At 41.2% G+C, this 144,179-nt stretch overlaps 1 long non-coding RNA gene across 1 annotated transcript; it reads right to left on the bottom strand.

The window, feature by feature from the left end:
- Nucleotides 1-42,421: 42,421 nt before the first annotated feature.
- On the bottom strand, nt 42,422-134,717 carry LOC309551069. Its single transcript, XR_014225053.1, has 3 exons — nt 134,426-134,717; nt 123,618-123,705; nt 42,422-42,465 (listed from the first exon to the last, which is right to left on the bottom strand). It is a non-coding gene; the product is annotated as an uncharacterized lncRNA (long non-coding RNA).
- Between the last annotated feature and the right edge of the window lie 9,462 nt (nt 134,718-144,179).

The following is a 144,179-nucleotide window of genomic DNA, read 5'->3' as shown; positions in this document are numbered from 1 at the left end:
TGATAGAACAGTGTGGCAGTGAGGGAGGAGAGCAGGAAAGTTATAGGCTGCATCTGCAGCTGAGCAATTAAGCTGCCTGGGGAGCTGGGAAAGAGAAGACTTAGAAAACCCTAAGGGACACAATCTAGGATGAGGTTGGCAGTTAGCCCCCAACATGGGAATATCCATAAATCACCAGAGCGGAGACAGAACAGGCTTCCTAGGTGGCTGCTGAGATGGGATTCCCTGTGCCTATTTACTGTTGATTGTTTGGGATACTTTAAAAATTACAAAAACTTTCAAGTGGAGCTTGAGCACTCCATCATTGAGTTTAAAGGGCCCCACCACCAGAAGACTTTGTGACAGCTGTACTCATTAGCTAGTGTGTCAGGACCTGATTCACCTGCTGTTGGCACTGCAGTTTCCAGAGCAGAAGGGTGTAGTTCATGTGGCCACCAGTAGGTATCTCCCAGTTGCCAGCTGATCCCAGCAATTAGACTCCACCTGATGCTGACTACTGGGAATATATATAACCCTAACTTCCTTCACTGGCTCAGTGTTTTGCTTGTGTGCTGTCTACCTGGTCATTGATGTACTTCTCCTGACCATGATCCTGATTTCCAGAGTGATTCTGTTCCAGTACCTCCATTCTGTGCCTTGCTACTTCATAGCCGCTCCTCTTCTTCCTGATCCCGAGTTCTGATCTCCTTTCTGATTTATCTCCTTGCAGCTCTTTTTAAACATTGTTTATCTGTATTCTCCATTTTGTATATATCATATTATAGTTAGGTTACTAGATATTTTGTCACATGGTTTATGGTTCGTGTCTATCTTCACTTTTGCTGTGTGTTCTGTTTACTGGTGTTGGTTGGGTTTTGTTTCATTATTAACCAGTTCCTTACTGGGCCATAGACAAATGACGCAGGCAGGAACATCTCCTCGATCTGGGCGCGCGCAGCGCGGCGATCGGTGACGAAGCTCGTCCCTCGGACAGAGCCCATCCCCGATCAAGGTAAAGAGTCAATGAAATTGGCTCTTTAACACATGACTGGCTGTGTTCAATCACAGCCGGTCACAAATGTCAACAAAGATGTGGTAATTTACTGTTACCAGGTTCTCCTCCTCACACACCAATCCATTGTGAGTAGGATATCTGGAAACAGTGAGTTACCACTTTACTGTGCATACCACTGTGCCCTGATTTCCCTGTCACCACACTGATACTAGTACCTATCTGTGAGCCCATCAGAGTACCTGTCACCTGCCCATCAGCGTACCCGAGTACCTGTCACCTGCCCATCAGCATACCCGAGTACCTGTCACCTGCCCATCAGAGTACCCCAGTACCTGTCACCTGCCCATCAGAGCACCCCAGTACCTGTCGCCTGCCCATCAGAGCACCCCAGTACCTGTCACCTGCCCATCAGCGTACCCAAGTACCTGTCGCCTGGCTATCAGAGTACCCGAGTACCTGTCGCCTGCCTATCAGAGTACCCGAGTACATGTCGCCTGCCTATCAGAGTACCTGAGTACCTGTCGCCTGCCCATCAGAGTACCCCGGTACCTGTCGCCTGCCCATCAGAGTACCCCGGTACCTGTCGCCTGCCCATCGGAGTACCTGAGTACCTGTCGCCTGCCCATCAGAGTACCCCAGTACCTGTCACCTGCCCATCAGAGTACCCCAGTACCTGTCACCTGCCCATCAGCGTACCCGAGTACCTGTCACTTGCCTATCATAGTACCCCGAGTACCTTCCACCTGCCTATCAGAGTACCCGAGTACCTTCCACCTGCTCATCAGAGTACCTGCCGCCTGCCTATCAAAGTACCCGAGTACCTTCCACCTGCCTATCAGAGTACCCAATTACCTTCCACCTGCTCATCAGAGTACCTGTCGCCTGCCTATCAAAGTACCCGAGTACCTTCCACCTGCCTATCAGTGCACCTGAGTACCTTCCGCCTGCTCATCAGAGTACCTGCTGCCTGCCTATCAAAGTACCCGAGTACTTTCCACCTGCTCATCAGAGTACCTGCCGCCTGCCTATCAAAGTACCCGAGTACTTGCCGCATGCTCATCAGTACCCGAGTACCTGTCATCGGCTTGTCACCTGCCCATCAGAGTTTTGTGTATGATTTATGTCCCTAGAACGCATGATGGTGCTCCTTGGATGTTGGGCCCCTCTACGTGGCTATGCTGTAAAAAAGTCTCACACATGTGGTATCGCTATACTCAGGAGGAGTGGCAGAATGTATTTTGGGGTGTCCTTTTTGCTATATACATGCTATGTGTTAGGAATATCCTATAAATTGACAACTTTGTGTAAAAAAAAAATAGGTTTTCATTTTTTTTCCCACATTTCCCAAAAACTTGTGGAAAAAAAATGACATTTTCAAAATACTCACAATGCCTCAAAGAATATACGTTGGGGTATTCGCTTTCCAAAATGGGGTCATTTTGTGGGTGTTTCTATTGTCTTGGTGCTCTAGGGGCTTCAAAAGTGTGATAGTTAGTCAGAAAATGATGAGTGTAATTTATGCTCCTAGAATGCCTTAAGGTGCTACTTGGATGTGGGGTCTCTTTATGTGATCAGGCTTTGTAAAAGTCTCACACATGTGGTATTGCCATACTCAGGAGGAGTAGTAGAATGTATTTTGGGATGTCATGTTTGCTATGTGTTAGAAATAGTTTTCTTCATTTTCCCAAGAATTGTGGGAAAAAATTACAACTTCAAAAAACTCACCATGCCTCTTACTAAATGCCTTGGACTGATTACTTTCCAAAAAGGGGTCATTTGGGGGATATTTGTACAGTACTGTCCTGACATTTCAGGGCCTCAAGAAAGGAGATAGGCCGTCAGTACATCCGGAGTGATCCATTTTCAGCAATTGGTACCATAGCTGCTAGACTCAATAACTTTCACACAGACTAAATAATATACACTAATTTGGGTTATTTTTACCAGAGATATGTAGCAGTATAAATTTTGGCCCAAATGTATGAAGAAAAATAAATGTTTTGCAAAATTTTATAAAGAAACTAAAAAAAAGTGTTTTTTTTCCAAAATGTTTGCTCTTTTTTTGCTTATATCGCGAAAAAAAAAACAGTTGTGATCATATACCACCAAAAGAAAGCTCTCTTTGAGTGAAAAAAATTATTAAGATTTTGTTTGGTTACAGTGTAGCATGACTGAGCAATTGTCATTCAAAGTGTGAGAGTGCTGAAAGCTGAAAATTGGTTGTGGGCAGGAAGGGGGTCTAACTGCACTGTATGGAAGTGGTTAATAAATCTTACTTTATTCATACACAGTCTTGTTTTAGTTCCCCAAGTACAGCTACACTGATCTTGTCACCTCTGCTGTTGCTGGATTCATGCACTCGGTATCCCTTACACAGTGGTTAGTCAGTGTCTAAATAGTCCCTAATAGTTAGCCTTATTTCTCTGAATCCATATTGGGGAGATTTGTTGTACTAATTGCCTTTATTGCTTGTAGTGTCCATCTATACTCACAGACAGCAAAAGAGAACAAGTTATTATTATGCAAACTTCATCTTGTGGCTGTTCTGTACTGCTATGATTGTACTTTTAGTATTATAATTTCTCCTATTGATTTGCTATTATTCATTTGTAGGATTTTTTCCTACCTTGAACCCCAGATATGAGTTATTTCTGTGTCAGTGGATTGCTGGATACAGCTACAAGGCAAGTCATCACTGGTAGTGGTCAGCAGTGGTGTTACCCCAAGACACGTTTGCTGTTTAAATAGTGTTTTTTGGTTTGTGGTGTTCAGATGCAGTGAAAATCCACTTTAACAGAGAGCTGCTAAAGTTTTTATATGCAGTTAATACAGTGTGCAATGGAATTACAGCCAAAAGAGTTAACTGTTTTTTTTTTTTAATATATTTCAACCACTTCAGCCCCGGAAGATTTTACCCCCTTCCTGACCAGGCCCTATATTACGATTCGGCACTGCGTGACTTTAACGGACAATTGCGCGGTCGTGCGACACTGTACCCAAATGAAATTGACGTCCTTTTTTTCCCACAAACAGAGCTTTATTTTGGTGGTATATGATCACCTGTGTGATTTTTACTTTTTGCGCTATAAACAAAAAAAGAGCGACAATTTTGAAAAAATAACAATATTTTTCAAATTTTTTTTATATGAAATTCCCCCAAAAAAATGTAAAAATCAAAATTCTTTAACATTTTAGGCCAATTTGTTTTCTGCTACATATGTTTGGTAAAAAAAATAAAAAATAAGCGTATTTTGATTGGTTTGCGCAAAAGTTATTGTGTAAACTAACTAAGGGAAAGATTTTTGTCATTTTTTTTTTTAACGAGTAATGGCGGCGATCTGCGTTTTTTTTTTTGCGGGACTGCGACATTGCGGCGGACAGATCGGACCCTTGACTGACATTTTTGACACTTTTGGGGGTACCAGTGATATTACTACAGTAATCAGTGCTATACATATGCACTGTTACTGTAAAAATGACATTGGCAGGGAAGGGGTTAACTTTATTAGTGATCAAGGGGTTAAGTGTGTCCCTAGGGGAGTGATTCTTACTGTAAAGGGGTGTGGTTAGTGATGTAACCAAAGAGACATACGATCCTACATAGCAGGATCGTATGATCTCTGCAGTTAGATCAGGGAGAATGACAGGCGGCTTTGTTTATATCAGCCACCTGCCTTTCTCCCTCTGCACTGGGAGAACGCGAGTGGCCGGCGGACATCGGTTCCGCCGGTCACACGCGCGGACATGTCAGGGAACGAGCGGGGACGGGAGCGCGCCTCCGGCGGAGCGTGCTTGCCTCCTAGAGGCTCACAGGCGAGCGACGTAGTACTACGTCACTTTGCCTGTACGGCGCTGACTGCCGCAATAAATGTACTTGCGGCGGTCGGCAAGTGGTTAAAGTTGCACTTCTGTTTGTCAAAAAGCAATATTTGTGTTTGTTTATGATACTGGAGATTTTAGTCAACTAAAATGTACTGGAAATTTTAGTCAACTAAAGCTTAACTAAAACAATTCAGATGACTAAATATGGCTAAAACTAAAACAATTCAGATGACTAAAATAGGACTAAAACTAAAATGGCATTTTAGTCAAAAGACTAGGACTAAAACTAAATTGAAATTTGACATCATTTTTAACACTAAAATTTAATTTTTTTTATATATATATATATATATATAGTGGCGAAAAGTCTGTCGGGTTTTTATTGCTGCCTGTGTCCATGTTAGGGGGAATTCAGTGATTTTAATTGTTCTATTCACCAGTATCATCATCAATGAAAAGGTATATCCAAAATCTTGCCTCTAGAACAGGAATAGAGGGGAAGGCTTCCAATAGAGACATTTGTTTTCATGTCAACTGTCTAAGAGAGGATTTCCATCACATTGGAAAGATGTTCTTTCACTTCCTGCTGTACTTAAAGAACATGGAGTGAATAGAAAAAATGACAAGAGTTTTATCGTTTTTTCCTTCAACGAATTTTGTTTAAAAGTCCTTTGAATTTCATTGAAGCCTGCTCCTTGAATGGAATAACAAGCCTATTTAACAGGTTTGTTTTGTGGCTTGAATGTTTTTTCCCACATTCACATTAAGAATTTTATTCATTGAAGGAAAATATTCCATCCTGCGCCCATCACTGTGGTAAAAAACAATCAATTTGACACCAATATCCTGGATGTTCCAAAAATATGAATTTTTCTTAAGTAGGACATAGAAGGAACAGGTGCTGTCGTATAAAAAATAGTTTTCTCCCTAAGGGTCCTTACAAGAGAACAAAAAAATAAATGCAGGAACACAAGATACAATAGGCTCCATCTTCAGTAGACTCCAAGCCACTCAACAATTTAACAGTTTGTAAGCCAATTTATTTAAAGGGCCAGCAATGTCAAAAGAAAAGATCCATAAGCGGCATATCATGAAGCAGACCCATGTGCATGAAGTGAGATGAATGGCAGACTCTAGTCAGGCTACACCTCCAATGTGTTTTGCCACACCCCTTGGAGCTTAATCATGGGTATGGGAGTTCTGAGCATAAGGGGGTGTTAAGAGCATAAGAGCATCATTGGCTGTCGTGATAGAAATGGATCACACAAAGGTGCTCAAGCAAGCCATGAAGTGGATAAAAACAGCCAGTGACATCAAAGCTGGTCACAAACATCAAGAATGCTATACCGCAGATTATATATATATATATATATATATATATATATATATAGAAAAATGGAATAAAGAAATTGCAAAACAAAATTTTTGAGTTATTCATTTAAGATGACTGATGTAAATATTGTTAATACTGTACTCATTTAAAGTGACCAGTGTATTTATGCACATAGAAGGAAAAAAAAATTGGTGTACCCATGTGTGTCAGCCGTCAATGTATATAATGCCACTATAGTGAAAAGTATTGCATTTTGGTAACTATATGTGGGTAATACCAGCAATTGTAGTATTCTGTATATTGTATTTCACAGACCTTTATTTTAATTTTTTTCGTTATATCTACATTTAGACCAAGCTGTTCATAAACAGTGAAAGATATTACAAATCGTATTCATTCTTATGCCTAAACAGTTTTTTCTAGCAAAAGAAAAAAAAAACTGTTGCTCTAACTGCCTAAAAAGTATTAGAAGGAATCAGGCTTTATGGAAAACCAAAAAAAAAATGCAAAATATTGCAATTTGACAGCCCTCTAAATGAAGGCACTGCTTTCATTTGGTAAGGCTCTTTGTCTTTTATTTTAAACTGGTAATCCTGCAAATAATACACTTTCTATCCCTGGGTGGCTACATTTACTCCTTACCTGTATCTATTGAGGAAACCATGATTGCCACCAATGCTGGACTACTATTATGTCTGCCTTTGTTCATCTCCATTACATAGTTACATAGTTAGTAGTTAAGGTTATATAAAGACAATAGTCCATCCAGTTCAACCGGTGTAGGTGTGTGTGGATGTATTAATTTCCCATACCCCTGAATGTTGTGATCTTTGAGATATATGTCCAAGAGTCTTTTAAAAGTAGCCATACTCCCCACAGTTACTACCATTTGTGGAAGGGAGTTCCACAATCTTATTGCCCTTACTGTAAAAAAAACCCTTTTCATAGACTAAGGTTAAATCACTTCTCCTCTAATCGCATTGTATGGCCTTGTGTCCTCTTGCACTCCTTGCCACTGAATAGTTTTTTTTCTATGCTGAGATCACCGTTGAGGTATTTGTAAATTGCTGTCATGTCCCTTCTCATAGTAGCTGATAAAATTAGATCCTTTTTTCATACATTTTTTTTTTCATAGATTATTTATTATTTTTTTATTATCAGTGCAGATCACAGGAAGTGACAATGGCACTGCATTTCTTACAAATGTAACATACATTTTCTGTTTTTCATTTGCTATAAAAATGTTCTTAGGCTTAGCCTGAAAAATGAAACCTAATGCAGTCACATCTTCCATGGACTAGTAAAGTGTAGGGATGAGTGACTCAAGCAAGGTCTGGTTTGCTGGACATTTGCCCAACAATTGAAACATTTCAGAAACCCCAAACATCCTAGATAGCAAACAATTGAGCTGCGAGTTGGAAAATTACTTCCTAAGCCATTGCTAGACTTGCCAGGCTTCACAAGTTTGTTGCACAATTGCAGCAAGTTTTCTTTTTTTCAATTTTCTTTGCAAATATTCTGCAAGTCCACTGCAAGTTCTGGTTCAGTTATGTTGTGCAATAGTCATCCCACCACAAGGGTCACTGTTGCTAATTTTTATGCTGTAGACTTGCAGAGCTCTTGCTGTAGACTCACCACTGCAACTTTGCTCTTGCTATAGACTCGCCACGCAAATTTGCTACAAATTGCCAGCCGGCAAATGTGTTTGACCTCCATTGGCTACGGGGTCATATTGTTCTAGTAAGAGATCTGTTATGAATGTTGGCGGAGGCGATCGTCACCTGATGTGCCACATAAAACAATTCGGGCTTTATGAGTTATATTCATTTCAATGGATGTGCACATTGTTGTTGATAACAGTATGGTATACCTATTATGCGGGGTAATGATTTAAAGGGATAGCAGCACTTTTTGTCTTTACATTATATTTTAATATTTTGTTTGTAGGTAAATGTGTAAGCTTCTTCCCATTATCAATGTTCGCATTAACATTATTAACCCTGAGTGCCTAATATAGATTACCTTGAATAATTTAGATGACTGAATTGCGCACTGTGTGTTTCAGCTTTCAAATTCTGTCTGTTCAAAATGTGTAAGAACTAAATAACACAGAATGTATTGGGAGTTATTCATTTTGCCAGGGGATTTTCTCTTTGCAGGGAAATTTACCCTTAGCTTAGTGAATAAGGTGAAGCTATGCTAGCTTCCATCACCTAATCATGTACTAGTAAAAAAATTTTTTTTCATTGTGCTTAAATATTTTTTGCAAACCAAATTTTTACCACATTTGCTAAGCTAAGAGAAAATTCCCTTGCAAAGTGAACAGCCTATTTGCCTTTAGTAAATTAACTCTATTGTGTTTACATCATAAACTATACCTAACTGATGAATAACCCATATGGAAGAAAACAAACTCAGCTTACTAATAGGGACACGTTTTAAAATTGTACATGCAAATGAGTCAAGGTGGGATTATAAGAGCAAGATAAACTCCTGCAGATACAGAAAAATATATAGTTCTATCCATAAAGAGTCACCATTGTCATCTGACATACCGTTGTTACAAACACAACTGCTCCCACTAGATCAAACAGTAACACACAGAAGCAGACCATCTGCTTCACTCTTTACCTCTCCACTGTTTTACTATCCAGAAATCTGAACATTTAAGCACATCTGGGGGAGCTATAACTCAGATGAATCAATAAAGGAAAATGGCTCACCTGAGGGTACACTGCTAGGAAAAGGGCTGTTTGCTACCATAATGTACCACATAAGTACTGAAGTGGTGCTTAAATAGACTGAAATACATTCCTGTAAATATTTTTTTCAAAAAGAATTGATAATGTAACCAACGAACAAGAAGGAAATGAAGTATTTATATCTGAACCTTCAACAGATAGTTTTGCTACATTATTTTAGAAGATGAATTATTTAAAGGGTTCAAATATTTCAGTGGGCGCTGGTGACCCAGACTGTCCAAAATTTTGCCTTTGAATTCCCAGTTCTGCTGCAACCATTATAAGAGGTCTCAAATTCCCTGATAGAATTTCATGTCATCATGAAGATTAATACTTTTCCCTCTGGAAAAGGAGGGGAGCCCCTTCTATCATTCATTTTGATAGAATAATGTATGAAGGCGATGCAATAGAACCACTGGAATATGAGAGTGATAATGCTTTTATTTATTTATTTATTACAGGTACTTATGTAGGGATGTCAATTTATGCAGTGCTTTACATATACATTGTACATTCACATCAGTCCCTGCCTTCAAGGAGCTTACAATTTAAAGTCCCTAACTCACATTCATACATACACATATAAGGGCCAATATAGCCAAGAGCCAATTAACCTACTGGCATGTCTTTGGAGTGTGGGAGAAAACTGGAGTACCTGGAGGAAACCCATGCAGGTACAGGGAGAACATGCAAACTCCAGGTAGGTAGTGCCATGGTTGGGATTCGAAATGATGACCCTAGTGCTGCCAGGTCCACACAAAAGGTAACAATTTTATTATATCACTTTATAAACTTTTAGTCAGTCTGTTGCTTATACAATTGCAGAATAATATTGATTGTGTAAGCATAATTTGGGAATTGCCAAATGTCCCATACTGCCCTTCTAGCCTTGAATCTAAGAATCATTTATTCTGGGGATGTATGTACAAAATTTGAGCAGCAAACCCTTGATGTGGTTTTTAAGTGAAATTGAGTCTTAGGATGGGACAGCCAAAACTTAAAAACACTGAATTTATTTTATAATTTTTGATAATTTCAAGGAAAAAAGGGAGCTTTTTGTAAGCAAGGGTGAGATGGAAGAGAAGGTTTTCTATTTTTTATAGGTAGACATTATACTTGTCCTTTCTCTAATAGGTTCCTTCATGGAAGGGAGCCATTTGTTCTTCAGGGAGAAATTAGAAATTATATTATAAACTAAAAATGAAACTAAATCTCTCCATTCTCACTGGAACTTTTGAATAATACTGTTGAACTGTGAAAAATTGATATAAAGCATCCTAACATTCCTTCACAGGTAGGCCAACTCTTAATAAAAATGAGGGGGTGAATAGGCGCTGATGCATACAGTTTTTTTAAAATCGAAATAGTAAATATTCCAACAGTGTATGAACAATACTTGATCAATATTAGGAAAAACCAATACATAAATTAGTGTGCAGTGCTCAAAAATACTATTTTGTGTAAAGTGCTTAAACCAAGCATAAGTACACCCTGTAACCGGAAAATATGCCCGATTAATAAAGATTTGCGTGCTAAAGTGGTAGAAAAAAACCAAAAACAATTCAGTACAATAAACAATATATATGGTGAGCAAATTTTACTTGTGCGGTGCCAGGTGCAAAATGCCTGGTCTATATTAATTAAGGTGCTGAAGTGATGGACTAAATCCAAACAGATGTAAATTAATTTCCACTGGTGATATTTGTATCTATCAGTGCCGCACTTAGGCTGGCCATACACTATACAATTTTCTTATTCAATTTCCTTTAGATTTACCTTAAACTATGTAGTGCAAGGGCCTGCCTGATTGCATACAAATTGAAAGTGTTTAGGTTTGACCCTATATTACATGGTTTTGGTAAATCTAAAGGAAAGTTGAAGAAGAAAATTGTATAGTGTATGGCCAGCCTTAGTGATATACAATGCATATAAGTGACATATTCAGTGAATAATTCCACAACGGATTAGTGCAATTATCAAGTGCAGGTGTTACAATAGTAACATACTAGTCCATTTGGTGACTTTTAAGGAGAATGTTATATCCAGGTGTTTCACCTCGTGATCCTTGTGAGCTATGTGGTAATAATTGAATGCTCACCAGAGATCGGCGGGTAACACAGACCCTGCAGGCTTTAAGATATTTATCCTACTGGATATACATTGGTATGGTCACTCCTTCTCCTTTCTCCTTTAATAGGGTCTCCTGGATCACTCACTTTATTCCCTCCTGCACCTTGGGTCATCGGGGGGTTAACCCATCACCTTTTTGCTCCAATAGGTGGTCCCTGGGTATGTGTCTCAGTAATAAAAGGTATGGGAGACAGGAAGCCGCATAAAGTGTAAAGCCCGGTACACACGTGCAGATTGTCGGCCGAACGATCGGCCGTCTTTTGTCCCCGGGCTGTCGTGTCCACTGAAAAGTGCAAAAGACTGCCCACGAATTTTGTCGGCCAACAACAGCCGACTGCAGAAGTGATGTCATGTGATGGTTAACTTTCCCTGTGTTTTTTCTTTTCTGAGCATGCCCAGTCTTGCAAATCTGCTGTCTGTCGGCTGAAATCTGTACTGACTGGCGAACAATCGGCCGTTCTGGTGTCGGCATACAAAAATTTTAATGCTTGCACGACAGATTCTGTTCGGCCGAAAGTGCGCTGTCGGCTGTCGGAAGCATCATACTAACAAGCCGAAAATCGGCCGATAGGTCGTCGGCCGAATCTTTTCGGCCGACAATCTGCACGTGTGTACGGGCCTTTACACCGTTTTTTATCTTAAATTAAAAAGACAAAGTAAAATGGGTGCTTACATTTGGAGGTGCCCTCCTGGAACATGTAAAAGTGCTTAAAATTGCTGTGTGCAAGCCGCAATGTCTATGAATAGACGCGCTTGCTCTGCAGTGACTGGTAGCGTGACTGCGGTCGGCGTGTGTTCCACCGTCGGCAGGATATGACATCGTTAGTTCAGAATACTATGTTTAGACCACTAAGGCCAACTCTTAATACTGTATAAAGCTGAGTTGCAAGATCTGTCTTTTTATTAACCCTTGCCGTTCTCATTTCTGCCCACTGAAATGGTTACGTACAGTCTATTGTACAGCTTGTATGTACAAACGTCTACTATCTGACAGCTGCAAGCTAGATTGCCTGAAAAGAGAGGGGAGTAATAAAAAAATGGATTTAAAGACACACACAGATACATGCATTCAAACTTTATGGTAAATCTGTATTAGTGCCACTGTTATCCCAACCCTTTTGAATCTTGGAAATAACTACTTTATTTTGTCACATTTTACTTGTATAACTTTTACTTGTTAATCTATGCAGCATTTTCTCTTTGATGTACCAGAAAAATAGATTAAACAGATGTTTCATTAAAATTAACTAGAGTGATAAACAGAATATTCTAAACATGCGTTTTTATGTATTTATTTCAGTACTGATAAGTATTTAGGCATGAAACCCATTTCTTCACTGTGCATATTCTAAAAGAACATTGATATATTTAAATCTACTTTTATCTTCGAAGCAATGTAAATCACAAGTAATAAAAGAAGAAAAGCTTTTCTGTAAATCCCTGCTTCTCAGATGAAGGTTGTGTAGTGCAGCTATACGGAGTTAGTAAATTATACATTACAGATCAGACTACACTCCAACAGTAATGTGTTTCAGAGGGGCCTATTTATTTAAAAAAAAAAAAAAAAGAAAGAAAAGAAAAAGTTTTCCACACAAGTGCTCATGAATCTCTGTTCAAACTAGTCCAGTAGCTCAATCAGAAACCTTTTTTATCTTCCTTCTAAGGAATAAAAGATGAGACCTGAATGGTTGGAATGGTTGTTATGAGAAGGTTCTCTGCTTTTGTGGCTAACTTTCTCTTCTCTGTTTTTTCTAAATAGACTGGATAAAATACTTCCTCCAGTAGGATAAAAGGTTACAACAAGTGATCATTAAATAAAATAGCTGTTTTTTAATAATTAAAATCTTGTTTCTAGTTTATAATCAGCTATTTTGTTACAATTTAAATAAAACTAATATTGATTGTGTTTTGATTAGCACCTGTGAATGAACAGACCTTGATACAGCTATGACTCAATAACTTGGCCGATACTAATCATCATGTGGGACATTTTTTTGGCTAGTGAAAGTCCCCATATTTGTCCGTTTGTGATTATTCCATCTTTAATGATCAGACCCGCAAACAATTCAGTTTTCTATTTGAAATGTGCATCCAGTGAATAGTAAGCCTTAGATTTAATGCATCTTACTTGACTGCTCACTGTGTTGGCTTTTCACAGCTGAATTGGTGTACAACCGGAACAATTGCTTAACATTTGTCCAACCCAGTCAATGTCTGAATGATTAGCAATTGTTACTTTTTGGCCATACAAGTTTAGATTGTCATACAAATGTGTTTTGAAAAAATTCACACCAATTTAAGTTTTACTTAAATGAAAAATGTAGCCAAGCTATGGACATTCAGAAATGTAAATATTATTAAAAAGCAGTAAATATACTTTAAAACAAATCCTTACTAACTTCTGTAGCTGCAGGCAGTCCGTTGCAATATGTGAACAGATTTGTTTTAATGAGGGTTGCATTTAGCCAGTGATAAATGCAGCTAAGACAAAGAGCATAGGACGTTATAAGTTCCCTGAATTTCTGGCAGGATCAACAAACTATTTTGCTCTTATCAAAAAGATGTAACGAACCATTTTGAATGGTATATCTAAAAAAAGGGGGAGGCAAAAAAGTAAATTGTTAGGGTTTTTCATACACTTTAAGCAAAAAATGAATGCCCATTTCTGCAAATTTAAAAGAAGCCTATGCTAAGACTAATATGTAATCTGCCCCTTCTGATCTCCCTCTATAAAGACTAGCTGTCTTGCTGCAATGCCTTTAGTATTTTCAAGTATATGACAAGGTACAAGAATGAATTTCTTGAAGTTGCTAAATAAGCTCTGTAGCTAGACAACTCCATAGAAGTTAGCAATAGCTGCCTGCCTATTTACCTTCAAACGTTTCCTTTAACCACTTAAGCCCCGGAGGATTTTCCTGCTAAACGACCAGGGGGTATTTTGCGATTTGGCACTGCGTGACTTTAACAGACAATTGCACGGTCGTGCGACGCTGTATCTAAACGAATTTGGCGTCCTTTTTTTTTCCACAAACAGAGCTTTCTTTTGGTGGTATTTGATCACCCGTGCGATTTTTACTTTTTGCACTATAAACAAAAAAAGAGCATACATTTTGCAAAAATAACAATATTTTTCACATTTTTTTATATGAAATTCCCCAAAAAAAATGTAAAAATCAAAATTTTTTTAAATTTTCGGCCAATTTGTTTTATGCTACCTATGTTTGGTAAAAAAAATTGCAAAAAGCGTATTTTGATTGGTTTGCGCAAAAGTTATCGCGTTTACTAACAAAGGGAAAGATTTCTGTCATTTTTGGTGTTTTTTTTTTTAACGTGTAATGGCGGCGATCTGCGATTTTTTTTTGCGGTACTGCGACATTGGGGCGGACAGATCGGACCCTTGACTGACATTTTTGACACTTTTGGGGTTACCAGTGACATTACTACAGTAATCAGTGCTACATATATGCACTGTTACTGTAAAAATACACTGGTAGTGAAGGGGTTAACTTTATTTGGGAGGGAGGGGCTGTGTGTGTCCCTAGGGGCGTGCTTTCTACTGTGATTGGCTGTGGCTTGAGCTGTAAGGACACTGATCAACGGATCTACATAGTAGATCCATGTGATCAGTGTTTTTACAGCGAGGAGAATGAAAGGTGGCTTGTTTACACAAGCTGCCTGACATTCTCCCTCTCCCCCGCTGATCGCCGAGTGACCGGCGGACATCGGGTCCGCTGGTCACACGCGCGGGGGGGTCCGTGACCGCGCGGGAGCGGAAGCGCGCCTCCGCGGGCGTGCACTCTCTCCCCAGAGCCTCACAGGCGAGCGACGTAGACCTACGGCACTCTGCCTGTGAGGGGCTGACTGCCGCAGTAAATATACCGTGAGCAGTCGGCAAGCGGTTAAGTAGCATCAGGGATGATGGGTGTGTATGCTAAACTTTAGAAAGGGGGTCAGCAACCCGTAGATCACTATCTACCAGTAGACAACGGCCAGGTGACTGGTGGATTGTGGTCTAAGCTTGCTTACCTGCCATTCCAGAGCATCAAACAGAGTGCAATGCAGAGGGACTACTTGTAAAGTTGGGGCTGTAGTAGGGAGCAAGAGCCAATGCCTCCTCTTTTTGTTGGCTCCTGTCCCATGCAGTGAGATACCAACTGTACTCCACCTCTTATCCCAGCTAGCAGTCTCCAGAGCGGTACCAGCAGCAGGAAAGAAGAGATCTTCAGGTCAGTGTGAAGCAATACACTGGTCATAATAGTATTGGGCTGCTTTCACACTGATGCAGTGGGTGCACCTGCAGCTTTCCTAAGGGTTTTCTGAGCATACCCATAGACTTCAATTTTATCCTGCAGGTTTGGTGCACTTTCTGAATGCAGGAGTTTTGGTGTGCTTTCAGAAAGTGCACCACACCTGCAGGATATAATAGAAGATTATGGCAAAGTGCAGCTAACCCAGCAAAGTCGCAGATGCACTGCACTGCACCTGAGGTGCAGGTAAATCACAGCACATCAGTGTAAAAGCAGCCTTACAGGGGCTCAGAACAGTTAGGGTTCATTTACATTTGTAATTTAGGGGGTAGTAAAACCCCATAGTTAGGACATGTTTTTATTACCTGTGCCCCAAACGCTCCCCCTTTAGCTTCAGTGGCCAGGGGTGTATACATGGCACAGCTGCAGGAAGAATTATACGCCCTGTCATGGTTGGTGGGTGTAGCAGCTAACAAGCATGATCCATTCAAGTGAATGAGGGCACTCTACAAATGCCCTGCAACCTTGTGCAGTACAGCCAAGAAGGGGTTAAAGCAGGCAGCATTGTGTTGCTTTCTCACCACCTGCTTTAACCCCTTGGCCCCTGCAGAAGATTGCAGTTGTGGATCACTTGCACAGTGGCCCAATTTACTTGAATGGGTCGTGATTGGCAAGCAGAGGTAACCAAAGGTAACAGGTGGTTTAATTCCTGCTGCAGCATGTTTACATCTTTGGCTGCTGCCTCAGCAGCTAAAGGTGGTAGAGATTGGGGGCAGTAAAATCATGACTCAACTACAGGGTTTTAATACCCCCAACTTTATGCGAGAACGAGCTCTAAAGTTTGCCACTGCCAAATGCAACTAAGGGCTCATTAACAAGTGCAACAGGCACTGCTGGTCCTCAGAAAAGTGATATGAGTGTGTTTGACACATGATGAGGAGGAGTTATGTTGCCTCCTCCCCACCTGATTTAAACCCATGATTGCCGTGCAATGCATGTGATTGTAGTACGGCTATTAGAGGTTTAAATCAGGTGTGAGGAGGTGACACTGTGCCCGGTGATCTCTTACTTCTCCTGTATTGTTCAGGTAGATCTCCACCTCTTTAAGGTTGTCTACCCTTGCTTTAGAATAAGCATTATCAACCAAAATCCCCTCTCTTCATAGCCCTTGTGCTGTATTCTGCACTGGTGACCCAATCACACTGCTGAATAACAGTACAAAGCATAATTACCTCACCTACTTTCTAGGAAAAAAAAGATGAATGTCGACTGATGTAGTTATGAATCAATAAATCATTTATTTGCAATTACTTTGTCTTGGTTTTATTTGTTTGGATATCATGGTCCTTTAAATGTCAGCGGTTCTCTCCAGAAAGCCTTGATGTGAAAGTGTAAAAAAAAAAGTTGTGATGGAAGCAATTGCTACTCCATAGTTTGAGTTAAGATATACAACATGAGCAGCAGATCAAGTCATTTTCTCAACGTTTGAACTTGAAAAAAAAAAATGCATGGACTGAAATTTCACAAGAGACATGACAGTTTCCATCTATTCATAATTCCCATTTCAGCCTGTAATAGTCATTCTTCTTTAGAGTCAAAAACATTTTCACATTGCTTCTAAAGGATACAAGGAAATGAGAATGTCAAAAATGATAGAGCAGAAGTGGACAGTATTCAGTGAAGGCTGAAGCACATAATATACAATTGGCCTGAAAGGCTCTGATTTAATGTTATGTGCACCAGCAATGGATTTACAAGTAGGTCATTTTTAAAATGCAAGATACAAAATATTACCGGATGGAAATAGAAGTGTTTTTAACAATAGGCATGCTGTAAAATAACCTGTAATCATATTGGGTTTTTTGAAAATGCCTAACAAAATATTTTTGGCATAATGAAGAAATGATTATTCATGTAGAGGGACACTAAACTCTCTATTACCTCTCCAGAAATAGCTCTTCTTTGTTATCCACAGTTACTGTATTCCGAATTTGCTGCACTGAATTAGGATGCATTGTAGTAACCATTCTCTGTTTTTGGATCTTTTGTTCTGTTCAGTGCTTTGATCTCTTTTTTAATGAACAATTTGCAAAAATATAATTATACTGTTTAACTGTGTGAAAGTTATATGACTGTTAAAAAGAAGCTGCAGCTTCAAAAAGCTTTTTTTTTTTTGTATCTGTGCAGTACACTATGTCACATTATCTAGCAAAACTGTGTGGCTCATTATAAAATAAGCCAAGGAACCAAAAACTGATTGGTTGTTAATTGTTGACAAATGTAAATCACCACTGCTTCTTGTACTGCTTTAATAAGGCTCATATGTTTAGATAATTTGGGCCTATATACATCACAATGCAATGCGCTGCAGCGCTTACATTTTGTACACTATATTACCAAAAGTATTGGGACGCCTGCCTTTACACGCACATAAACTTTAATGGCATCCTAGTCTTAGTCCGTAGGGTTTAGTATTGAGTAGACCCACCCTTTGCAGCTATAAAAGCTTCAACTCTTCTGGGAAGGCTGACCACAAGGTTTAGGAGTGTATCTATGGGAATGTTTGGCCATTCTTCCAGAAGCGCATTTGTGAAGTCAGGAACTGATGTGGACAAGAAGGCCTGGCTTACAGTCTACGATGTAATTAATCCCAAAGGTTTTCTATTGGGTTGACGCCAGGCCTGTGACTGTGCAGGCCAGTCATAAACCTTCACCCAAACTCGCTCATCCATGTCTTTATGGACCTTGCTTTGTGCACTTCAACAGGAAGGGGCCATCCCCAAACTGTTCCCACAAAGTTTGGAGCATAAAATTGTTCAAAATGTCTTAGTCCACTGACACATTAAGAGTTTCCTTCACTGGAACTAAGGGGGCCAAGTCCAACCACTGAAAAACAACCCCGCACCATAACCCCCCCCCCCCCTCCACCAAATGATTTAACAAAGCACTTTTAATGGTATAGTACTGTATATTTAACCACTTGCCGACCGCCGCACGACTATATACTGCAGCGGTCAGCCCCTCACAGGCAAAGCGACGTAGGACTACGTTGCTAGCCTGTGAGGCTCCAGGAAGCGATTATCGCGCCCCGCCAGAAGCACGCTCCCGCTCGGTCACAGACCCCCCGCGCGTGTGCCCGGCAGACCCGATGTCCGCCGGGCACTCGCGATTGTCCGTTACAGAGGGAGAAAGGCAGGCGGCTAATGTAAACAAAGCCGCCTGTCATTCTTCCCTGTGTAAGAATGGAGATCATACGGTTCTGCTATGTAGGACCGTTGATCTCTGTTCTTACACCTCAAGCCACATCCAATCACAGTTAGAAGCACGCCCCTAGGGACACACTTAACCCCTCCCTCTAAAAAAAAAAAAAAAAAGTTAACCCCTTCACTGCCAGTGTCATTTTTACAGTAACAGTGCATATGAATAGCACTGATTACTGTAGTAATGTCACTGGTAACCCCAAAAGTGTCAAAAATGGCAGTCAAGGGTCCGATCTGTCTGCCACAATGTCGCAGTCCCGCAAAAAAAAATCGCAGATGGCCGCCATTACTCGTAAAAAAAAAAACAACAAAAATGACAAAAATCTTTCCCTTAGTTGGTAAACGCAATAACTTTTGCGCAAACCAATCAAAATACGCTTTTTGCTATTTTTTTTAACAAACATATGTAACATAAAACAAATTGGCCTAAAATGTAAAAAAATTTTGATTTTTCCATTTTTTTGGGGGGGAATTTCATATAAAAAGATTTGAAAAATATTGTTATTATTGCAAAATTGACGCTCTTTTTTTGTTTATAGCGCATGATCAAAAAATCGCACAGGTGATCAAATACCACCAAAAGAATGCTCTATTTGTGGGGAAAAAATGACATCAAATTTGTTTAGGTACAGTGTCGCACGACCGCGCAATTGTCCGTTAAAGTCACACAGTGCCGAATCGCAAAATAGGCCCTGGTCAGGAAGGGGGTAAAATCTTCTGGGGCTTAAGTGGTTAACAAACCACAATGGAGCAAATAAGAGACGTTCGTTGTTAGGGTTTATGTATACTCAGGGTACCCATGTTATTAGACATTGCCTCCTGATACTACCTACAATTCTAGGTATATGCTAATGGTTAATAACAGTCTATGTATAACCTAAAAAAACCTACAAAGCATTGCCTTAAAGGAAACATTTTCTGACAGAAACAGAGGCTGCCATAGCTGATGATTAAGATCTGCAAATGTCTGTTGTGAATTGCAATTTTTCAGTAATCCGCAACAGTGTAGAATGGATCAGCCAGACAACTAGTATTTATATAATCATTATTCCTCAATATATATGAAAATCAGCTGACCCAATAAATTGGGCATTATTTACAGAAAACTTTGCTTCACAATCCTCCAATCCTCTCCAGAAATACACCTGCCAAACAGACACCAAGCTATTTGGCATGAGTTTCAGGATTTACACCAATAGTAAATATATCTAAGTTGCAAAGATCAAGAGTTCTCTTAATATGTCCCATAAACTGTGCTTTAAAGTGGTCATGCTTAAGGAGATGTTGCTTCCCAATTCTTAGATGTGGTAGCTGCATTCATTTCCTTTTCTTACATTTTGTCCTGTATGTTCACTGGTGAACCATTCAGATAAGCTGTTCATTTTCAACTTTTTTTTAGCAGACCAGGCTGCCCATCAAAAGAGACAGTTAGAGGGTTGAGATAAACCAGTTATCACTGACAGGGTGCTAACACCGGTTGCTGTTATTCATTTGTTTAAAAGTGTTATCTCAAATGAAAAATTAACTGCTGCTGTGGTAGCTTAAAAAGTGTTAGCTGGAGTTTGGCTTTAATTCATTAGTCAAATCCATCTAAATCTGCTAGTCTAACACTAAGTGCCGGTTCACACTATAGCATGTGCGGCGATCGCATTTAATATCGGAGCGCACTGCTCCTTCATTACATGCGATCGGGTGTGCGGTGCGAATTCAGCCAAACACTTTGTATGGCTAAATTCGCACTGCACCCGCACAAAAGTCGCACATTACCCTTTTTTTCAGCCGCATCAGGATCGGATCGCACAGTGGTTCACACTTGTGCGATCCGATCCTGTGCAAACTGTAAAGATCGCACTGCGATATGCGATAAAACTGGGGGTGTCGTTAACATTTCATTGACACCCCCAGCGTATCGCATATGGCAGTGTGAACTGCCAAGGGTGCGTTTGCGATGCGGGAACAGGCTGTGAATTCGCAGCCTTCCCGCATCGCATAAGTGTGACCCGACACTCACTGACATGGTTGTCCAGCTGTGGCACCTCCATCCAGAGTGGAGCCACCCTAAGGCAGTGTGCCACCTGGATTACCAGGTAAAAACAAAGAAAAGCAAAAAATAAAAAAATTCTACCTTTTTATATTTAAAGATTAGCAGGCTGAAAAACACATCATTTTTGTTTTTAATTAAATACGAGTTTAATTTTAAGTACGTCACTGAACAAAGCCTTCAGAGAGGATTACCAGCTGATATTCTGTTCATTGTAAAGTTACACAGAATTTTTATGAAAACATTTTAATGTCCCAAACCCATATTGCTATTTGGTGTCTCTTTAATTCATCCTTAAAAAGGAATACTTGAAAATAAAGGTAACATGCACCCTGAAACATTCCTTTATGATGGGTTGCATTGCATTTTGAAGGGCACTCCAACAAACTGAAACAAAGCAGCACATGGGTTGCAGTGGACCACAACACACAGTACCACATTACCATTGTGGTGGTGCTCTGCATCAGAAAAAAATGTACAGTACATGTGCACGTTTAGTTAATTCCAGTGCATTGGCAGTCCATTCAAACTGAATAGGCTGCCTTAACACAACACACGTTAATGTATATGTTAACACACCCCGCATCGAATGGAGAAGTGTAAACATGCCCTTAAACTTTTAAAATTAAACTCCAAAAAACTGTACTCCTTTTAGATTTTGTTTTGTCAGTTTCTGTGTCCTGTCTTTCCCAGACCTAATTTACCTAATTTGTAACTTTAATTTTTATTTTTTATTTTTTTAATTTTTATTTTTACAATTTACACTTGTCTCTTTACATTTTTTTATTTTTAACTATATTGCTATCACAAGGGATGAACAACATGAAATGGGCCATCAGAGGTCCTCTTTACTGAGAGATCTGGGGTCTATTAGACCCCAGATCTCTAATCTCCCCTTAAAAGCATCTGGTCATACCTCTATTTAGCCATTTGGAACACTTTTACTTTATTCAGCATTTCAAGGTTTGACTTTATTATAACTCATTTGCTTGAGACTGTGCTCAGGACAAATTATACCATAATATTTCACCATGTTTGCAAACCTTGATCATGCAGATATCACACTGAGCTAAAGGAGTGTAACTTTTGCAGTGTTTGTTGCCTAGAGGTTGCTTGCAAAATATGTTAAATCATAGAAAGAGTCTGTTGAGTAAGCCAATGTCGATTTCTTCATCAGATTATTTGTCAAGTAGTACATTTTTCTTTGACTGCAATCTATGTTAAACTCACTCTGTACTTCTACTTTGTTTGTGCTACCTATAGTAGCCAATTACATTCCTGCTGTCATTTATTGCAAGACATAACAAACAAATCTTTGTGCTTGCTATAGTTTTCACACAAAAGTCACATTGTTATTTTATTCAGTTGCTCTTACTTCTAGCATATACCTGGCTCTCTTTAATTTTAGAGGGCTTTTTTAATGTATTTCCTTTGACTGTCATGTGCCTGTGTAAAATCACAGAGGATGTCTGGGAAAGTGTAAAAGGATGTGTGATGGCTACAGTAGTTATTATTTGAGCTTCATATGAAGGAGGAATGCTGGGCTCCCAGCCATATGATACAGAAGGCTTGCTATTGGCTGGAGATTACAAAGAATTTTTAAATCTTTCTTGGCTGTAAAATAGTCTGGAGATCAGTGCAATAATTTATTTCTCTATATATTATGAATGAAAGAGTGTGATTCTGCAGCAATCTGTATTTTCTTGAATTTAGTCATTGTTTAATGACAGATGGTCTAAATATCCCTGCAAGGAAGTATTGTAAGGATGCAAAACTGGTCGTTAAAATGTTATGGAATGTATTTCCTTTAGTTAGGAAAGTATAAGCAATCTTCAAAAACTTCCCCTGTAGAATTAGGTTTTTCAAATACAAGAATTTGCAATTGTTGCATCTTTTTACTTAAAAGGATTTAATAAATCATATACATGATACCTAAGAATATTTTAAAGCACCAAGGCATGATTTATCAAAACGCTTCCCTTTTCCAGTCTAGGGTAGAAAATTAAAACATAAATCAATTTGCTGGGAATCAGCAAACCACTTGCTTTATTTTTCATAGCACACACAGGAATACAGTATATAACCATGCCTGTAGATTTCAAAAGTATTATAACTGTGAAATAATAAGCCATTTTTTGAGCAGACATTGTTGTGTTCAAATGTATAGAAACTTCTTAAAGTGACCCTTTTAAAAAAAAAAGTAAAAAAAAAAAAAAGATTCCCATGTAAAGAAGAGGTTACACTTACCTATCCATCTATCACTGCAGTGATATGGTTAGCAGAGGGCACCAAAGCTATTAGTGGGGGAATAGGAATCACTCCCAGAAGTGTGTCGGACAGTGCTTTTTTTCAGCTGGAACTTGGTTTCACCACCTCTGGCTCAGGCCCTTTCCTCCCTGCTCACTAGTATCATTTGTAAATACAGAAGGCTGGCTTCTGGGTTTACATGTGACAGCTTGTCTCCCAATGGCTTTCACAGATATGATCTCCTGAGCAGCTCCCACTGAGTGTAGGATGGGGACAAGGGAGATGCAGGTGCCATAAGGATGCCGACACCCCACTGGAGGATCTCCCTGCAAGTGAGAGTTTGAGCAACCTACAGTGTGCAGGGAGGTACTAGAGCAGGCTGGATGCTGGGTGCTTCAGCCTAATACAGCAACAGAAGTAAGACATGTGGAAGATGTTGGATCTTTTAAGGAGGGGAAAGAAGATGGGGGCAGTCAAGGGGGGGGGGGGGTTGCATGCAGAGGTCAGAGCTAAAGAGGGGTTAAAGTGATGTGTGGATGGAGGATGAAGATATAAGCAGCTGTGGAAGAAGGCGGAACTTTGCATTCTGTATGCAGTGTACCCCTGAACTCTGCACTATGTATATAGCACACCCCAAAAATTCTGTACATAGTACACCCCTAAATTCTGCACTCTGCACACTGTGTGGAACCCAGAATTCTGTACATAATGCATTCCTGGCATTTAATGTCCCTTTAAGACCCTCCCACTGTCAGTGAAATTTGACCATACCTATTTTTTGATGTGGTTTGGAGGGTGTTTGTAGGGGGGGGGGTGGGGAGTTGTAGGGGGCCGTGGTTGAGTTCCTGCACCTATTTTCTGAGAAAAAAAGCCTTGGTGTCAGATGAAAAAAAGATTCTCTAGGCAGCATAGCTTCCGTGGAGTGTGTAGATTGGCAGCATAAGACAGATAAGTAAAACATACTTTCTTTCCAGAGGAAACTTTTTTTCCATTTCTTAGTTTGCAACACAGTCACTTTAAAACTCACATGCCCTAATTTTTCTAAAACTAGAGCACTCTGAATCTGGTGCAGCCAATCAGCTGTTAACCTCAGCTTGCTCAATAAAGCTTTGACAAAAAAGAAAAACTGGAAGCGGATTAGTTTCTATGAAGAATTTTGTACTCTCCAGTTTTATCCCATAGTGACTTTTGAAAGGAATATCAGTATTCGCAATTATAGTCCATCCTATAGTTTCCTTTTCTATACTATATATACAGTACTCAGACATCATTATACAAACACTGGGTAATTACTAAAGCAGAAGAGCATGTTCATCTTCAAATTTAATTTTCACTTTGCAAAGTAGATTTCCACTTGGTAAAATACAGTCAAAATGTACTTTGCAAAGAATATTCAATCGTGTGCAAGGAAATAAAATCAAAAACATAATTTTTGCTCGCACATGATTTGATGATTAAAGCCAGCTAAACCTCATTCTCTAAGTGAAAATCCACTTTGCAAAGGGGAAATGTTCTAAATCGGGGTCACTTAACATCTGTCTCTTCACTTTACAACAAATAAGGACAAACTTAATTTATGAGTCTTTAAAGGCTCATATAGTTGAACCTTTTTCATTTGAACATACCACTCCTCAAATGCATGAGTATTGTTTCCATATAAACTTTAGAGAAACAAGGAGCAAGAGTTGATCTGAATTTGATCTCAAATGAGTGTGCAAGTAATGTATGACTCTTGATCTGTATACATGTTGTGGGTCATTTACTCAAAATGCACTATAAGCAGTAGATCAAAAGCAGCATGGCAGCCTAGCAACTAGCATTTTCAAAAGGAAAGTTCTGCAATGTTTCTGTAAGTAAGTTTGGGATCAATCTGGTATTCTGGAATTGGCTTTAGTGGCCCATTTGAACTGGAGCACTGCAGAGAGAAGTTGTTAAGTGGTTTTCAGGTACTGCAGTTCCTGATTACCTGCAACCTGATCTGCTATCTTGCCTTTCTGTGTATGACCAAGCTTTTCTCCTGACCTGCCTCTGGACCTTTGCCTCCTGCTTGTGACCTTGGCTTGTCTTTTGGACTCTGCTTACTACCCCATACTTTGTTTTCCTAGCTGTTTCTGACTTTGTCTTGTTTCATGGACTCTGTTCTTGCTTTCTGCTCTGGTTTCACACTGTTTGGCTGTTTCTGACCTCAGTCTGTGCCCTGACTCTGCCTCTTGTAGAACCCTGCTGCTCAGCTGTGTCCAACCACAGCAAGTGCTCAACCTACTTCCTATCCCGTGCTCTGAGACTTTGGTATTCCTGCACTTGATTCCTGCTCCATTGTCCACAGTCCTTTGCTCCACACAGATATGGTACTTCCGGCAACTCCAACACTCATGCCACTTCATGCTGTCATTCCCTCTGTCACCACCTTCAAGAGTGTTGGCCAGGAGGTACAAGAGGAGCCCCTTCATCTACTTAGTCTCCACTAGGTGCATGATAGTTTCTATTTAAAATGTCCTCTAACTGTAGAACACTATGGACACTTTCACTCTTTCTCTGCAGGTTAAGCTGTTTAACTTAAAGCGGAGTTCCACCCGAAATTTATACTTACCTCCATCTTCTCGCTCCCGGTCACCTGAAAAACAAATGGATAATCGCAATTTTTTATTTTTTTTTCACTTACCTTTTAGAGAAAATATACTCACCTTACTTCCTTCTTCCTCCCCTCGGCGGCCACGGCGATTCGTCACTTCCTGGCTTTTGCAATGATTCCTGGGAGCTGAACGTCATCGCTCCCAGGAATCATTGCGCCTGCATCGGCCCCGACGTCAGTTCCGGGGCGCGCGCGTCATTCCCTTCTAAACAGCTTCTGGGCATGCCCAGAAGCTGTGGAGGGATGACGCGCGCGACCCGGAAGTGACGTCGGGGCCGGTGCAGTGCATCGTGGGACCGAAGAAGGAGGAAGAGGACCGAAGAGGACGCGGAAGAGGATCGCGCTGGCTTCAAGCTGCCCACACCCGAGATGGCAGCGCTGGAGAAGACAATTTCAAGGTAAGTATTTCTCCTGAAAGGTAAGTGCAACCCGGGACAGATCAGAGGCTAGCCATTGTGGAATGTGCTAGCCCTGACTGTCCCGGGGGTATTTTTATAAAAAAATTTATAACTAGGGTGGAACTCCGCTTTAATGCCATTACATTTTTTTATGGTTTTTATTCAATTGGGGCCAAAAAAGTAACACATTGAAAAAACAGTTTGCCCTTTTTTGTTCTTTTAAGTGTTTAAATTTATCATTACTACGGAACATAAATATGTTGCAAAACAGCAGGTTAAACTTAATTACAATCAGCAGGAAACGTTAGTATTAAAAAATAATGTAACTAAATCTTTTCCAACATGTATCCAATGTTTTGCCTGTCACAAGAGATACATACAGTAAATGGACAGAAAATACATGTTTTATTTGTGTGTATTATTTGATGATTTAAAATATCATGCTGTATTATTTGAAATGTATGAATAGAAAAGGTTTCGTTGATCATGTAGACCTACTTAATTTTTATTTCAAGCATTACATATTAGGTGACACCTAATACTAAGAAAGATGTAGAGTCAAATAACTGATCATGTCAATTTGGCTTTACTACTGAGCATAGGACTCAAACATGATAAGGATTGTCATCTAGAATTGTCAATGACAACTTGACTAATCTTGTTTCCAGTGCTGGATTTCTGAGTTCTGGAAAGGTTGGAATCTGGCAACTGCTGATTTATAGGGTTCTTAAAAATGTTGATGTAAAAAATGAATTTTTAGAAAAAAAGCTTGACATCCTCAAGAAAGATGTAAAATCTTTCATTCTTCAAATGACAGCTCCTTAGACTGAGACGATGATCAAACAGTGGTGGTGGATAATACGACATCTGAGCACTTCTGGACAATCAGAAGTGGTCACAATCTTCTAAAGAATTAATTTTCTGTAACACACAGAATGTAAATAGATTACTCTTAAATAAAAGAAAATCTATAACAGCCACAGACATTATCATTGTAGTCAGCCAGTGGTTCTTCTACTGTCCCTCAAGCAGCATGGCTATATGTTTTCAGTTGACACATGCCTGAACACTTATTTTTCAATGTTTTCTTAATGCCCAAAATTAGTATGTGTAATATGACATTCCTAGCTTAGAAAGTAAAAGTTCAAATGTGAGTATTCCATTGGTCATTTCCAGAGGCACAATTGGGAGACAATATAATAAATTAGAAAGTATCAAAACAACAACATATATATGGCAGGAGGTAATATTTTATCTAGGTAAAATTTTAATAAAAATTCTAGTTTTAAAAATACTAAAAAATATTTTTGAAATGAACAAGTTAAAGCCTATTTGAGATTTTAGTGAATGGGTTTACATACACTTTAAGATTTTCTTTTTTTGTTTATAATTACTTTTGGGAGTGCAAGCACAAGCACTATGTCCTCCCTGCACTATGTACAGATACAGACATATGTTCTATTTTTAAGGTTTAAAATGGTTGTATTTTACTGCTCCCTCTCACAATAGAAATGCATTGAACTGTTAATACACAAAAAACAGTGCACTACCTAATGATTTGTATATAATTGCAATATTTCTTAAGCAGGGAAGCGGAGTAGTTTTAGTGAAATGTTGAGCTTCCTCAGATGGTATATCTACCAATAAATGCAAACATGTAAATCTGTGAAACCACATTAAAGCAGTGGGTAACTAGACTATAACATTTTCTTTTTAGGGCCCCCCCAGGTGGCTTATGCCATAATGTGCCAGTATGCACTGCTTATTAGTACATTATGGCAGACCTCTCTGTCAAATGTTGCCCTTCAGTGCTGTGGTGGAATCAATCTGGCGGGCCCCTGGCACTTCCATCCTCGCCTGGTCTTCCCTCCGAGTTCCCTGCCTTTGGCCATTTGATAGGCCAGGCCACAATGATGTCACTCCCACACATGCTCACAGGAGTCACATTGCTGTGGCACGGATCTGGGCCGTAAATGTTTGCGCAGCTGCGTATGCACGGCTCAGTGTACATGATGGCTGACAGGCAGGAGGATACATTAATGGCAGAAAACAATGATGGGTCCCCCTGCTAACACCCCCTGCCATATGTCCCAGGCTTACTTGTCCTTCCTGGGTGCCTGGGACCTCCATGAGGCAGTGTCAGGGAAGCATGTATTTGAGCAGTCAATGTATGTATTACCAAAACAACGCATACATTTATTTATTATTTTTATTTCAGGTACTTATATAGCGCTGTCAATTTACGCAGTGCTTTACATATACATTGCACATTCACATCAGTCCCTGCCAGGGGAGGGCTGGCAGCCTTAGGCCTAGGGGGCAAATTCAATTAAGTGGCCCATTGAACCATCCAATCTGCTCACCATTCGTGCCCACCTGGTTTTATAACGGATATTGATGTTATGAAGCCAGACAAACATGATGCAATGTGGTAACATAATTCAATGTTCATAGCAACAAAGGAGGTTTAACAAAAATACATGACACCACGCCAGGCAGGGCCTAGGAAGCTCCTATCGGGTGCAGGAGCGTACTCTGCACACTCATACCGCTCCGCTGCAGCTCTGTAAATATAACATTGTGTAGCGGCGACCGGCAGCTGTAAACAGTGTCTGGCCTCTACATTTCTCCGGCCCTGAGTTCGGCCTTTGTACCTGGCATCAGAGCGGCCCGGGGGGTAATTGCCACCCTGCCCCCCTTCCCAGTCCTCCCCTGGTCCCTGCCCTCAAGGAGCTTACAATCTAAGGTCTCTAACTCCCATTCATACATACATAGTAGGGCCAATTTTCTACAGGATCCAATTAACCTACCAGCATGTCTTTGGAGTGTGGACGGAAACCGGAGTACCCGGAGGAAACCCACGCAGGGACAGGGAGAACATGCAAGTGCTAACCACTACACCACTGTGCCGCCCATATAATTTGAGTATATTTTTTTTTTACTGAGAATATAGATTTGATAGACAGGTGCTTTAACATTGTGCAGCATAAAAAAGTAGCAATAACCATAATTTTTTATTATAGGCCCTCTACTTTAAGAAAATATATAATATTTTGGGAGTTTTAAGACATTTTTAGGCAAGAAAAATAACAGCTTACAATGGGTCTGGCAGCAAAAGTGTTAGATAATGTGTACAAAAATCTCTACTTTAAGGATTCAATTATGCCAAAAGCTGTGACTTTAATTATTCTGTATGTACCTGGACAGCCATTTGATTTATTACACAGTATAGAAAAATTGTATTATTCTCAAACCAAAGCATTTCATGGCTTTTGTTGACTAAGCCATTTTATTTAGGGTCATTATTTCTTTTCTTAAATTTAATTATACTTTAGTTCGTTTAATGAGTGAACATAGCTAATTAGCACATAAACTGATGCAATGGAAATATTCGATGAATGTATTCTGTAAGAGCTCATGTTATGCAGCAAAAATAAATCTGGTGCTACTAGAAGATTAATTGGGTTTAAATAAACCTACAGAGTTCTGTCAGCAATATATTGTATGATATGGGGAGAATGCTGCTATAAACACATGACCAGTCCAGTCCTAGTGTTCTGGTAAGAGACACTGTACCTCCCCCAACCAACATGCAACATCTAAGCCATAGGCTAAACTTCTCAGTTAGAAAACCTCAGAAAGTTCATGGGGATGAAATATTTCATGTATTAGGCTGCCTGTAACTTGGCATTGATATCCGTGAAGGCTACTAAAGAAGCAAAATAATGTTAATGTTGTAACAAGATGAAAACATTTTGGCAGTATCAGAAAAATTTGGCTCGTGGCCAATTGAGATAAAAACCTAATTTTTATATAAGTGTTTCCATTTTAAAACATGTAATAAAGGGCTCCTTCTAAAGTAAAAATAGATACAAACATTCTTAAAATGCCTGCACATCTGAGAGCCACTTTAACTGATTGCTTTATTTAAAAAAATAGCTAAATTTCCTTTGTTACTTAGCTGAAGCCATGGTCACATCACATGACACCACTTGCCCGAAGTCTTCTCCTCTTCTGTTTACATTTTAGATGGGTCCTTCTTTGAATGGCCATGTCATTGCCTTCCTATTGGATGTCCAGTTGCAGGGTACTGTCAGGATCTTGAAAACTACTGACACCAGCAGAGGTTATTGGAGGGGGATCAGCGGTCTCAGACACCATAGCAGTACTGAATTAGTGTTCCCCTCTTACCTGGTAATAGTGGCACTGAGAAACCTGGAGGGGTCTTAGGTTATCATCTCTGGCTGAAGCAGATAAGGAGAGAAACACTATCAAGATGAGTCAGAGGGGAGTGGAAGAGAAAGGGGGGGTCACATTTACCCAATTTTGCAGACTTTTAGCATCAAGCACAGTAGGTGCTCAAATGCCTGGTCCATTGCATTGTTGTTTCTTCCATTAACCCATGAATTCTATATTAATCACTTAAGGACCCCCCCATGTACATATACTGTGGCAGGGCGGCCCTTATGCACGAAATAACGTACCTGTATGTGATTTATTTCTTTAGCTCAGGAGCGCAAAGCCCCACTCCCGCTGTGATTGTACACATCGGGAAGTAATCAGCGGGTCCGGTGGACAACAGGAAATCTGCCGATCGTCCTGAGAGAGGCAGAACGGCAGTCTGCCTATGTAACAAGGCAGATCGCCATTCTGCTAGTAAGGAAGACAGATATCTTGTGTTCCTACTAAGCAGGAACATGGATCTCTGTCTTTCTTCAGTTAAACCAACCCCCCCCAGTAAGAAAGCACTCCCACGGAACACATATAACCCTTTGATCGCCCCTAATGTAAACCCCTTCCTTTCCACGGTCATTAGTGCAGTGACAGTGCATTTTTTAGCACTGATCACTGTATTGGTGTCACCGGTCCCCAAAAAAGTGTCAAAAGTGTCAGTTAGTGGTCTGATTTGTCCGCTGCAGTGTCGCAGTCCCACTAAAAATCGCTGATCACCGCCATTACTATTAAAAAAAGAGTCCATAAATCTATTCCATAGTTTGTAGGCGCTACAACTTTTGCACAAACCAATCAATATATGCCTATTGAGATATTGTTTTTACCAAAAACAAGTAGCAGAATACATATTGGCCTAAATTGATGAAGAAAAATGGATTTTTGTAAAATCTTACCGTAAAATCCTTTTCTCTTAGCTCATTGACAGACGTAGTCCTCGGTGATACAGCACCTTCGGGTTATGTTGCCTCCACAGGAGCAGGACTAGACAGGAAATTAAAAAGCTCTGGCCACACCCTAGGGGCAGTCCCAGAGGGTATATCCTCTCTCTCTCTGCCTCAGCAAATCAGTTATGTGAAAAAGCAGTCTTTAGAGATTTTAACCCAACCCAACTCAAAAAACAGAGGGGCAGGGACTACGTCTGTCAATGAGCTAAGAGAAAAGGATTTTACGGTAAGATTTTACAAAAATCCATTTTTCTCTAGCGCTCATTGACAGACATAGTCCTCGGTGATACAGCACCTTCGGGACGTCCCAGAGCAGTATCACAAATGAGGGGTGGGAAAATGAAAATCAAATCCCAATCTAGAAGGCCCAACCGGTGCCAACTAGAAGTTTACAATGCTCATCCTTAATGATGAGACTCAACAAAAAAGAGAAAAAAAATTTTTTTTTTCAAACAGAAAAAACCCTTGAGGTAGACCACCGGTCTCCTCAAATTGCGGCCTGCAAAACCTTGCGGCCAAATGAGGCATCCGCCGATGCCGTCACATCAATTTTATAGAATTTTGTAAAGGTATGTACCGACGACCAGGTGGCCGCCTTACATACCTGGACCACTGACGCCTGATGGCGAAAGGCCCAGGAAGTACTGAGCGCTCGAGTGGAGTGCGCCCTAACAGGGAACGGAGGACTCTGACCCTTAATAGAATAAGCCTGTACCACCGTTTGTCTAATCCATTTGGCAATGGTCGCGGCAGATGCAGGCAAACCCTTTCTGGGGCCATCCGTGATCACAAAAAGTGAATCCGTCTTACGGAATGATTCCGTAGCTTTCAGGTATACCCTGATTGCCCGAACCACATCTAAGGAATGCAACGCATGTTCCCGATGATGCTTGGGCTGAGGACACAAGGAAGGTAGTACAATATCTTCATTAAGATGAAAATCTGAAACCACCTTAGGAAGAAAAGATGGCTTAGGATGAAGTACTACCTTATCCCTATGAATCACTAGGTATGGGGACTGGCATGATAATGCAGCCAGTTCTGACACCCTGCGAGCAGAAGTAATAGCCACCAAGAAGGCCACCTTCTGGGATAAAGTAAGCAAGGGAATCTCCCTGATGTTTTCAAAGGGAGGTTTCTGTAGAACCGACAAAACCAAATTAAGATCCCAGGGCGGTAAGGGCGCGCGGACTGGTGGAGCCAGGTGCCGCACCCCCTGGATGAAATTCCGCACCAAGGACTAGGTAGCTAAAGGCTTCTGAAAGAAGATTGCTAATGCTGAAACTTGACCCTTGATGGTGCTCAAGGCTAGCTTCTGCTCAACCCCTTGTTGCAAAAAGGCCAATATTCGAGTCACCGAATAGGTACGTGGAGGAAATCCTAAAGATTCGCACCAGGCAATATAAGTCTTCCATGTGTGATAATAGACCTTGCTGGAAGTCGCTTTCCTTGCTTTAATAAGGGTAGGAATGACTGAAACTGTAATGACCGATCGGCTCCATATTCCGCATGAGTCCTCCCTCTATTAGCATTCTACGGAGCCGGGAGCCGGTGTATAATGATCGATCGGCTCCCCACCCCCGTTTTGACTCCCCCTGTTTGGTGCAGATCTTCTCCACGCCCCCCCTCCCTCTCCTGTATGATGAAAGAATTTGGGGATTGTATGGAGAGGAGTGGGTGAGACTATGGCCCAGACCACAGCAGACCAGCAAAGGTAAAAAAGGAAAATTATGGGGAGTATTACCAATAGTGATCACATTAGCTGCCCTCCATTGTCAGTTCAGGGAGCCCCTACAGTGTCTCTATATGCACTCAGCAAGCAACTCCATCAGTCTGTGATATCTGCTCATGGTAGTTTTTATGTATATGATTTTTTATGTATATGGTTTTTTATGTATATGGTTTCTAATTTTATTATATTACATTTTAATCCTATTTTCATGCACATGATTTTAACTATATGTATACATATACATTTTTAGCATATATGTTTAGCATTGTTTTGTATCAGCATGATTGATTTATGTCACTATATACCACTAATAAGTGAGGTCATGAGAGGAAGAGCTGTAGTACTCTAGCCACTCCCCCGGGGGAAGAGACACTCCCACTTAGGGGTAGGGACTGGATCAGTACATCACTACATAAACCAAGGAGAAAGCCATGACACAGTGGCTCTGAGGAAGAGGCTGGGCCTCGAAACGCGTCAGCCGTCAACTCATCAGTTATGAACGATTGTATGGACTACACCCGGACGTTTGAGCAATTGAGCTTGATATGATTTATTTTATCTACGTCTGTGAGTAGCCATTTTTTAATGTTACTTTAATAAAGCCTTCTATTGAGGATAATGCGCTAGGTCGGTGCGCCCCTTTTTTGTTTCTTTGCTTTCAGTACCGGTGGACTACCCCAGTCCGTTATGGGCAGCAAGACCTAAGCCATCTAAGAAGCCAGTTGTGAGTCCCGGGAGGAGTGTGGTCGAGGGGCCTGGATACCAAGCGCAGGAGGAGGGTGGTCACACCTTATTGTTTTTTGAAGTAGACAAACCTCTGTCCTTCAGTACTTGGGTCTCAATGGCCAGGCCATTAAAACCAGCGACTGTAAAGCATGATGGTAAATTGGTCCTTGAGACCACAGACACTCCCTGAGACGAAGTTCCCACGGAACGTCTGCGACTAGCATGTCCAAGTCGGCCAGGCCGGCTTGAGGAGGCCAGCCTAGAATTTCTAGGACCACTGGCGCTGATAGAATCTGAACCAGGCGTCCCTAGAGGTATCTGGCCCCGACCATCCGAGAAAGTCTGGTCGTTTTCTGTTCCCACACATTTATCAGATACCTGATTGTTATCAGGAAGGGTGATCTTTTCTGGTTGAACCTCAGGGACCAAAGTCACCCGACTAGAGGCTACTTGGCCTATCTGGTCAACCAGATCCGATTCCTGTGAGGTATAGGGACTAATCTTAGGAAAAGGTAAAGGAAAAGATCTATTCAGGGAACGGTAACTACCGCTTCCTGTAGTACTTAAATGTTGGAAGGGAAGAATCGCACCGGTAGTAGTGGTTGATGCTCGATCTAATGTCCTGAATACCGGTGAAAACGTCCCCCCACCCTGAAACCGGATGGGGGCGCACCTTCAGGCTGTGTATTCCTTTGCTTCGGGTTTGGTTGGGTTGGTCCTCTGCTTGTCCGACCAGCCCTTCTTGAACCCTCCTGGAGGAGTCTTGCCTTTCCCGCTTGTACCAGCCGGGCGCCCTTTATGGGCGGTAAAGAAAGGTCCTTGCTTGTTGCGAGGTCCCTTAGCTTTAGCAGCCTGTGGCAAAAAAGTGCTCTTGCCCCCAGTGGCATCCTTAATGATTTCATCTAGGTTGGCCCCAAATAGACGATTCCCCTGAAAAGGGAGATTTGTCAAGGTCTTTTTGGAACCTAGGTCAGCTGACCAGCATTTTAACCACAGCACACGTCTGAGGATGACCGCTGACATAGATGCATGCCCTAATAAGGGAGTAGTGTCAAAGGCTGCGTCACAGATAAACTGTAGCCCTTGTATAATCTGTTCCATCAAATCAGATGTCTCCTGGGGAATATCTTTTCCCCTAAGGTCTTGGCGTACCATTCTCGCCCATTCCGTAAGTGTCTGGGAAACTAGACCAATAACAATTACTGGTCTAAATGCTGACCCTATCAGAGAGAAGATGGTGCGGGACTCTGCTTCCATCTTTCGATCCACCGGATCCTTAAAGGACGAAGTGTCCTCCACTGGGATAACCGTGGCTTTATTCAGCCTGGAAATAGGTGGATCCACCACTGGTGGTACCGTCCATTTCTTAATGATGGATTCCTCAAACGGATAGCGTCTAGCAATACGCTTGGAAATAGTAAAGGTACGTTTAGAATGCTCCCATTCTCCTTTAATCTGATTACCGAAACACTTGGGTACAGGAAAAACCTTCACCGTTTTGATGGGCTTATTAGTACCAAAAGGAATCTCTGTTTCAGTTGCCTCTGCCGGTAAAGCCTCAAGTTTTAAGGTTTCCTGCACTGCCACAACTAGTGCGTCCACCAATGCTTCTTCCTGAATTATAGCGGGAGAAGAAACGTCCTCCTCACTGTCTGAGGGGGCTTTACCTGAGACAACAGCCCTTGCAGAGGAACCTGCAACTGCAGTGACCATCTCTGAATCTGAGTCAGAGGTGTCAGATAGTATAGGGGTAGGCGGGGGTCGCTTCCTTGACCCCCGTCCCTGACAGGCCGCCTCCACCCGAGCCACCATAGACTCCAAAATTGCTGTAAATGACTCTACACTCTGTGCACCGGCGGGTCCCGTGGCCCACTCGAGGGAAACAGGTGGGGGAATATGTGTGGCAGGGTCCATGATAATTCCAGTCACTTCCTGGATAATATAATTCAAAAATAAAAAACTTTTTTTTTTTTTCAGACCCCCAGCGCCACAAAAAGCCCCTTAGTGTTACCTGCTAGGGATCCCTATCGATCGAGAGAGAGAGAGATAGACCCCCAGGCTCACCACTTGATGCTCAGAGTTTAACTGCAACAGGTTACAGCGCTGTCTTGACAAACAGGAAGTCTTTTGGCTGGCTGCCCAGGAAGAAAGGAGGCGGCTCCGCCCCTCTGCATGCCTTCCGGCGCCTCCCCTAGCTCCACGAGGTGTTTGGATCACCTCAAACATGGCCGCCCCCATGCTAGAGACACGAGGCTACGCCAAAATGGCGGCTCGTGCGATTCAGCAAAAAAAATGGCGGCGGCCTGTACTGAATAGCGGTGTGCTGCAGGGCACACAACACTCTCTCTGCATGGGGATTTGGCGTGGTTGGCGGTACCGGCCCTGGCGGACCGCATGGCCATTCGGGAGGCCTGCTAATAGCTGGAGATCTGATTAGGAAGGCAGTCTACATGTCCGTGGCTTCTGACTGGTAGGTAGCTTATTTTTATCACCGTAAGATTCCCAGAATGCCACTGATTACAATCTTTTTAACATGTATACAATTAGATTGTTAGCTCTCAAACCAAGCCTCCTGGCTTTTTGCACATAAAATCACACTCAAAGTAGGAGGATCTGTGTCATTTATAGGATAGAGAGGGACTCTATCTTACCATACAGAGAGGGGCCCGCGTTCACCACAAGACCCGTCAGGGGAAAAGGGGGAACATACTACTCACCATACCGGAACCAGGCGGGCACCAACTCCTGACAGTACCCCTCTCCACCGGGGCGGGAGGGCTGTCGACCGATATGGACGCCGTGACTCATGGTCTTTGGCGTTTCAGCGAGACGTTTAACTCGCGGGGTCAGTCCTTTAATGGGACTTTGTCGCGGCCGACCCAGCGCGGAGCTATGGCCTGCACGCGCTCGTAGGCTGAACTGGGGTGACCACCGGATCTCAACATCCAGCCCGTCGCCCAGTTCAGCTTTCTTGCTTGAAGATCTCACAGGAACACTGGAGAAAAAAAGCTGTCTAAAAAAATCTTTTAAGAAAAAAATCTTGCCAGGACCTAAGATCCCAGCAAGGTATCTAGGTCCTTACTCCTAACTAGACAGAAAATAACTGATTTGCTGAGGCAGAGAGAGAGAGGATATACCCTCTGGGACTGCCCCTAGGGTGTGGCCAGAGCTTTTTAATTTCCTGTCTAGTCCTGCTCCTGTGGAGGCAACATAACCCGAAGGTGCTGTATCACCGAGGACTACGTCTGTCAATGAGCGCTAGAGAAATTGGATTTTTTACATTTTTTTATTGGATATGTTTTATAGCAGAAAGTAAAAAAATATATATTTTTTTAAAAATTGTCTTTTTTTGTTTATAGTGCAAAAAATTAAAACACTGCAGAGGTGATCAAAAGAAAGCTCTATTTGTGGGGAAAAAAGAGGACATCAATTTTTTTGGGGAACAGTGTGGCCTGGACAGGAAGGGGGTGAACCTTCCGGAGCTGAAATGGCTAAAGTAGAGGATGGCCTATAAAAAATACAGAGAGCCGTAGGGGATGCCAGCATTCGACACTCCCAGAGGAGTCAAATGCAAGAAATCTTTTGGCAAGCTTAATATTCTAAACTAGCAAAATTCGGTGGAATGGGCAGCAGGGCAGGTAAGCATTCATTATTTTATTTGCAATGGTATCTTTATTTCCTGTTTTTGAAAATAGCAAAACTTTAGGTTTACATTATGCAAAATGTTTAAGGCCTCATGCACACTGCAGCTCAAAAAAGCTGTTCCTACAGGGATTTGAGCGGTTTTGAGCTTTTACTGTATTTTTCTCTGTCTGTTAATTCCCCTCCGTGTTAGCCTATGCTTCCATGCACATGATAGGCCATTTTAGGAGTTCACCCTCTGTTTTTTTTTCTGCCTGTACACTCCTAACATGGAGGAGAGTTAACAGGCAGAAAAAAGTAAAAGCTCAAAACAGCTCAAATGCCTGTAGGAGCAGCATCTTGAGCTGCAGTGTGCATGAGCTCTAGACTGTCAAATTGCATTAGTAAATCAATGTAACATATTGTTAAAAAAATTGAACACTTGGAAAGGAGATAACAGAACAAGGGACTAGAGCGAAAAAAAGAGAAAAATTTTTTTTTTATTGTGTAAAATAAGCATAAAGCTAATGAAAAAGGACAGCATAAAATATTTACAAGTCAATATGTATTACATAGATGACTCATGCTATGCCTTTCAGTCTCAGAAACCAAGTATGGGTCGCCTCAAAGTGTGACTAACAGGTCTAACCCAAACTTGATTTCAAAGGCCAAAGGGCAACCCGTACCTGACTGGCAGCTATACATCCACAAACTTCCAGCACTTTCCATGGTTTCCTGTATGGCAGTTAAAAATGTTTATTTTATTTATATGAAAAAAAGAGAGAAAACAACTGCGCTAATTCAAGTGATAATAAGCAGCAACTTCAAGTGCGACAGACACCCCAAAACAAAATAATAGAAATAAGCTGCGCTGTGAGATGAACCATCAACTGAAATAGTCCATAAATGTCCAATAACAAAATGTGGATGTGAAGACTTGTGCAGATACCGCTTACCAAATAACTGGTTAAGGGAAGCCAAATGATGAATAATCCACTTGTCCTCATGGTTGTGACACAATTCTTCCAATAGCAAAGGGCATCTCAGCAATCGGACATTAAAGATAAAGAAAAATAGACACCATAGTGTAAATCCAAAAATTAAATGGGAATAACACCAGATAAATTCAGTCAAGCCTTGTTCAGGTACCGCTTACCAGAGTTCCAACTAAAAATAGCCAGACAATAAGGGATAACTCCGAACCCGCCTCAGAAGTTGGGGATCAGGGGACCTCGTGGTAACGATGTGGATCTCCAGCAGCGTGTATGTTGGATTATAGAAAATAGAACAAGGCAAACGCCATAGCGTAAAACCACAAAACAAACAAAATAAACACCCAAGTGATGTGCACACAGCAGGTCTCATACAGAGGCGAGTCAGTGCAGATAAAGGAGTGGAACACCAACCACCAGGCAGACTCCGTAGGTACCCCTTACCAAATGCTGTGTGAAGAAAAGCAGGCAAGAGAGTGTGTAGGGTATCTATCCAGTGAAGATGGCTGCTTACCAGATGGAAAAGGATTAAAGCATAAAAGGGGAGGAGACACCGAACATGCAGACCGGTTGAGCGATGGTATGTATAGGTACTCTTACCGACTCCAATGATATACAAGCAGGGGAGTAACTGACTCTGCTAGAGCTTCCAAATGGGGACTCATCCAGCTCAACAAATAGATAGATAGAGAATCCAACAGCTGAAACCTCCACTCAGGACTTCTCCAAAAGGGCTCAGGTTGTGGATCAAAAATTAACCGGGGAACACAGAGGAAAGAGCCATAGCGTAAAACCCCAAATAAATTTATTGTACAAGAAAGAAGAAAACTTACAAACGTCAGAAGATATGTGCAAAATGGAGAGGGATGTGCAAGCCGCCGGCCGGACGGCTCCGCTCGCCCGTCCTTCGTAGGTGGATCACGTGGGGATGACGTCAGCACGCCGTGTCCTGACGCGTTTCATCAGAGAAGATGTAAATGTAGGTCACGGCATCGGTTGCTAAATCCCACAGCACTGTTCACGTTTCGGATCGCCTAATCTCACCGGAACCAACAATGCTGCCCAACCCAACAGATCCTTCGCTTTCCATTCACTGGCCTGTGGAAGAGGTGCTGCAAATCACAGCAGGACAATACTTGCTGGATCTGTTGGATTGGGCAGCATTGTTGGTTCCGGTGAGATTAGGCGATCCGAAACGTGAACAGTGCTGTGGGATTTACCAACTGATGCCATGACCTACATTTACATCTTCTCTGATGAAACGCGTCAGGACACGGCGTGCTGACGTCATCCCCACGTGATCCACCTACGAAGGACGGGCGAGCGGAGCCGTCCGGCCGGCGGCTTGCACATCCCTCTCCATTTTGCACATATCTTCTGACGTTTGTAAGTTTTTTTCTTTCTTGTACAATAAATTTGTTTGGGGTTTTACGCTATGGCTCTTTCCTCTGTGTTCCCCTGGTAAATTTTTGATCCATAACCTGAGCCCTTTTGGAGAAGTCCTGAGTGGAGGTTTCAGCTGTTGGATTCTCTATCTATCTATTTGTTGAGCTGGATGAGTCCCCATTTGGAAGCTCTAACAGAGTCAGTTACTCCCTCTTGCCTGCTTTTCTTCACACAGCATTTGGTAAGGGGTACCTACGGAGTCTGCCTGGTGGTTGGTGTTCCACTCCTTTATCTGCACTGACTCTCCTCTGTATGAGACCTGCTGTGTGCACATCACTTGGGTGTTTATTTTGTTTGTTTTGTGGTTTTACGCTATGGCGTTTGCCTTGTTCTATTTTCTATAATCCAACATACACGCTGCTGGAGATCCACATCGTTACCACGAGGTCCCCTGATCCCCAACTTCTGAGGCGGGTTCGGAGTTATCCCTTGTTGTCTGGCTATTTTTAGTTGGAACTCTGGTAAGCGGTACCTGAACAAGGCTTGACTGAATTTATCTGGTGTTATTCCCATTTAATTTTTGGATTTACACTATGGTATCTATTTTTCTTTATCTTTAATGTCCGATTGCTGAGATGCCCTTTGCTATTGGGAGAATTATTGTGTCACAACCGTGAGGACAAGTGGATTATTCATCATTTGGCTTCCCTTAACCAGTTATTTGGTAAGCGGTATCTGCACAAGTCTTCACATCCACATTTTGTTATTGGACATTTATGGACTATTTCAGTTGATGGTTCATCTCACAGCGCAGCTTATTTCTATTATTTTATTTATATACATTAGTAAATCCACAAGGTCTTTTTATTTCATTTTTCTGCTCCAATAAACAATACTTGACACACACACACATGCTGTTGCTTTTAAAGTGATTCTGAAGGATTTTTTTTTAAATAAACATTATATTTAATATAATATAATATATATTGTAGTTTACCTGATCTGTGCAGTGGTTTTGCACAGAGCAGCCTTTATCCTCCTCATAGCAACCGCATGCTATGGGGGCACTCATCCAATCTCAATCCAGAGCCACGCTCTATGTGTCAATTGACACACACACAGTGTGGCTTGGCCCCGCCCCTAACCTTGCTCTCTCCTCACTGGCTATAATTGACTGCAGCAAGAGCCAAGTCTCCCACTACTGCCTTCATCTCCAGTGAGGAGAGAAAGACCTGCTGCTCTCAGGCACAGCACTGCATCAAGATCGGGCTCAGGTACGTATAGGGGTGGAGCTGCAAACAGAAGGTTTTTTACCTTAATGCAGAGAATGTATTAGGGTAAAAAAAAATTGCTTTTAGAACCACTTTTAGGCTGTCATACTGGAAATCTAACAATAAATTAAACATTGTAAGCATAAATATTTTTTGTTGGTATTCAAGAATCAGAACTTCTGCCAGATTCTTACTGCTCTCTGCATCCCCTGGTGAGATTCAGGCTCTCTATTTGCCCTAGGGCAGTGGTTGCCGACCTTTTAGACATCACGGACCACTAAACTCACAATTTTGAATCCTGCGGACCACTGACATGAACTTTGCCTGTTTTCTACACACAATGCTCCAGCTCTCTGCCCCTCCCCCTGTGGATCACACTGTGCCTTATACACACAATGGTCCAGCTGTCTTTCTTCTCCCCCCCCACCCTGCATTCTGTGTCACACTGCTGCCTTACCTAGACTCATCATTGGATCTCAAATCCTTATCCAGCCATGTGCTCGAGCTCCGTGCTCCCTCCCACAGTCTGTGAGACTGTGACCAGCACTGCCATTGTAAGTTCCCTCCTTCTTCATTTCCTGCTCTCTGCACTACTCCCGCCACCTCCCTCTGAGTTTACAGGAGCTCACAGTATTGACTGGGGTTGGGTATACATCCCCTGGGGACAACCATCCCCCATACAACCTCCGGGGACCACCAAAATTTTCTCGTGGACCACTGCCCTAGGGGACCATTACCGGGCAAAAAGTAACAGGAAAGCTAAAATGTTACACTTTCCACAGGAACAGGAGTTGCACTAAGGGGAAATAACCCAGTAGAAATACCTGTTTTCATGACAACTTTCTAGGAGGGGATTCTCTCTTACTCCTAAATTACTCCTAAATTATTTCTCTGGGACAGGAAGTTAACAGAAATCTTTCCAATAGGGCATAGATACTCATGAAAACCTGACCCGCTTTTCAATATTCTAGGTGTTTCTTCCAGGTTTACAGGCTCCAGCGCTGTGAGTGGCTGGAGCCGCTGTTTACGGAACGAGCTCTGAAGGTCCATCAAGGTAAGCGGTATGACGTCATCGGCTGCATGCACTCTAAATATCTCCTAAACTGTGCAAGTTTAGGAGATATTCACAGTACCTACAGGTAAGTCTTATAATAGGCTTACCTGTAGTTGCAAGTAAAAAAAACAGAGTTTACATCCTCTTTAATATCAATGTAAAATGCAACATACTTTGTTATATCTACTGTGAGATAATTCAATATTTTATTACAACATCATATACACATTGCATCCATGTTTTAATGTACTTCGTACAGAAACAGTATATCTACAGTTACAGTTTTACAGTTTTGTGTGTCTTCTTTGGGGGATTTCCTTTCAATTTCTTGTTCTGTTGCCAGTAGAGAACTTATGAAAAGCTCTCAAACCTGGCACACTGACAGTAATAAAATCACTTTTATTAGCAAATAGATAAGAGGACACCGTAATGGTGGAGATTTCCTTAATTTCTGTTGTGTCATTTGGACAGGAAGTGTTGGAACATGTCAACAATAGGAACACAGACCGCAATAAAATCCAGACAAAGGTTGTAACCCCCTAAATGCAAAAGTAAAAAAAACTGTTTTGGCGGGATATTTCCAGATATTCTTTCATACTCACAGGCTTCCATATATCAAATGTAAGATTCCTTGTCTTGATGGTCACAAACATTTTCTGTCCTAGAAAACAAATATAAATACCATGAAAGATACACATGTCTAGCCAAGGCATAAACAACAAGCCCAGCATATAAAGCATGCCAGACAGTCACCGTGTATGTTGGCTCATTACCACTTCATGTCCCAGGGTATTGAAAACCTTCGGGATCAAACCAAATTCTGAAGTTGTGAAGTTTACTCAACTATAAATTTTTAACCACTTTGAACAAAATTATTTTCACAACAATATTTTATCGTTTGATTTGATTATTTATTTTTAAAAAAATACCCTAATTATATTTTTATTATGCAGAAATGTTGGCAAAAAATTTGAAAAAAAATTTGTTTGTTTAATGCCTAAGATATTTTTTATAAATAATACTATTCTAAATATTTTTACAATTTTTTTCCCCCTATTTATCCTGAGTACAGAGACACCAAACATGTGTAAGTTTTGATACATTTGTCAATATGTTCCATAAAAAAGTGCAAACATTTTAGGTTTCTAGGCATTTTTTAGTACAATGCGAATAGGTAAAATTAAAAAGATATCCTGGGCCATCTTAAAAAAATAAATATTTCTAGGCTAAAAATTGAAAATATGTGATAATTTAAAAACCATTACAGCCTGTACATTTTTCTAACTTTGCATGAGGATACCTACTACAAAATCAGCAATTACATACTTATGTGTAAGACAAGAAGGGAGCAAAGTATACACTCACGAAACCGGCAATCTGACTTTGCTCACCCGGCGCTAAAATTATCCTAAAAGCACAATAAATAAAGCAGCTGCTATAATAATAAATATGTATATAGGTGCATAAAGATCCACACAGCCCGAGGGCTAAAAGACTCCTTCATACACTAGCAGCGCTGTAGTCCATGAATGAACATGAATGAATAAATAAACCAATAAAGGGAAGCCCATGCATACAGTCCCAAAATGAAAGGAGGTTATTGGAGTAGGTGTATCCTTGCAGAGACCCAAAAGACCTTCACCACACCGCTGTGTGCACCCTTATGTGGGAACACTTACCAGAACAGATCTGTATATATGCAAAACATATCAGCCAGCGGGATCGCCTTAATCTCCTTGAACCTCTATGTTGGAACTCAAATGGGACCACCGTCAGGTATCAGATGTAGACCACCTCACCAGCATATGGACCATCTGCCAGCAAAATCCTGAGTAGAGTACTGCGGTGCCGTGTGAATGAGCCTTTTTCACATGATTGTACTGTATCTGAGTATGTTCTGTGGCTCATCTCCTTGCTGCAGCTCTTCTGTTTTGCCTCCCTTCACATGTGGTGTTTGGGCTTCTCACTCTACTCAGGATTTTGCTGGCAGATGGTCCATATGCTGGTGAGGTGGTCTACATCTGATACCTGACGGTGGTCCCATTTGAGTTCCAACATAGAGGTTCAAGGAGATTAAGGCGATCCCGCTGGCTGATATGTTTTGCATATATACAGATCTGTTCTGGTAAGTGTTCCCACATAAGGGTTCACACAGCGGTGTGGTGAAGGTCTTTTGGGTCTCTGCAAGGATACACCTACTTCAATAACCTCCTTTCATTTTGGGACTGTATGCATGGACTTCCCTTTATTGGTTTATTTATTCATTCATGTTCATTCATGGACTACAGCGCTGCTAGTGTATGAAGGAGTCTTTTAGCCCTCGGGCTGTGTGGATCTTTATGCACCTATATACATACTTATGTGTGTCCTGACTGTGTGTGTGATATTTTAATCTATTATTTTATTACACAATTTTTAATTTTTACTTTTTTATTTTTATATATGTAGTGTTACACCCATGGAAGCTGCTTGGTAATTTGGATTCTCTGCTCTGTGCCTCGATTTTAAGAATACCCTCAACCCCACTGACACACCTGGTTGAATGAAAGTTACTGCAAACACTTATAACAACACAAGTATAGATGCTGTTTAGTGATAAATGAACTCAATGTATTTTGGGGAAGTTACAGAGATGAGAAAAACCATTTACAACTGACAGAAGTGCCTACGATGATCAGCTTTTTTTTTATTTTTGAAAAATCTTTATTTCAAAAGGATAAAACGTGTTTGCTGTAACTGCTTATAAAGTATTAGCTAGGGTTTGGCTTAAATATTTCAGTGTATCATTTCTAACAAAGTTTTGTGGTCCATAGGTTCGAGTTGCTGCGCTGGGACCATTTTTTGTGCTACCTGCTGTTCTTTGTAGTGTTTCATGGACCCTGCCTGTTATCTGCACCTTTCAATATCACAGGCATTGGGCAACTAATTGTCTGAAGTGAGCAGTGGCTAACAACAATGAATTATGTGAAGATAGATCTGAAATTGAATTTGGTATTATATGTTGGAAAGCCACACAATGGAACCATTTGAAGAACAGTAGAGCAAATGAAGCGTACCAAAACATTAAGAGCTAGCTATATGGAAATGAGAGATGACGATGGCAGAACCATTTTCCTGTGGTAGATAGAAGAGATTGGCAGATAACAGCTGAAGAAGTAAGATGATTAAAAAATATGCAAGCTATAGTGAAAATGAGGAAATGCAAAGTAATAAAGAACAGGCGGATACTGCTAATGCTATTTCAGTATCATACTTTTTGAAAGAACAGGATGGTAACTTTCTGAAAATATTTCTTGACCTTTTTTTATGAATATTAACAATGTGTCATTACAGCACTAAAAGGCTGAACTGTAATCCCTCTGAATTAACACAAAAGAAAACTAACAAACCAGAATTAAATGTACTACTACAAGGATAAAATTCACGCTTAACAATCTCAAACTGCTAAAGGTCATTTGTATGATCAAAAGTACTTTTGTACTCAAAAAACTAGAATTTCATTTTCTACACAATGAAAAAAAAACCTAAGCTCAGCCTCTTAAATATCTAGACTTAATGTGGACTCCCTTTTCTTTCTATGTAGTTAAGAAATGCCAAGCAAGCCAAGCAATTGAGGTTGTTGAATATTCTTTTGCCATTCTAATGTCAGGATTGTTTTAAAGGAAACACTTACTGAATGAAATATGCAGGTTACCACTGTTGACTTGCTTCTGAAAATTCTAGTTGCCTGACCAAGAACAGTTTAGGGCTCCATGCACACTAGCGTTTTTTATAACCTCAAAAGTGCTAGAAAAAAAAAACGGTGGATGAAAAATGATGATAATAGCATTTTTGGGCTGGCTTGTAGTGGCATTTTAGTAGCTTTTAGAAGCTTTTAGGAGCATTTAGGAGCATTAGCATCTTATTAGCATTTTTTACAGTACATGAAGCTCAAAAAAAGTTGTTTAGGAGCGTTTAGCATTTTGTTTTCTGCTGGAAAAAACTTTACAAAAACATTTTTTTTTTTGTGCTCCTAGATGCTGAAGCTCAAAAAATGCTAATAGCCTAATGTAGTGTGCATGGAAACATAGGGTAACACTATTTAGCTTCTAGAAGCAGAAAACAATGCTAATAACAACTTCTAGGAGGCTTAAAAAAATGCTAGTGTGCATGGAGCCATAACTTTAGTCTGACTTTCATGATCTGCATGCTTTTTCCAGGTTGGTGAAAGTATTAAAGACAGAGACAGTCAAACAGAAGGCAGCTTCAACCTAGTTCAATGCTTTGTGAGCAGCTGACAGCCATTTGGACAGCAAGCCTGCCAGGGTGCAAGCACTTTTGGTAAGAAAGGTCGGAAATAGCAGCCTTCACATTCCTGCCAGCACAGGTACCTTGGCAATAAATATACTACAGCAGATTGTCAGGTTTGCAGACTGTTTGATTTGGCCCAAATTTTTCATCTTGTATTCATTACTGCCTCTATATTTTTTACTTTATATGTTGGGCTGTGGGAGATATACATCTTCTCAATAGGAAACTTGTGAATTTTGTTGCCTATTAATCTCAATTGGATTATATCTTTAACAAGCACACATGTATTAAATAATACAATGGCAGTAAATGTGATGCTTTAAAGTATCTTGCAGAAGAAGAAAGTTTACCTTGAACTCCTGGAAGAAAAATGTTTTGAAATTTGCTGGTGCCAGCTTAGTTCCTTTTGGTGCTTGGTTTATTAAATCTAGAGGGATGCTCAGTGTGCTGAAAATACCAAGTGTGGCTTTTATGTGCTGGCTTAGCTGCTGTCAGTTTCATAGTTTATATAGTGATGATATAGCTGGTGGTTTGCTCTTCACCTCATCTATTCAGAAAAAGTGTTGTATTGTTTCATAGAATATAAGGTATTCTCTGATTAGAGGACAGCAGATTGTGATGTTCATCCACCTCCTTGTACATTCACAGAACATCTTGTATTCTTTAAGTGAAAGACATTTTGTGAATGGAGGAGGTGAATAGCAAGCGATCTGCCATCAACACTGTATAAACTGCAGAACTCACAGCGGTTGAACCAGAAGATCAAAGCTCGTACTGGTATGCGGCATAATACAACTAAGATTTTTAACATCCCCAGCAGCCCTCCAGGCATAGTATACCAAGAATTAGAAGCAACTAAGCTGGCCCCAGCAAACATCAAAAATACCTTTTGTCCTGGAGTTCCATTTTAAAGTTTGGAAATTCTATACCAATAAAAAAACTACTGTTACTTAGCGGGTTCCTGGATAATAGTCTGAATTTGTCAATAAGAGTTTAGTGTATAAGAAATTAACTACTTAAGCCCCGGAAGATTTTACCCCCTTCCTGACCAGGGCCTATTTTGCGATTCGGCACTGCGTGACTTTAATGGACAATTGCGCAGTCGTGCGACACTGTACCTAAACGAATTTGATGTCCTTTTTTTCCCACAAACAGAGCTTTCTTTTGGTGGTATTTGATCACCTGTGCAAATTTTTTGTTCATGCGCTATAAACAAAAAAAAGAGCGTCAATTTTGCAAAAATAATATTTTTCACATTTTTTTATATGAAATTCCCCAAAATAAATGTAAAAATCAAAATTTTTTAACATTTTCGGTCAATTTGTTTTATGCTACATATGTTTGGTAAAAAAAAAAAAAAATCGCAAAAAGTGTATTTTGATTGGTTTGCGCAAAAGTTATCGTGTTTACTAACAAAGGGAAAGATTTTTGTCATTTTTTTTTGTTTTAACGCATAATGGCGGCAATCTGCGACTTTTTTTGCGGTACTGCGACATTGCGGCGGACAGATTGGACCCTTGACTGACATTTTTGGGGTTACCAGTGACATTTCTACAGTAATCAGTGCTATACATATGCACTGTTACTGTAAAATTACACTGGCAGTGAAGGGGTTAACTTTTTTTGAGAGGGAGGGGTGATGTGTGTCCCTAGGAGCGTGATTCTAACTGTGATTGGCTGTGGCTTGAGGTGTAGGAACAGTGATCAATGGTCCTACATAGTAGAACCGTATGATCACTGTTTCTACACAGGGGAGAATGACAGGCGGCTTGTTTACTTACATCAGCCGCCTGCCTTTCTCCCTCTGCACCGACGATCGCCGAGTGACCAGCGGACATCGGGTCCGCCAGTCACACGCGCGGGGGGGTCCGTGACCACGCGGGAGTGCGCCTTTGGGGCACGCGCTCCCTAGACCCTCACAGGCTAGCGACGTAGATCTACGTCACTCTGCCTGTGAGGGGCTGACTGCCGAAGTATATAGTCGTGCGGCAGTCGGCAAGTGGTTAAAACCATTTTGTGTTTTTATGATGAGTGGCACAGTGGTTTAAGGGTTAGAATGTATGCCTTGTAGTAGTGGAGCCCATCGAGTTTGAGGCAGGACACTATCTGCAATGATTAAGCACATCGTGTGAAACGCGTCTGCTGACTTAGTGTTGTCCTGTATGTCGGGTGTTGGAATAAATATTTTGTTTTTCTATTTGTGGAGGTGCCGCTTTCTTTTTCTCATTTACATGGACTCTTCAGGCTGCGAACCTTAGGCGAGCACCCAGCTTCTAGGATCCCCTTAGCCCTCCCTGGGACTTCTATTTGCAGACAGCTTTTGGAGTGGTGTATCTACTTTCTCTTCTGCCTTGTAGTAGTGGAGCCCATCGAGTCAGAGGCAGGACACTATCTGCATGGAGTTTGCATACACTTCCTTTGTTCAGGTTAGTTTCCTCTGGGTACTTTGTGTTTCTTTTACATTCTCAAGACACGCTGGTAGGTTTATTGGGTCTTTTCTAAACTGGCCCTAGAATGTGTATATAAATTAACCATGCACATGTGTTATCACATACTGCATGAAAGTCTCAAGCTAAAATATTTAGGAAGGGTTGAGGAAAGACCTTGCTTGTTACCTAAAGATTTTCAAGCTTATTAAATATTAAGGTTGATTTACTTAAACTGGAGAGTGCAAAACCTGGTGCAGCTGCGCATGGTAGCCAGTCAGCTTTTAACTTCAGCTTGTTCAATTGAGCTTTGACCAAAAAAAGAAAAAAAAAAAATGGAAGCTGATTGGCTTTTATGCAGAGCTGCACTAGATTTTGCACTCTCTAGTTTTAGTAAATAAACCCCCTTTTGCCCAGTAATTGAGAAGAACAAAAGCACCAAGCGGATTTTTAAGGTACCCCTTACCCCCACATCCCTTTTATAGTGACTCTCAGACAATGTGCCCATAAAATTGCTCCATTGAATTGCCAAGAGTCAGATACAAGTGAACAGATACATACATGTATTGTTACAGAAATAAACAGTGTGGACCTGCCTTTTCCACAGGCTTTAAACTTTCCTTTGAGCCTTCAATGCGTTTGGTTTACCTAAAGTGTTACTAAACCCAGGACCCTGCATTCACTATATCTGGTCTCCCACAGTACACAGAACATGGAAATGCAATTATTTTTGTAAATATAAACTGCTAAATACCTTTTCCCATCCGCAGTATATAGCAGTCTTTTGACTTCTATGAATGTCTGGTTAAAGCTTGTAGGAGGAGTTTTCATTCTACTCTCAGTGTCCTATGAGGCTGAAGGACCCCCGACCCTCTGTCTGGACTGTACTAATTCACCTTGTGTCGATCACATGCACCCTTCCAAGAGGGTTGATTTACTAAAACTAGAGTGCAAAATCTGGTGCAGCTCTGCATAAAAGCCAATCAGCTTCCAGTTATTTTATTTTTTTTGTCAAAGCTCAATTGAACAAGCTGAAGTTAGAAACTGTTTGGCTACCCAGGGTGGAGCCGGCCAGCGAGGGAGATGGACGCCTAGCTTCTTAGCTCCCCGCTTAGCAGTCTATCCGGAGCGATTACCGACACCGAGGGTCACACAGGACGCACACCACCAACTCCCCAGGATGCCTGCCCGCTCAGCAACTATGCCGGTGAAGAGAAGGGGGAAGTCTAAGCCCGGTAAGCTTTTTAACTTCTTCTACCCGACGGGTGGCCCGACCAGCCAAGATGGCGCCTCTTCTCACGTGCCACGCTACATGCTTCTGCTGTGGATCAGCGGAGCGCACACAAAGGGGGACCCCATAATGGCAGCACTAATACCAGCACCTTTGGAAGCTGCCAAGAACCATCTCCACCCAGTTCTAATTGTGCCAGCCCTGCCAAATTCAAAATGAAACTGCATCACACTGAGGTGGACACTGCATCAGCATGCAGTATAGATGACACATTAGAATTTCATGACACTATCTCTTCATTTCCTACCAACAACCAGCCTGTGTTGGACTCTATGCTAAAAGAGATGATGCCGTCCCTAAGGAGTGCCATACATGCAGATATGCTGCAGTTGATGACCCAATGCAATTTAGCGGTTAAAGCAGTAGATGGCAGAATTGCTTGTGTAGAGAACAAAATGGGCGAATTTGCTGAAACCTTCAATGCTATGGTGGATGCCCATAATGAGCATGAAGACGACATAGTCTGGCTTAAATCAAAAGTGGCAGATCTCGAGGATCGCTGGAGACACAACAATATAAAAATTAGAGGGATCCCGGAAACAATTAAACCCCCTGACCTGGTTGAATTTTTAACATCTATCATACAGGAGGCACTTCCAGATGTTCCACTATGTGACCTGGCTATTGACAGGATCCACAGACTCCCCAAAGAGAAACTGTTTGGCTACCATGCACAGCTGCACCAGGTTTTGCACTGTGTTGATCACATCCAACCTTCCAAGAAAAAACAAAAACTCTTTGGCCATACACACCAAACTGGGCATGTGCAAAGTGCCCCCAAGGCTCTGTACTTTCAGGAGATGGATTGGGGAATGTGGAAGAAGAGGAGGATCAGAGAAGACAGGATCAAACAGCCTTTTTTACATAATGTAGATAGTTAACTTCTTAGGTTCCACAGTGAGTATAACAAGCATGCTTTACTGCGTATACAGACTGACTTTACAGTTGCAGGTTTAGTAACACTTTAAAGAGTAAAACATGTTCACTTAATCCACTCACGTACAAAGCAAAATTGTATTTATTATTGTAAATTCCCCTACACATAATTGGGTATTCAAAGTGAAAACCGCTACACTTTGTTAGATGAACATGTATTTTGCTTAATGATTGTTCACTTTACTAAGTGAATATTCTCCACCACACCTTCAGTACATCAGCCCCAAAGTCAGGTTCCATTATGTGTTCCTAATAACACTCCAATAACTAGTGACAGGTACTCTTTTAAAAAAAAAATGGGGTCTATTAGACTCTAGATCTCTCCTCTGCCCTTAAAGCATCTGACCACACCAAGATCGGTGTGAAAAAGATGCTTCCCAATTTCCCAATGGTGCAGTTTATATCTGGCGAAATTGAAGTCATGAATTGCTCGTAGCTTCCGGTATCTTAGGCCATAGAGATGATTGGAGCCATTCTGGTCTGCAATCAGCTATATGATCAGATAACTGAACCACCGGCTGCAGTCTCGGGTTACCCGGTGAAACAGGAGAGCCCGAGAAACGTACGTTGCTGGTCCTTGTTGGTCATATATTGTAAGGTTCTTTCTTGTCATGCAGCCTGTGGGCTGAACAAAAAAAGAGAGCCTACCAGATTCCTCCATTCACATAGATTGATATGGATGAAGAAATCTTTGCCAGAAAGTGTGTGGTATGCCCACCCATTAGACCTCCCAGCATCCACCCTCTTCTATGATGGGCATACATGCAATGTTCTTTTATTTTAGTTCAGCCCATGGACTTCCTCCATTTGCACCGATTGATGTGGATGAAGAAATCTCTGCCAAGAAAAGTGTTAAAAAATATGGAGAAGCATAGGCATTTCTGCCATTTGTGTCCACCCCATCCCCTATGCTTTGCCATATATGCTCTTTTTTTAAATGTGGTGGTGAAATCATCTCCTACAGCGCTGCAATCTTTGATTTATATATATATATATATATATATATATATATATATATATATATATGCTGAGAGCAAACGCTGTTGCTGTCAGAATAAACAGATCAGTGCTGCAGCTGATGGGCATAGCAAAGCAAACAATGGTTAACAATAAAACACAGTAACAATAAAACAATAAAACATTACAATATACAGTATAGTATACAGTGCAATCAAACAATAGAATGGTGGTATCTGCAAAGAAAACTATGGTTAACAAGGAAAAATAGTAACAACTAAATATTACAGTATAACAGTATATTATACAATACAGTAAAAGAGTAAGAACAGAAAATGAACTCAGTAAAATAACAATTATTTTTGGCGTTTCATTTTTTAAACATTTAAGTTTTTTTTGTAACTTTTTCGTAACTGTAAAACAACTTTAAACGTTCCAGGCTAGGGTCTCTCAAAATGTGATAGCCATCTAACATCTTTCAAGACCCTGTGTGAAAGTGTGCTCTAGACTGCGCCGTGCTGTACCCTATACTAATACTCTACTAGTGTGTGGTAGCGACGGAAACAGTCCCTGATACAGAGACCAGGTTGGCCAGGACAGGAGGGACAACAATAGCGGGTGTCATGCCTATATCCGCATTTTCTACAGACACAACATCTTCTTTGGGGTGCTCTTTGGTTAGGGGTACCAGTGAGGACATCTGGAAAATGCCTCTCATGCAGCCAGCTCACTACATCTTCCCAGTTATCACAAACTTGTCATAATTCCTGAATTTTAGGTAACTATATATTTTTACAGCAGATCTCCATGTTTATTATAACTTTGAATAGTTAATTTGAACCAAGCTGGTCCAAACTAACTAACTATTTCCTTCACTAAGTACTGCACTGGCTCTAAGCACTGTATGAACTGTATGTAGCTCCAGCTGTGAGACAGAGACTTCCCATCATACACCCAGAAGAATGCAGAGTTGGTCTTGGCCATTCATAGGCAGCTTTGAATGCTGGGAATAAATAGAAAGCTTCCTCTGATTGGCTGAGGCAGAGAGGTGGGCTGATGACACTACACTCTTTGACTCAGTCAATCAGAGATGGCTTTTTATTCATGGTGCCTATTAATGCCTGAGTGGCGCTCAGACCAACTCTGCATTGTTTACTCCCCTAAAAGCCCACATCACTGTGCCACAGCCACGTGCAATGCCAGGTGGTTGCGGCATGGTCCCATGCTCTTGAATGGGTCATGTTAGACAGGTGGTATTGCCTAAAAAATATGAAAATCGGAGATAGTTTTTGCCATGCCGCAATGAAAGCATCATGGTTACAGCATATGTATACCACAAGACATCGTAGGAGGAGAGGTTAGGGAACAGTAAAACCAAACTTTTTTTTACCACTCCCTTCCACTAAGCCTTATTGTGTCACAGGAGTTTTCCCCAAATGCTGGATGGCTGGTTATTACAGCCAGTCCAAGCAAATTCAGCTCATATTTGCGCAGCGTTAGACTTTTTCAGGAACATGTTGTGCTGTGAAACAGAAAATATTCTCTGTTCAAGCAGAATCTCCATTGTATTTGAGTAATGTTGTTCAGTTTAAGAAGGAGGGAAACCTGGAGCATGAGCATATTAGCATGTAATTTGAGTTTGTCAATATTGTTTCTCCAACATGCATATTTGGTCTCTAATAAAAGCAACTTACATCTGAGAAACAACATTGAATACAGCAAGGGAGGACAGTCCTATGCATGTCAAACAAAGTGATCAGGAATTGGCAAAAGGGCATCATTTTCTACACACGAACATTGCTTTCTAAGTATCTGTTTCTGTAATACCAGGAATAATTACAAGTGATAGGCTCTCTTTAACAAAACCAAAGTGCAAAAAGTCAACATTGATACTGTACGTATTTAGTTATGGTCAATCCGTATTGCTGAATGAAATTCAGGTCTTCTTTAATGCTCGACCATATGGGTGCAATACGTCTTAGATATTTTCATTGCTGATTAATGCGTACAATTAACATTAGGAAGCTGCATGCAAATAACATGAAATAATCATTACTGCACGAAAAAGTCTTTGGCATATAGCTTTTGTTAATAAGCATGCTTAAAATAGACCAGACTGTGCCACCGGCGTTAAGCTGTGGAGGCTTCATCCTACATCAAGTTGTCTCTTTTATTTTCATTTCATCCCGGCATGACATGTCTTTGAAGTGTGATCAAAATGTATTTAAATTAGCATTAACATTTTATCTTATGAAAAGCAGTAGGGCCATCTAAATTAGCAATGGTAAGCAATGAAGCAGATCCTTTCACAAGAAAGCAGACAAGATAAAACTCCCCCAGTATAACTGCTTCAGATTCTTAATAAAGACTTTATAGTGAGAGGGAGATGGAGGAAGTTTTCTGGAAATGTCAGTAGAAATATATGCACTTTGTTTTTCGTTTAGAATTAAGTACATGTTCTGTGCAGCTTGGTGGCAGGTTTCCAAATGTTTTTAGCGGTGAAGATGTGCTGCAAATAGAATAGGTTTTTATGTACTGAATGATGATGCATCTTGAAAGTTTAGTTTTAGTAACTGGAAAAAGGATAGAATATCTGTGTTTGCAGATTAACATATTTCTTTTTTTAAAGAACAACTACCATCAGTAAAACAGTACATGTGCATTAGGTCCTCTAGCATGGACCAGGAGGATTCAACTTCCCACCTTTAGCTGGTCAAATCAAAGAAATATCATTGTAAATATCCTACACATCCCCATATAAATCCAAAACCATTTTAGAGGCACTCATGGGTCTTGCAGAGGAGGAAGATCAAAAACAGCGGTGTTTTTATTGTCAACATTTCAGTGAAGCTCCATCCATCTTTCTCAAGATACATCCCCTAAACATCCCCATTTATATTGCTCACACTGCTTCAATTTGGAGAAAGCCAATTGCTAGGTCTGGGTGAGATGGGAAAATTGCATAATAATACAAGAGCACAGCTTTTTTTCTAACCTAATACCCACAAACCATCATGTCAATGAGCAAATCTTTATGCTACCTTCCAAGGCCGGATGCAATAACATTACTACATTAGCTCTGAGGCTTTAGCTTGGTTGATAGTTTAAAGGTATTTTTTTATTTGACTTTTATTAAACTACAGTGTAGCTATGCTTTAATGGAGAACACTATCCAACCAGTTTAAAGTGTAACTTAAGGAAAAACTTTTTTTTTACTTAACCCCTTAGCGCCGACGGAAGGCAATTATGTGGCCTCAGCTTCAGGGGGTTGTACCGGGGTGATGCCTGCATCACCCTAGTACCGTTGATTAGAACCAATAGTCGGCTTTCTTGTAACGACAACTGATGCCGCTGAGCAGCCACTCGGCTGTCATTACAAGGAGCGGGAGGAGATGTCCTCCCCTCCCGCCGCCTTCCGCAGCTCGCCCGGCTCTCCCGTCCAACCCAGAGACCCGAGCGACCAGCCGACATGTCCATCAGCTGGCCGAAGACCTGAACAAAGCCAAATTCGGCTCTGATTGGGTCTCCGATGTAAAAACGCAGAAGCAATGGCATGACATCACTTCTGGGTAATGGAGCCTTAAAGGTGACTATTTAAAAAAAAAAATGACAGCATTCAAACAGCCAAACTTGGTGTTTTGAATGCTTTTAAGTGGTCTTTTAGACCCCAGATCCCTCCATAAAAAGCACCTGTCTCTGCCTACTACTGTCTCAAGGGATGGTTTACATTCCTTGTGACAGCAATAAAAGTGATCTTTTTTTTTTTTTAAATGAATAGTGTAAAAATAAAAAAAAATAAAATAAAATATTTAAGGAAAAAAAAAGTTTTTAAACACCCCATCCCTCTGTGCTCGCACACAGAAGCGAATGCATACGCAAGTCACGCCCGCATATGTAAATGGTGTTCAAACCATACATGTGAGGTATCGCATCTAACTTATTTTCTAGCAAAAAAAATAAATAAAAATGATTTTCACATGTAAACAAGAAGTGGCAGAAAATGCCTGGTCTTCAAGTGGTTAGGGTTGGTGGTTGTGTAGCAGTGCACAAGAGGCAGAAGATGCTTAGTGAAGATATTATTATTATTATTATTGTAGTTACAGTATTCCAACAAAAAGCCGACCACTCTGTCCTTCTTCTTAAACAAACTTTTATTGGTGCACAACAGCAATCAAATTGTAGTGCAGTGGCCAGGAGACCACGGGGAAAGGATGGTTGGAGGATGTGAGAATATAACTAGAAAGGTATATGAAAGGTAGCAGGGTAGTAGACACACATTGCATAAGGTTAGAGTAGTTGTGTTGCAAAAAGGAACGTTTATTGTACGTAGAAACATATAAGTGTGCCCAAGAGATGGTAAACTCATACTGGAGTTACAGACACAGGTTGTTGAAGGATTATAGTGCATCAGACAGAATGACAGATTGAAGATAGTCATCTTGAATTTGTGGGGGGATGAGTACTGGAGAGCAGTGTACATTACTAGAGCTGAAGCATAGTTGAAAGGAATATATAGTTTTATATGAAACAGTTGCGATCTTAGGCTGCAGGAAAACCACCACTATTAACAGTGATGAAGGCAAACATGCAAGACAATCACATTATATTTAAACCTGAATCATCCTTGTTAAATTAGCTTTTAAAATATATCATAGTATGCTTGTACTGTTATTCAGATATCATTTCAAAGTGTGAATGTGTATTTTTGCTTTTGAAACGTGTGTCCGTCTTATTGTTCAGTGAAAAGCATAATTGCATAGATGAAAGGTTTTGATATGGTCTTATTACATTACAATAAAGGTATGGCAAGTCCAGCCATTCACTGGAAAAGGATTTTACCAATGGAAATTTCTTCAAAGGCTTAACACAAATATGCTGTTTTGCAATTTTCATAGGGAAGAGCTCCAGCTGTGAACATGGACTTAAAAGAAACGTGTACTAAGACAAACGATGAAGGCTGCTATTTTTGCCTTCTAAAAATGCTATTTACCTTACTGTCTGACTTCAAAATTTTCAAAGGCACTGACCTAGAACAAGTAAGCAGATCTGTAAACTCAGAACTTTTAATGGTTATATTAGTAGCAGGTCATTACATAAGACATAAGATAGTCATGGCATTATCAGAAAGAGAGCAAGGCAATGGCTGCCTGCATGTTTCAGTGCAAGTATCATTTAAAGGCATTTAAATGCAGCAAGACATTGTTGCACAATGTGAGCACATTAGTATTACAATATGTAATACCAGTATGACAATATACAATGGTGTGGACAGTGGGTAAGGATGCAGACAGAATCTTCTGTAGGTCTGATAATTGGTTGCATTTACAGGCCAGCTTACCTTATATTGTTTCTACACATTTAAGATATACTGTATGTAGGAGAGGTTTACAAAAGGGTTAATGTGATTTTTTCTGTGTCCCTGTTTATCCTGTCTGTGCTCATGCCCTCGTGTTAATTGAGCCAGCCGGGTGCAAAATGTTATAATGTCTTCATGTTCCATTGTGTCCTTAGGTTGAACTGTAAGCTGGAGGTAACTAAGCTGCAAGGGCTAACATTTTTACCACCCCTTTTAACAAGGTTACTGTCCTCTACAGGTCAACCCACATACAAGGGGCTGACTCCAAGCACTTTGGTCAAGTTCCTGGGGAAATACTGCAAAATGTAGACTGTTACTCTGCTGGAGGGATCACCCCCTTTGTGGGGTGATGGGAGCCCAGTAGGGGTTCCCAACGGGGTCTGGAGCCTAGAGACCCACATGTACTTACACTGCCAGTGATGGACTTACTGCCTTTACTGATTATTGCCTATTAATGGACTCTAAAGGACTTTCACTGCCTCTTGTGGATTTATTGCCTAAATAGACATTTTCCTTTAAAAGAGATTATTTTTATGGACTTCATCTGGATGCCATCTGTATAAGGCACAGTTAATTTTTTGGGGGCACTAGAGAGCTTTGTATAGGAACTGTGTGAAGATGTCTTTTGGAACTGTACTGTTTTCTGCAAACTACCTGAGTAAATTATCTTAATTTGTTCACTGGCTTTGCCTGCTCTGAAGTCTCTTAAAGGGTGCATGCACTGTTTATCAAAAGAACATGGCTCACAAAACACAAGGGGACTGAGTTGGAGAAAGATACAGTACCTGGGCCTAACGAACAGAGTGCTATCCAGAGGAAACAAATGTGTTGTTGCTAAGGACTACAGTGTTTGTGTCACATGCAAGGCAGTCGATCAGCCAGGAGGAGACAGATAACACGGCAAAGCTGGCGATCACTCTGGTATTGGAGGGGTTGGCACCTCCACTAGCTGTTGGTTCCCCACTCTTAGGGACTGGACCTACAGCATCAAGGGCCTAGGGACCCAGTCTGGAGTCACGGGAGAGAGAGATATAGAGGGGCCCTGAGAGAATAAAAGCAAGCATCGAGAATAAAGAAAAAGTGTTTTCTGTATCTCATAGTACCTGTAGGATTAGTCACTGGGAGAGAGGTGACATCTTATGCTGGATTGGTGGAGACCAGTACAGGCTCCGTGGTACCAGGCCCTAAATGCTACACACCTGGGAAGTGGTATCCTCTAACAGAAAGAGTGTCTGGAGTGTTCAACTATCAACAGACATGGATAAAGAGAGTTAAAAGTGCAAGTGCCACTCGCATCTAAGTTGGAGTTGTGCCTTAATGCTGATCCCACATGACCACGCACACCTGCCTAGCATATAGGCATTGGCGAGTGCAGTTCAGAATGTCCCCGCCCAAGCCCCGCCCACATGTAGTCCTCTGTGCCTGAACTTAAACAATATAAAAGAAAACAACTATGGGTATAACAATTATTCTTTGCACTCTTGTATACAAAGGTAGTGGGACATGATTTACATTACATGCAATACAGCAGCATGAAACAAGCTAACCTTTAGCCTTTACCTTACTTAGACTTAGCAGCAATCAGCACAATAATTAACTGTGGCGGCAGATAAATACATCTTGAAGTTTAAACTAGGTAATTATCACTTGGGCTGTCATTGAGAAAGCCATCACTGCAGCCCTAATGGTTCTATTTCAGCATTTCCTCCCAGCACCATCTCCTCTCCGGGGACCAGTATTAGGATTCACGAGTAGTTTGTTTCTAGCATTGCAATAAATTGACAGATGCCATTTCCTGCTTTGCTATACACACATGAGTACTTATGTTTTACACCATCCTAAACAAAAAGCTGTCGGAACAGAGCAATTGACCTTCAAATGTGGACATTCCTAAACGACAGGGAGCAGAATTGCTGTAACAATCGTGGTTCATTTCTGGGGAGATTTAATGGTGTGTGCTTCCAGCCATAACAAAGATATAAATTATTGCAGCATACTGTACAATACAGACACCAAGTATCATGACAGCTAGAACACTTTTTAGCATTACAAACAAATTAAAGAACAATTAAATAAGTAAGGAAAGTGCTTTTTTTGTGAAGTTCAGTTCCTAGTTACAGGGCCAAACATCAATAAAAATCTGCTATTTACCGTATTTCATTTTTTATTATGTATCTTACAAAAATAGGATTGTTATTTTTGATTGTGCCTTATAAATATAATATATTATACAGGTATTAATAAACACTTTGCTTTAAGAAAAGAACCAGTATCTATACCTTGCCAGCTATGGATAGAAGAGAGATAAAATAAAGTGACACATGTTGTTCACTTTAAAGTAAACCAATCATAAATAAATCAGACTTTACATGAACCAGCAGCACCCAACCACATTATATATTTTTTTAAAAAGTACCTTTTTCTTTTAATTCTGTTCTAGCCTCCATCTTGTAACTTACCGGCAACACATAGGTGACAGTCGCTTTTTGCATGGTTGATGCGTGACATCATTAGAGACTGCAGATTACTTTTAATAATATAGATATTAGCATTAAAGCAGAGCTCCTCTCAAAAAGGGAAGCTTTGCTTGTTTGCCTCCTTCCCTCCTCAGCTGCCAAATTTGGCACCTTTTTGGGGGGGGATACCTGGTTTTTACCCCCCCCCCTTCCCCTATAGCCAGCCCATTCACAAAAGCTTCACTGCTGCTTTCCCCTAGTCAAGATGGTGACGGCAGCACCTGAAAGCCGATAGAAAATTGGCTCGGGTGAGGACACTGCTGGATTCCTGGACAGGTAAGTGCCCTATTAATAAAAGTCAGCAGCTACAGTATTTGAAACTGCTGACTTTTAATTTTTTTTCTGCAGGAGCGTGGAACTCCTCTTTAACCACTTAAGCCCCGGAAGATTTTACCCCCTTCCTGACCAGGGGGTATTTTGCTATTCGGCACTGCGTGATTTTAACGGACAATTGCGCGGTCGTGCGATGCTGTACCCAAAACGAATTTGACGTCCTTTTTTTCCATTAAACAGAGCTTTCTTTTTGTGGTATTTGATCACCTGTGCGATTTTTTGATCATGCGCTATAAACAAAAAAAGAGCGTCAATTTTGCAAAAATAACAATATTTTTTACATTTTTTTTATATGAAATTCCCCCCCAAAAATGTAAAAATCAAATTTTTTTTTAATTTTTGGCCAATTTGTTTTCTGTTACCTATGGTTGGTAAAAAAAAAATGACAATAAGCATATTTTGATTGGTTTGTGCAAAAGTTATTGCGTTTACTAACTAAGGGAAAGATTTTTGTCATTTTTGTTGTTTTTTTTTTTTTAACGCGTAATGGCAACGATCTGCGATTTTTTTTTGCGGTACTGCGACATTGCAGCGGACAGATCGGACCCTTGACTGACATTTTTGACACTTTTGGGGGTACCAGTGACATTACTACAGTAATCAGTGCTATACATATGCACCGTTACTGTAAAAATGACACTGGGAGGGAGGGGGTTAACTTTATTGGAGAGGGAGGGGTTAAGTGTGTCCCTAGGAGCGTGTTTCTGTCATTGGATGTGGCTAGTGGTGTAACAGCACAGATCAACGGTCCTACATAGCAGGACCGAATGATCTGTGCTTTTACACAGGGGAGAATGACAGGCGGCTTTGTTTACATTAGCCACCTGCCTTTCTCCCTCTCTACCCGACGATCGCGAGTGACTGGCGGACATCGGGCCTGCCGGTCACACGCGCCAGCTTCGTCGGGTACGAGCGGGGGCGGGAGCGCGCCTCCAGCGGCGCGCGCTCGCCCCCTATTCGCTCCCAGGCTAGTGACGTACCGGTACGTCACTTTGCCTGGGAGGGACTGACCGCCGCCGTATATAGTCGGGCGACGGTCGGCAAGTGGTTAAGATAAGAGAATCAGTAAGAAGCAAAGTTGCTTGTGTAATGGGTCCATTTTATTTCACCTATTTAAAGGCAAACATTTTTTAACTAATGTTTTTACATACTTGTTTTGCATACCCAATCTTTAAAAAATATATATAATACAGGATACACTCTTGCCTGGTGTCAGCATTATGGGTTTTCTAGAGAAAGCACAGCAGAAACTGATAACTCTCAGCTTACTCACGCCTTTAACCAGCCCTCCATTACTAGGCCGTTTTTCAGTTTTCCGCAAAATAATTACTCGTCATGCAACTCTTTACCCCAATGAATTTTATGCCATTTTTTTTTTTTTAGGACAGATAGAGCTTATTTTCGTGGTATTTATTAACCACTGGGTTTTTACATTTTTTTTAATATTAAAAAGGAAAAATGATCAACATTTTTGAGTAAAAAAAAGTTTACTTTACTTTATGTTAAAATAAAAATGTCGAAATAATACGAAAAAAATCCACAAAATGACCCCTTTTTTTGGAAAGCAGACACCCAAAGTTGTTCTCAGTTATTGCCATCATTTTGCAGAAATGAAGACACATGCTGGTACTGAGGGGGTTGAACACAGAGCTTGGTAAAGGTTCACCAGATGCATACAATGTACTGGTCATATACAGGGAAAGAAGGCAGTGAAGGGGTTCATGTACTGGACAAATACAGTGGAGGGATATAGATGAACGAGTTAATGTTCAGATGGGCAGGATAAGGGCGGCGAGGGGTTGATTTTACAGGTCTTTATTTATTATAAGGAACTTATTAACTGTATTATGGCTAGTTTGTGTAGGAAAGGAGGAGACAGAAAAGAGTTACAAAAAAAAAGACTTCTGTGTTACTGTAGCAGAATGAATCAGCAGCTACATTCATCCATTCATTCTGTGCCTATTCACAAGCACTGATCTCTTTTTACCAGTGGCGGCTGGTGAAGTTTTAAGATGGGGGGGCGCAAGACCCCGCCCTTCTATTTTGGCCCCTCCCATTTCTCAGAAGCCACACCCCTTATAGACCCCACCCATTTTGTCCCCTGTATTTTGCTTGCGTGAACCAATTCTCCCAATATATCACATATTAAGGGCTCCATCAGTACTAGTATATCCCATAAAAGGGAGCAGGGGCCCTATTATGGGATACACTGACTGAGAGTGGCACAAACCCCACAGTACAGGCCCCTTGTACAAACCCCACAGTACAGACTCCCTAGCACAAACCCCACAGTACAGACCCCCTAGCACAAACCCCACAGTACAGACCCCCTAGCACAAACCCCACAGTACAGACTCCCTAGCACAAACCCCACAGTACAGACCCCCTAGCACAAACCCCACAGTACAGACTCCCTAGCACAAACCCCACAGTACAGACCCCCTAGCACAAACCTCACAGTACAGACCCCCTAGCACAAACCCCACAGTACAGACTCCCTAGCACAAACCCCACAGTACAGACTCCCTAGCACAAACCCCACAGTACAGACCCCCTAGCACAGACCACACAGTACATGCCCCCGTTCAATGTAGTGACCAGCGTACATGCCCCCTTTCAATGTAGTGACCAGCGTACATGCCCCCTTTCAATGTAGTGACCAGTATACAGGCCCCCTTTCAATGTAGTGACCAGCGTACATGCCCCCTTTCAATGTAGTGACCAGTATACAGGCCCCCTTTCAATGTAGTGACCAGTATACAGGCCCCCTTTCAATGTAATGACCAGCGTACATGCCCCCTTTCAATGTAGTGACCAGTATACAGGCCCCCTTTCAATGTAGTGACCAGTATACAGGCCCCCTTTCAATGTAGTGACCAGCGTACATGCCCCCTTTCAATGTAGTGACCAGTATACAGGCCCCCTTTCAATGTAGTGACCAGCGTACATGCCCCCTTTCAATGTAGTGACCAGCGTACATGCCCCCTTTCAATGTAGTGACCAGCATACATGCCCCCTTTCAATGTAGTGACCAGCGTACATGCCCCCTTTCAATGTAGTGACCAGCGTACATGCCCCCTTTCAATGTAGTGACCAGTGTACATGCCCCCTTTCAATGTAGTGACCAGCATACAGGCCCCCTTCCAATGCAGTGACAAGCGTACATGCCCCCTGCAGAGGTATGGCAGTGGGAGAGATGGGAGCAGGCAGAGGGATGGTGGTGGGAGAGATGGGATCAGGCAGAGGGATGGAGGTGGGAGAGATGGGATCAGGCAGAGGGATGGAGGTGGGAGAGATGGGATCAGGCAGAGGGATGGAGGTGGGAGAGATTGGATCAGGCGGTGGGATGGTGGTGGGAGAGATGGGATCAGGCAAAGGGATGGCGGTGGGAGGGATGAGGGCATGAGGCAGAGAGGGATGGCAGTGGGAGGGATGGTCATGGGATGAGGCAGAGCAGAGGGGGATGGCAGTGGAAAGGCTGGATGGTTGGATGATCATGGGATGAGGCAGAGCAGAGGGGGATGGCGGTGGAAAGGCTGGATGGATGGATGGTCATGGGATGAGGCAGAGCAGAGGGGGATGGCGGTGGAAAGGCTGGATGGATGGATGGTCATGGGATGAGGCAGAGCAGAGGGGGACGGCGGTGGAAAGGCTGGATGGATGGATGGTCATGGGATGAGGCAGAGCAGAGAGGGATGGCGGTGGAAAGGCTGGATGGATGGATGGTCATGGGATGAGGCAGAGCAGAGAGGGATGGCGGTGGAAAGGCTGGATGGATGGATGGTCATGGGATGAGGCAGAGCAGAGGGGGATGGCGGTGGAAAGGCTGGATGGATGGATGGTCATGGGATGAGGCAGAGCAGAGAGGAACGGCGGTGGAAAGGCTGGATGGATGGATGGATGGTCATGGGATGAGGCAGAGCAGAGGGGGATGGCGGTGGAAAGGCTGGATGGTTGGATGATCATGGGATGAGGCAGAGCAGAGGGGGATGGCGGTGGAAAGGCTGGATGGATGGATGGTCATGGGATGAGGCAGAGCAGAGGGGGATGGCGGTGGAAAGGCTGGATGGATGGATGGTCATGGGATGAGGCAGAGCAGAGGGGGATGGCGGTGGAAAGGCTGGATGGATGGATGGTCATGGGATGAGGCAGAGCAGAGGGGGACGGCGGTGGAAAGGCTGGATGGATGGATGGTCATGGGATGAGGCAGAGCAGAGGGGGACAGCGGTGAAAAGGCTGGATGGATGGATGGTCATGGGATGAGGCAGAGCAGAGAGGGATGGCGGTGGAAAGGCTGGATGGATGGATGGTCATGGGATGAGGCAGAGCAGAGGGGGATGGCGGTGGAAAGGCTGGATGGATGGTCATGGGATGAGGCAGAGCAGAGGGGGACGGCGGTGGAAAGGCTGGATGGATGGATGGTCATGGGATGAGGCAGAGCAGAGGGGGATGGCGGTGGAAAGGCTGGATGGATGGTCATGGGATGAGGCAGAGCAGAGGGGGACGGCGGTGGAAAGGCTGGATGGATGGATGGTCATGGGATGAGGCAGAGCAGAGGGGGATGGCGGTGGAAAGGCTGGATGGATGGATGGTCATGGGATGAGGCAGAGCAGAGGGGGATGGCGGTGCAAAGGCTGGATGGATGGATGGTCATGGGATGAGGCAGAGCAGAGGGGGATGGCGGTGGAAAGGCTGGATGGATGGATGGTCATGGGATGAGGCAGAGCAGAGGGGGATGGCGGTGGAAAGGCTGGATGGATGGATGGTCATGGGATGAGGCAGAGCAGAGGAGGACGGCGGTGGAAAGGCTGGATGGATGGATGGTCATGGGATGAGGCAGAGCAGAGGGGGATGGCGGTGGAAAGGCTGGATGGATGGATGGTCATGGGATGAGGCAGAGCAGAGGGGGATGGCGGTGGAAAGGCTGGATGGATGGATGGTCATGGGATGAGGCAGAGCAGAGGGGGATGGCGGTGGAAAGGCTGGATGGATGGTTATGGGATGAGGCAGAGCAGAGGGGGATGGCGGTGGAAAGGCTGGATGGATGGATGGTCATGGGATGAGGCAGAGCAGAGGGGGATGGCGGTGGAAAGGCTGGATGGATGGATGGATGGTCATGGGATGAGGCAGAGCAGAGGGGGATGGTAGTGGAAAGGCTGGATGGATGGTCATGGGATGAGGCAGAGCAGAGGGGGATGGCGGTGGAAAGGCTGGATGGATGGATGGTCATGGGATGAGGCAGAGCAGAGGGGGATGGCGGTGGAAAGGCTGGATGGATGGATGGTCATGGGATGAGGCAGAGCAGAGGGGGATGGCAGTGGAAAGGCTGGATGGATGGATGGATGGTCATGGGATGAGGCAGAGCAGAGGGGCATGGCGGTGGAAAGGCTGGATGGATGGTCATGGGATGAGGCAGAGCAGAGGGGGATGGCGGTGGAAAGGCTGGATGGATGGATGGTCATGGAGGACTGACAGGACAGGAGGACCACGAGGACTCACTTACCGGTGGTGATGTCTTCTCTTCTTCCAGCAGATGACCTCCGCTCCTCGAGCTGCGGCCTGGTGAGGTGACCGGTCCGGTCGTCTGGATCAGATGCTGGTGGTCTGGTCTCCTCTCCGGTGCCGCCGTCACTCCCGTCCGGTGTCCACCCGACTCCATCGTCCGTCCGGGTCCGGTCCACTGCTGCGAGTGACGTCAGCCAATCACAGCCAGGAATCCACGAAGTGGGGGTTTCCAAGCAATCTGCCTTGCGCCCAGGTTACGCCCCCATGCCCCCCAGAAGGCAGCCAATCGGCGCCTCTTCTGGGTGGTAACCCCACCCCCCCACCCCCTCCACATCGGCCGGCGGTGGCGGCGAACGCAATTTTTTTTTTTCAAACTTTATTGCTCGTTTTGTAATCTTTTTTTTTTCTCTCTTTTTTTAGGGGGGGCGGCGCCCTGGCGCCCCCTATGCACCGGCCGCCACTGCTTTTTACCTATTGTAAGGTGAATGGGAGGGACCAGAACACAATACCATGCAATCACTGTGATGACCCAACACAGTGATCACATGGTTTCCAGTCACTAGAATCAGCTGGGTACAGAGTCTCTGCGTACCTGGCCATCTAATGACAGCTGGGTACACAGCAATCACCTGGCAAACTGGCTGCCTGAGGTCTATTTATCCAGTCCCATTCATATATGGCCCTGGGTAAATAAAGGGCCACGGACCAGCTGTCCATAAATGTACAGCAGTAGATAAGTTGTTAAAAGTAAAGGAAAAACATTGTTTTCTATTTTGCACAGAGTGGAGAGGGATTAGAACATATGTCAGTTTTCATTGCTATCTGTATCCTTGCCGGGGAGATTCATCCTCTCCATTTGTCCTGTTTACCATTAAAAGTGAAAGTAAAAGAAAATCCCAAATGTGGGTTTGTCCCCAGGGAAGTAATTGGAGGGGAAATCTTCTTATAAGGACACTAGTTCTGGTGACCTGGGGGGCCCCATGGGATTCCCTTAAATTGCAGGGATTTCTACTCACTTCCGGTTTCTGCTATGGGACAGGAAGTGAAGGTAAATCTCCTCAATGGGACACAGCTGGCAAAAATAAACCTTACAGGGGTTATAACCCTCCCTTATGTTATCCAAAAAAAATAAAAATGTTTTGCCTATAGTTCTACTTTAAGCAAAGAATATCCCTCTGCCAGTAACGTGGACCATGAAGAATAATTATATATTTTTCACCACAACTTTTCCTTTACTCACTCTGGCTTTTAGAAAAAATAAATGCAATAACTTTGAGGTCGGATGAAAAGTTTACTATATGTATTTGTTATTATTGGTACTTATATAGCACCGGCAATTTATGAAGCACTTTACATATACAGTATATATTGTACATTCACATCAGTCCCTGCCCTCAAGGAGCTTACAACCTAAGGTTCCTAACTCATATTCACACATACACATACTAGGGCCAAATTTGACAGGTGCCAGCATGTCTTTGGAGCGTGGGAGGAAACCTAGGCACAGGGAGAACATGCAAACTCTGTGGTTGGGATTTGAATCAATGGCCCTAGCCTGACAGGCAGAAGTGCTAACCACTTAGCCACTGCACTTTTTTTTTAAAGTTAACCTATTTTTTGTCTTAGATAAAGGATAGGATAGTTAAAATCCATGTCAAGTGTTTTTGTGCCTTATGTGTGCCATTAGAGAGAGATCTCTCTTCACTTTCTGTCACATGAGCTCAACAGGAAGTTCAAGAAAGTGAGGGGAATCCTCTCTGAGACAGTGGTCACCGGAATGATAGGCCAGCATTGGACGTTTTCCCCTTTCTTCCTATTTCAGTGACAGCTCAATTTTGTTTTTTTCACTTTAATATTCTTAGTAACAATGCCTACCAGGACACAGATAACATTAAAATCTTGACAAGGGTTCTAACCCTCACACACTCTATATCAAACCCCTCAAAAATGTGGCTTTAGATGCTTTTTTTTTTTAAAGAGCTTTAAATCTGATTAAGAAGCAGGGCAACTGAAAAGGGAAGAGCTAAAGCGGTATTTGATTCCAAAAGAGACTCCAAATGTGGAACATTTGGAAGCTATGGAAGATATTTCTTTATAAATCTCTCAAACTCTATAGGACTATCTGGGCAGAACAGGAAGGAGGGGTGCTAGAGCAGTGGAGGGGTTACTCTTTGGATGCATTTACTTGTGCGGCTGTAAATTTAAGCTTACGGTGTTTGTAACCTTATAAACCCCTTTCACTGGCAGCCCCTCTCCTTTATCCAGCGATAACTCAGTGTAAGTGTTTATTGAAATGGATGCCTCTAAATACCTTTTTTTCAGATATGTTCAGGCTGGTCACGTGACTCCCAGCCGTTCTCCTACTCCAAACCAGGGCTACAGCGGGAGGGGCCGAGATCTCCCTCTGACATCAGCCTGAATTCAAGTGACCACCATGCTGGCCGCTCAGCCCCTCCCACTGTAGCCCTTGATCAGAGTAGTAGAGCAGCTGGGAGTCACGTGACCGGCCTAAACATATCTGAAAAAAGGTATTTAGAGGCATCAGGTTCAATAAACACTTATACTGTGAGTTATCGCTAGGTAAATGAGAGGGGTAGGCAGTGACATTTTTTGAAAGTTGTATTTACTACTAATAGCTGCAGGAAGGGGGGGGGAGAGACAGCTCACACAGAGCTGACAGGCATGTGGGGGGGGGGGGGGGGAAGAGGAGAGCTGCGGATGATGGAGGTACATAAACTTACCGTGGTAATCAGGGCTTAGCAGCCCTTAGCAGTTATCGTGGTCAGTACACAGAGGGGACACAGGAACTGGCAGGACCAGCCAGGTTTTTTACATGTTTGAGAAGGGCAGATTAGACAGCACAATCACATTGCTGTTATCATGCTATAAGGGAACAGGAGCTCTTTTTTTTTTTTTTTTTTAGGGATACAAACCTTTTAAACCACTGAGACCATAAAGCAGCACAGCCTGTTTTCAATCAAAGAGAGCCTGGAGAACATTGATATGTAAATTGGAAATATATGCAATACCTGACTAAATGCAGAACTATATTAAACTCTATTTTTAGTTCTGACCATAATTAAAAGAATATATGAAAACACTATGGGGTTGATTTACTAAAACTGGAGAGTGCAAATTCTGGTGCATCTCTGCATAGAAATTGATTGGCTTTCAGGTTTTTTATGAAAGCTTAATGCAGGGGTGGGGAACCTATGTCCCGGGGGCCGTGTGCGGCCCTCAAAGTCATTTGGTCCGCCCCCCGTGCAGCGGAGTCTGTGTCTCTCAGCTGATCTGTCAGAATGGAGCCAATGCTTCCTGTATAGTTCCGGCTCCGTTGTGACAGTCTGAGTGAGTCACAGGCGGAGTGATATCAAATGCACTCCGCCTGTGACCAATACAGGAAACATCGCCTCTTACTCCAGTGCGGCACCGCTGCTAGCCAGCATTTCCCGCCAGCAGCACACACAGCAGTACCAGCCAGAGCCAGCAGTACCAGCCAGAGTCAGCAGTACTCACAGCAGTACCAGCCAGAACCAGCAGTACCAGCCAGAGCCAGCAGTACTCACAGCAGTACCAGCCAGAACCAGCAGTACCAGCCAGAGACAGCAGTACCAGCCAGAACCAGCAGTACCAGCAGTACTCACAGCAGTATAAGCCAGAGCCAGCAGTACCAGCCAGAACCAGCAGTACCAGCCAGAGTCAGCAGTACCCACAGCAGAACCAGCAGTACCCAAAGCAGTACCAGCCAGAGCCAGTAGTACTCACAGTAGTACCAGCCAGAGTCAGCAGTACCCACAACAGTACCAGCCAGCAGTACCTACAGCACAGTACCAGCCAGCCAGCAGTACCCACAGCAATACCAGCCAGCAGTACCCACAGCAGTACCAGCCAGCAGTACCAGCCTGAGCCAGCAGTACCAGCCAGCAGTACTAGCCAGCAGTTCCAGCCAGTAGTACCACCCAGCAGTACCCACATCACAGTACCAGCCAGCAGTAAAAGCCTGAGCCAACAGTACCCAAGGCAGTACCAGCCAGCAGTACCTACAGCACAGTACCAGCCTGAATCAGTAATACCCACAGCAGTACCAGCCTGAGCCAGCAGTACCCACAGCAGTACCAGCCAGCTGTACCCACCAGCAGTACCAGCCAGCTATGCCCACCAGCATTACCTGCCAGCAGTTCTTTTCAAAACTTACCACCACAAAGTCGACTGCACTCCAGACTGACCGACGCAAACCTGGAAAACCAGTTGCGAGTAGCAACATCATCAATACCAGCTAACATCACACACCTCACCAAAGAGAAGCAGTTGCAGCCATCACATTAGGGGTGAGTTAATTAAATGTTTGACCAAATATAACAGGCAGATTTTTAAGTTGATAATTTTGTACGGCCCCCGAATGATTTTATAAATACCCAAATGACCCTTGACAGAAAAAAGGTTCCCCACCCGTGGCTTAATGGAACAAGTTAAAGTGAGAAGCTGATTGACTACCATGCACAACTGCACCTGTTTTTGCACTTTCCAGTTTTATTATATCAACCCCTATATACTTTTTTAAAAACATGAACATATTTGGTAAAATTATTCACATTCATCTGATTTGTTCAACAGATGAACACTATAATGTCAAAAATATTGGCATGCCTGCCTTTACAGGCACATGAACTTTAATGGCATCCCAGTCTTAGTCCATAGGGTTCAATATTGATACGGCCCACCCTATAACAGCTTTAACTTTTCTGGGAAGGCTGTCCACAAGGTTTAGGAGTGTGTCTATAGGAATGTTTGACCATTATTCCAGAAGCGGATTTGTGAGTTCAGGCATTAATGTTGGACGAGAAGGCCTGGCTCACAGTCTGCACTCTAATTCATTCCAAAAGTGTTCTATTGGGTTGAGGTCAGGACTCTGTGCAGGCTAGTCAAGTTCCTCCACCCCAAACTTGCTCATCCATGTCTTAACAGACCTTGTTTTGTGCTCTGATGCACAGTCATGTTGGAGCAGGAAGGGGCCATCCCCAAACTTTTCTCACAAAGTTGGGAGCATGATATTGTCCAAGATGTCTTGGTATGCTGATGCCTTCACTGGAACTAAGGGCCAAATTCAACCCCTGAAAAACAACCCTACACCATAATCTCCCCTCCACCAAATGATTTGGACCAGTGCGCAAAGTAAGGAGCATTTTTGGCCAGAATACTGTGCAAAGGACTTGTTAGACCTCTGGGGACCTCTGTGGCTTTAGAGCATGCTGCCTGCACAAGGCAGCTTCTTACAGTTTTAAGCACTAATACATACATTTTAAAATCAATATTGATTGCTTGTTATTTAGTCTTATTTAGCAAGACTTTTATTTGGGTTTTAAATAGCTGAAGGTCCTTTTTAATGTACCCCTTAGATTATAGTAAAAAAATTACACAGTCATTTTAACATTACAAGTTTAAAATGTTGATAGAAACCAATTAGAAACATTCAAACTTCTGCAATGGATTTTTCTGCTTCATTTGCTTATTGATCTTTTCGTAAGCAAAATATATTCAAAGGAAATGATTTGTAATCACGACCACCCTTTTTTTTACACTTGCCAAATGTAATATAATAGAGAAAGTATAAAGTGCCCAAGCTTCCTTCCATTGTTCTATTCCTAGGGCCCAAGGCTTTTATGGAGATTTAAATGCTTCAAATGAAAACATTCAAAAATAAATTATATTATTCTAACAACTATGTTAATAGGGTGTGGTTAAAATAAATTTCACATATTTATCATGCTCATTTTTTCATGTTGATGACGCCAATACAAAGCAGAATATATTGTTTTAAGCTAAATTGACAGATTTAAGCGGAATTAAAGATCTGCTGGGAAATCACAGTTTCGCTTGATTTGCTACAAAAGTAAGAACTGCTTGGGAATGGCAAGCAAAATGCAATTTTCTGTGATATTGTCTCTACACCCCATAATAAATTTACACGACACCTCAAGAGTGGGAAAGCGGTAACTTAGCAAATGCCAGGTTGATTGAAGCTAAAGTGTAGAATTTCATTAACACAAAGAATGCAAATTTATTCCCTGTGGGTTCCTGATTGTTTCAATAAAGTATGCTTGCAACATTGTGTGCGTACATGATTAAATTCAAATTCATTTGGAGACATTTTCACAGACCCAAAAATAAGCATGCCACAAATCCTGTAAATATATGCACAATCAGCTATACCAATAAAGCGAAAATCAGATATTTGAGCTATGCCTGTGAAATAAAGAAGTCAACTAGTTATATTAGTGTCAAATGCTGCAGCAGTGCAATCAATTGAAAATTATCAAAAACAGAGCCAGACCCCACATTTAAAAGGAAGTAAAGCTTTTTTTTTGTAATATTCTTACAGTTTACATTACAGAGTAACAATATACACTAAACATTTAGGCAACTCAAAAAGGGACGTTTGGGGCGAAATTGAAAATTCTCTGCAAACCCACTCTAGAGACGGGATTGTAACAATGTTGATGGCTGAGGGTTTAAACAATTATTTACAATGGGTCTCCCAGAGCACCATTTTTTTTTCATGGTTAGGCTGTGATACCCGATTTCACTAGAAGATGTAAAATCTAAAAGTCTAACTTTGCAATAAATTTTGTCTAATGTCCATTTCATTGTAATACTCACCTCTCACACTGTACTTCTGTGCTGTCACAAGATGTCCTCAGGTTTCCTGGTTAATTACACCATGCAGCGTTCAACACAGAAGACTCAGGATATACTGTAAATGAAAGAGGACATGGACCCACTCCCTGAGGTGGCTTTATCAGGCACCTTCTGCATTATTGAGGACTATCCAACACCAGAAAAGAAGCAAAAAGGATCCCATGCATCATAACATACTTCTGGGGGGCTCTTAATGAAGTAAATGGGGGGGGTAAGGGTGCAACTTTAGAGGACTGAGCACAGAGTTTGGCTAGCTCTAAAATAAGATATTAGGATGCAAGATAATAGAAAGTGAATCCTCCCGCCCCATTCTCATAACTAGATTCACCTCAAGAACAGATAACAAGGGAGGGAAATATGCTGCCATGGATAGGCACTGGTGTGAAAAATTACAGAAAGTTAAGTATTCAATTTTCCTTTTTCCTGGTGCCCCTATGGCAGCATACAAAATAAATAACTCATTACCAGGTAAGGAACTGCTGAGAAAAAATGTAATTAGACATTATAACACAGAAAGCTGCAAGGTATTTCCCCCAAAATCATGAAAGGTAAGACTTGGTGGGTCCAAGCAATAGTGGGATCTTTGAAGACGCCTGATTGGCTGGCAAAACGTGTTGGGTGGGATTATGCCGTGACGTCATATCCAGCCAGTGGAATGCACGCCGTGGCAGCACTTTCAGGTCTTTAAAGTGATTTTTAACTTATGCAAAATTTGTTGTTTTTAATGGTATTTTTACAATAAACTGTATTACATTATATGGATCCCCCTTATGTTCCATTTGCACAAGTTATGAGGAGTAGATTCATGTGATATAAGCTGGAGGAGAGGAGGAGTTGCCTGAGCTTTGTAAAGACCCAGGAGGGTAATATCCACAGGCCCATGGAGACTTTGTAGCTGAAAGGTACAAAGCCAAAAAAATATGGTGAGTGTTATAATAGACAGAGTGGTGGAGGAGGCACAGAAAGTTCCCAGCACTGAAGCACTTCCCTTATATATGCACCTATGATCTGCACTGGAGCACCTTGAATAAGAAGCACTACACAAGAAGGATGAATTGTTGCAGCACTTCATTATACAATGCTGAATGAAAAGATTTGATGTACAAAAACCACTTCATTTGATTTTGGGACATTTTGTTGGTCTGTTAAAACAAGATCATTTGGTATTACATGTTATGCACTGTAGGTCATATTGCACAACCTTACACATTGTACACTTTTGAGATTGTTTGGTACTACATGTCATGTATTGCAGGCCATATCGAGTAACTTTATACACTGCACATTTCTGACAATCGTTTGACAGGCTTTTGTGACAGCGCTGTGATTGAAATAGACATTGTAACATATTAGTAATCATTTATAGTGACGGCGCTGTGGTAAATAACATATAGTGGGAGCTAAACATGGTAAAGGAGGACCAACTTGCTGCCCCGACAGATTATCTCTGGAGAAACTCTCTATAAAGACACCCATGACTATGAATTTCACCTCGTCCAATGTGCATTCACTTACTGAGAGACAGGAAGACCACCACCCTGATAAGCTTTGTGTGTAATATGGGTAATCCACCTGGTAATTGTTCTTGTTGATGCTGCTTATCCCCTTCTTCTGCTAGGTACTATGAATAATATCTCATCCTTCCGAAGTGGTAGAGTAGCAAAGCTGTAGGACTTTAAGGCCCTTGCCACATCCAATTCATTTAGTTTTGATTAATCCTGCTGGGCAAGACCCATTCTTGATTGTTGTGTTATAATGATGGAACCTTAGGCATGAATTGGTGAATAGGCTTAAGAACTGCCTTCAACTGCCTTGAGAGCTGAAACCTGTACCTACAAGATGTTAAGGCCTAGGCCTATTATATCCTGAGTGGAGGAAATAGAGAATATTGTGATTTCCTGGACTTTATGGATCAAAAGTTTTGCTCTCTGCAAACATAAGGAACTTCTGCCAGATCTTGTAATAGGTGTTTGTTGATTTCTTTTTTGCTTTAAGTAGAGTTTGAATAACTTGGCTGGATCATCCTACATCTTCCAGTCTCCTCTGCTTAATCTCCAGGCACTCAAATTCAGTGCCTCTGGATGAGGATGGATGAAATCTTCAGAAGGTCTTAAAGTGTTACTAAACCCACAACAGTAAAATCAGTCTGTATGTGCAGTAAAGCATGCTTGCTCTACTCACTGTGGAACCTAAGGGGTTAATCCTCTGCATTGTGTATAAAGGCTGTCTGATATTGTCTCTGTCATCTTCCACTGTCTCCAAAAAATAATCTGATATTTGCAGAGCCAGGGGACGGGGCGGAACATGCTCAATTTGGTGTTTAGTGCTAGAGAGGTTTTTTTTTTCTTCTTGGGAGAGTGCATGTGATCAGCACAGGGCCAATCAGCACTGTCCAGACATGACCAGACAGAGGATCAGGGGAGAATGAAAACTCCTCCTACAAGCTTTACAAGGAACTGAATCAAGTCACAAGGCTGCTATATACTGCTGATGAGAAAAGGTATTTATCAGTTTATATTTACTAAAATAATTGCATTTCCATGTTCTGCGTACTGTGAGAGACCTGATATAGTGAATGCAGGTTCTGGGTTTAGTAACACTTTAAAGATCCAGGAGAGGGATAGACTCACAGAGACAGATGCATCAATAGAGAGTGAATCATGGCCTCCTTGGAGTAAGGAATCACTGCCAACATGATCACCTTCATTCCGATAGTTGTTGGGAGAAACTGTAAAATCAATGGAACTGGGAGGAAGACATAAGCAGAAGACATAGGCCATCCAGAGGTTCCACGGCTGGGCTAGCACGTCCACTGCTGCTGATCCCTGGCAGACATACCTTGTGAAATTAAGAGGAATCTTGGTGTTCAGAGGTGAAGTGAAAAGATCTATTTGAGGGTGACCTTATTGCTGACAGATCAAATTGAACACTCCCTGGTTCAAAGACCACACGTAGTTAATAAAGCTCTTGGACAAAAAAATCCGCTTGGTGATTTTGAAAAGCTGGAATGTAAGCTCCTCTGAGATCAAGTAGGTTATCCTCTGTCCAGGATAAAATCCTGGCTACCTCTGCCATTAGGGATCTGTGGTTCCTGCTGCCCTGATTCTGAATATAGGCCACAGCTGCCCTATTGTCCATGTGTATCAAAAGTGACTTTCCTCGGAGAGAGGGGGCTATAAGTGATATGGCCATCCAGGCTGCTCTCAGTTATAGAATGTTGGAGACTATGTTCACGGTGTTAAACTGCCATCTCCCTGAACCATTTTGACTCTGCAACGGGTGCCCCAGCCTAACTGACTCATGTTGGATGTAAGAATGGCCCATGAGATAGGGTGAAGTTGGCAATGATTTAGAGAGTTTTGGGTCCTTGTTCACCACCAAAGACTGAACTTCATCTTCAAAGTAATGACTATTTGCTGTGATAGAAACTTTCTTCTCCACTGGAACAGAAATCTCTGCTGAAAAATCCGAAGGTGCCAATGAGGCAAACGTCCCCAAAAGACTGAGACACTCCAGGAGTAGAGTTGGGCGACCGGTTCGGCTAAGCAAAAGTTCAGCCCGAACATCGCCTGTTCACCCGCTCGGTGAACTCCCCGCTGAGTGCTCCACAATGCACTGCACGCTGCACAGTGCATTCTAGGGCCCTACATGGATGAAGCCTTGCACCTGACCGCTGGTTCCAGTGTGTTGTTGGAGTGGAGCTAGATAGAGCAGGGGTCTGTTTGCTACTGGTAAGTTAGTGTGATCACTTATTGTGAGTGTAGAGTGATAGTGTAGTGCTAGTATAGTGTGAGTATAGCGCGTCAGTATAGTGTAGTGTGTCAGTATAGTGTGAGTATAGTGTGAGTATAGTGTAGCGTTAGTGTTGTGCGTTAGTGTAGTGCAGTGCTTAATACAGCATTACATAACATTTAGTGCTGTATACAGTGCTGTATAACCCCTTTTTTTTTTTGCTGTGCGTTTTTTGGGGGGCTTTTTGTCTTTTTTTTTTTCTTTTTTAGTCCCCTGCCTGTCCCCTTTTTCTTGTCAGTGGCAGTTTTTTCTGCGACGCTGGTGTTCCTCCTTTTTATTTTTTACATTTCTGTCAGCATCAATCCTCAAATTAAAGTGCACCAAGCACCACTTTTCATTCAATAAAGTGCATCTAATCACACATTTCCCGGTTTCTATTGAATTTGGGTAATAACCCCCCCCCCCTTATAATGTCTGGGAGCCAACAAGGAGAGGCAGACATTCCCATGCCACTATGAGGGGCCAGCAGTGTCTGTGTCCACAGGCAGGGCACATTTCTCTCTGTTTAGTGATGTTGGCCATGCTATCCAGCCACAGCATACAGAGGAGGTGGTGGACTGGCTTACTAAATCTTCCTCCTCATCCTCTTTGACCCAAGCTGACACTAGTGCACAGTTCAGCAACTGCCAGAGAAGCTTATTTTGCCTCCTTGTCCACAGCTACTCATGCCACAGCCCCAGCATCAGGCATGGAGGAAAATTATTTGAACACAGCGTCAGCTACTTGCTTCTTGAAAAAGCACAGATATTACTTGACTCTGATAATGGTTTTTAGGTAAAAGAAGGGAGAAACATGAGCCTACAGAGAGGGGAGAACACTGATAAACAACAAATTTGGCAGTCATGTTTCCCCAGCCGCAGCATATTGGCAAGTTGCCTTCAGTGATGATGAGGATGGAGGGGGTGATGATGATGAGGTGCCACGATGCAACTTGGGTGCTGGAAAGAGCAGAGGAGAAAAGTGAGGGAGAGACACAACCCCAAGGAGGCAGGATGTCTTCCAGAGGCAGCCATCATGGAAGAGTAGAGAGCAGTCACCCTATTCCATCAGATTGTGGCGCTGTTGTCTCCTGGCCCACTTCCCACAGCTCAGCTGTCTGGGCCTTTTTTTAGCACGTGCAGCTGATCGCACTGTTGCAATTTGCAAACTCTGCTGCAAGCAGATCAAGCGCGTCAAACACACCGGCCATTTGGGTACCTCATGCTTAACAGAGCATTTAACTTCCCACCATTCAGCCCCTTGGCATGAGCACCTGAAAGCCACACACAAAGGACACAATTCTTCTTCTCCTCACTCCTCACCTTTCATGTCTACCCCCGCTATATCTCATGGCCTCTCAGCAGCCTCCACTGACAGGGATGATGGTATAGCGAGGGGGGGCATATGTCATTGCAACATGTCTGCCGTATCACACTACCAGCTTTAGAGTATAGCAGGCAAATGTATCTGCCCCAGCTGCAGCATCGAAAAAAAAAATACACTGCCTGCCACCCACATGCCCAGCTTTTAATTTCAGCTTGTCCAAATAAAGTAAGCTTGCAGGGAAAACCAATTTAAATGTTTTTTTTTTTTTTTTAAATGTCTGCAGCAGGTTCTATGCACCACTTTACAGGCAGACTAAAGAGACCCCCAGGTACTACATTTAAAAGATTTTTTTTTATTGTTTCACTTTAAGCATCATTAAAATCCCTGCTCCTTTAAATATGATTTCTTTTATGCTTGAGGTAATTGTAGCCGTATTAGTGCACTTGCGACAGAGACAATTGAGTACTGTCCGTGATACTTTTTTTATTTGCACTAAAGCATTTCTTTTATAAAAAGTTATTTTTGCATTGGTTTATGTCCCCCAGGGCAGTACCCTGCCCCACATACCCTTTTTATGGTCAATAACTTGCAAATAAGCCTTAAAAATTGAAACTTTTGATTTTTCAAGTTAGGGTTTGTGGTTCGGGTCCGAAGTTTTGCGATGTTCAAGAGTTCTTGCGCGAACCGAACTGGGGGGTGTTTGTCCCAGCTCTATCCAAAACTGACATGGGTTTGCTCATTAAAGCATGCCTTATTTAGACATGTGCAGAATAGAAAATTGTTTTGTTTTAGATATATTCGTTATGTTACTAATTTTGTTTCATTGATTCATTTCAGAATTTGTTTATTTTCGTTATGTTTAATTTCGTTTCGAACAAACAAATTTTCTAACTAATTCAACATTTTCAGAACAATTTTAATTCGGATTGGACGAAAAATGATTGACCGATTCAAATTCTATGTGACGAATAGCTGGTTGTTAAGGAGTGAGCAGGGAAGCCGGCCGCCACGTCTTTAACACCCGATGACTCATCAACTGTCAGCGGGCTTCCCTAATTTCCTTTTGTAAAATTATATCACGTGTCTTTTTGGTGTCCGCCCTGCCTTGTCTTCTGTTGAACCACTGCCCCTCCATTGTTTTCATCTTCACAGCATAGGAATTGTTCTGTAGTACAACATAAGAACTGGGAGGACTACTTGAGATAACATGATATCTTGGAGGACTACTTGAGATATGAGGACGACACCACACATGATAGCTCTGAATTTCAATCAACGGGGGTTTTTGCACTTATTGAACCGCTATTACAAAATGCTTCCAATTATATATTTAACATAGCAAAAGGGAGCAAACGAGACATTCATTGCTAGAGTTTACATACACTTTAACCTTCCATGGTTTGGGGTCTACTGGTAAAGTCCCAGGAATATGGAAATTTGACCATTCATTGATGGTTGGGTGGCAAGATTGCTTAACATATGTAGTATGATTCTGTTCTAGAACTGTCCCATCTATCTATGATCTCTCTGCCACAGTTAGAAAATACACATTTTTGACTTACTGAACTGCTGGGAGGTTGCTACTTTACTCTTCATCTTAGAACAAAATATGGTTGCAGGTCATAAATACCCATGGGGAACTCAGACTGGAAATCAAACTCTCCCAGGTACATTGATACAGTGATTGATAACACCACTTGGCGCTATCATTCTTTTATTTATCTAACCCATCATTATAGCTATAAAGTGTGTTGCCAACACAGGACCACCAGTCAAAAGAATGCATTTACAGTAAGGGCCTGTGTCAATGGCTTTGAGATTTTGACAATGAGATCAATTTGTATCCATTTTAGACACTTCTGAAATCATTCAAAATGTATTAACATATGGATCTGACCTGCAGTTGACCTCTTTTTGACATGCATTTGACCTGTTTAACCGCTTCCAGCTCACCCTTGTGGTCACATGATCGGAAGCAAATCCTACTGACTACCAATCTTTACCCTTTGACAGCTCAGTCTTTGTGTTGAGAGCACTCCTAAGTGGGTGTTAAAAGCCCACCATTTTCCCATCGCACATACTGTACGTGTTGGCTGGTTGTAATGGGGTTAAGCAGGGTTTGTATTCAGGTAGACTAGTAAGGCAATGCAAATTCTGTCTGACACAAACAAAAGCCCATCAACAAAGGTTCCAAATATGGTGGCACCATTCTCCTTTCACTTCTTTCTATCCTGTACCCATTGGGTGCACACCCATATGCATGGAAGTGCACATGCCTGCTGGAACATGTCTTGAACCATGCATGTTCACCTGTTTGCTTTGCCCAGACAGGTACTAGCAGTCATAGTATATATGCCGGGAGCCAAACAACTGAAACCCAGCAGGAGATCACTTTCATTTGACAGTAATCACCGGACAAAGATATGTTGTAAAAAATACTTTTGTCGTGGAAATTCATCTTGCTGCGCCCGGTATTGCCAAGTGTCAGAGAGAGAGAGAGAGAAGGACACAACACAGTGTGAAAGCACTTGGCAGCTGTCCAAGTTTAAAAAAAAAAAAAAAATGACTTTGGACTGGAGTCCTACAGCTTACAAAGGAGGAAAATATCCCTTATTATGAAGGAGTTAAGTGCCGAAACTCCCTTCGAAATACAGTCACACACTCCAATTTGATTTGTTTTCTGACAAGTGCACATTTCACTTTTTTGCCAACCTCAATTGAACCAGCAAACATTCTCCTTACAATAAAGAATACGTCATTTGTTTTTTTTTTCATTACAGACACTTACAAGCATATTTTACGTCATTTTTGGACATGTTTTTAATCTTTTTCTTTTTTTTTTATTGTAAAAGCAGCTAGAACACTGTAGCACAAGGCAGGTCTTTCTTTATGTGCCCATTTGTCATAAACATTTATAGCCAAATCTGATCAAGATTTGGCTGCCTGACAGTTAAGACACCTGATAACCTGCTACATGGACAGATTTAAGGCCATAAACTGTAGCTGTTGTTTGATAGGCCATGGACATAATATTTTATAGAAGCAGTGGCTTTAAATAACACATGATGCGCCAGTCCTAAATGGCAAGATGTCATTTGTCTTTCATAAATTCACCAGAAACCACAATCAACAAAAACATTTCACTCTGTTGGATGCACCAGGCCAATATATTGTTCATGTTATTGTTTGCAACGAGGAAATGCTTGCGCTATTACCAACTGCGGACTGTGCTGTCAGAACTAACGGATGATTATGTGGAATAGCATTACCTAGGAAATAATTAACCATGACGTCCCTGAGCTTATAGCAGTACACCTGTTCTACTGAAAGAATAAGGCTGATGGACTACAGGGAGCATGATGTGTGCATCTTGCTAGTCTATATAGTTAGTGGCTTCCTGTTACAGAATTCCATTTGTCAGCGAGTCATTTAGGAGCAGTTTTATAGTTTTATCCTCTCTCACCGTGTGTGGATTACCAGCATAACAACAGCATGCCAGCTGAGCCTTCGTACGCCATGCCATAAAACAGTATGCAAAAATAAAAGGCTCACTATGTCAAACTACCAATCTGTTCTGTCGACGAGACCAAATCCTCCAAAATGTGATTATTTTGTGTTCTTTGCTGAGAAGTGGTTTCAGAGGTTGTTAAAACATTTCTTTTCACAGCCCATTATTTCCATTGAACAGCTGCTGCCTTATTACAACGCTAAACATAATGTAGTTCAAAGGAAAGATGCTTGCTGTAAACAGTAAGGCCTGAGTAGACTATTGCAGTGTCTTTAAACTTGCCATTTTTTTAAGTGGATACAACCAAATGCACGTAACTAATGCAAATGACATCTTTACCCTGATTAAGTTTGGATATTGTTTTCCATATTTTATGTAAATTTGACAAACAAAAGAACAATTAAATATATTGTATTTAACCACTTGCCGACTGCTCACAGTATTTTTACTGCGGCAGTCAGCCCCTCACAGGCAAAGCGACGTAGGTCCACGTTGCTAGCCTGTGAGGCTCTGGGGAGCGAGCGCGCGCCGGCGAATGCGCGCTCCCACTCGGTCATGGACCCCCCCCCCCCGCGCGTGTGCCTGGCGGACCCGATGTTCGCCGGGCACTCGCGATCGTCCGTGACACCGGGAGAAAGGCAGGCGGCTAATGTAAACAAGCCGCCTGTTATTCTCCCCTGTGTAAGAATGGTGATCATACGGTTTTACTATGTAGGACCGTTGATCACTGTTCTTACAGCTCAAGCCACAGCCAATCACAGTTACACGCCCCTAGGGACACACACCACCCCTCCCTCTCAAAAAAAGTTAACCCCTTCACTACCAGTGTCATTTTACAGTAACAGTGCATATGTATAGCACTGATTACTGTAGCAATGTCACTGGTAACATCAAAAGTGTCAAAAATGTCAGTCAAGGGTCCGATCTGTCCGCCCCAATGTCGCAGTCCCGCAAAAAAAAAAAAAAATCGCAGATCGCCGCCATTACGCGTTAAAAAAAAAAACAACAAAAATGACAAAAATCTTTCCCTTAGTTAGTAAACACAATAACTTTTGCGCAAACCAATCAAAATACGCTTTTTGCGATTTTTTTTACCAAAAATATGTAGCAGAAAACAAATTGGCCTAAAAAATTTTTTGGGGAATTTCATATAAAAAAATGTGAAAAATATTGTTATTTTCGCAAAATTGACGCTCTTTTTTTGTTTATAGCGCATGATCAAAAAATCGCACAGGTGATCAAATACCACCAAAAGAAAGCTCTGTTTGGGGGAAAAAAAGGACGTCAAACTCGTTTAGGTACAGCGTCACATGACCGCGCAATTGTCCGTTAAAGTCACGCAGTGCCGAATCGCAAAATAGGCCCTGGTCAGGAAGAGGGTAAAATCTTCCGGGGCTTAAGTGGGTAAACTCCTAATTATGATCTCCATCGAGTGGTTTGGGTGAGGAATTATTGTACTAATATGAAAAAACTTTACTAATAGTCATTGCTTCAGTAACACAAACCATAAAATGAGGGCTGTGTTTTGCCTACATGGGATGCACAGGTGTTGCATGTATCTGCATGCAGGCAGTCCCATTTAGGGTCATTTGGGGTGCAGTGGCTGCACGGAGACAGCCACTTCTTCCAATCTGTCAGACATGTGGGATAGGGTGCATGTGCCTAAATGCACACTGACTGGTGTCCATGCCACCACAGCACCCCAACTGACATGAATCGGACTGCCAGCATGCAGATGTACTGAACAAGACAAGGCATGGCCCTTACATGGGTTTACGTTTAGGTGCGCCCTTGTAAACAAGGCCTTAGGGCCCTTTCACACCAGATGTGCCGAGACTGCGCTGGGACACCTTTGTTCAGAGCATTGCAAGACAGGCAAAAAACCTTGTTTCCTATGGGTCCTATGGGTCAGGAGTTAGGTGCAGCATAATCCACTGAACCATACTGTGCTGTGGCTAATAGAACCTAAAGAAATGTCATTTGTTATAAAAAATAAATACATAATAAAAAGCGTCAAAAAAGTTGTAACAAAAGTAAAAAAAAAGGAAAAAAGTGAAGTCCTGTGTTCAGTGTGTCAGCACTGTATCCTCCTAGCCCCAACCAGCTTCTGTGTGTTCATTGCAGCAGCTGGTGTGAAAGAGCATTTACAGATAGTCCAGAGTCCCTGGTGTCTATTTCATCATTAAAGTGATATTAAAGTCTTGGCTTTTTGTTTGAAAAAAATTATAAACAAGTTATAGTTACCTGCTCTGTACAGTTGGTTTTGCCCAGATCCTCCTTTTCTCGGGTCCCTCGTTGGCCACTCCCTTCTGCCGAGTGCCCCCACATCAAACAGCTTGCTATGGGGGCACCCGAGCCGTTGCTCTGTGTGTCCATTCAGACACAGAGCCACGGCTCGGCCCCGCCCCCTCTCTCACCTCCATGGCCAATGGCTCCCACTGCTGTGTTTCAGCAGAACCCCAAGGCTTTCGTGCAAAATCGCTGGATCGAGATGGGGCTTAGTTAAGATGGGGGGGGGGCTGAGGGAGGGTGCTGCACACAGAAGGTTTTTTTTAATCTGAATGCATACCATGCATTCAGATAAAAAATAAACCTTCTGCCTTTAGAACCACTTTAAGTGACTAGTGGAACCTTTGTATTTTCACTGTGCGGGATTTTTACGTATACTGCAGAAACTCAGCTCAAGTAAGTAAGTAATATTTTTACATGGAGAAGGATCTAAAAAAAAAACCTTTAACAAAATGTAATGTTTTAGCCACTTTAATCCTGGGCACTTTTACCCTCTTCCTTTCCAGGGCAATTTTCAGCTTTTAGCGCTGTCACACTTTAAATGACAATTGCAAAACTGCACCCATATACAATTTTATCATTTTTTTCCCACACAAATACACACAAATAGAGCTGTCTTTTGCTTGTAATAAATCCCCACTAAGTTTTTACATTTTTTTGCTAGTTGAAGAACTTTTAAAGTTTTTCTTCATTTCTGTTGTAAAAATTTGCAAATAAATAGTCTTACTTGATAAAAATTTAGGCCAAAATGTATTCTGCTATATTTCTTTGGTGAAAATAATCCAAATCAGTAGGAAAGTTATAGAGTCCACAAACTATGGAATATATATCTGAAAACTGATCAAACAGGGACCTTCATAATAAACTAAACACTAATCATTATTTTAATGAAAGCTGCAGATTTAAAAGATTGAAAATGACTTTTGAATGGCATTAACATGTTAAAGTTTTTATAACATTTTAGAGATTGAGGTTAAAATACACTTTATGCTTTTCAGTTGCTAATTTGTTTAGTACTTTAAACTTTTGCCACAGATTCTGAAGCTGAAATTGTTGCTAATGTGCAAATTAGCTGATCTACCAGGCCAGACACTTGGAATAATATGTTGTCAGTGCCCTCTTTGCTTTAAGATTGTTTAAGACCATTAAAAACAATTTGCAGATGTGACATGCTAAAGATGCAGAGTGCCTTATTTTCTTATTATTTCATCTTATCAAATGTGTATGACAGTTAGAGGCATGGGTACACAATAAATATGAAGTACGTGTTTTTTTTTTCGGAAATTGCCTGCAAATATTCTGTGCAGGACTGATCAGAAGTGCTTATTAAATTCCTATAATCTAATTCCTTCCAGCAAACCCCTTGACAGGAGAACTATTTTGAGTTTGCTGTAGTCAGTATTCTTAGATGTGGTGGCTGCATTAATGTTTTTTTAGGTTTTTATTTCACCTGGTGATCCTGCCAGTAACACACTTCCTCTGTTAGTGCCGGTTCACACTGGTGCGATGCCAGACATTGCATGTGAATCGGACCACATTTCTCTGCAGATCACATGTGATATCTGTGCGATGCAAATTCAGCCATAAAAACTGTATGACTTAATTTGTATCGCATTCGGACCAAACTCGTGCAGGACGCTTTTTTTTTTGTCCGCACCAGAATCGGATCCAATTCCTGTCCGAATTCACAGTTTGCACTGCAATCTGCAAACCAATCTGGGGGTGTCATTAACCGCTTAACGACCGCCTGCCACAGTTATACTGTGGCAGGCAGCCGCTCCTGGGCGAACCAACGTAGCTATACATCGGTCGCACGCAGGCAGCTAAGGAGTGAGCGCTCACGCCCCTGCTCGTCAGCGGGGAAGCCGATGCAGCGGGCAGGCGGCTCCGATTGTCACCTGACTCCCGTGATCGCTCCCCGCTGAGAGAGAAGAACGGTCAGCTGTTGTAAACACAGCTGACCGTTTTTCTCCCTGGAATGATCATAGAGCCCCTGTGATCCTTCTATATAGGAACACAGGTCTCGGTCACAGGTCTCATTTCAAAAGCCACGCCTCCCACAGTTAGACACACGCCCCTAGGTACACATTTAACCCCTTGATCACCCACAGTGTTAACCCCTTCCCTGCCAGTGTCATTATTACAGTAACAGTGCATATTTTTAGCACTGATTGCTGTCGTAATATCACTGGTCCCCCCAAAAGTGTCAAAAATGTCAGTCAGGGGTCCGATCTGTCCGCCGCAATGTCGCAGTCCTGCCAAAAAGTCGCAGATCGCCGCCATTACTAGCAAAAACAATAAAAATGACATAAATCTTTCCCGTAGTTAGTAGACGCCATAACATTTGTGCAAACCAATCAAAATACGCTTATTGCAATTTTTTTACCAAAAATATGTAGCATAAAACAAATTGGCCTAGAATGTTAAAAAAAATGTATTTTTTTATTTTTTGGGGGGAATGTTATATAGCAAAATGTGAAAGATATTGTTGTTTTTTTTTTCAGAATTGTCACTCTTTTTTTGTTTATAGCGCAAAAAATAAAAATCGCACAGGTGGTCAAATACCACTAAAAGAAAGCTCTATTTGTGGGGAAAAAAGGATGTCAATTATCTGGGTACAGCATCGCACGTATGCGCAATTGTCCGTTAAAGTAACGCAGTGCCGAATCGCAAAATATGGCCTGGTCAGGAAGGGGGCAAATCCTTCCAGTCTTAAAGTGGTTAACTTTGTATTGACACCCACAGCAGTTTGCAGAGGGCACAGGGCAGTGTGAACCATTGGTGATTCAGGTGCAATGTGGGAACCCACACTGGATTCGAAGGGTTTCCCGCATCGCACCAGTTGTAGAGCAGACACTTTAAGACAGCAACATTGTCAGTCTGGGAGGAAGGTAGTTTTAGATGGACTAGCAGATTTAGATGAACTTCACTAACAAGTTAAAGCTCAACTCCAGCTAACACTTTGTAAGCAGTTACAGCAAACCATTTTTTTCCTTCTGGGGTAAAGGTTTTACATAAATGAATAACACTACCCTCCTCCCACACTGAAATTGCAGCTGACAATGCTATGTTATCCAGAATGCAGACACTCTAAGAGAGGAAGTGGGGTACTGGCAGGAAATAAATGGAAGTTATGAAGTAAAAGTAAAAAAGTCCCCCCAAAAAAAGACTAATGCAGCGACCATATTTAGGAATTGGTTATCTGCAATATATTACATTTTCAGATTTAGGATTAATACTGCTTTAAGCACTGGTATATGTAAATACGTAAATGTTTGTGCACAAAGTATATATATTGATAACAGGCGAGATAGTCGGTATTAGGGGTGTCTACAGCTTGCCTTTGTCTCTGTTACATCTGCTAAACATTGATGGTCACACAATACACCCAATTCCCCAAATGAATTCTAAGGAAAATGAATGCATTAAGAGGGGGTTAAAGTAGAATGTATTTTTTTCATTTTGGATAGAGTAAGGAAGGGTTATAACTAGTGATCGACCAATATCGTTTTTTTACCGCTGATACCAATTTTTTGGTCATCGGATATTGGTATCGGCCGATATTTTTGGACATTACATTTTTTTCTTTTTTTGATGTTTACAGGTACTGTGGTGGAGGGATCTGGGGGTCTAAAAGACCCAAAACCCCTCCTCTGCACTTAAAAGCATTCAAAATGCCAAGTTTGGCTGTTTTGAATGCTGTAAGTTCTTGAATTCGGCGCTCGGCGGCGCCAAATTCAAAGAAATGGAGACCCGGTCAGACGGCGGCGTTGAAGGTAGGATGCCCGGGTCTCCCGGTGGGACAGGAGACCAGGGCGAGCCGCAGAAGGCGGCGGGAGGGGGGGGACGTCCTCTCCCGCTCCTTGGAATGACAGCCGAGTGGCTTATCAGCCGCATCGGTTGTCATTACAAGACAGCCGACCGTCGGCTATGGACACCGGTACCGGGGTGATGCCTCTAGCTGCAGGCATCACTCCGGTACCTGCACTTTCCCGAAATATCGGCAATATCGGTAAATCAAATGGCCGTTTCCGATATATCGGGGAAAGTGTATATCAGCCCTCGATAATCGGTCGATCACTAGTTATAACCCCTGTCGGATTTTTCTTCACCATCTGTGGCCAATTGCCGAGATTTCCCTTCACTTGCTGTCCATAGCCAAACAGAAAGTGAGAGGAAATCCCTGAAAATTAAAGGAATTCCTTGGGGACCCCCAGGTCACCAGAACTAGTGTCCTTTTGGAAGATTTCCCCTTTATTACTTTTCTGGGAACCACCCAAAATTTGTGATTTTCTTTTACTTTTACTTTCAATGATAAAGGTAAACAGGTCAAATAAAGTTCAATGTATTTATTTGCACAGGCATCACAGTACTCTGACTGCTTCTGATGATGTCCATATAGGTGAAACGTGTTGGAGAAGGCTTGAGTACCGTGATGTCAGAATGTTGAAATGAGGCCCCTCACAGAGCAGCTCGATTCATGTCTTAGCTGTGTGATGTTAGGTTTGGGAGTACCACTGGATTGTTTTAATGTGACCTTTTTTTAAAGGTGCTTTGAGCTTTTTCTCCTTTTGTACTTTAATGAATGGACCTTCTTTTCATGAGTGTTATGTAGACCTTGGAAACCAAAGGAATTTCTGTGCTTTTGAGAAATATTACCCTGTGCAGTTTGACCATTTTGTAACAAGTGGTTAATTAAATCTGGTAGGTGAGTTATACCACTGGTGTGCATCCTAAAGGATGTGAAGCACAGGCACTTCATAGGCTCTTTCTGCTGACTGAGGAGTGGTAAAAACAAGTGGCTGCCCACCCTAAATGTAACAATACAGCTGGACAGGGCTACTCCATGCCTCCCAACTTTTGAACTCCAATATGGGGGTTGCCTGAGGGAGGAAGTGACCTGCAACAAAAAGTGTGTGTGGTCAAACCTCTAACAGTGAGAGGGGCTTAATGTGGTTGTAAAGCCACCGTATCATAAACATACAATTCCCTCTGTTAGCTAACATTATGCGTCCCTAAATCTGTGCTTTATAAAAAAAAAAATGCTGATTTCTACCTTATATCAGAGTGTCTCCCAGCACTCACGTGACTGCTCAATTCTCTTCTCTCCCGGGCCCACAACTATAGCTGGAGGGGCAGAGAACTCCCGCTGATGTCAGCCAGGAGGAGGGGTGGAGAGGGGGAGACAGATGAACAGTCACATGAGCACCAGGAGACGCTCTGATATAAGGTAGAAATCAGCATAGTTTTTATACAGCACAGACACTGGGACACGTGATGTTAGCTAACAGAGGGGATTCTACATTTATGATACAGGTATTATAGCAGCAAGAAGGGAGGAGCAGAGCAGCATACACTAGCTTACAGTCAGGGAGGGGGGGAGAGGACAGGAGAGAGCTGGGGATGATGGAGGCACATAAACTGACAACGGTGTCAGGGCTCAGAAGCCGTGATAAACTGTGGTCAGTTTACAGGGGGGAGGGCAGAACCAGGCAGAATCAGCCAGGTGTTTTATTTGACGCAAGGGGCAAAATTACACAGCACAAGTACTGTGCTGGTATGCATGCGTTAAGGGAACAGGATCCATTTTTTTTTTTTTTTTTTAGAGGGGGTTACAAACACATTTGGGAGCATGGTCAAACAAAACTTTGGCTTCCTTGTACCTGTAAAATATGCTTTGATTGCTTTGCCAAAAGTAATAGTCTCACGGACACATATAAACCCCAACACAATCATTAAAAAGAAATAAATAAAAAAAATTAAATAAAAAAGCTTCCATTACATATGGTTTTGCACACACTGAAAATATTCAGAGAGCTAACATTTTGTCTGAGCCTACCTTAAAGAATAACTTAATTAAAATAGCCTTCTTCCCCCTTCCTCAGCACAAGTCCTCCTCCACCCTCCCCAAATCCCCAGTCCCGGCACAATCTTCCCGTCTTCCCTATACCAACACTTACCCCACCCATCCAAATCCCACTCCCAGCACAAATCTTCTTCTACTACCAGCACAAATCATCATTCCCCCAATACCCCTCTCGGAATAAATCTTCCTTCATCCCCAAACAAATCCTCCCTCCTAGCACATTCCCCCATTTCAATAGAAATGCTTTCCCACCAGACTCCCCTCTCCAAATCCCCCCTATCACAAATCCCACCCCCAAATCCCTTTCTCCAAGCAATAATAACCCCCCCTCTTTCAAGCACAAATCCCTTCAATCCCCCTTCTAATACAGACCTTTATTCTCCCAGTGTAAACCCTTTCCCCTCCCCAGCACAAATCTCCATCCACCCCAAAATCCTCCTCCTAGCACAAATACCCCACCCAAAAACAAATCCTCTCCGCACTTCAAGCAGAAGTCCCCCCCCCCCCTTTCAATCCCCCTCCCATCCCAAATCATGGTTTGTAGACCTATAATGAGTTTATTATATACAGTTAGACTGATTCTGCAGCTTTCCTCTTTCCCTGCATCATTTGTTGGAATGATTATTGCTGTATTGATTGATTCACCTTTATTGGTTTGCACAGCAAACCATTAATTTTAATTTAACAAAAATGATATATTTATTGATGCATTGATGTGTTGATTTGATGCACTTTTTATATGTAGAGATGATTTGTTATAGTATGATGTATTCGTTCTTTATATACTTCTTTGTAGGGTAGCACTGTATGTTATATGTACAGTGAAAAACAAAAATTAATCATACATTTTAAGAAATCTATGGCTACACAAAACCAATGCACATAGACATTCCTTGTCTCCCCCTCTACAGAAAATGTTCCCTATATCCTCTCTCTATCCTATGTTCACTTACCTTTTCCTGAATGTCACTTAAAGCACTGTTCTCTTCCTGACATATTTATACAACCAGAGATTTTTTTGTCCAAAAAACAATGTTATATTTAAATCAGGGAGTCCCTGGAAGCAGTGATGGAAGCCATAGATTTAAACCTTTGCGCCAGCCTTAACAGAACCAATGTTCTTACTTTAATGACAGACCTATTTGGTATTTAAAATTAAACAAATATTAGAAATCTAGACTGAAAGTTGTGATTGTTAAGAATTGTATACATTATCTGTCAATGACTCATAAGGACCGCAATCTCCTTCTCACTTTAATGTCCTATTAATAAATAGGATGTGTTTTTCCATGAATAATCTTAATGCAATAAAATCATATAAAATAGCTGCACAGTGCACTTTCAGGACTGCTTCGGACATACCAATTTTTACTTTTCTTTCTTCCTTTCTTTTTTCTCTTATTTGTTCCTTTTGGCTTTTTCTTACTATTTTTTCTCATTTATTTCTAACGTATTAGGCTCAGGTTTAAAAAATAAAAGGCATATGTTTGTTCCACATCTCTCGAGTCTAAATCTACACGCCATTCTCCCGTTTGCGGGACTCTTTTGATCGCATAACTCAAGTTGAACTTTAAAGTGGTTGTTAAGTCAGCTTCCTCAATTACTATCAGCCCCTCTGTTAAAACAATATATACAACGCAGTGTATGTGTTTTTGCAAAATTCTAATCCTAAATACCTAAATGCACATCGCTGATATGCTGCCGCCCAGGGCCAGAATAACATAGGTGCTATTGGAGCTGCAGCTCCAGGCCCCTACCTTAATATAGGCCCCGGGTTGGCCATATTCACTGTTACCGCTCTTCTGTCACTTGTAAACACAGAAGTCTGGCTTCTATGCTCGCTTCCCCAGGCAGCTCCCTCAGAACCTCCCCACACAGCACGAAGGCCGGACAAGGAGGGACAGTTGCCGATGCATGGATGTGTTTATGGGCTTCAGAGACAGCATCCCATGTTGAATTAGGCATGCATGGCTGCACCCTTCCTCCTCTGGGTGCATGCCAAGGCACGGCCCTTAAGGCCCTTCAAAATTCTCAGCACCAAGCCCACGATGCTCTTAATCCGGTCCTGCTGCCACCCTTCTCCTTCCCCGGCCTAAGGACTACAATAGGAGGGGCTGAGATTTCTCTCTGAAGTTGGCTGGGCGGTCACGTGACCGCATATATCGGCGATGTGGATTAGAATTTTGCAAAAAACACGTACACTGAGTTGTATATATTGTTTTAACAGAGGGGCTGCTAGTAATTGAGAACAATAACTATACTGCCACATCAAATAGCGGTGGGGAGGGGGGCGCAGACGGCTCACACACAAGACCTGACACAGAGGAGGGGGAGAGAGGGGAAGAGAGGAGAGCAGCGGGATGACGGAGGCTTGTAAACTGACCACGTAATCAGGGTTAAGCAGTCATGATTATTGTGGTCAGGACACAGAGGGGGACACAGGAACTGGCAGGATCAGCAAGGTTTTTTTACAGCATACAAAGGGACAAATGACACCCCAGAAGCACTATGCAGTTTAACTAGTTTTAAAAGGAACAGGATCTTTTTTTTATGGTTACAATCACTTTGAGTTGGGGATTTTACTGTATGTGTCTTACATTCTACAGATTTTTCTCATGTTGCAATATCCTTCCTTTTTTCCCCCCTATTTTTCATGCATTATTCTGACCTGAGGCATGTCCCCCTTTTTCTGTTTGTGAGGGTTTGTTGGCTATCTGTGCATTTTGTCATTTTGTAATATTCGATCCATTCTTGCAATAAAAATAATATTCAGTCATAAAATAGCTGCACAGTTGTTTTAAATGTGAAAAAGGCCGCTTTAGGACACACAATATTTCCATAAAGCTAGAATGGAAAGAGGGACAAAAGTTTGTTTGCCTCTGGGACTAGTGTGAAAATGCATCACTGACAACAAATAACACTTCAAAACTAATTTAAGCACTGATGACATTACACAACACCATACAACAGCAAATAAACTCTAATTAGATACAAAAGGATGTGTAAATTATAAAGTTACTGTGAAAGAAATGAAGGCACAATGCCACATCAAGGTGCTGGAAAGTAATGTATAGGGAAATGCAAATTAATTTGCATGTGCAGTAAAGTAAAAAAATTGCAAACTTTTTTTTGATTTTCTTCATTAAATATTTTCATGAAAACTTGTCCAATTTGGAAAGAAACATACAATTAACAAGTCAACCCTGATTTATATGGTTCTCTACACATCATACCAATCAACACATTCAGGCAAAGTAAAAATTTGTGATTGACCAATTCTCTGGATTCCTTTCTAGGAGATATTGTAAGATCGGTAGTCAGCCTGAGCTCTCCATAGTACCGAAGTGGTTTGCAACACAGTTTAATATTTGAAAAGTTAAAGTGGACCTTACATCAAAATGGTACTGCTATTTAAAACGCTAGGAAAAAAAATGTATCTACCCACATCTCGGTGCCCTCGTCTAGGCAATGGTGACATCAGCCTTCCAGTGGGAAACTGGGAAACCCTTGGATCCTTTTGTGAAAATGCACTTCTGCTTTCCGAGGATCCTTCCTGATGCTGAGTAGCAGCACTGTTGCCTAAGCTATATGCTTAGGTTTTAAATGTTGACATCTAGAGTTATAAGCAGGGTGAATGTTACAGTATCATTATCATCAACCTCTCCTTTTCCCTCTCACTTCCGTGTGTCTGGAACATGCAGTGCTCTTTAGTTACAGTCATGTTCACAGCACTATGCACACTACAAATCCCAAATGATATCTCCAGAGCAAGTAAGAGAAGATGGCTATGTTTCTACAAAGTGTAGGGCATGGGTGTATAAACTTTTGGCTTCTCTGGGCCACATTGAGTGGAGAGAAATTTTCTCGGGCCGCATATTAAATATATTCTATTAGTTAAGGTATATAAGTAATAAAATGCCACCACGCCCCCGGCACTAATTTAACACAACTAGAGGATGATCAAATAAAATGGAATCAGTATACAGAGGTTTACTTCTTCTGAGCGATAATAAAGGAACACTCTAACCACCATGACCACTTCAGTGATTTGAAGTGGTCATGGTGGTAGGAGTCAGAAACACTGTACATGCTCCCCTCCCCCTCTGAGGCAGCTTCTGCCTACCGTTAGTTGGAAGCTGCTGTGGCTGTGCCCCCCGACCTGACTTCCTTCCTCCCCAGCAAAAAAAAATTGTCAGGGGCCAGTGGGCCGCATTGCCTGAGGTTCCGGGTCGCATGTGGCCCTCGGGCTGCAGGTTGGACATGCCTGGTGTAGGGCATGGAGAACTAAGGAAGCCACCCTTCAACAGGCAGTCAGATCACAGCAGCAAAATAAAGGAATTTGGAGATTTGGAGGAGGCTGAAAGCAATAGAAGGTTATTATTTTTTAGCTTAATTTAATAGAATAATTTTTGTAATGTTTTAAGTGTCACTTTAGGAATTAGCCTTAAAATTGCAAAAGTAAGAGATAGAATAGCCCTAGTATGGTGAACAGAAACCTGGGAAGACTTTTATAGATAAAAGAAAAAAAGGAAAGCAAGAAAGAAGTTGCTTCTACAGAGCTTTTTTATTTTTCACATCAGTTGCAAACTTTTCACTCATTATCACTGTCCAGATATGGAATTCTGGCACATGTTTACTTCACCAAAAAGCATACATGGTTAGGATCTATTCACACCAGACATGGTAAGACTGCATTAGGCAGCTATTTTAAGCAAAGTCCCACTGCAAGTCGAGGCAAAATGATGGTAAAGCCTATTTTCTTTTTAAAAAAACAAATGTTATATTTACCTCCACTGCAGTGGTATTGCACAGAGCGGCCCAAACCTCCTTTTCCGGGGTCCCCTGCCAGTGCTATAGGCTTCTCCTTGTCTCAGTGCCCCAACATAGGAAGCTCCGCCCCTTCATCATATATTTTTATTGACAGCAGCAGGAGCCTGTGAAGAGAGGAAGAGAGGGCGGAAATGCTGAGAGAGGGTGACACAGCTACTGGGAGATTTTTTACCTTAATGCAAGGAAAGCATTAAGGTAAAAAAAATGTCCCATCTTTAGAACCACTATATTGAAATATTTCTGTGTGACATTTTAATAAATGGCGTTTAAAAAAAAAAAAAGAACAGTACAGGCATCCCACTGACTACACCTCACTACATGCCAGCTACTGTGTTGGCTGATGTGGAAAGGCCACTAGGGTCAGAATAGTGACTGACTTTTTAACCACTTTAGCCCCGGAAGGATTTGCCCCCTTAATGACCAGGCCCAATTTTGCGATTCTGCACTGCGTTACTTTAAGGGACAATTGCACGGTCACGCAACACTGTACCCAAATAAAATTTACGTCCTTTTTTCCCCCACAAATAGAGCTTTCTTTTGGTGGTATTTGATCACCTGTGCGATTTTTATTTTTTGCACTATAAACAAAAAAATTGTGACAGTTTTGAAAAAAAATATATATTTTTCACATTCTTTTATATGACATTCTCAAAAAAAAAAATTAAAAATCAAAATTTTTTAACATTTTAGGCCAATTTGTTTTCTGCTACATATTTTTGGTAAATAAAAAAAATTGTAATAAGCGTATTTTGATTGGTTTGCGCAAAAGTTATTGCGTCTACTAACTACAGGAAAGATTTATGTCATTTATTTATTTATTTATTTATTTTTACTAGTAATGGCGACGATCTGCAATTTTTTACAAGACTGCGACATTGCAGCGGACAGATCGAACCCCTAACTGACATTTTTGACACTTTTGGGGGTACCAGTGTGATTACTACAGTAATCAGTGTGAAAAATATGCACTGTTACTGTAATAATGCCATTGGCAGGGAAGGTGTTAATACTGTTGGTGATCAAGGGGTTAAATGTAAGCCTAGGGGAGTGATTCTAACTGTGGGGGGTTGGACTTGTGAGATGATCAGAGAGACATGCGATCCTTTATAGCATGATCACATAGTCTCTGTGATCATCCCAGGGAGAAGGACTGATGGCTGTGTTTACATCAGCCGACCGTCCTTCTCTGTCAGTGGGGAGAGATCGCCGGTGTCAGGCAGCAACCGGAGCCACCTGACACACGCACTGGCTTGCCGGCTGACGAGCGGGGCGCGCTCGCCCCCTAGCCTCCCCAGAGCGAGCGTCGTACATGTACGGCGATTTGCCTGTGGGAGCCAGCCTGTCGCAGTATATCTGTGGCGGCTGGTCAGAAAGAGGTTAAACTGAAACTTAGCCAAAACTTTTCCTAAAATGATTTTTCTTTTTACATATGCACTGTATCCTTGCTCTGCTCTACTCTGAACAACTGATCAATACTAATGTATCCCACATCAAAGTGTCATCAAAGTCTCACATGCTCTTTAACAAAATACACTGTGCTTGCTTGGTGAATCCATAAATATTTTTTATGCCTGCACTGTGATAAAATTGTTTGGTAGATTAAAGCCCTGCTTTAAAGATCCATCCGTTTACACTATAATTCAGCTCCAAATTCTTTTTGGTGTTTGGGAATCATTAGAGCCAGCAGCAGTACGGTGCTGTGATATGATAATTATTAGTCACCGGTGCTGGCATGCCTGACTTGATACTGTCTGGTGATTCCCATCCTGGTGATAAAGGATGTCCTGCAGTAATATATCCCTGCTAGTCACCATATTAATGTCTTTGCAGTAAATACAGAGATAGGACACTTCCAAAAACATGTGTAAATGAATAAAGTAACTCTAAAAACTTTTTTGTTGTTTTTGTTTTAGATCAGTGATCTCCAAATTGTTACCTGGGGTCAGATATGGCCATTTGCTTGCCTTTATCTGGCTTTCGGGACACTATTCCTCTCAATGACACCATCGACAGGACACTAGTTCTCCCACTGACACCAAAAATAGGGAATAGTTAACTCCCACTGACACTGGGGCATTTTCTACTCCTACAGGCCACAATCTGGTCCCTCTAAAGCCTGAAGGGCAGTAAACTGGTCCTTTGTTTAGAACATTTGGTGGCCTCTGGTTTAGATGTTGATACACTATATTCCCAAAAGCATCGGGACGCCTGCCTGTGCAGGCACATAAACTTTAATGCCACCCCAGGCTTAGTCCGTAGGATTCAGTATTGAGTTAGCCCACCCTTTGCTGCTATAACAGCTTCAACTCTTCTGGGAAGGCTGTCCACAAAGTAAAGCAAGGTCCATAAAGACATGGATGAGCGAGTTTGGGCTGGAGGAACTTAATAGGCCTGCACAGAATCCTGACCTCAACCTGATAAAACACCTTTGGGATGAATTAGAGTGGCGACTGTGAGCCAGGCCTTCCCTTCCACATCAGTACTTAACATCACAAATGCACTTCTGGAAGAATGGTCAAACATTCCCATAGACACATTCCCATAGACACACTCTTAAACCTTGTGGACAGTCTTCCCAGAAGATTTAAAGCTGGTATAGCTGCAAAGAGTGGGCCAACTCTATATTAAACCCTACGGACTAAGACTGGGATGTCATTACCGTTAATTTGCGTGTAAAGGCAGACACCCCAATACTTTTGGTAATATAGTGTATGTTGAAACCCCTGTCAGACTTGTGTTGCTGTCTGTGTCCCTGCTGAGTGGGGGCTCACCCTATATTGTACATGGTGATCACCCAAACTGAAAAACTATAGTCATCACCTGGACAGGTTAAGAGGGGGAAATCTTCCAGTGACAGCTGTGTGAAAGATTTTCTATCACTCCCTGCAGTGTTTCTATTAAAGGAAGTAAAGGCAAATTTTCTCTATGTGACACAGACATAAAAAAAAATGCGCCCCGACACTCCCCACTTTAGTGATGTCCTGGCTGTGATTGGTCCAGACTCCAGCCTGGACCAATCACACAGGAGGACATCCCGGGTGACGTGACGCGTGGGGGCGGTGCGTGCGTCAGTCACTCACCGTCCCTGCGTCACGTCATCACCTTCCCGCCCGCCGGCGCCGTCAGACCAGAGGAGAGCCGGCGCGTGAGGAAGAAGACAGAAGAGGAGGGACTCGTTCGTTCATCTCGTGTTCTTCTCGGCATCGGCAGCGTCTTCTGTGAGTAGTCCAACTCAGCAGCAGCACGGTTTCTCGGGAACCCTGGCTGGAGCTCCTGGCCCCTCTCTCCTTTTGAGTGCCCCCACAGCAAGCAGCTTGCTATGGGGGCACCCAAGTCGAGCCACAGCTCCGTGTATCCATTCAGACACGAAGCAGTGGTTCGTGCCCCAACCCCTCTCTCTCTCTCCTCATTGGTTAACAGAGTTTGATTGACAGCAACAAAAAATAGGATAGAAAAAGATGGGGCTTTGCAGGCCAGTGGGAGTAGAAGGATCAGATGCAAAACCAATTTATATAAAACCAAAATACATTTTATTGATGGTTATAGGATAAAACTACGCATGGACAACCATGCATACTCAAAAACAACAGACTGACATACAATACTAAAATCAAACATTTGAGAGTCACTAGCAATATAGAAACAAATCCCTTAAGGTGATATGACCAGAAAAAAAGCCTGTGTAGGGTTCAACGATTACAAATTAACTCCTTTAATTTGAAATTCACCATGTGTTGGAGCAAGCAACAGATTGATTTCCTTGATACCACTCTCTATTTTGAGGAAGATGGAAGTGTTGGATCAACAACAGCAGGAAATATAATACTACACTCTGAAAGTTCCCACCCTAAAGCCCTAATCAGGAGTATTCCATACTCCCAATATCTAAGATTGAGACGAAATTGCTCCAATGACATAAATTTTAAAAGGGAAGCAGATCAATTAAGAGCACGTCTGCTACAGAGAGGGTATAGTAGGACAATGCTGAGAAAAGCATACAATAAAGCGAAAGCAAATACGAGACATGACCTGCTTTTCAAAGAAAAAACCAAAAAAACAGACGATAAGGTTAGATTCATCTCCACTTACTCCATGCAGCATAATGAAGTGCGTAACATCTTACAAAAAAACTGGGAAATTTTGATAAGTGACCCAATACTTAAAAAGTACCTAGATGATCACCCAAACATTACATACAAAAGAGCTAAATCTAGGGATGGGCTAGTTACAAGCCACTATCGAAGACCCAATGAAACATTACACGCCAAAGGCCTCTACAAATGTGGGAGTTGTGATTTTTGCCCTTATATTCTCGAGGGCGAGTCCTTTGTAATGCCTAACGGTCATAGAAGGTATATTAACCAGTTCATTACATGCCAAACAAAGGCGGTAGTATACATAATGCTGTGCCCATGTGGGGCTTTCTATGTGGGTAAAACCATAAGACCCCTTTGGAAGAGAATTTCAGATCATATCTCGTACATTAATAATGGCCAAATTAATACTCCTATAGGTGGCCATGTTGGGCTAAAACATAAATTTGACCGACGCATTGTTAAGTTTACTGTGTTAGATGTTATCCCGGAGGACACAAGAGGTGGAGACATTGATAAGAAAGTTCTAGCACGAGAGGCTAGGTGGATATACGATTTGAGGGCTACCGTATATCCAGGCTTGAATGATGTAATTAGTTAGAAACCATTCTTATAGTAGCCCTGTCGACCATTCTTCCTTAAAATTCTATAGGTCTTCCTTCCCCTTCTCTCTCCCTCTTCCCCATGAGGACTCCTCTTTTCACACTAGGATGAAGGACAGATGAAGATGTCTTGTATTATAGGGACTACTAGTCAAAAATACAATATAGGAGTACAATGAGATGTGCAAATTTATGTGAAATGAATGTGTATGTATTATGACTCTGCCTATGTGCAGTAGATTAACATATATATGTATTCTCTTTTCTGTATTTAACAGATGACCAGTGAGACGACAGGGTTTTGATAGATGCTGCTGGAAAAGAATTCTTGATATCATAATATCCCCTATATATGCTCTATAACTTTAATTGTGTATGTATAGTTTGATCACTGCACGTTTGGATTGGACTGGTGGTCCCCTGTGAGATCCCAATAGGTCGGGCTGTGTCTCAAAGTAATCCTGTATAGGTGCCTTTAGAGGGAGCATAACAAAAGAACGCCCAGCCTACAGTGTGGATCGCACCCAATTGGATGCTATATTCCGTGAGCTGGAGGGTGGGTCGAGATGCGGCTAAGGAGGCTCTCTATAATGGTGTCCTCACTTCCGGCGCGACCGGAAGTGACGCGGAAAGGCGGAGACGCCGCAGATCGATGCCTGAGCGGTGAGAGGACTGTCCTCACTTCCGGAGCGACCGGAAGTGATGCGGTCAGGCGGCGCCACCGCCGACCGCAATTATGTACACACAAAGCCCCAGCTGAATGCAATAATTTGGGGCGCCAAACTGGAACTATGAGGGCGGTCTTCATCCCACACATCCCCTATATATAATTCATCCTGGACAGGAGCAGGTAGGCAGGTTGTTGCTGTATACTGATCACGGAGGTAAGTGAAGCCATTTCTATACTAGGTGAAAGGACAAGGCCATCAGGGCTGCACTTTTTGCAGCATAGACTGGGGTGCTGTATATAACATAATTAACCCCTTGAATTATTCTCTTCTAGGGCTTAGGTAGCCCAGGACCGATTGTTCCCTATAATTGAATATATATATGCATATATGCCCCCCTTCCCTGCCTGAAGCACTTCACATACTAAGGAGAGGTAGGTTTACTCTTTGCTAAGCCTTCTTATCTCCCCAACACAACAGGCCCCCTCCCCCTCTGTCTTTTCTTTTCTCCCCCCTTTTTTCCTCCCCTTCATTCCCTTCCCCCCTCTCCCCTCTTCTTCCCCTCTCTCCCCCCTTTCCTCCCCCCCCCCTCCCTCTCTCTTAACGAGAATAGTTCTGAGTTATAGCTATATAGCACTTCTCATGCGTTTTTTTTTTTTTTTTTTTTAAATACTGGTCCTTTCTCCAGGTTATTCCCTGCTACCAACCAGAGTACAGAGGTTGGAAATTTAGTATTCCCTGGAACGCACAGAAAAGGCTGCTTTTCGTCCTACTCAAAGCCACTTTTATATAACATTAGGTGGGTGCCAATATTCAGCTCCTTTGTTAGATATGCCTGAAGGCACCACTGTTTTTCTAGCAGTTGTCTCTAGCAGGTCTGTCCCTGCTCCACTGAATTAATGTTAACCCTTATCAGCCCTACTTTTCTCTTCTATATATGGTATCTCACTATCTTTCCCTCTGATAGTTGTACTTTACCATCTATATTAGCCGGCAGAATATCTATCTGCATGTGCTTCTATTACTCAAGGTTTACTACCTATACATATACATATATTTTTTATGAGAGGTGAGTAACCTATGTGCTCATATTTATAGATCCATCATAGTTATGGTGTAATATACACATATAATTTGAAAAGATACCAAGGAGAGGACCCCTACCCTTTCTGGCTGCGATCCCTATTCAGGAGGCTACATTAAGGGTAAACCTAGAAGGTGGGTCATTATGCTATAAATGTGCTCAAAATCTCTATGGGCTATAGAATGGACATGGAGATATATATACCTGTTGGTGCTTTGATTCACAGCCCTGCGTTTGGTGACACATTTGGGACTTAAAGTATTGGATCCAGTGCAATAAATCTGTTTATGACGTCTGTATAGAATTTATATTTTCGGAAGAAACATCTTCCAAGCAGCATCTAGTATCGCTACAACCTTGTTGTCTAGCATGAGTCACTACCAAGAAGGGTCAGTACAAAACCAGAACCAAATGTAACTGAAACATAATAAGACCATGTATGATGTATTATGAAATGTATGACTGACTAATACTCACTTGGTTATGTCTTTATATTATTATAGAAATACCGGTCTGTTATGGTCTCTCAGGCCCTGAGGAAGCCTTGAGCGAAACGTGTCGGCTTGCTGGGGACCTACCTTGACTAAATCCAGCTTGAGACCCACTTTCCACCCTACACAGGCTTTTTTTCTGGTCATATCCCCTTAAGGGATTTGTTTCTATATTGCTAGTGACTCTCAAATGTTTGATTTTAGTATTGTATGTCAGTCTGTTGTTTTTGAGTATGCATGGTTGTCCATGCGTAGTTTTATCCTGTAACCATCAATAAAATGTATTTTGGTTTTATATAAATTGGTTTTGCGTCTGATCCTTCTACTCCCACTGGCCTGCAAAGCCCCATCTTTTTTATCCTATTTTTTGTTGGTCTCTCATAGGGGTAAGGGCCTTAATTACACGGAAAAAAATTGTATAGTTTGATTGACAGCAGTGGGAGACAATGGTGCCACTGCTGTGTTTTAGCCAATCAGGAGTCCTGGATGGCTGAGGCACTTGAAGACATTGCTGGATCGAGAGAGGGCTTAGGTAAGTATTAGGGGGGCTGAGGGGGGCTGCTGCACACAGAAGACTTTTTATCTCATAGCATAGAATGCATTAGGATAAAAAAAACCTTCTGCCTTTACAACCCCTTTAAAAAACATTTTTTATTTTAGAACCACTTAAAGGTTTGGTAAACTGCAATATATGAAATGGTTGCTTTTAGGTTTAATACATTCCCTACTGTATTTAAAACTATAAATTAAATTTAGTTATACTTTGGCACTCATAAAACATTGAACCATATATTGAAAGTAATTTGGTAACAAACAGAAATGTTGCTAGACATGAGGCAGAGGGACGGTTCCTTTATCTACACAGGTACTGGAAGTGATGGCCCTATATGACTTCAGCAAACTAAAAATGTAAGATGACCAAATCACCCCAGAGGAAGGAAGCTTATAAAGGCTAAACTTTTTTGTTAATTAAAAATACAATGCTTTTCAGCACAACATAAGCCCACACGAGCTACAAAAATGAAGATGTTTTGAATTTTGCTGCCCATGTTGGGAAAATTCAGTAAGCTGTGTCCTGCCAATTCCTGAGCCAATGTCACAGGTTGTGCTTGGCTTTAATGAGCAGATGTAACAGCCTTTTTCTTGGAAATGCATACTAAAGTAGTTATGAACAGGGCTTAATTTGTGGGGGAACTCAGTGGAACAAGGTTCCATTTATTTTTCTTCTCTCAAGCATAGTTGCCAATTGTGAGTAATTTGCAGAGAGTCATTAAAAACATACACGTGTCCTTGAAAGGGATTGCCCCCCCCTTTTCATTTTATGTATATTACTATACAATCTCCTTTATCCTTTGGGTTCGATGCATTTTTCATTTATCTATGTGTGAAGAGACAATTTGAAAGAAAGTTTTTATAACATTATAAAATATTGTTGATTAAAGAGAAATTCCAAGAAACAAATAAAGTCAACAGGAGAGCTACTGATCCTATTTAGGAAACAATGCAACTGTGCTGAATTCGGAAATTCAATTGCATTTACCTTGGTAAAATACTATGTAATTCACGGCAGCCCTATAAAATCTCTTTGAATTTGAGGTCTGCTTCCTTAAAACTGAACTCCAGACAATCAGTTTAGTTTCATACATAGATTAAAGACATATTTGGGAATGGTTTTATTTGCTAAATATAAGTCTGTCCATCCAGTCCTGAGATTTTCACAGAAAAGTAGTAGTAGATACCAAGTCATATTCATGTTATAACACTGCTTTGTAATTTTGATAAATCACTATTCAGATTTAAACTTCCAAGTTGGCTGTGAAAAACGTTTTTTTACTAACATGTTCATTATTCAGGCTTCCTATAAGTGAGAGACCACAAACAGTATACAGTGGGTGTGTTAGGGCTAGTTTACACTAGCGCCAGCCCTTTCTACTTTTACAGGTGGTGAGAAGGCATTTTGTCATCTCCTCACCACCTGTTTTAACCCCAAAATACCCACACCACCACTCTGCAACTACATGCATTGCACACGGTTGTGGGCAGTTGCAAAGTGGCTCAATCAATTTGAATGGGTGGTGTTCGGCCAGCGGTGCTGCCCACCAAATGCAACAGGGGGTTTAAATCTTGCCATGACTCTGAAGCAAAGTATCATGGCCACAGCATGTGATCACCCTTCAGGCACTGCCTTTTCAGCTTAACCACTTCAATACAGGGCAATTTTACCCCCTTTCTGCCCAGGCCTATTTTCAGCTTTCAGCGCTGTCGCACTTTAAATGACAATTGCACAGTTGTGCAACACTATACCCAAACTAAATTTTTATCATTTTGTTCACACAAATAGAGCTTTCTTTTGGTGGTATTTATAATCACTGTTTTTAAGTTTTACTAAATAAATGAAAAAAGGCCAACATTTGGGGAAGAAAACTGTTTTTATTTGTTTCTGTTATACAATTTTGCAAATAAATAATATTTCTTCAATATTTAATTAATTTAGCTGAAATCATTCCACTCATCCCTATTTCTTAAGGATAATCGCTCAGTTCAATGTCAATTGTATGGAACATCATATTATAAAACTTTCCTTTACCATGCCAACTGACTGATTTGTTAAAGGAGTTAAAAATCTTCATACAATAAAATTATGTGAATATTCACTTCAATTACCTAGCAGTTGTCCAGCACAATTGCTTGCAATCTGTAAAGCTCTATGGGGTTTATGGGATTAGCCATACATAACTTGGTGCCCAGCTACATCACTAATCTGGTCTCAAAATCAACCAACTCGTTCTCTTCGTTCCTCCCAGAACCTCCTGCTCTCTAGCTCCCTTGTAGCCTCTTCCTATGCTCACCTCCAGGACTTCTCCCAAGCTTCTCCCATCCTCTTGAATGCTCTACTCCAATCTGTCCGACTATCTCCTACTTTGTCTACTTTAAGACAATCCCTGAAAACACTTCTCTTCAGAGAAACCTATCTGGCATCCACCTAACAACTGTAATTTATTTTCTCCATCAGCCCATCCCCCACAGTCATTACCTCTTGTATCTCTTGACCCTCCCTCTTAGATTGTAAGCTCTAACGAGCAGGGCCCTCTGATTCCTACTGTATTAATGTGTATTGTAGTTGTACTGTCTACCCTCAAGTTGTAAAGCGCTGCGTAAACTGTCGATGCTATATAAATCCTATATAATAATAATAATAATAATAATAATAATAATAATAATAATAATGGGGTTGATTTACTTAAGGGGAATAGCCTGTTATATTTTCAAAGGAAATTGAACCTTGCAAGGGAAGTTGCACTTTGCAAGGGAATGTTCCCCAGAACTTGGTGAACATGACAAAACTTCACTTTGAAAAGTATACCCAATCCTGTGCAAGGAAAATAAAAAAAAAAAATGTAAATAATTTTTGCTTGCACGTGATTGGATGATGGAAGTCAGTCACCTTATGCACTAAGCAATTCAGAAAATTCCATTGCAAATGTAAAAAATGAACAGTCTGCTTGCCTTTAGTAAATCAACCCAAAGCAAACCAGCTGGTCTTCCAGGACTATAAAGAATATAAAATATTTATATACAATAGTTAATTTTTTAACCTAAGTAAAAAGAAATGTATGTTCTAAAACTGTAGTGTTTAGTTCCAACTGTAATAAAACATAAACATATATTAAAAGCCAATATACTTTCTCTTTAAACTACTGTATAAAAAAGTCAACCAGAGGAAATTTAATTTACTGAAGAAACAAAAAACAATTGTTCACTTTTTAAGGCCAACCTCTTGCAGTCTGTAAAGCTCTATGGAGCTGCTTTACTAAAGGCAAATAGTCTATTCACTTTTTAAAAGGAAGCTGCATTTTGTAAGGGAATTTTCCCCAGAACTTGGTAAATGTGGTGAAATTTCACCTTGAACTAATACCCAAGCATGTTCCTGGAAAAAACACATGCACATGATTGGATTATGGAAGTCAGCAGAGCCTAACCTCATTTAGGAAGCTCTAGGGAAAGTTTCCATGCAAAGTGCAACTTCTCTTTCAAATTGCACAGTCTATTTGCCTTCAGTAAATCAATCCATTTTAGAAACTTAAAGCTGCTGTGGCTAGATGCGGCTGGACAGTGCACAGAGTGGTACTAATGTTTAGGGCAGTATGCGCCCAGGGTAGAAAACCTGAAATGTAGACTTCTTGTGTTCCATTCATTCATCCATGGGCGCATACTGCTCTAAACATTAGTACCACTCCGGGCACTGTCCAGTCCCATCCAGCCACAGCAGCTTTCATCTTCTCATAGAGTTTTACTGGCTGCCATCAGCATGACTGGAGTGGACGGTGTCTCTCTCTGCCTTCCATCCGCACAAAAACGAGTCCCATGCACAGGGGCTAAACACCCAATATGAATGAGGCCTTATCTGTTTCTATTGTTGATCTAAAGGTGCCCATAGACATGAGCTAGATTGGGTGGCAATCATTCTATGTTTAGGGGTAGCGATATCTCACAAGTCTAAAATACAATACTTATCAGCCCACATAAAATGAATGTCTATAAAGAAACATTAGATTAATAATATGTTTGTACGTTTCAGCAGCAAGACATGGAAATGACAGCTGGAGTATAAAGAGAAAAGCCAGAGAAGTGAAAATCTGATGAGATGTATGGGAAGCGCTCAGAAACATTGGAAGCTTTAATGAGATGTCAGGAATATATTCTGAGATGGATTGGTATGCACTGAGTGAGTGACCGCTGTAGTTTGCAACATTACAGACAATTTAATAGCTGCAGTGCTCACTTGGCTATGCCATAATAGATCCATTTTTCCATACGTTTCCTTCTTTTAGATTTTTATGGTTTTGCATTATATGAGTATTAGCTACAAAACAAAAGACAAAAAAAAAAACACAGCAGAGCACTTAAAAGTAGTTCTAAATGGATGGTAAAGTTTGTAATATTTTCACTTTTAGCAACAGATAGTCTATCAGGATTTTTTTGTGTGTGATGGATATAATCATGTATATAGATTTGTAGGCTGTATGTTTTTTCAAAATGTTTCTCTGTTGCAGGTGCTGTGTATTATCTAATGTATTATGTATAAGCCCTGAGTGTAAAATACTATAGCGCAGTTGTAACAACTTCCTAGTTGAATAAAGATGTCTTTTATAAAATATTTTGTTTTCAAAACGAATTGAAGATTAAAACCTGGCTTCATTCAGCCCACCTGTCATTAAACAAGACTGAAGGGCAAACTACAGAGAAGCCATTGACCGCATAGCAGAACAGTGAACTGACACATTATTTCGAGAGAAGGGTCTGCAACACACAGGCTGGCTGCCCCCCTTTCACTTCACCATTCATCTGAGAACATGGGTTGGCTTGGGCTGCCTTTACTGCCATTAACTGTAAAACAAAAACATTTCTTTTTTATTTATGTAAATTTCAAGAAATGGGCTGAATTATATCTAAAGCTACATTATTTGTTTGGGGTTTTTTGTGTTGAATAGAGTATAAAACCGTAGAATGACATTCCTGACATTTATTATTTGTAACACTGGAAGTAAAGGGAAATAGTTTTTCTAATTTACTAATAGAAAAAAGACGAGGTCAGAACATATTGGCCCCCATAAAAGATGATAAGGGGAAGTTGGTCACAAGTGACAAGGAGAAGACAACAGTGTTAAATTCTTCTCCTCAGTTCACATTGAAAAATAAGGGTAAAATAAACAAGACAATAATGTTAGTAACATTATAATAAAATGTAGCCTTGTGGCTGACAGAAACAAGAGAGTTCTCAAAGAAGTTAGCCATGTCCAGACCATTGTTCCTAATTTTTAAGAAAAGCTTTCTTTCCTTTGGAATGGTACCAGAAGGTTGGCAAAAAACAAATGTGATACCAATATTCAAAAAAGGGGAAAGATATATACCTGTAAATTACAGACCAGTCAGCCTAACATCAATAGTGTATACGCCCTTGGAAGGAATGATATGAGACCATGTCTAAGAACTTTCTAATGAAAATAGTATCATGGATAGCTCTGAGGGCAACTGCACTTTGCCGAGTGCACATTCTATTTGCCTTTAGTAAATCAACCCAAGTTTATATAAGGCATTTGATACAGTACCCCATAAACAAATCTTTTACAAATTAAGGCCTTTTGGCAATAATGACATTGTATGTACCTGGATAGAAAACTAGTTTCAGAAGAGTATCATGAAAGTGATATTAAATGGCAAATTTTTGATGGTCTAGAGCTGTGAGCGCTGTTCCCCCAGGGCTCTGTCCAGGGGCCAATTCTGTTTAAACTGTTTATAAGTAATATAGTGTTTGGAATGAATAAATAAATCTCAGTGTTTTCTAATGATACAAAGCTAAGCCAGGCAAACACTTCACAACAGTATATAGCAACTTCACAAGACCTAGTTGAAATATAATTGCAGGAAGCTAAATGGCAGATAAGGTTTATTGTTAAAAAAAAATGTAAATTAATGCACTTAGAAGCTAAAAAAAAAAAAAAAAAAAAAAAAAAAAGAATACAAGTTACTTGGTAGGGGGATACCTCTGGGGGAATTAAAGATGGAAAGGGATCTGGGAGTCCTAATAGATGACAGACTCAACAATAGCATGCAACGCCCAGTTGCAACAAGCAAGGCAAGATATACAAATTTTTAAATGATGACTGTATCATTTGGAGAAAACTTTTTAATCTAAGGTCCCTAAAGAAGAAGCACGGCTATACGATGAGGTTGGATGTGAAGCGGTTCAATCTTCAAACTGCACAAGGGGTTTTTTACTGTTGGAATGGTAAGGACGGGGAACTGATACGTGGCACTGGTGGACACTGATTCGTGGCACTGATTCGTGGCACTGCTGGACACTGATTCGTGGCACTGTTACGTGGCACTTATATGTGGCACTGGTGGACACTGATTCATGACACTGATACGTGGCACTGGTGGACACTGATTTGTGGCACTGATATGTGGCACTGGTGGGCAGTGGCACTGGTGGACACTGATACATGGCACTGGTGGGCAGTGGCACTGGTGGACACTGATACGTGGCACTAGTGGGCAGTGGCACTGGTGGACACTGATACGTGGCACTGGTGGGCAGTGGCACTGGTGGACACATATATGTGGCACTGGTGAGCAGTGGCACTGGTGGACACTGATGAGTGGCACTGGTGGGCAGTTGCACTGGTGGACACATACGTGGCACTGGTGGGCAGTGGCACTGGTGGACACTGATAAGTGGCACTGGTGGGCAGTGGCACTGGTGGACACTGATAAGTGGCACTGGTGGGCAGTGGCACTGGTGGACACATACGTGGCACTGGTGGATACTGATACGTGGCACTGGTGGGCAATGAGGAAATGAGTAGAAAAAACAGAAAAGGGGAATTAGGTCACAACACATCATATTCTGATTGGCCAAATACAAAGTCGTACAAAGTCGTCTATCATATAAGTCGCTTAAAATAATTCACAAGTTGCGCTGAAGTCGCGCTAACAAGTCGCCCCTTATGAGGCCACTTTCTGGTCGCGGTAGTGTGAACCGGCTCTAAATGTCCTGTGTGCATGAGACCTGAAATGTGTTTCTTAGTAAACACAATGTACAGGAATATTGAAAAATAGTGGAGGCATAAACACACACACTGGATGGACCAGTGTCCTTATTCAACCTTGCCAACTGAGTAACCATCTCTCCAAAGTAAGGGAAATCCTCTCCTAGACTGTTGTTACTAAACTAACTGTAGATTTTTTTCTCACTTGACAATGGTCACCAGGCTAAATAGAGAGGACAAATCTCCACTCTGATTGGCCTGGTGACTGGTGGGGACACAGACAGTTAAAACAATACAGAGATTCTAACCCTTCCCTACTCTATTCAAAATGAAAACACAGTTGGTTTTAGATTCACTTTAAAGGTACAGAGTTTAGTTTTCTCTTGCAGTTGGAGGGGGGATGCAGTAAAAACAGACAAGTTTTAGCCACCCCCAAACCCTCCCCAAAGCTGCAAATGTATCCACAAAAAATATACTCATGCTATGACCACAATGCTTTGCATTGCAGAAAAAGATTATCTTTTGTGTTGTGTTCAATGGACAGAACATTCAAGTGAATGGTGTCGCAGAGCAACCACGTGCTATGCACATATTTGCATCATGATGCTGTGGGTCCTTTAGGGACTAAAAGGGGGGAAAGGAGGTGACATAACTACTCTTTACCACCTGTAAAACACCCTTACCACAGAATGTTTTTACAAGGGCTACCCTAAATGTATGCAAGCTCTTAAGTTGCTTCCAATTGACTGGATGTTTATGCTGAGTAGACATGTGCGATTTGTATCCTTCCGAATAAATATTGGGGATGAATTTCTCGTTATTCGGAAATTCATATATATGAGTTTACTGAATTCTCTGAATAACAAAATAAAATTCAAATTTAATTTTACATTAAATTCCATTCAAATTCAAACTATAAACATATTGCTGAAATCAAAGACTGTGTGTGTGTTATTAGTGTACCACTTCGTAATAATGCTGTTTTTGTTAAGCCAAAGGTGATTTAAAGAGTCATTGTAATGATTTGATGAAGATTTTTCTTTTGTTCATTAGCTTTGCAAGAATAAAAATGATAAAAAGAAACAAATAAAATAAAAGCATTTGTACTTGACATTTTTTCTCAGCTGGCTAAAACGTCTGCACAATATTGTACATAGTAAAATGTTGAAAGTAAGATATTACTTTTATTAATTAGAACACTTCACATACCAATATTTTGAATAAACTTAATTATAATACAAACAAGATCAATGTGTATAAATAACAACCAGCTGTTTGATCCAGAGATCCTTTGTGTAGATGGGACAATATTCGAGAACGACAAAGACAACCATCACTGCAGGCCTCCACTGATGTGGCCTTTATTATGGCAGTGTGGCTAGATGAAGATTGAGGCATTTCCTCATTGCAAAACATATAAAAGTCTTCTTTGATTTTTTCAAAAAAGCACCTAAAGGGCTTTTGGAATTGTTTCTCTGGTTTGAAGAAAGAGAAATATAGAATTGTTTTGCCTCAAGTGTAAATGTTATTTTTGTAGGAGTGTAAATGTTATTTATGTAGGAAACCCAGTCTCCGCTTATCATCACCTGCCCAATACCATCCCAGCAGTGAAGCATGGTGGTGGTAGGCAGCGTCCTACTGTGGGGTTGTGTGTGTTTTCCTTCAGCATTATAGACTGTTCTAGGAAAGGTAGACTTTTCAGGGTCCATAGTTTGAGGCTCAATGAAAATCTCTTCCGCATCCACACACAGCACTCCGGCACTCCAGACCTCAAGCTGGGCTGAATATTCTCCTTCCTTACAACATGCCAATAATCTTACGCATACAACCTAGACCAACCTGAAGTCCCTAAAGTTTGCCATAGATTCAATAGGTTCAATCTAATCTTGGTCAGACATAGTTTAGTAGGTACTTTTCAGAAAACAATAATAAGTAATACAAAAAAAAAAAACTCAGTAACTCAGTGTAAACAGTTTTAGTGTTCCTGCATGTACCCTGGTAAGATGGACCCCAGAGACAATTTTCTGCAGAAAAACTGTGTGAAAAACTATAAGCACCATGCAGAGGTGAATGGGGTTGGTGGCAGGGTTGCTACAAATGGACGTAATTAAAATCAAGGTTTCACTTTGCAAGGGAATTTTCCCCAGAGCTTAGTGAATAAGGTGAATCTCTCGGTATTCTTTGCAAAATAAAACTTCCACATATTTAGTAAGCTCTGGGAAAAACTTCCTTGCAATGTGAAAAGCCTCTTTGACTTTAGTAAACCAACCTTAATGAAATTACCAGACAATAATTGGGTGAATTCCATGTAATCCACCTAAAGAGATTGTAAATGATTACCTTATAAAAAACAAAACAAATTCAGTTTAACCACTTCAGCTCCGGAAGGTTTTACCCCCTTCCGGACCAGGCCATTTTTAGGAAAAACGGCACTGCGTTGCTTTAACTGACAATCGTGCAGTTGTACGACACTGTACCCAAAAAAAAATTGAATATTTTTACCCACAAATAGAGCTTTCTTTTGGTAGTATTTAATCATCTCTGTGGTTTTTATATTTTGCGCTATAAAACAAAAAAAAGATGGACAGTTTTGAAAAAAAAAAAAATCATTTTTTTACTTTCTGCTATAAAAATTATCCAATAAAAAAAAATAAAAAAAAAAATCGAATCTCTTTAAAAATTTAGGCCAATATGTATTCTGCTACATATTTTTGGTAAAAAAAAAAATTACAATAAGCGTATATTGATTGGTTTGCGCAAAACAATGGAATAGATTTAGTGATTTTTTATTTTTTTAAATATTTTTTACTAGTAATGGGAACGAGCAGTGATTTTTAGTGGGACTTCGACATTGCGGCTTACAAATCTGAAACAAAGTGACACTTTTTGGGGACCAGTGACACCAATACAGTGATCAGTGCTAAAATAAATGCACTGTCACTGTATAAATTACACTGGCAGGGAAGGAGTTAACACTAGGGGCAATCTAAGGGTTAAATGTGTTTCCTATGAGTGCTACCTAACTGTAAGAGGAGTGCTTTGACTGAAGGAAAACAGAGATCCGGTTTCTGCTTAGCAGAAACACGAGATCTCCGTTTTCCTCTCTGGCAGAACGGCGGTCTGCCTTGTTTACAAAAGCAGACCGCTGTTCTGCCTTTCAGCGAATGATCACTGGGTTCCCGGAGGACATTGCATCCTCTGGACCTGCTGATTGACTCCCATTGTGTCCAATCACAGTGGGAGGGGGGCTCTGGTGGTGAAGAAGATTACATACAGGTACGTGATTTTGCACTTACAGGCCACCCTGCCACAGTATATGTACGTGGGGCGATTCAAATATAAATTAAAGGCAAAACATTTGTGTATAGATATAAAAAAGAAAAAAATGATAAATACATTTTTTTCTCTTTTTAAAAGTGATCACCTTTACTCTGTTCTCAGCTGGGGAAGAAGCAACACCACACTGAGCTTCCCAGTGAATGGCTGTGCAGGGGGTGTGTTAGGACAAGTTGGACCATTGGAGGAGAGCAGGCTGAGCTCCCAGCATAAATAGAGAACTGACCCTGTACCCTCCTGCATAGTGTGGTCAGTTTTTAACAGGGAACGCAGAGGGACTGGCAGGAACACCAGGGATTTCACACAAAGGAAGCAATACAAAGAGAACAGGGTACGTTTTCATACAAGTACATGGTACAGCAGATACATATCAGGAATATGAAATGTTGGGGTAACAAACACTTTAAACATCAGATCTTGGTCTATAGACTAGCTTTTGCTGTAAATAGAGGCTCTGATTGGTGTCTGGACGTCTCTATACAGGTATAGATACAGATCAAGGTGAACAGAGGACAATACATCAGGGTTTTTGAGCTTACTCTATTCTTACCCAAACTGCCACTGTCTTGGTATTAAAGGAGAGTGAAATTGGGTTTGGAATCAGAATGGTTCATAGTTTTGCTGCAAACTCAGAAGCATTAGAATTAACTTCCTTACCAATGTGGGATGAGCATTAACCCTATGCTCCTGTTGTTCTTGCACTGAGTGGGGAAGCTGCGCAGTGATGAAGACATTGCCTTATCATTCAGTTACCACATAGTATTTGAGAGAAGGCGGCAGACAATCGACCAGGACAAAAAGAAAAAAAAATTATTCAACCTAAGCAGAGGTGAACCTACACTCACACTTGTACTCACTTCGGTATCCAATCATGTGCAAGAAAAATTCATGATTGGATGTTTGCAGGTTCACTTGAGCTGATGTCACACTTTAGTAAATGAGCTCCAGTTTTACATCAATTCGGTATGCTTCACCTCAGTTGACACTTTAGTTAATCAGGCCCATTGTCTTCTAACACTGCTATTTGTATTTACATACGAAGCCAAGGAAGCAATTTTCAGCAGCACACCATGAATTTAGAATGGCCTGGCTTTTAATTAAAAAAAAAAAATGTGGTGCTCTAGGCAGCTCTTTGACCATGTGCCCAGTGCCTCCAGTATAATAACACTGCAGCTTTGTGCGCGGAGAGGAGGTGGGTGTCAGTCTTTATGTTAAAGTGGTACATAGGACAAATAGAAGAATATACCTTGTCCTGTATTCATTAATGATCATTTAGTGCATTTCAAAACGCTGCTAGCATAAGCTCCTAGAACTTGATTTTATTTTTAAAATAAGCAGATCAGACAGAGTACAAATAGATGTACTCTAAGCTAGCCAGGCTTTATTTCATGACATAGTGCCGTAAGTCCAATGTGTTTTTAGGTATATACATCTAGAAAAGTAAGGAGGAGTGAGGAGCGGAGAACAGGAAAAATTTAGGAAGTGTGCTGATACATTTCTATAATCCATTAAACATACAAGTGACACAGGAAGCTAAATAAAAACTAGTGTCACCTTGGAGGTTCTGCATTTATAGCAGGATAGTGTGAAGCAGAGAGCCTGAATACTTTTTCAGGTATATTAGATCGCATTTATTTATTTTAACAGTTTCTAATTAGGTCTTTGGCTGGAATTTAGCTTTAATAGTATCTCTGTGCCTGTGTTGCTCCAACCCAGCTGCAGGCAGAAGTGAAAGCAGTACTGCTAGATGTGGGGTGTTTTGGTGAGCAAATCACAAAGATCTGGAGGCACAAAATTTCAAGACACCAAACTTTCCTTACTTTAATCCTCATTTTTTGTTGAGTAGAATTAGAAGTCATAAATGTTTACAGATGCTATAGAAAAATCAGTTATTAACCACGTTTGCAGTTTTAATAGAATAGGTATTTGGCTGAATGAAAAGACAGGGGAGAAAACAAATTTGCAGTTGACTAAACAGGTACAAAGAAGCAATAATGCAGAACAGGTTCACAATGGTAAAAACATGTATACACTGGAGAGTCTTATTATGTAAGCTGCACAAATATGGACTTTTCACAGCAATGGGGTTAATTTCCTAAAACTGGAGAGTGCACAATCTGGTGCCACTCTGCACTGAAACCAATCAGTTTTTTTGTGTCAAAGCTTAATTGCAAAAACAACTGAAGTTAGAATCTGATTAGTTACTGTGCCCAGCTGCATCAGATTCTGAGTACTCCAGTTTTAGTAAACAACCCCAATGTCTCATCAAGGGGGTCAATCAGGGTAACATGGCTGAATAGCATAGTCTCTATGGCTAGGTTCTCACTATTGCGATGCGCACACCAGCGCAATTCCAATGCGGGTTCCCACATCAAATGTCTCTGGCAGGCAGTACACACTGCCCTATGCGAACCGCTGTGGATGTCAATACAAAGTTAATGACACCCCCATATCAGTTTTCAATGCGAACTGCCAAATGGTGCAGGAATCAGATCACATGGTTTGCAATCCGATTCCAGTGTGGACCAAAAAAAGGGCCCTGCACCATTCTTGTCCAAATGATATGCAAATTCAGCACTACATCACATGTGATCTGCACAGCAGTCTGGTGTGAGTCACATGCGATGTCTAATATTGCAAAAGTCTGAATCCAGCCTATAAAACTCAATAACAACAGAGAATCTAGCTGAGAATCACTACTTCATTCAGTAAAACAGTTTAGAACACAAACAACTACTTGCAGTTATCTGATAAACAGAATTCCTCTTAGTGAAGTCTGGGGTAGTTCTTTTAACACAAGTGAACAGATGGAGAGACCCAAGGCCCAAGGACAAAGGGCCATCCCACTGGAATTGAAGTACTCTGGTAGCAATCAGCGAGAGACTTCCCACAGAAGCGGAGTCTTCTGGAGAAGCTGCATGCTATTCGACTCTGGCCAAGCTGCCTGCACATCAGTTCTGACAGTGGAGGGCCTCTCACCTGGCTGCAGATCACTTAACAAGCTACCTCTCTGTCTTTCTCATTAAATGTGGCTTCTCTGAGGGAGTGCTTTCTTGGCATGCCCAGGATCCAAGGGAGTTGTGGGAAATGGAGTTAAAGGGATATCACTACTGTAGTAGGCTTTGTTAATTTGTTTTATAACGCTATAAGCCAAATGATCAATGAAACTGTGATGTGCAACTTGAGGTTGGCTGAATCAATGCAGGAGAAATGGACAGTGAAGATAGAATAGTAAAATGTTATACAATTAGTACTGAACAGAGTAAAACATTCTATAAAAAGTAGATTACAGTAAAAAGTAGATCCCACACTTGACCACCAAGTGCCAATAAAGATTCCTATAGATCAGGGAAATTTGCTTGCAATACAATTAATACCAATGCAGTTACTTGTGGTTCCCTGTAACATCTCTCTCAGTAGCCTGGCTGTAGCTGGTAGTTCAGGTAGTGGGAGGAAGGGGTATGTTATAAGGAAGGCTTTTTCCCAAACACGTTAGCATTACTCTGGATTGTTCATTGCTATTGTGCTAAATAAAATTATTTGAAAGAAGAAGCTATTGGGTTGCTGGCTTATCTTTTCTATTATGGATTTTCAGTGAACAACATGGCCACTGCACCAAATACGCTCATACAACCTCTATTAAAGTGGTAGAGCTTGGGCGAGACTTTATGTGTCTCCACGTTTTAGTTCCAACACCCGCTCCTGCTAAAGAAGATATTTCTATATGAGCATGAGTTTTGCTTCAGGTTTATTGTACTAAATATGAGCACACAGCTTGACACAGAGATCCAGGGAGCAGACCACTCTGAGGTCATTCAGATGATCAGTGCATCAGGTTAACACAAGTCTTCACTATGGAGGATGGTATATCAACATCAGAAGTTGCGTGTAAGTCTTTCATAAAATTAAGCGTATTTTTTGGGATTGATATTTGAGACTGAAGCCTCCATTGGATTTTAGAGAAGAGTCTTCTCTGGATCCTTTAAATGTCCATGTTTAACAAAATTGATTCAACAAATAGATTTTTTTTGTAGGAGGGAATATTAACACCTCCCCTTTTTTTTTTTTTTATGGTGATATTTACATATTATATCAATTCATACACTTATATATATTTTTTATTTTTTATACTAAATGATTTTCCAATATAAATATTTTACAGCAGATCTATATATCAAACATGTTTTATGATGGAATTATGTAGTAACATTTGTGCATTCTATGTATTGAGGCTGGGAAAACGGAGATGGGTATTCCTTACCAGAAAGCCCATTATAATTATAAATAATTTTAAAATATTTTTGAGTATCCCTATTCATAATTTTTAAATATATTAATATTTTAACATATTTAGTAAAATATGGAATTTTTATTTTTTATTTAACATACAGTATTCCTATTTTTCCTCCCTGTAGCTTTGGGAGGATTGTGTCCCCGTTTGGGATATATTTATAATGATAGCCTCGGAGCCATATGATGGCCGATATCTGATAGTATTATATGTGCATTCTGGTGGGATACTTTTGCCCAAATATAAGCTCAAGTATCAAGGGGATTTATTGTATTGTCATTGTTTTCATTTATTAATTATATTAGTCCGTATGAAAAAATATCAAAGATGACTTCCTGGTTGGGTGTACATGAGGCCAGGTACACCCAACAGGAAAAGGAAGTGCATAAGTAGGAATAGTACGGAGGGGTATAAATAGATGGCCGTCCTGTGGCCGGAAATACGTCTGTGAGAACGCCTAGTGGGAGGCGAAACGCGTAGACGCAATTTCCGGCTACAAGCCCTTCGCAACGTCACTTCCGGTAGCGGTAGCGGTGGAACGCACGCCGGAGCCAAGCTAGCCCCGCTGCGCACCGTCATCCCAGGGATCTACCGACCCATTTCATACAGTGCCTGTTTTTATCGCATCAAATGTGAGTTTTTTACTTTGAGATTAATAAATTTATTGTAGCAATATTACGCTATTGGGATTCCTTCTTTCCTTTCCATATGGCTACCATCTGCTGAGAATTCATAGGGGATCCTGTATTGGCCACTATCCAAGTCCAAAGTATCATTGCCCGGATTACATGCCGGACTCTGCCTGTGAGACCCTTATGCTATATGGTCTGAGGGTCCACGTTGTCCGGTAAGTGGAATTACCTAGGGGAGAGGAGTGAATCACCATATCATCGCACCATTTCAGCATGCATTTGATTTCCAGCACTTGAGCACCTTTCTGGGTTGTTTCTTCATCAAACAACTTTCACTGGCTACTTGCTGAATATTGCATTTTGGGACTATCACTTTGGACTATTTATTATATGATTTTCTACTTATTTATGAATTTTACTTATCTATTCACATTATTGGGTGTTGAATTGCACTATTAGAGTATGTATATGTTTTGAGAATTCATATTTATACTTAATTAATTTTATATATATATATATATATATATATATATATATATATATATATATATATATATATACACACGCACATTTTTTTACCAAATAATCTACAACATTTTTTGCATCATCGGCACGTTGAGCACTTTAAAAGTTTTATCACACCAAATCTGCGCTGTTTTTCTTTCGCACTACCATTTATCAAAATCATTTTGATTTTATGCACAGCAGCACTTTTGGATACACTTCACGTATCACCATAGCGCAGCATTAATTTTTTCTTTAGTATATTTTTTCATAAAATTAAGACTTTGATGCCTAAAGAGATGAGACTTTGGTGGAATTACACTGGTTTACAGAGATACATTGATGAAAGTATGATACCCAGAGGACTGAGAATTAAAAAAAAGACCATCAACCGTCTATTCTGAAGCTTCTCAAGCAGAATGGAACAATATACTCACCAAGTGCTCCACAAATCTAATGAGACTTATTATGTCATATGAAGAGAAATTACTTACACAAGTGAATCATGACAATGCACCCTTGAAGGAAAAAATTGCCCAATTTTCTTCTTTATCTTTATATGAGAGTTTAAACCAGGATCTCCAGACAAATGTAAAGAATCTTGAAATAGAAATTATGGAAACAAAGAGATCCACGTTTCTACGAGATTTCAAGGATTACAGGGATGTGTATGTGCGACGGGGGTCAGAAGATTCCATGGAGACCTGGATCGATGACAGATAAAAGAGTGAAATTCAGCTGACCAGAAGCTTCGGATACTCACTTGGAATTCTTGGACATAGCCAATTCAAGATTTTTAGTTCAGTCGGTTCAGTTTTCTCACTGATAGTGAAATATCCCTGTTTTTTGAAAGGATTATCCTTTGCTCCTACTCATTTGATGTTTTTTCCACCATCTTGGACATTAATCGTTTTGTCAGAAATTTGATGTTAAAAAATTTTTTGTACAGGATTCATTGGGTATAGTACATCACATATAGTACAATCAGAGGTTACCACTCCATCATCTTTTTCATTTAATCATCTATCTATATTGTCCCCCCAATACTCTTTAGTCTGACAAGGGCTTGTATGACATTGATAGTAGCTCCATCCCTATGGGTGATAAATACTTCTACTCCCTGCAAACTTGGAATGAAGTTGTTGATACTTTTCAAACTATTGTTGAATCAGAATTAAACAAGTTAAAAGGAAACATCTAGGATACGTCAATCTCCAGCTAAATGTAACTAAAACAGAATTTTTGGCCTTAAAGGGTTTAAACGATAGAAAATACATTATCATCTGTCAGGCTGACAAGGGTAGTGCAGTGGTAGATTTTAGACACTGACAGCTACATGGCAGAAGCACTTGGACAATTAGCTGACACGAACACTCACCATGCACTAAATGCTGATCCAGCTACTGAAATAAAACTGAAATTATCTCATCTTCTTGATGAGGGTTAAGAGTTGGGAGCAATAGATCAAAAAACCTTGGACTTTTTATTAGTAACTAAACCTATTACTCCAATTTTACATCATCTTCTGAAAGTCCACAAGGAACATTTCCCTGTTCAGGGCTGTCCTATAGTAGCAGATATAGAGTCTTTGTTGGGGAGATTAGGTGAGTAGGTGGACAAACATCTACACCCACTCGTACATTTGCCAGGATATCTTCGGGACACTGGACACCTTTTAGGTCATACGCATGAAATTAAGTGGTCTCTGGGATATACATGGATTACTGTAGATGTTAAAGCTCTATATTCCTGTATACCCCATGCATTAGCCCTGGAAGCTGTTAAAGATCATCTTACACATTATAGTTCATATTCCAAAGAGCTATGTGAGTTTTTGTACTTGGCACTTGATGCCAAGGGGCTTCCATTAGAGCTAAATTTCTCCCTCTTTTGCCAATTTATACATGGGTTGGTGGGAGGAGACTTTTCTTTTTAACCATAACAACCCCTTTTGAGAGTAGATCGACTGGTATTGTCATTTTATAAACTATTTAATCTTTGTGTGGAAGGCTCTGATCCATGAAATCGATTTTATTGTTTATTTAAATAATAATTATTTGAACTTAGAGTTCAGTCATAATTTCCATTTTGAACAAATTGATTACCTGGATATAACCCTTATTGAGCACACATGTAACAGAACAGTCAGTACTAAAATTTTTAGGAAGGAATGCGCTGACAATTCCTTTTTGCTTGCTACAAACTGTCATCCGACACACACAATTAAAGCCCGCCCAATTAGAGAATTTGTAAGAGCAAGAACAAATTATTCCTCAGAGCAGGATTTTGATAGTGAATGTGACATTGTCACAGACAGATTAAAACAACAAGGTTACAATGATTCTTTGATCGAGAGAGGTCAGAGGTTGGCAGAGAGGAGAGATTGAGATGATCTTATTAGCACATCTTATTAGCACAAAAGCAGGTGGCAAAACAACCAAACACTCCTATTATAATAGTAGAGCGGCTCATTTTGTTGCCACCAATTCAATGCAATATCAAGGCATTGTGAAAATTGTTATACAGTGTTCTCCTATTCTATATGCTGCCAAAATGCTGTATGACATTCTCCAACTGGGATGCAGCTTCTCAAGTAGGAGGCCTCCTACTTTAAGATCCATCCTCATTCCCAGCCTTTATTGCTCTCACACTCCACAATCTTCTAATAGATGGTTGGTTGAGTGTCACAGGATCGTATCGGTGGGGTTCCAATATGTGTAAACAGTGTTGTAGACACAAAAAGAGCAAAACAGTGGCTGGAGGGGTCTTTGTTCTGGAGTCCTAGGTAGCTAAAGTCAACACAACCCCACTGGAAGAGTTGTACTCTGAAATGTGCCATCATAGTGACTGGAGATTAGGCAGAAGCTGCTTTCTCTGGTGCTCTCTACAGCCGGTCCACATGCCCGACATAGCAATGAAAGGCCTAATTTCTGTTGCAGCTCATGTGTCCAGTCACTGCTGTCCCTTCAAGCAGGGCCTTTCAGAGCACCAGAGGGTGGGAGTAGCTGGAACTTATATCCCCTCAGTGTGTCCATGAGTCCAGGGGACATTAGGAGTTCAGGGAATAGTGGAGAAAGAGGTTAAGGCAGCCCCCATCTGCCACTGAAGAAGGCAAATAAAGAGCCACTCCAGTAAAAATTTAATAGTGGACAATATTCTGTTTTTGCAGGGTGTTTTTGTGTGTCACTTTGGCTCCTCTCAAGGCTCATTGCTGGTCTCTGTGCACTGACTATCGTCAACGATAGCTACAGCATGGATGTGAATAGTGAATGTGGCTTGTGAAAAGACAGGAAAAGCCATTTAAGAGAAATTGTAAAATACAGTCTTAGCTACTAATTGATTAAATGGCCGCTTAATAATAGATTGGGCTCCTGCAGGACTGACGCCTCCTCTATGAAGGCTAATTCAAGCCATACATAGCCTTTTATATACAAGTTATTCAACAGATTCAAATAATGTCTGCAGACCTTGGAGGGTTTAACTCTTCAGTGATAGAAAGCATTTTCGAAAGGTCAGAATTGCTCATTATAAAATGCAGAGATTCTCCAACATACTACAAAATCTCTGCAGTTACTAACTGATTGTCTCTAATGTCTAAAGAGTACGAAACAGTACTTGAACCATGTGTGCTGTATCCATAAGTTAGGTTCCGTTTACTATGCATGTCTTATAATAACATAATTACATTTAGCCATGTGACCACTAACTTCTGCTCTCACTTGCTCAAAAATGATGGTTGCTTTGTAAAATAACTATCATTATAGCTAGTGATTTAAGTTGAGGTGCAGAGTTACACACATAGAAAATGGATGGTCAGTTCTCCCGCTTCCATATATCCTGGTAAAAAAAAAAAAAATTCTCCATGTATGGAAACACTAAACTACATGGGTGACATTGACCCCATAATCAGAGTCAGAAATATTTGACTGTGTAAAATTCAAAGAATGGGAAAGATTGTGGCAAAAATATGTTCCTGATCCTTATTTAATCATTAACCACTTGCCAAACAGTTGCTGTAGTTTTACTGCTGCAGGTCTGCTCCATTATGCGAAACGACGTACTTGTACGTCGCTTCGTGTAAAGACAGTGGGCGGGCGCACACATGCCGATTGGCCAGAGGGGGAGCCAGCAGCAGGTCCGGTGGACATCACAATCGCTCCCCATGGAGACAGAACGGCGGTCTGCCTATGTAAACAAGGCAGACCACCGTTCTGTCACAGATGAACACAGGGATCCTGTGATCGTACTATTCAGGAACATGGCTCTCTATGTTCATCTAGTGAGTAGATCCCCCACACAGTTAGAAAGCACCTCCTAGAGACATACTTAAACCTTTGATCGCTCCTGGTGTTATCCCCTTCCCTGCCAGTGTCATTAGTACAGTAACAGTGCATATTTTTAGCACTGATTACTGTAGTAATGTCACTGGTGCCCTCAAAAATGTCAGTTAAGTGTCCGATCTGTCTGCTGCAATGTCGCAGTCCCCCTAAAAATCACTGATCACCACCATTACTAGTAAAAAAAAAATGTAATAAATAAAAATGGCATAAATCTTTCCCTTAGTTTGTAGACGCAATAACTTTTGCGCAAACCAATCAATATACACTTATTGGGATTTTGTTTTACCAAAAATATGTGGCAGAATACATATTGGCCTAAATTGATTAAAAAAATTAGATTTTATTTATTTATTTTTATTGGATATGTTTTATAGCAGAAAGTAAAAAATATAGCTTTTTTCTTTTCAGAATTGTCATTCTTTTTTAGCCCTTGCTACATACAGGGCTGGATTTACAACACTAGGTGCTTTTATATAGAACATTTCCCCATTTTACCTAACTTGACTTAGAATATTGTGACAATGTGCAAGTAAAGAGAACAATCCAGGTAAAGCCATCGCTTTCGCCAGGTTAACTATATCCCTAGGCCTGTTGTGTACAATTGTAAATTCAGCTTTGATTATATAGGATATATGAAAATTTTAAAAGTGATAATTTTATTTTTTAATTGATTAACTATTGGCAATATAAACTCCATCAAATGGGATGGAAAATTGCAATCTACTGCTTTTACATTTGAAATTTCCCAAAGCTAGTTTACTTAATTTAGTTCACAAGTTATAAAACTACAATTTACCAACACAATTTCACCTTCTATACACTTGTAATAACCAATTTTAATGCTTTTCAAGTATTTTTTTTTTTTATCTGATTTAAGCATTTTTTAGCAACATTTTATTTTTTAATTGATTCCTACATGCTTACCAAGGCCCCCCAAAATTGTACTTTTGCGCTGTCATTAAACATATTTGAAATAATTTCCTGGATCTAAAGATGGTAGAAGGATAGAAGCACCTAAAAAAATGTTTTGGGGGTTTTGGGCTCAAACAAAGTCAAACATAATGGTGATACGGACAGAAAAATACACTCAACAGACCAAGGGGATATGAACATAAAAGACTAGCCAGTAAACCACTGAAACCTTCAGAAAAATCAGGGCATTTTGTTGGACACAGTTATGTGTTCTGAGCTTGCTCAACATGCTTCCTGACGTTGTAAACTAAGTACCGTAGTTTGTTTTCTTTTTTTTCCAACATTGCTGTTAGCAATTTACTATTTTGCTTGATATTGCAAGTGTAAACTTTTCATCAAAGTGGAAATTCACTCTCTCAATCAGCATTAATTATTTTGAATCCTTATGCTGCTGGCCTTAGTAAATACATTTGAAGGCATATTATATTTACTTGTTTTATTTTATTTTTTTTTACATTTTGTCAGGTACTTCCCGGCCAAAGGAAATGATGTTATACATCTCAGGAGTATTCAGAAGGGGAGTAGGGTTTTTCTCAGCTTAGCACAGCCTCGTGACTGCATACCTGGGATGAGGGCAGATGGATTCCAGGAAGTAAATGTTACAAGAATCATCTGCCCTTACTCAAGATGGCTCCAGTCATAAATGCTAGGAAGTGTTTTTTTTTTAAATAAAGCATGGAGACATGGATGGGTGAGTTTAGTTTGAATATTGAAAATGAATTAAATTGCGTTTTTAGCTTGTGATACTCAGATGCAGTGTAGTTCCGCTTTAGAATTGCATATGGTGATTGTTTATTTGGTAATGAAGCCCAGTTTTTCTTTAGTAGGATAGTATGTAGCTCTGTTCTGATTTAGGTTTCATGCTATATATGTCTCACCAAGCATAGTGTTGTTGTTTTTCGAGGAGGCAACAAGTATTGGCTGTTTTGCTGTACCAGTTGCTGAATTAGCTTGCTGCACATTGTAAATACTTATCCTACATTTTGAAAATTCAGGAGCACACGTATTTACATACTATTTAGGAAAATACCTTTTTTTTGTGGCATTTATTACCTAATTTTATTATAAGTGGTCTGGAATTTCATGCAACACTTGTATTTTTTGTAAGTAATGCAAACCTTTATAGGGATATGGAAGAAACAGCTTGTTTTTTTTTTTTTTTTTGACAGGTAATCATAATAGGGTTTGCTAAATGCAGCAGAAAAGACTAAAATTACCCCTGGAAGAGATTCTTAACAAACACAAAAAGATATTGTATTGCTGGGATTTGAGGTGGATTCTGCACGATTATGCAGTGGCGCAATTTATTTGCATACTGAGAAGCATCTGCAACGATTTGTCTCCACATACCTGAATGGCACCAATAAATGAACCGTGAAATGAATTGACAGTTGGATATATTTTATCATTTTCTTCTTTACTGATGTCCAAAGAAAACCTGTGAAGACAAAAAAATATGGGATCTCCCATTACTGACTGTTTTTTTATAATGTAAGTTCCAGATCTCATACATGCCTCCTCGGTCATAGTGCACAAGACTAGTTGAACTACGCAAGGCACTTGTTCTGACTTTAGTGGCTGCATATGGTGGGCTAGTGACTCATAAGGTAGCAAAGCAAAAGAATAACAGCTTGCACATAGGCCCCTTCTATACTGACATGTTCCTTTTGAATACATGGCATTCTTGTAAAAAGTAATCAATAGCTGCAGAGTTTGATTGTGCAATCATATTACCAACTGAGATTAACATTTCTTGTGTAGCCACAACACTACTATACTTGAGTGCACATCACAGTTATTACATCTCAGGTTCGTCTGGGATGAAGCTGGGATGTATTGTAAGAACATCACAATTAAGAATTGGTACAAGGCTTATTAGCCAAGTTTGAAAATGTAAAAATGTAAAATAGGGAACAATTACACATTTGTGCATTCAAACTAAAAACTTCTTTTGCTTTCTCAAAGTTTCGTAAAATATTAAATTCATGGTAGTTCTCTTCTCATAGGGCAGAAAGGTATAATGTGAGTTCAATGATACCCAATGAAAATGTCAATAGGGCACCAGAGACATCACTCTGCAACAAGTAAAGCTAATTACAAGGTTTAAATTTGTAATTATGCTCAGTACCTCATTATCTTGAATGCCACATTTATATAAAGGGCATAGCGTTCAAACTAGCTTGACTTTAAACAGCAGCATACTCACTAATGGAACAGCTCCTATTTAAGTTATATATAAAAAAAAAAAAGGAAAATAAAACTGTCACAGCTCAAATCTGATTGGCTACTAAAAGCAATGCTAGCACTTTTGTTCTCAAAGCTTTTCATAAAACATCAAATCTGTTTATTTTAGGAACGTAAGCAAGCCAGTTGTGTGTTAAGGGCTCAGTCTACCCAACTGAAAAATAACCTTTGGCTTGATGTTAGTAAAATAAAGTATAACCTTGGGCATGCGATAAAAAAAAATAATTATATTAATAATAATCATACAGCCCCTCCCCATTCTCCAGCTTTTTAGTAATCTTCAAACGTTTTTATTTACATTTTTAATTCAACAGTATTTATTTGTTATCCTTTTCATTTTTTTTTTTTTAGAGAAAGGTTCAAACACAGGGACAATGGCGTTAATGGGACAACAAGTTAAGCTAAGTATTACTTTGTAACTAAAACTTCCTTTCAAAATAACGCTGAAGATTACTGAATAGCGGGCCTTGGGGGATACTGTTTTTAAGTGCATGTCCTCTTTAAAGGGGCTTGTGACTAAACTTATTTTGTATTATTACAGTGTTTCCCTTAAAACAATTGTTTTATTACTTTTGTTACAATCTGACTATTCAATATAGTTGTATTAAACAATTAGATTGTTTTAGAATTAATTACAAATAATTGCATTCGAATAGCTGTTAGTGGGAGCTCGCAGCTGTTTAGTGCAATTACTCTGTCTCTTTTAAAAATTATTAAGATATTAGCCATGCGGGAAATGTATTGTTTTCAATGAGCCGACTGACTAATAGGGGTTTGATTTACTAATGCAGTTGAGAATATCCTCAAGTAAAACTAAGATGTGCTTACTTTATATACCAAACTATGTGCAGGGTATTATAAAGAACATGATTTTTGCCTTGCACATAATCGGATGATTGAAGTGACCAAAGATTTATTTTATTTACTTTACAAAGTGAACATTCTCTACTTAACTTCACTAATCCCATCAACTTGCTTGTTTGAGAAACAAAGCCTGCATAAATAGCTTGCCATCATGAACATATATATTACTAATTATATACAAAAACAATGAATATATGTTGAAACAATATCACATATTGACAAAATTGCTTACAATAAGGTTTAGGTATAGTCAAAAGATTTTTCTCCAACTTTAGATAGAATAGAGAATGGCTAGAACCCTTGTTAACCTACCTGGCAGTATAATTATTTCAGATTTTAGGTGCTGAAAGCGGTACCATTATTTTGCATGTAATTCTTAGGACGAGCAGCCCAAACTATTTACATATGATTTTTTTTTTACTGTGTGTTCTTCTTTATAACATCTCAGGTATGATGAATTTTGAAACACAAAACCATAAATTATAATATAATAACTATAAATAAGTATATATATATATATATATATATATATATAGTAAAAATGCAGGCAAGGCAAACTAAGGTCAATTTATTTTATTTAGTATTTTATCAGTGTGTTTGTGTGTTTTACTTTTTGAATTTGCCACCGGTTCCACCCCCCCGCGACGCGACGCTCCCAGGGAACGGAAGCCAGGGACACAGCATCAGGCGGAAGATTCGGCCACCGTATGCTGCAGGGACACATCGCGGGATCCTGGGGACAAGGTAAGTAACCCCTTTTAGGATCCAGCGATTTCTCCCCGGCGGTACCCCAAGTGTGGCTCGGGGTTACCGCTAATGGTACTGAAATTCTCGGGAATACCGCAAGGGAGGTTAAAATCACGCTTTAATTTTTAGCCACACTAACAAACCTTCGTCCTCAATTTTACCATGCCCTCAACCAATTGGTCACAGACTTTTTTCACCTGGTCAGTAAAAATTTGAATTTTTTAAAGTATATATAAAAAAAAAATAAACAGATTTCAAATAAAAGGCATAGCTATTAATGACATCTTGTAGGTATCAAGAAAAAAATGGTGGACTCCTGGAATGTTGCCAATAAAGTGGGCATTGCTTCACGATGTATGGTTTGTGGTAGGGAATATAATAAACTCTGGCATTGGTGTCATTGGCAGTAATAGTAACCCCCAGCATTAGTCTCATTGGCAGCAATAATAACCCCCAGCACTTGTGTTGTGTAAGTGGCCACAATGACAGCCTCCATGTTTTATTGAAGAAACTATTGCTTTAATCAGCAGACACTTGGGTATATTATCTGTGTCAGTGCACTGGTGTTGTTTATAAAGAACAGTGTAGAACTGATATAACTGAACAGGTCTGTGCAGGCTAGCCTGTCTGTGCTTCCTTCATTTTGTCCTATGCAGTGGAATATAACTTTTTCCACCCTGCTGAAAAAAAAAACAGTTTATGCAATGCAATAAAGAGAAAAGTGTTGTAATGCACAGCATCCATCCAAAATGCAATCGATTGCCTTAGATTACTGTACTTTGCAAATCATCACTGCTCATTGTACACTATTTTATAGCAGAAAGAAGACATGGCCATATTCTAATCTACAAGCTCTGAAATTTGTAGATCAAAAAAGGAAAATGATTCTGTTCTCATATAATTCACTTTAAAATAAAATACCAAGCTTGTCAAATGAAGCAAACGGCAATTAGCAAAGTACAATAGCTCACAACAATAATAATAATAATAATAACCTCCCAGCATAGGTGTTCAATGTTTACTTACATGAAAACTCTTTCTCCAAGCCATCTTTCTCAGTCAACTAGTACTATAGTGCAACTGTTAGGCTGACAATCATGGCTTCCTTTGGCTGCTGAGTGCTGGACCACCAGGCACATGGCTGTCACTCTGCGCATTGCCAGTGCCTGCATCATGGCACCCAGTGCAGACATCCTCAGGGCTGCCCCCCCCCCCCTTCTGTCCACAATGTTTCTGTGGAAAGTGCCACTTTAATGAAGCAAGCAAAAGTCTAACCATAAAACTGTGGTCACTATTTGAGGGCTTGGTTTTAGGGTCCTGGCAAGGATTTTCACCTTACATACATTTGATTTTTTGCCAATGTATTTATTGGGAAAAAAGAATCAGAAAAGTTGGGAACCCTAGGTTTGGCGCATTGAAAGCATAATCAAGCAGGCATCTAGACTTGCCAGCTTAGGAGATGGTAACTCCCCCATAGGTTCCCCTGTTATGTGCTATAGCTTTACTTTTCTTTTATTACAATGTCTTAAAAAAGAAGAAATACAATAATTCTCAGACAGGGTGTACTTCATTATAATAGACTGAATCAAAATTATCATTCTCTAAACAGCACATTAACCTTTATTTGTCTTTACACCCCCAACGAAGAGAAAATTGTGGAGGGACCTAAGAGACACTCAGTAATGAGCACTACCATATATCCCAACTTTTTACTGTAGTACATTCAGCATACACTGAATGTAAAACTTAGGACATCAAACCTTCAAGAAATCAAACCCAATCTATGGCCAGTGTAGGAGAAAAGGTGGGCACACAGAGTATGGTACCTGACAATGTCATGATTTGTGCAGGAACTCTGCATATTGACCCATCGAGAAGAAGCCATATTAGAGATTAGTGGTAGAATTATAGGCAAAACTTTTTTTTCAGTTTGGCTAGAACAAGAGAGGGTTATAACCCCTGTCAATTTTTTTTTTTTTTTTCACCATCTGTGTCCCTTTTCTGAGATTCACCTTCACTCCCTGTCTCATAGCCAAACAGGAAACATAGAAACATAGAAACATAGAATGTGTCGGCAGATAAGAACCATTTGGCCCATCTAGTCTGCCCAATATATCTGAATCCTATCAATAGTCCCTGGCCCTATCTTATATGAAGGATAGCCTTATGCCTATCCCATGCATGCTTAAACTCCTTCACTGTATTTGCAGCTACCACTACTGCAGGAAGGTTATTCCATGCATCCACTACTCTCTCAGTAAAGTAATACTTCCTCATATTACTTTTAAACCTTTGCCCCTCTAATTTAAAACTGTGTCCTCTTGTGGTAGTTTTTCTTCTTTTAAATATGCTCTCCTCCTTTACCGAATTGATACCTTTATGTATTTAAAAGTTTCTATCATATCCCCTCTGTCTCTTCTTTCTTCCAAGCTATACATGTTAAGGTCCTTTAACCTTTCCTGGTAAGTTTTTTCCTGCAATCCATGTACTAGTTTAGTAGCTCTTCTCTGAACTCTCTCTAGAGTATCTATATCCTTCTGGAGATATGGCCTCCAGTACTGCGCACAATACTCCAAGTGAGGTCTCACCAGTGTTCTGTACAGCGGAATAAGCACTTCTCTCTTTCTACTGCTTATACCTCTCCCTATACATCCAAGCATTCTGCTGGCATTTCGTGCTGCTCTATTACATTGTCTTCCCACCTTTAAGTCTTCTGAAATAATTACTCCTAAATCCCTTTCCTCAGATACTGAGGTCAGGACTGTGTCAAATATTCTATATTCTGCCCTTGGGTTTTTACGCCCCAGGTGCATTATCTTGCACTTATCCGCATTAAATTTCAGTTGCCAGAGTTCTGACCATTCTTCTAGTTTTCCTAAATCATTTTCCATTTGGCGTTTCCCTCCAGGAACATCAACCCTGTTACATATCTTTGTGTCATCAGCAAAAAGACAAACCTTACCATCGAGGCCTTTTGCAATATCACTTATGAAGATATTAAACAAAATTGGTTCCAGTACAGATCCCTGAGGTACCCCACTGGTAACATGACCTTGTTCTGAATGTTCTCCATTGACTACAACCCTCTGTTGTCTGTCACTCAGCCACTGCCTAATCCACTCAACAATATGGGAGTCCATGCTCGATGACTGCAGTTTATTGATAAGTCTTCTATGTGGGACAGTGTCAAAAGCCTTACTAAAATCTAGATATGCAATGTCTACTGCACCTCCACCGTCTATTATTTTAGTCACCCAGTCAAAACAATCTATAAGATTTGTTTGACATGATCTCCCTGAAGTAAACCCATGTTGTTTTTCATCTTGCAATCCATGGGATTTAAGATGTTCCACAATCCTATCCTTTAATAGGGTTTCCATTAATTTGCCTACTATTGATGTCAGACTCACTGGTCTATAGTTGCTCGATTCCTCCCTACTACCTTTCTTGTGAATGGGCACGACATTTGCCAATTTCCAATCTTCCGGGACGACTCCTGTTACTAATGATTGGTTAGATAAATCTGTTAATGGTTTTGCCAGTTCACCACTAAGCTCTTTTAATAATTTTGGGTGTATCTCATCAGGACCCTGTGACTTATTTGTCTTCACTTTAGACAGCAATCTTAGAACGTCTTCCTCTGTGAAGACACGTGCATCAAATGATTCATTAGTCATCCTTTCAAGTGGAGGTCCTTCTCCTTTTTCTTCTGTAAAACCTGAACAGAAGTATTCATTAAGGCAGTCGGCTAGCCCTTTATTCTCTTCTACATACCTTCCATCCTTTGTTTTTAATTTAGTTATTCCTTGTTTTAATTTCCTTTTTTCATTTATATATCTGAAGAATGTCTTATCCCCCTTTTTCATAGACTGAGCTAGTTTTTCTTCTGCCTGCGCTTTAGAAGTTCTTATAACTTGCTTGGCCTCTTTCTGCCTAATCTTGTAGATTTCCTTATCTTCATTGCTCTGGGTTTTTTTATAATTACAAAATGCTAGCTTTTTATTTTTAATGATTTGGGCCACTTCTGCTGAGTACCACAGTGGTCTCTTCCTTTTTTTGCTTTTACTGACAAGTCTAATGCAATTTTCTGTTGCCTTCAATAATGCACCTTTTAAGTAGTCCCATTTCTCCTGGACTCCATGTAATCCGTACCAGTCTGATAAGGACTCATTTATGACTAATTTCATTTTTGAAAAGTCTGTTTTTCTAAAATCTAAAACTTTTGTTTTTGTGTGGTGTGACTCTTTCACAGTTCTTATATTAAACCACACTGACTGGTGATCACTAGATCCCAAGGTTTCGCCTACAATGACATCATATACCGAATCCCCATTTGTGAATACCAAATCCAAAATGGCCTCCCTCCGGGTTGGCTCCTCAACCACTTGTTGCAGAGACAACCCCAGTAGGGAATTTAGAATATCTGTACTCCTGGTAGAACTTTCTATTTTGGTTTTCCAGTTTATATCTGGAAGATTGAAATCTCCCATAATGATAACTTCTCCTTTCATTGTCATTTTAGCTATGAAGAGAGAGGAAATCCCTACAAATTAGAGCCAAGTACACACCACTAGTCGGTTTTTGTTCAACTCAGTGGGTTGACAGCTCTGGTCAGAACCGCTGTACTAAACAATCTGATATTAGTACAGCGATCTCCCCTGCTGTTCTTCTGGCTGAGAGCGCTGATCGGGAGCTGGTGAGCCGCTGGTTTTCCAGCATGCTTGTCTGACATAAACCAGTCGAACTGCCAGCTTCTGCCAGACCAGCTGCCATATACATGGACTGAATTTCAGCCAGTATTTATTGAAGCGGCCAATGTCGCCCAACATTTAGCCTGTGTGTACTAGGCTTAAGGAAATCCTCTGGGGACCCCCAGGTCATCAGAAGTAGTGTCCCTATTGGAAGATTTCTCCTCTATTACTTTTCTATGGACAACCCAAAATTTTGGATTTTCTTTACTTTCAATTATAATGGTAAACAAGAAAATAGAGAAGGTGAATCTCCCTAATGGGGCACAGACAGAAATAAAAACCTAACAGATGTTATAATCCAAGTCCACTCTATCCAAAACTAAAAAAAAAAAAGTTTTGTCTTTAATTATACATTAAGCAGCCTGATGATAACCCAGCCAGATAAGTGTGTTCAGTACTACAGAGCTCACATTGATTATGGATAATACAGGGCAAAGGGGGGAGTCGGGGATAGGGGATAAGGTAGTCCCTGCTGTGATAACAGGAACCTTTAGCAGACACATCCTGCCACTTCCTCCTGACCTATGCACTTGCTAAACCATGCTGAGTACTTCCCTCCCGATCGCCATCTATGGGCACAACTGGGCAGCCAATGAGTGCCGTGCATGCAGATATGCAAATTAAGCAGGGAAGAGCTCATGCTGGTCATAAGGGGTTGAAGGGGCCACTTTATAAGCACTGGGAAATCTGGCTTGATAGAGCTGAAGGACACATGGGTGGCACCTGAAATCCCCTGCACCCCTCAAGTATACCACTGCTGCCGGGGACATCAGTGCAGATGCTTGTTTTCCAGGGACTGCCAGCAAACAGTGATGGATGGCAGCCCTATCTTAGACAGTGTTCATCGGAAAAGGCATCCTCATTGGAAGATTTGCCCTCAAATTTTGTTCAGTGGAAAATGTTGGATTTCCTATTACTTTCTGCCTCTGTTACAGTGGCCACCAGGACAAATAGTGACAACTGAAAGATTTTGCATTTCCTATCAATTTTTGTCACCATGACAAAAAGAGAGGGTAAATGTCCGAGGTAGCAACACAAACATCAATGAAAATCATCAATCAAAAATTTTATGAAAAAAGGAAATTTAGCTATACAAACATTTTCACGTGAAGACCAAATGTGACAAACAGGAATCTTCACTACCGTGCAATGACATCCTTACATCACACACATCGTAGCTTGCATTTAAGTTAGAAGCTCATTTGACATTACTTTCAAGATAAAGTCCTTGAGACATAAGATGTTAACAGGTGATACAGCTCATCAAAGTCATGTCAGTTTTAGGTAGTAACTCTGCACATTAACCAAGACAGTTTTCACTGAAAAATGCATCCCCATAGAAGATCCATCCTCAAATTATGTTCAGTGGAAAATGTTACATTTCCCATCACTTTCTGTCTATGTTACAGTGGCCACCAGGACAAACAAACAGTCTTGACAACTGAAACATTTTGGATTTCCTATCACTTTCTGTCACCATGACAAACAAACAGAGGGTAAATGTCCGAGGTAGAACCACAAGCATCAATGAAAATTATCGATCAAAAATTCTATCTAAGAAAAAACACTATAAAAGACAATACACTGGGGGAGATTTACTAAAACTGTTGCACTCAGATTCTGGTACAGCTGCGCATGGTACCCAATCAGCTTCAAACTTCAGTTTGTACAATTAAGCTTTGACAATGAAACCTGGAAGCTAATTGGTTTCTACTCAGAGCTGCACAAGATTTTTCACTCTCCAATTTTAGTAAATAACCCCCACTGTGTTTAACCACTTGCCGACCAGCCGCTGCACATTTACTGCGGCAGATCGGCTCTATTGCGCAAAGCGACGTACCTGTATGTCATCCCATGCAATAGCCAGTGGGGGCATGCATGCTGATTGGCCAGAGGGACACGCGATGTCTGCCGGCCACCCGCAATCGCTCCCCATAGACACAGAACGGCGGCCGTTCTGTCACAGATAAACACAGGGATCCACCGTAATGTCGCAGTCCCGCTAAAAGTAATGGCTGATTGCCGCCATTACTAGTAAAAATGCCATAAATCTATCCCCTAGTTTGTAGACGCGATAACGTTTGTGCAAACCAATCAATATACACTTATTGAGATTTTTCTTTTACGAAAAATATGTGACAGAATACATATTGGCTTAAAATGATGAAAAAATAAAAAATTTTTGTTGTTTTATTGGCTGTGTATTATAACAGAAATTAAAAAATATTGTGTTTTATTTTTTCAGAATTGATGCTCTTTTTTTATTTATAGCGCAAAAAATAAAAACAGCAGAGGTGATCAAATACCACCAAAAGAAAGCTCTATTTGTGGGAAAAAAGGACATCAATTTTATTTGGGTACAGCGTTGCACGACCGTGCAATTGTCAGTTAAAGTAACGCAGTGCCGTATCGCAAAAAACGGCCTGGTCATTAAGGGGGTAAAACCTTCCGGTCCAGAAGTGGTTAAATTACCCATTGGCTATGTATGCTTTTCAGGGTGACCATGATCCCAGCTGACACAGTAATGAATGACAGTAACAAAGGGATGACATTCTGTAAATCTGACACCCATGCCCTCTGATGACTTTGATGGTCTTTAGCATCTCTCTGCAGACCTCCCTTCATCTCTATGACAAACTATTATCTGCTGGTCCCTGCAGGACATTGCGGGTGATCATTCGGTTTCACACATTATCAGGTCATAACCATTTACAGTTAAACTACATTGTCAACTAGTGTCCTGCAGAAACACCCAGAGATGGCCAGAGGTCTGCAGGCAGTAACTGGTAGTCAAAACCATTGAAGAAGTGCAGATGTGACAACCAGGGATGAAGAAGTGCAGATCTGACAACCAGGGATCTTCACTACCATGCAATGAGTTCCTTACATCACACACATCGTAGCAAGAGGAGTGGGACTCCCTTGCTTGGCTTATTGATTGCATTTAAGTTAGAAGCTCATTTGACATTCATTTCAAGATAAAGTCCTTGAGACATAAGATGTTAACAGGTGATAAAGCTCATCAAAGTCATGTCAGTTTTGGTAGTAACACTGCACATTAACCAGTCAAATAATAAAGATGGTATATATCATAAAATGGCATATATTAGCCTCATTAGGCTAGGTAAATGGTCACGTTCATTAGTGAAGTGAATCACACCCAGCATATGTCAGAAAGCACCTCTCTGCAGAAGCAAATGGATTAGACTCACGGTAATAGCTTCCCACTACTAACTGCTGCATTATTTCTCTGAAGATATTCAGGACAGTGAATTCCACCCACAGGGGACCTATTTTAATTCCCTTCTATCCATTCAGTGCTTGCAAATCCTTGTAAAAAGTAATTAAAGCATTCAAGAGATCATCTATAAAAAGAGATTGCCATAAAACTATTAATAAAATTCGGTAGTCCACTTCAAACATCTTACAATTGGTTTTTACAACTACATTACTGGCTGGTGGCTATTAAACTACAGGTCTGGCAAAAAAAAAGCTCATTAAAATCTGTAAGATCTAAATGCAGTTCCTTAAAGTGAAATGAAACAAACTTACATGCAGCACTGAGAGGCTGTGGAAGAATCCTTTATCCAGGTGCTGTATAGTAGAGGATCAGCAAGTAGAGGACAGGTGAGCCAAGCCCAGCTGTCACTCAGTGGTCTATGTTCACACAGGTCAGACAAAGTCAGAGGAGAGGAGAATGATCTGAAGAACAGTCAGGCTTGTTCAGGATCTCTCCCTCTTGTGCTGATGATCAGCTTGCTGCAGCTGGAGGAGTAGGAGCATCTGAATCCCCCTGTCAGTTATGTATGGTGCTTTTAATGAATGAGGTGAGGAGGCAGGGGGCGCTTCCTCTCACCACTGAATGAGACGTCAGCAGGCTTTCAATAGAGTGCAATGTCGCTCCCTGCTTGATTCTTCCCACATTCTCTAGCTTGCATTGTCAATATTCCGTTGTTCTGCTATCCTTCCTATTGCCGCTTGGTTTAACACTGTCAACTGAGTGTCTTATCACTCTCTTTCCACATTATTAGCACTTTATATCTTATTACATCATTCTTAGCTTTGGCAGAAAAACACATACTAAGAATTTTCAGGGAAACTTTCTTTACTGCTGGGCTGTTGTTCATAAAGGTACACTTAAAGGAATAGTTTATTTTTTGCTATGCATTGTGTACCTTAAAGGTGAACTGGAGTCTAAAAACATTACTAGCACAGTGTTTTTGGGAGAAGTCTGTTTATGTCTTTTCTGCCAAAAATCGCCTTTTTTTCTGCTAGCTTTTTTTCCTAACTAAAAATTTCTTTTAGCTTTCTGCACCTTTTTTTCCCCACGAAAAAAATCAAATTTCCCTTTCTGCTAGCATTCTTTAAGGCTAAAGAAATCCTTTCCCTTTCTGTTAGTCTTTTTTTAAGATTAAAAATCTCCTTTCCCTTTCTGCTAGTCCCTTTATGACTAAAATTCTCCTTTCCTTTTCTCGTAGTCTTTTTTTTATGACTAGAAATCTTTTTTCTCTTTCTGCTAGTCTCTTTTATGATTAAAAATCTCCTTTCCTTTCCTGAGGGGTTGGAGGCTCAACTTTTTGCTAAATCCAATAAAATCTACCCTACCTATGGACTTCTTCAGAAGATCTGGGATAAGGCCAAACAGCTACAACTGGTTACCGGATATACTTCTTATAGTCCCATTTGGCATAATCGTTCTTACCCTGAGCTGGACAAGCTGGATCAGGCTGGTAGGTGGCTGACGTATGGAGTGTCCCATCTTAAACACATCCTGCTCAATGGGGAGTTACTGCCCTTTGAGCAATTGCAACTTCGGTTTTCCTTGCCACATAATATGAAGTACTATTACCTGCAGCTTCGGCATGCGTGCCGGGCTCAACCTTCCTTGTCCCACTCCAGCTTGTCCTCCACACCGGTATTTTTCCTTATGGAGCAATATACCTCTACTAAGGGCTTTATATCAGCTTGTTATGCAGCCCTACTGGGTTCATACTTAGACAGATATCCGTGCAAGGCGTGTGACCAGTGGAGCGGAGATGTGGGGGAGGTACCCGCTGAGCAATGGGAGGAGGCCTTGGAGTCAGTCAGAATATGTTCACTCAATGTTTCCCATCAGGTATCCCAATTATATATCTTACTACGAGTACATCATACCCCGGCAAAATTACATGCTATGGGTCTCCGCCCGGACAATGTGTGCAATAGATGTGAGAGGGATGTGGGGGACCTTATACACTTATTATGGAGATGCCCGAAATTGCATCGGTATTGGACCTCAGTGACCTCCACTATAAACAGGGTTCTGGGCTTGGCGATTCCTTTGGATCCCAAGCACTGCCTCTTGGGTATACTGGATCACATTATAGATGACTGCTACTTACGGGAGGCAGCGGCACGAGCTCTGTTTCAAGCCCGACTACTTATTCTGAGACGCTGGATTGATAAGGAACCTCCTACATATAGACTCTGGCTGGAGCAACTGGGCAACACTCTTCGCATGGAGAAATACATTTACTTGCATAGGGGTGCCCCGGCCAAATTCCAGAAAGTCTGGGGAGTCTGGTTGAGCTGTCCGGGGATGGCTCCCACGGATCTGATCCTAGATCGCCTGTTACTTTAATTGCTGGGGGTGGGGTAGACCACTGGAGGTTAGATTGGGGGGAATTATTTTGATCTGGGTTATGGGACTGTTGCCTTGCGTTATGTTTTTGGTTCAGGCTGTTCTTTGATTCATGCTGTATACTGGCTATGTTGCTGAGATCTGTCTACGATTCTGTGCCTTTATTTGTAGATGTGCTTTTGATCCAATCTGCTTGTTGCAATCTTTGTTTCTATGTGCGATTTCTCAATAAACTTTTTATCTTGATTTAAAGAAAAAAAAATCTCCTTTCCTTTTCTCGTAGTCTTTTTTTATGATTAAAAATCTCCATTCCCTTTCTGGTAGTCTTTTCTTATAACTAAAAATTTCCTTTCTCATTCTGCTAGTCTCTTTTATGACTAAAAATCTTCTTTCCTTTTCTCGTAGTCTTTTTTTATGACTAACAAATCTTCTTTTTCTGCAAGTCTTTTCTTATGACTAAAAATCTCCTTTCCCTTTCTGCTAGTCTCTTTTATGACTAAAAATCCTCTTTGCCCTTCTGGTAGTCTTTTCTTATGACTAAAAATCTCCTTTCCCTTTCTGCTAGTCTCTTTTATGATTAAAAATCTCCTTTGCCTTTCTGCTAGACTTTTCTTATGACTAAAAATCTCCTTTCTCTTTCTGCTAGTCTTTTCTTGTGTCTAAAAAACCTCCTTTCCCTTTCTGCTAGTATTTTCTTATGACTAAAAAATGGAAAATTGTATCAAATACTTACCCTAATTTTTCTGACGGAAATACATGGCAGCATACATATAATATAGCCCCGCCCCTATATCCACCCACAGGACCTGTTTAAATTTATAAAAGTCTGACTGAGAGAAACCTCCCCCATTCTCCACATAAAGCACAAAGATCAGAGGGAGGGTTTGTATGCTGCCAATGTATTGGCGTCAGGAAAAGAAAATTACGGTAAGTATTTGATACAATTTTCCATTTTCCTGATGCCAACATGGCAGCATACATATGATAAATAGCGAGCTAAATAGGGTGGGTATAATCAAACTTTACTACAATGGGCATGCAAGCCTAGACCGTCATTACATTGAAGCCCATTGATGTACAAGCCCCTGGATCTTCCCTGTAGCGCTGTAGGCAAGAGCACCACACCAACCAGCCTACTGTTCTGCATAGGTCTCTATAGGCAAATGCCCACATTTAAAGATGTAAAAATTGACCTAGCTGAATGAGCAAGTATCACTTATAGAGGCTCTTGCCTGGCCGCACTGTAAGTTTTCTGGATGACCTTGACTCTTCAAGATTGACAAGGTTTTGCTGTAGGTTCCTCCTCCAAACTTTCCTGATGGAAACACAATCAGCCTTCTGGAGGATTTTACCTAGTAAGCTGCTTGAAGGTAGGAATTTTAGACACATTGGTACATCCAGTGTAGGTTAGGTACTGTATCTCCTGGAAAGGATAGAACCGCCACTTTGTTTGTAAGGTGAAAACAGAAGCCAACTTGGGAAAAGAAGTGCTCGAGGAGCATAGGCCCCAATTTGTCTGGAAGGAATAAGATGTAGGACTCTGTAGCTCCAAGCGTTTGCAGAGCCGATATTCTGCCCCTTGAAGTTATCGATTGAAGTTATCGAGGGACAGTGATGATGCAGAGTTCTGGCAAGAAAGCCAGGACCAGACTGAAAACCTACTGGGGAACATTATTCCTCCTTATTCTCAGGACTGACCTCATGAAGCATTCCCCTGGAAGCTCACATGCCCATTTTCCCTGGTGAAAGCTGAAATGTGAGCCCTTACAGGACTAGGCTGAGCAACAAATTCAGAACCATGTGAGGAAATAACAGCAACCTCTGGGTTACAAGGATTCTGCTCAGGCTGTGAACGTGTTCCAGACTTTGGAGTAAATAGATTTGTTAATGTCTTTTCTGGAACCTTGTCAGGATTTAACCACTTCTAGAAGACAACTCAAGTCCTCCGAACCTTCACCCTCTATTTACAGGCCATCATGGGACAGGTGTTGTGGAAACACTGATAGCTGAAGTGCCTGGTCCTGCTTAGATTCCACAGCTAAGGTAAACCCAAGGCATGTTTGCTATCATAGTAAGACCCTCAGACAACAGTCTTCCCCGGAACTTCATGACCATAGGCAGTAGAGGAAAGGCATCTGTGAGGTGACTATTTCTTGGGTGAGTGAGGGCATCCACTTCCACTTCCTCCACCAAAAGGTGAGGATAGGAAGAGAGGCACCTTGTAAGTGGATAATGATGCAAACAGACTCAGCTAAGGATGGCCTAGTACCTAAGTAATGTGGACAAGATCTTCGGATTAAAAACCCATTTATTTGAAACCAAGTACTGGCATCAGTGGTGACAATGGTCCCGGATAATGAGCCTACCAGAAGGGAAAAGAGGGTTCCCCTGACATATCCATCACCAGAGGCTCCTAAACATCTGGTAAGAAGCACTTTGAATTTACTGCCTTTTTCATTGCAAAAAGAAAATTCATTGGATGTCCAGTGTGCCTAGGGTAGCATAGGGATGCAAGACATCATAGCTTCCAAGAGACCCCTGCATTGGGAAGCTGACAACTGCTTGGCCCATTCAAAAAGGTGAAGAAAAAGTGCTTGTGTGAGTATTGAACTGGGGCTCCATATTGATGACTGGTCAGGTCTGCTCCAACTGTCTTGACAGTATAATATTGATGTATACAGAGAGGACATCCACCTTCCAAGGGGAATGTGCTATTCTGGTCAGGATGAAGAAATATTCTGGAGAATGATGACTAAAGCACCAAAAGTAACCATTTTACTGTAGATGGCACCCCTGGATTCCAAAAAAATGGGCATTAACATTTGTGAACACATTCAGCCTCCCTGGTGACCACACTAACCTAGGGGAGGGGGGTGGGGGGGGGTCTCCCATCAACCAGACTCCTATAGAGGATGATGAAGGGATTAAAAAGGACCATGGCTGTGCGTCACCTTTCCATTTGCTCTTGAAATTTTACATTCTGGCAAAAGGATCTTGAGTCCTGGAATGTAGAGTGGACTAAACTATCAGAAAGAACTCACCGGAGCCTCGATCTCCTATGAGGAGGAAGGCCAGGCTAACCACCGATTGCTCCTGGAATAGTGCTTAGCGTTAGGATGTACATGTGAATTTGAAACGTGGCCAGAAAATTGTGTTTGATATTTCAAGGATGTGTGCCACTCTATGAAACTTAAACCCTGTTATAAAGCAATCAGGGGCTGACTGCAAGCACCATCCATCTGCACAGTAAACTGAGGACAACCAGAATTGAGCAGCGGTGAGTTTCTTGAAATATTCAAACTTCTAGTCAGAGGGAAAATTGTCATCATACTGGCACTTACGACCACCCTGTCTGAGGACAGGTTTGTTGACCTAGAACTGGGCTTTAAAGCCCTCTTCATTGTTGCTGAATGCAGCATTGCCTAAGGGAAACATTGATAACAACAAATGCTACTTCATCCACAAAATCCACTGATCACTTAAGCTCACCAAGAGCACTAATAATCTGCTCTTTCAGCAATTCATGGGTGATGGAGACCTCTTCTCTGGATCCCAACTGTGCTGTGCTTGCAACAAAGTATGGGGATCACTGGCTTACAAGCACCCCCTGCATCTGGATCTGAATCTGAATCTTTCAGATATCCATCAATTCATCGATCATAGATACAGCCAACGTAAACGGAATCTTCCCTGGGAAGAATAACACTCACGACAAAATGCATAATGGTAGTGTCAATACCTTTGCAGTAGGGTGCAGTGCTGTAAATTGTGTGCTACTGCAATGCATGTTAAGTGCATTAGCTCGATGCAGTGCCATTCTTTTGAGAAGAGAATTGGCACTTCCCTCTGGAGTAGGGTATAATTTTGCTGCTGCATACTTCTGTAAAACTTCATATCACTACTGCCACTACTCTTGGATCAGCCTCTTCACCCTTCCATTCATTGGGGAGTATGGTAGGATGTGTCTTGAAAATGTGATGTACTGACTTGGAAGGCAGTGATCTGGGCCATCCCATTCGGGGCCTGGTTAACTGCCCTAATGAATGACTGAACTCAAAACCTGCTAAGTCTCTTCAAGGAGGACGACCGACCCTCTTCTACCTCTGGTGTAGCCAGGTGTAAGGCAGGGGTGAATGGCTTGGATAAAGGTGCCCTCAGAGCCTGGAAAACAGTTAGCTGTAATGGGCTTGGGGCATCCTTGGTTAGAAGGGCTAATTGTGGTGCCTTGAACTCATCTGCAGGGCTAAGTCCTTGACTTTGCACCCGGAGTCCGCTGGCATAAGTGTTGGAGAACTCAATTAGTGACTTGCCCATGAACAGCCATGAGTTCCTGGCTTACAGCATTCTTTGTCCTTACAGAGGTCTTGGCGGCACTATCCACAGACATTTTAGTCTGGTAATAGCTTAGTGCTGCAGGCCCAGCACTTCTTAGCCTTTTGTTGCTATTAGCACTCAGGGGAGGAGTAATGCTGACACTCACTGGTAACTTTCTGCACTTCCTGGGCGAGACCTGTGGGAATGGATGAGCCACTGTCCACACTGGACTTTTCATTACATGGCAACAATCCTAGCTTGACCTTAAGCAAGAGCGGGCTAAGTTGCATCTGAAGACGAAGGCCACGCTCATGGAAAGACACTCTTTTTCCTCTTCTTACTTACCAGACTGATGGTCCTTACCTGAGCACATGGAGGTCTTGGCTATGTGGCATAAAGTTCCTTTTGGAGCAAGGATGTCAGCTCTGTGCAGAAAGGAAAAGAAGGAGACTCATAGAAAGAATCAAACAGATTATAGACATGTGCCTGAATCACCTCCCTCCCCTTCCCCATTCACCTGCAGCATAAGCAAGGAAAAACAGAAGATGTTTCCAGTGCAAAAACCACCTCACGCATGCGTGAGCCTATACATGCCATAGCAAAGATGGCTGCCACACGCTATCTGCACAGTGCATGCATGGATGCCTTAGCCAGCACCGAGACCGGAAACAGCCACAAAACCAGGACCAAATTGTGCAAACATGCACGTTGTTCAAAGGAAAAGCCAGAGATGAAGAAAAAAAAACTTCAGACAAAAGAAAAAACCCAAATTACTAGAACCAGTACATTATGAGATTATTATCATGTGAAAATTGTAGTGTGTGGAGTGATCTTTTCATTTAGATGTGAAAGGAAATTCTGACCCCCATCTAATGGAATATGTACAGCATGTGTTGTGAATTATGAACTGAAATTTCTGCAGTGAACGTGTGTCTTTTTTTGTGATCATAAAACACATTTCACCAATAATAGAGCATGGGGTCATTGGTTGAACTTAAGTGGCAAAAATACAAAGACAGAACTAATCTTGTGGTGTGTGGGCAGCACAGAACAACAAGCAGAGGAAGATCTGTAATCAAATTTTAATCCTAATTAAGTTAGAGACAAGGGAGGAAAACAAAAAAGGAATAGCACATACCTGTAGGAGAACTGACCAGCAAACAAACACCAACACAGATGTGTTGAGAGACACATGCATCATGGACTCTAGCAAAAAACACCAGCACATGTGTGTAGAGAGACGCACATGCATCATGGACTCTAGCAAAAAACACCAGCACAGGTGTGTAGAGAGACGCACATGCATCATGGACTCTAGCAAAAAACACCAGCACAGGTGTGTAGAGAGACACACATGCATCATGGACTCCAGCAACGAAGCGCAACATCTGATGTGCAGGGAGACAAATGCATCATGGACTCCAGCAGCCAAGCACCATCTCAGGTGTACCACATGAGGTTCTGTCATCTCTAGTTAGAGAAGTCCTCAGCCCCAAAAGACCAACAGAAGGGGCTCCCCACCTTGTTGGTGTTTTAAGCAACCTAAAATGTGGGTCTGCGCCTGGGAGAGGCTGAACCCAGACGGATACTGACACAGTCAGCAGGTAGGGACTTATCGCAACATCACAGTCTTGCAGGTGTATATCTTGAGGACAAAAATGAGAATGGGAGAGGTTGCTCTCAGTCAGACTTTTATAGATGTAAACAGGTCCTGTGGGTGGATATTGGGGCGGGGCTATATTATATGTATGCTGCCATGTTGGTGTCAGGAAATCTCTCTTTTTATTACTAATAATCTCCTTTCCCTTTCTGCTAGAATTTTTTAATGACTAAAAATCTCCTTTCCTTTTCTGCTAGTTTTTTTATGACTAATAATCTCCTTTACCTTTCTGCTAGAATTTTGTATGACTAAAAATCGCCTTTCCTTTTATGCTAGTGTTTTCTTATGACTACAATGCCATCCACAACTCTGCCCCCAGCTACATCACTAACCTGATCTCAAAATATCAACCAAGCCATTTTCTTCGGTCCTCCCAAGACCTCCTGCTCTCTAGCTCCCTTGTCACATCCTACTATGCTCACCTCCAGGAATTCTCAAGAGCTTTTCCCAACCTTTGGAACTCCCTACCCCAATCTGTCTGACTGTCTCCTATTCTATCCATCTTTAGACAATCCCTGAAAACCCTTCTCTTTAAAGAAGCCTATCCAACTTCTAACTAATACACTGTTTCACTTTTTGCATCAGCTCATCCCCCACAGCTATTACCTTTTGCATCAATAGACCCTCCCTCTTAGATTGTAAGCTCTAACAAGAAGGCCCTCTGACTCATTTTGTACCAAATTGTATTGTAACTGTAATGTCTTCCTTAATTTTGTTAAGTGCTGTGCAAACCGTCGGTTCTAATAAATCTTGTATAATAATAAGTACTAAAATCTCCTTTCCCTTTTTGCTAGTCTTTTTATAGAAAAGATTCTGAACTCCTGGTAAATCAGTCTCATTGTCAGAGTACAATCACAGTGCCAAAAGCTTAGCTTGAATGTACTGTACAACTATGGCTGTCTATATCTACATGTATATTTACAGAAATATTTCTCAGCCAGGTTTTACATACACTATATTGTCAAAAGTATTGGGATGCCTGCCTTTACACGCACATAAACTTTAATGGCATCCCAGTCTTAGTCCGTAGAGTTCCATATTGAGTTGGCCCACCTTTTGCAGCTATAACAGCTTTAACTCTTCTGGGAAGGCTGTACACATGGTTTAGGAATGTGTCTATGGGAATGTTTGACCATTCTTCCAGAAGCACATTTGTGAGGTCAGGCCCTGATGTTGGGCGAAAAGGCCTGGCTCGCAGTGTGCGCTCTAATTCATCCCAAAGGTGTTCAGGTTGAGGTCAGGACTCTGTGCAGGCCAGTCAAGTTCTTCCATCCAAACTTGCTCATCCATGTCTTTATGAACCTTGCTTTGTGCACTGGGGCGCAGTCATGTTGGAACAGGAAGGGGCCATCCCCTAACTGTTTCCACAAAGCTGGGAGCATTAAATTGTCCAAAATGTCTTGGTATGCTGAAGCCTTAACAGTTCCCTTCACTGGAACTAAGGGGCAGAGTCCAACCCCTGAAAAACAACCCCACACCAATATCACCCCTCCACCAAATAATTTGGACCAGTGCACAAAGCAAGGTTCATAAAGTCATGAATGAGCGAATTTGGGGTGGAGGAACTTGATCCCCATGTAAGCTCCAGTACAGAGTGAAATGTGTTGGGGGCGTGGCAGGGGTCCAGGCTTTCTATTGTGGAGAGAGGGGACATTTTATCACATTTTGCCCAACTCGTCCATCCAGGCCTAAGGCTCTCCCAGTGGATACCA

Source organism: Pelophylax lessonae (assembly GCF_965119305.1).
Source record: "Pelophylax lessonae genome assembly, chromosome: 3".
NCBI lineage: Eukaryota > Metazoa > Chordata > Amphibia > Anura > Ranidae > Pelophylax > Pelophylax lessonae.
The sequence above is the reverse complement of the archived record's forward strand: the minus strand, read 5'-3'. Positions and strand labels throughout refer to the sequence as shown.